The sequence below is a fragment of the Salvelinus alpinus genome, chromosome 30 (assembly GCF_045679555.1).
Source record: "Salvelinus alpinus chromosome 30, SLU_Salpinus.1, whole genome shotgun sequence".
NCBI classification, from domain to species: domain Eukaryota; kingdom Metazoa; phylum Chordata; class Actinopteri; order Salmoniformes; family Salmonidae; genus Salvelinus; species Salvelinus alpinus.
In genome coordinates, this window is record NC_092115.1 from 12,976,512 (window position 1) to 13,092,282 (window position 115,771).

The 115,771-nt window shown below is 42.8% G+C and overlaps 4 protein-coding genes across 7 annotated transcripts; 2 read left to right on the forward strand and 2 right to left on the reverse strand.

The window, feature by feature from the left end:
• Positions 1-1,390: 1,390 nt before the first annotated feature.
• LOC139560389 (complement factor H-related protein 1-like) lies at positions 1,391-15,896 on the forward strand. Of its 3 annotated transcripts, none has more exons than XM_071377098.1 (13): positions 1,391-1,521; positions 2,194-2,406; positions 3,081-3,260; positions 3,558-3,737; positions 3,863-3,898; positions 4,525-4,571; positions 4,620-4,650; positions 12,991-13,056; positions 14,211-14,381; positions 14,497-14,670; positions 14,881-15,045; positions 15,227-15,249; positions 15,437-15,896. In XM_071377098.1, the coding sequence occupies exons 1-12, from the start codon at positions 1,437-1,439 to the stop codon at positions 15,241-15,243; spliced, it is 1,365 nt and encodes a 454-aa protein (XP_071233199.1). In that variant the 5' UTR covers positions 1,391-1,436; the 3' UTR covers positions 15,244-15,249; positions 15,437-15,896. The 3 variants fall into 3 exon arrangements, with proteins under 3 accessions (XP_071233199.1, XP_071233200.1, XP_071233201.1); XM_071377099.1 differs by having other exon boundaries at positions 4,525-4,566; positions 4,615-4,650; XM_071377100.1 differs by having other exon boundaries at positions 1,392-1,521; positions 3,884-3,898.
• Positions 15,897-22,964: 7,068 nt separating this feature from the next.
• Positions 22,965-41,943, reverse strand: zbtb41 (zinc finger and BTB domain containing 41). Its single transcript, XM_071377097.1, has 11 exons — positions 41,800-41,943; positions 40,048-41,317; positions 38,165-38,372; positions 37,153-37,222; positions 33,264-33,411; positions 30,831-30,960; positions 30,068-30,163; positions 29,733-29,839; positions 29,453-29,558; positions 28,597-28,685; positions 22,965-25,354 (listed from the first exon to the last, which is right to left on the reverse strand). Exons 2-11 carry the CDS (start codon positions 41,285-41,287, stop codon positions 24,705-24,707), a joined length of 2,844 nt encoding a protein of 947 aa, XP_071233198.1. The 5' UTR covers positions 41,288-41,317; positions 41,800-41,943; the 3' UTR covers positions 22,965-24,704.
• Positions 41,944-52,095: 10,152 nt separating this feature from the next.
• On the forward strand, positions 52,096-67,598 carry LOC139560610 (protein crumbs homolog 1-like). The gene is made up of 8 exons (XM_071377538.1): positions 52,096-52,144; positions 52,721-53,743; positions 55,098-55,651; positions 58,800-58,965; positions 61,501-62,428; positions 62,707-62,748; positions 62,902-63,024; positions 67,340-67,598. Exons 1-8 carry the CDS (start codon positions 52,096-52,098, stop codon positions 67,596-67,598), a joined length of 3,144 nt encoding a protein of 1,047 aa, XP_071233639.1.
• Positions 67,599-91,042: 23,444 nt separating this feature from the next.
• On the reverse strand, positions 91,043-104,393 carry LOC139559725 (uncharacterized). Of its 2 annotated transcripts, none has more exons than XM_071375981.1 (10): positions 102,995-104,393; positions 102,600-102,822; positions 102,414-102,519; positions 101,317-101,464; positions 98,920-98,967; positions 98,597-98,674; positions 95,129-95,266; positions 92,432-92,515; positions 92,188-92,238; positions 91,043-92,043 (listed from the first exon to the last, which is right to left on the reverse strand). In XM_071375981.1, the coding sequence occupies exons 1-10, from the start codon at positions 103,955-103,957 to the stop codon at positions 91,933-91,935; spliced, it is 1,950 nt and encodes a 649-aa protein (XP_071232082.1). In that variant the 5' UTR covers positions 103,958-104,393; the 3' UTR covers positions 91,043-91,932. The 2 variants fall into 2 exon arrangements, with proteins under 2 accessions (XP_071232082.1, XP_071232081.1); XM_071375980.1 differs by having other exon boundaries at positions 91,796-92,043; positions 101,317-101,460; positions 102,410-102,519; positions 102,995-104,378.
• Positions 104,394-115,771: the final 11,378 nt, after the last annotated feature.

Sequence of the window (115,771 nt, forward strand, 5' to 3'; positions counted from 1 at the left end):
CCCCTCAGCAGCCTCCATTTGGATAAATACAAACAAACACACTAACACATCGAACAAACGGTCGTCTGATGCATTGCGCTATACTGTTTCTAGCACATGGTAATTTTCAACACCCGTCCCCTTGGGTTCTAATTGACACAAAAGGAAATATATAAATGCATAATCAATGAAAAATCACATAAAATCACAGATCAGTACATTATCACTACATTATCACAATTATATGCACAAAAACAAATCTCATACATACTGTATGTATCACTAATATTTACAGCATGGAGTTACACAGGTCTTAATTGATCTGTTGATAGCACGCAGCAGTTCATACGTGATTGTACTGTTGGAGCTATAGCAACCAGTTTTTGGTGTTTCTTCTGAATGTAGTCAAATGTTTCAGCAGTTTATGTTCTTCTGATGAAGTCTTCCATGCATGTGCTCCTCTGTATGAGAAGGAGGACTGTCCCATAGAGGCTTTCCATAGAGGGACCCTGCAGTTTCCCCTGGTGCCCCATGAAATGTGGATTTAATGTTATTGATGACCACACATTGTCCACGGTTTTCCAAGATGTAAACCAAACCAGCTGATGGTTTTGTCTGATAAATTGAACGTGTGGAGTTTGGAGAGCAGTACACTGTGATTCATTATGTCAAAGGCCTTTTTCAGGTCAAGGAAGACTGACCCGACCACATTTCCCTCATCCAGTGATTTCTTGATGTTCTGCAGTAGGACAAAGCTTGCTGTTTCAGTGGAGTATTTTGGTCTGAATCCAAATTGTTCCTGGTGCTTATCCAGATATGACATGAGCTGTTCTGCTAGGACTTTCTCCAACACTTTACATAAGACAGGCTCGAAAACATCTGTTTGACACACATCTCTGAGTTTAAAACAGTCAGCTTTATTGACATCTCTGAGTTTAAAACAGTCAGCTTTATTGACATCTCTGAGTTTAAACAGTCAGCTTTATTCACATCTCTGAGTTTAAAACAGTCAGCTTTATTGACATCTCTGAGTTTAAAACAGTCAGCTTTATTGACATCTCTGAGTTTAAAACAGTCAGCTTTATTCACATCTCTGAGTTTAAAACAGTCAGCTTTATTGACATCTCTGAGTTTAAAACAGTCAGCTTTATTGACGTCTCTGAGTTTAAAAGAGTCAGCTTTATTGACGTCTCTGAGTTTAAAACAGTTAGCTTTATTCACACATAATGAAGCATTATTTATAAGACAGTTCAATTGAAGTCAGCTACACCCCTTACTGTTCAAAACAATTCTGTTTTGTTTGAAACACAGTCAGATGCACCAAAATGTACATAGCCTATTTGGAAACTCTAGAGTTTGGAACTGCCCTAGGCAATGATTAACTTGCACACAGCTGACCTAAACTATTTGTGAAATCCAGTTGACTTTATTCGGCAGTAAGCATTTGTCAGAGTCGCATGGGTTATCTATTTTGTAGGGAAATGGGTGAACCAAAATGTTTGTTTTTTGTTCTATTGATTTGGTGTCTCGGCACAGTACACGGTAAGAGCTTCTGTTACGTGGCATCGTTCACTTCTCATTTTACAAAAAGTTTATTTCATTTGTTGGCAATTGATTAATTGATTAAAATAACCAAGTGGACCTTATGCTCCCACGTTGTCTATGGGCTATTACAGATGGTCTCTATGGTCGTGAGCCTCACATTTCATACACTTGTAAGTGGTTGGCATCTTTACTGCCATTCCATTACATGTGATCATTACAGGGTAAAGGCCTTTCATTGGTGAGGATGCATTTTCAGGGTCATTGACAAGCATTGGAATTGTTAAAGGGATGTTTCATTCAAAATGCAACTGAACATAAGCTTTTCTCGCACCTTGGCTGTGGTCGAATCCCCAAGACAGATTTTGGATATGTGTTTTGCTTATTTGGGTATTTGACAGTCATGTTGTGTTTGGTCACTGTCACCAGTGAGGGCACAGTTCACAGTTCTGAAATCATGTCTTAAACACCTTACAAACACTGAAATACAATTCACAATACAAAAGTGTCCCTTTCTGAAGAACTCATCTGCATTAGGTTTTTGAAAAGTCAAAAGTGTTCTCATACACTTTTGGATTGTGATGTATTTATGCATCACAACGCCACAATTCAAACTGCAATAAAGTCATCTGAAATGGTTGTTATCAGCTTTACTGTTCCTTTGATAATTAGGCCAAGGTTACTCCATTTCAGCTCAAGATTCCCAACAAAGCTGCCAAAAACTCAAACTGGATCAAGGTTATTTTGACTCGGATAAAGAAACGTACCAGCATGGCACGGAACTTTACTATGCCTGCGATAAAGGTCGGAAACCTGTGGTTGAGGGGTGGTGGGCGATGGTTAAGTGCGAGAACAGAAAATGGTCCCACATACCTCAGTGCATAGGTAAGTGATTTGAGCATTCTTACAAAAAAAATGTATCATGAATGAATTGTCAGAACATTGGTGTTAGAGATCATGGGAAGACTTTGAGGGTTCCTGCTGCCCTTATAGAGTATAGTGTGTACTGCTCACTGTTAATACCTGCATGTTGTACTGGGAAGTCACCAACAATCTTGTATTGCTTATTAACACGTGTTCTGTTCAGGTGAAGATGGAAACACTGTTGATGACTTTGTTTAAGCTTTCTTTTCATAATGTGTAGGGAACTCCTTGTACAACAGCCTAATTGCACTAGGTCACTAGTACTATCAGGAACTCTCCTAAAAGGGACCAACTACATCACATGCTATCACAATACATCTCCAAACCCTGCCCCAAGTCCCCAGTCACCCTTCGGCAGCCCTGATTTAGTGTATATGGCCTTCTGGGGCCCCACTTAGGGTTCAGCTTTGTAAACACGAAATCCTGAGACTTTGGGTCAAGCACCGGGGTAAAACCTGACAGTGGAAAATGTCTAGACAGCTCTTTATGTCACATGACACAGATAGTAGACTAGTCCATCTACTTTGTCTACCTTAAGATAAATACAGACATGCTGTTTGGGTCAAACCTCACTCTAGCTTTTCTCCCTCAGTTGATTCAATAAGATGTTTATAGTTGAAGTTTTTGTTTTTCAGATGAGAACAGCTGCATTGCTCCAGAGAACCCTAATGCTAAAGTGAAAAAACCTGATGTGAATGGATGGTATCCCAATAGACAATCAGTTTGGTTTGACTGTGATTCAACACATGTAATTAAGGGCTCTATCACAGCTAAGTGTGAGAATGGGACTTGGACAAAATTACCACTTTGTGTAGGTGAGTGTGTTCTCAGAGTTGTCTCGGTATAAAACCCTTGTTTTGCTATACTATGTGGTAGGATAACGATGGCATAATGATGACTTTTTGATTACATTGAATTAAATATTACATTCTGTATTTTTTCAAGTCTTTCACCACAGAGGGTGGCATTTAGTCATTGTATTCTCCTTCATTTTGTTAAACATTCAGTGATTGTCAGTCGAAGCAGCATGTGTCAGTGTCACGCATGAGAAAGATGATGTGCATAGCAACATGTATTAGTGTCTGTGTTTCCACTGTCTTGGTTCTTTACAGAAAGAGACGACTTGTGTGGGGAACCTCCTCTTGTGACCAATGCAGTTATCACTCGTAAATATCAGGAGAAGTTCCAAGACGGCTCTAAGATAAATTATAAATGTCAGGATTCATATACTTTTGAAGAAACTGACTCTAGTGTTTGCATATCTGGAGATTGGACCACAGCTCCCACATGCAGTAAGTGAAGTCCTGGCATTAGAGCCATCATTTAATAGTGTAACTCCTGTTTCCTTGTTTTTTTTAATCTTCTGTACCCTTCTGAATAAATCATTGATATTTGTTCCCTGCCTCCCTCTCAATACTTCCAACTCCATCCCCCACAGAGAGGGCCAGCACAGGTAAAAGTGACCAGTCATTTTGTATCTTAGGCAAGAACAGCTTTGTTTACCCCAATGGCAATAAACTGGCAATAGCAATATTGAACAATGAAACTGGCCAAACGAGCTAAACAAACCTGCAGGTTTCTTGTTTGGTGACTGACATTTCTATGAGATGTTTTACATTGCACAAATTGTGCCCCCTGATATTCCTAAAACATCCCAGACTGATGAACATATGAACATTGGGTCATTGACATCAGTTGATGTATAGTTTGTAGTAAAACTGTATAGTTTGTAGTAACAGCCTTCAAACTAATGTTATTAATCATGTAATATTATTATTATTAATCTTGCTATATTATTATTATTAATTATGTTATATTATTGTTATTAATCTTGCTATATTATTGTTATTAATCATGTTATATTATTGTTATTAATCATGTTATATTATTGTTATTAATCATGTTACATTATTGTTATTAATCTTGCTATATTATTGTTATTAATCATGTTATATTATTGTTATTAATCATGTTATATTATTGTTATTAATCATGTTACATTATTGTTATTAATCTTGCTATATTATTGTTATTAATCATGTTATATTATTGTTATTAATCTTGTCATGTGTGGAACAGGTGAAGGAGACAGGAGCACTTCGAGTGACAGAGGGAATGGTGGCACATCTAGAGGAGGGGGCCACAGCACATCTAGCGGAGGGGACCACAGCACGTCTAGTGGAGGGGGCCACAGCACATCTAGCGGTAATCTCATCCAAATGAGAAATTCCATTAAAAAATATCCTATTCCTTCCTCAGTTTAGTTCAGCCAGTCATACATATTGTAACAAACCTGGCATTGATTAGACCTTTTGCAGGTACCGTAATGCCACAATATTCTGCTATAACTAAGTCTTAGCAGGTTAATTAATTAAATACATAGTGTGAATTTATAATGTTATTTGTAAGAGACCCTTAGGTCTCTATTCAGTCTGGATCGCTGAAACGTTACAGGTCTTTGGTAATTTCTTTTGTTGGTATTTTATTAGGATCCCCATTAGTTGTTGCAAAAGCAGGAGCTACTCTTCCTGGGTTCCGCACAAAACATGAAACATAATACAGAACATCATTAGACAAGAACAGCTCAAGGACATAACTACATAAATGTTTTAAAAAGGCACACGTAGCCTACATATCAGTGCATACACACAAACTATCCAGGTCAAATAGAGGAGAGGCGTTGTGCCGTGAGGTGTTGCTTTATCTGGGTTTTTAAACCAGGTTTGCTGTTTATCTGAGCAATATGAGATGGAACGAAGTTCCATGCAATAATGGCTCTATATAATACTGTACATTTTCTTAAATTTGTTCTGGATTTGGGGACTGTGAAAAGACCCCTGGTGGCATAAGTGTGTATGTCAGAGCTGTGTGTAAGTTGACTATGTAAACAATTTGGGATTTTCAACACCTTAATGTTTCTTATATAAAGACAAAAAATGATGCAGTCAGTCTCTCCTCAGCTCTCAGCCAATAGAGACTGGCGTGCATAGTATTGATATCAGCCCTCTGATTACAATGAAGAGCAAAACGTGCCGATCTGTTCGGGGCCAGCTGCAGCTTAACTAGGTTGCGAGTTACAAATTAAAGGTAATTTCCGATTGAGTTGACATATGTAGAGTTTACCGTGAATGCAGTCTCCGCTAAAGCAGGAACATTGCCTTTAAATTTCATCAGGCTGTAACGCTGCATTTCCACGATACAGATTGATCAGTGTCCTAAGTTTCATGGCCTCACTCAAAAACTAATGCAGGAAAAGTAAATGACAAAAAAAACAGCTGTAGAATCAATGTATTTATTATGTCTTGTGGTTTCCAATGTCTAATGTCACATTTCATACCAGGTTCATTTTTACAGATATCTGCTGTAACTGTCTCCAACAGGTGAGGAGGCCTCACCCAATGTCAGACCCCCTGCCAGACCACAACCTAGTAGTCCATTTTTACCTGGTAATTCAAGCTTTCTGTTTTCCACTTTTCAGCATTAGACTTAATATAATAATCTTATTTAGTGAACCAAACAGAAGCTAGTCCGGTAACACTTACTTGAATCTTCCAAGTGTGATGCTTTATCATTTGTAACAAGCCTTTATATTGTGTTATAACAAGACTTTAACCCCATCAGTGCTGAGACCCCAGCAAAAATGGGCTTTTCATTTATCTGACTTTCATTTATCTGCATGTCCAGGCCTTATATTTAGCCTTGCAATTAAGTGTTTTCCCATTTTATTTTTAGAACAACCAGGGCTACAAGTAGAACACAAAGCAATTTGACATAAACAGTTGCATTCATGACTTTTATTAACAAATGTCAATTTAAAAAACAAGGTGATAAAAATGAATTTATTTGTACGCTGTAGTACAGAAAATGTTTGCTCATTAGAAAATGAGTGACAACTGTGTGAAGTTTGTGACAGCATCTATGTCAGCTTATTACAGTATTATAGACACTATGTCCTGGGATTTTCTATGATCTTCTATGTAGAAGAACACCTTACCTTCTAATGACTCTTGTGTAGCTTGTGAGGTCATAAAGCAAGACATGTTACACGTGCGTGTTCGTAGATAGATTTTAATAGTTAGTAGCTCAAACCATTCTGACTCTACAGACGCTTTTGTAAAAAGGCCCTTTGGGATCCGTCCTTGTCTCACAGACACCAGTCTAGCTCCGCCCTCGTTAATCACACAGGTTGGTACCAATGGAGGCAGAAGAAATACACTAATCCAATGGTCCAACCCAGAAGTCTGTAGCTCAAATACACTTTGTTTAAAAAGGGGTTAGAAGTCCTAAAACACGCTGACAGTGTAATGGTGGGACTGTTATGTCTCTATATGCAATTTTCAACTGGCTGATATTTAGTCCAGATCATTATGACATGATTACAAGAGACATCCAGGGGTCGTATATGCTAATTGCACATGTTATAATGCATTATAGCTGAATCATAATGCATCATATTTGGATGCTTAGAGTACATTTTTACCACAATTCCTTTCACCTGGAAGTGGCCTGGTTTTTGACCTGAAATGTCTCAGAACAATATGAGCATTATTCTTGTAATCCTGAAGAGCTGTATTTGTTGTTCAGTTGATAGGTGTGGAGAGAAGCCAACAGTTGATAATGGGGATTTTATCAGTGACTCTGACAGCAATCGAATGGCACTGACCTTCAAATGCATTAACTATTATAAACTTGTGGGTCCAGAGCAAGTGATGTGTCATAGTGATCAAACGTGGTCAGAGCTACCCATTTGTAAAGGTAAGTAAATTAATCACTTGCTACAATTAGCAAGATACCATCACACACCTAACTGTCTTGTCTCATAATATATCAACCTTTGTTAACACTGTTATGTCAACTCTTTATATACCAGCTCCCTGTACCGTTGACAAAAGGACTTCTGACCTGCTGGATCTTAAAAAAGATATGTTTGTGAAGGAAGGAGAGAGTCAGACATTTCTCTGTAAAGAACAGGATTATTGGAAACGACCTTTTGTTGCTGATGTTCGATGTCAGAATGGAGAAGTGACAGTTGGCAGATGTACATGTATGTATGATGTACTACACACAACGCAAAGAAACAGAATATACAGTACTCAATCAGCACAATATTTCCTTTGTTTAGCATTTGTTTATTTAGTTTAGTTTATGATGTTTAATGTGTACTGTAAATGAGTCCCTATAAAATATATTATCACAAACTCAATGTATAAACCTTCATTAACACTTTTATATTCATTCTCTTTTTACAAAGCGGGCTGCAAACTGGACACATGGAATCATCATTGGCTGGATCTTACAGAGGATATGTTTGTAAAGGAAGGACGTCAGACATGGGCCTGTAAACAAAAGGATTACCGGGGTCGTGTTGTTGCAAATGTTGAATGTCAGAGAGGATATGCAACCGCAAGCAGTTGTAAGTCAAATGCAACAGTAGGAAAGAGAAAATAATCAACTGAAACACATTCTACACAGGTTTTTGTCAGTGTGAAAACGTACTGTCTTTAAGTTACAATAGTTGTACATGTCAGTTACTGATTATGCTACTGTAAGCCTCATAAGATTCTAAATATTAACTACAATGTCATCCCATTTAGGTTACCTGGAAAGCTAATATTTGGTAAGTGTTTATGGATCTCTACACAGGTATTAAACTCAAGCAAACTTCAATGGATGTTTTCTCAGTGTCAGATATACATTAATAGAATCAAGAAATGGTTTTGCCAGTACCATAAATACTACCATTAGTTGTAGTGAGTCTCTCTCCTCTTATGTAAGTTCAACAAGGATGTGTATTTTCTTCACAGGCCTGGTGAATCAATGAAACAAACCCACAGCTGCAGCAAATCCCCTGGAAGAGAGGACTTCCCACGTTGGCCACCAATCAAGATCATGATATGTTTGATAAAGTTGCTTTTACATTTGGTTCATGATATGGAATCTGTCTCATAACACAGGGGGTTAGTAGGGGAGCAGAGAGGAATGGAGGTCCACCATCTTAGGATAGGAGGCTGTCTGAGAAGATTCAGACAGTCATTCTGAACGATTCAAAAGTCATGAAAAATACATGTTGAACATAATGATGGGAAGGTAAACAATTGATGAAACAGTTGATCAGAAAAACATTTGATATTGATCCTCTATTCATTTAAAGCAGCAAACTACTGATAGTCAATGGAAGTCAAATCAATTAAATGTACAGTATACAATGAACATGGATGAATGTAGAAAATGTCATGGCTTGGATCTATAAAAGAGATATAATTAGACATGTGTGTGTGCTTTTATATGCGTACATTGGTTTTACACTAAATCAATTCACTAACAAATGTGTCAAACACAACACACATCAACAGTTGACACTAACCAACAACTAACTATCCAGAAGCATATTCAGAAGAACAAAAGACAGAAATGACTATTAAACATATTTTAATAGTTTGAACAGTATAATGAAGACAATCTGACAATATGGCCTCCATATAAGAAGGTTTACGCTGCTGCTACTCTCTGTTTATCATATATACATAGTCACTTTAACCATACCTACATGTACATAATACCTCAATTAGCCCCAATAACCGGTGCCTGTGTATAACCTCGCTCGTGTCATAGCCTCGCTACTGTATAAAGCCTCACTACTGTATATAGCCTCGCTACTGTATAAAGCCTCGCTACTGTATAAAGCCTCACTACTGTATATAGCCTCGCTACTGTATAAAGCCTCACTACTGTATAAATCCTCGCTACTGTATAAAGCCTCGCTACTGTATAAAGCCTCACTACTGTATATAGCCTCGCTACTGTATAAAGCCTCGCTACTGTATAAAGCCTCGCTACTGTATAAAGCCTTGCTACTGTATATAATCTCTACTGTATATAGCCTTGCTACTGTATAAAGCCTCGCTACTGTATATAGCCTCGCTACTGTATAAAGCCTCACTACTGTATATAGCCTCGCTACTGTATATAGCCTCACTACTGTATATAGCCTCACTACTGTATAAATCCTCGCTACTGTATAAAGCCTCGCTACTGTATAAAGCCTCGCTACTGTATAAAGCCTCGCTACTGTATAAAGCCTCGCTACTGTATAAAGCCTCTCTACTGTCATAGCCTCGCTACTGTATAAAGCCTCACTACTGTATAAAGCCTCACTACTGTATAAAGCCTCACTACTGTATATAGCCTCGCTACTGTATATAGCCTCTCTACTGTATATAGCCTCGCTACTGTCATAGCCTCGCTACTGTATAAAGCCTCGCTACTGTATAATGCCTCGCTACTGTCATAGCCTCACTACTGTATAAAGCCTCGCTACTGTATAAAGCCTCTCTACTGTATATAGCCTCTCTACTGTCATAGCCACGCTACTGTATAAAGCCTCGCTACTGTATATAGCCTTTCTACTGTCATAGCCTCGCTACTGTATAAAGCCTCACTACTGTATATAGCCTCTCTACTGTTATAGCCTCGCAACTGTATATAGCCTCTCTACTGTCATAGCCTCGCTACTGTATATAGCCTTTCTACTGTATAAAGCCTCGCTACTGTATATAGCCTCACTACTGTATATAGCCTCACTACTGTATAAAGCCTCGCTACTGTATATAGCCTCTCTACTGTCATAGCCTCGCTACTGTTATTTTTCATTGTCTTTTAACTGTTGGTTTTATTTCTTTACTTATCTATTATTCACCTAATACCTATTTTTTACATTAAAATTGCGCTGTTGGTTAGGGCCTTTCACTGCAAGCTCTGTACCTGTTGTATTAGGCACACGCGACAAATAAACTTTGATTTGATTTGACACAGACAAGTCAAAATTAAACAAAAGGTCTGAATCTATGCATTTAACATGATAAAGCTTTGGAGATGTTTAAGATGTTATTGTAATTTCATTAAATTCTGTCCAAGGATAATATATATATATATATTTTTTTAATTTACAGGCATTTCTACATGTTCTCCTCTATTTGGGAATTTGCACCACATCAATTCAAAGCATCAGCATATTTTTGGTTTACACTTTTGGTCAGAAGCCAACAATCACGCCAGTCAAGTCTCAGTCTTTCCGTGGTTGAATTGGACAACAAAGTGTTTCGCAATTGGTGCAGTTCATAAAGAAACTGCAAATATTTGTTTGACCTTTGGCATGTGTTTGCTAAATAAATATTATTTGGTCTATGTATCCCTTAACATCTGCTTCTCGACTTCAATAGATCTCAAAGTCGTCTGGAATTGACACTTTTTCTCAATTGATTTGGCGCATTGAAGGGAACAAAGGTCCATGCTCTTAAAACAGTTCATCCAGACATCGAAACATACTTCTAATTTTGCTAAATAACCCGTAGTCATTGCAAAATCCAATATTGCTTTCAATTTCAATATATCTCTTTAATAAATCAAATTTCTCCATCAAAACTACACACGTGTCAACCATTGATTAGTTCATATCTTAACACATTTTTTTGTGTGTGGATGCATATTTTTTCACAGGACCTTAATCATGGACATGTCCTCAAAGAAATTGTTAACAAAAGATCAATATTGGTCCTTGAATGATATCAGTCATTTACATTTCTCAACATGGATGCATCTGAAACAGTCTCAAAATAATCAAATACTAGTAACTTTAGTGAGACTTTTACAGAACATAAGAAATATTTGGAACTAGTGGTTGGCCCATTTGACAGTTTCATGGGATTTAACGTAAGATTTTTGTTTAAAAAAAATAATTAAACACATAATTTCAGATTTAAGCAATCCTTAGTTCATTATATGAACAAAGACAATAATTAAATGTTAATTCATTCACTTTTTTTCCACTGTAAAAAAAATCCTTCTTTGTTAATTGTGACATCTTGTATTTTAATCCACAGTGCTGCCCAAAGGCACAAGTTTAAGATCCACCCCCGACAATAATTACCTTGGTTGAATTTAAAAAGCCCCAACTCAGACTCCAGGTAATTCATTTCTCAGTGTACATGTAACAGCAGTGGAGAGAGAATGAAGGAAATAACACTGTATGTCTTTATTGTACTACACATCTGGTCCTACGGTGTTAAAGGTAAGATATTTTGATATACACTAACTATTCATTCAATGAAGATTGCGTTTAGTATTCTTTACACATTCAATGAATTGTGAACACTGATGTTTTTTCTTAAGGCAATGTGGTGTAACGTGTAATTAATAAAAAGGCGTAGTATAGGGCAGAAACACTCATCTATACATTTCTAATCCAAGATACACTGTATTTGTTGAACAAAGGTCATTGTGCAGACAGATGATGCATAATAATAAATTTATTTTCTGACATTTTTCAGCTCAAGAATCTGGAAAAGGCTGTCAAAGACCTCAACTGGACAATGGCTTTGTTGACCCGGAGCAGGAAATGTACCAGGATGGCATGAGTTTGACTTATGCCTGTGATAGAGGTCTGAAGACACCAATGGAAGGCTGGTGGGGGATGATTACATGTGAGAATGGTAGATGGTCTGATAGTCCTCTGTGTACGGGTAAGTACTGTCTGCTCTAACCTTGATCTATAGCAAAGAGGCTTATGTAAGAGTGGTGTAAAAACTCCGAAAACTATCCCTTTCGGTACAGGAAAGAGAGGATGTTGGTGTGACAGGACAGATGATACATTTGTGTTGTGAACAACATTCAGTACTGTCATCTCTTGTACTTCGTTGTCCTTTATTTCTTTACTAATCATTGTTTGTACTGTATCTTCACAGCCAGTCGTTCTTGTGATGCACCTCCTCAAGTGAACCATGCAACCATTGTTCAACAATATCAAAACAAGTTTAGTGATGGAACAAAAGTGGTTTATAAATGCAAAAGATCCTACATGATGGAAGGGAATGCAGATGTAGTCTGTCTTTCTGGAGAATGGACCTCAGTCCCCACATGCAGTGAGTACTGACTTAAAGGGATTGTGCCAGACCTGGGCAAATTAAGCCCTTTTGCTACTTACCCTGAGTCAGATGAACTTGAGCATGCTAGCCGTTCCGGTAGACTTCCAGTCACTGTGCTAACGCTAGTTAGCATTGGCTCGCAAAACTACCTCTAACTTCCTTCATATTGTGCGCAGAGACATATCATTTGCATCCATTACTTCATCTTGATTTGGGTAAATAGAAGCAGGGCTTAAAATCTCACACGATCCCTTTAAGATCCAACTGATTTCTGCATTTGACATCTGTCCTGTATTTTTGTGTCACTGAAGAGAGCAGTACTAAATTGCTAAAGCGTTACATGTTGCGCGTTACAAATGGAAAGCACATTTCTGATTGAGCTAACAAATGCACGGAACATTGCCTTTAAATTTCAATCAGGCTGTAACGCTGCATTTCCATGATATTGATTGATCAGAGTCCTAAGTTTCATGGCCTCACTCAAAAACGAATGCAGGAAAAGTAAATGACAAATAAAACAGCTGTAGAATCAATATATTTATTATGTCTGCGGTTTCCAATGTCTAATGCCACATTTCATACCAGGTTCATTTTTACAGATATCTGCTGTAACTGTCTCCAACAGGTGATGAGGCCTCACCCAATGTCAGAACCTCTGCCAGACCACAACCTAGTAGTCCATTTTTACCTGGTAATTCAAACTTTCTGTTTTCCACTTTTCAGCGTTAGACTTAATATTATAATCTTATTTAGTGAACCAAACAGAAGCTAGTCCGGTAACACTTACTGAAATCCTCCTCCTATAATGCTTTATCATTTGTAACAAGCCTTTATATTGTGTTATAACTAGACTTTAACCCCATCAGTGCTGAGACCCCAGCAAAAATGGGCTTTTCATTTATCTGACTTGTATGTATCTGCATGTCCAGTCGTTATATTTAGCCTCACGATTAAGTGTTTTCCCATTTTCTTTTTAGGACAACCAGGGCTACAAGTAGAACACTAAGTAATTTGACATAAACAGTTGCATTCATGAGTTTTATTAACAAATGTCAATTAAAAAAATAAGATGCACATAGGAAAAGATGAAAAAAATGAATTTATTTGAACGCTGTAGTACAGAAAATGTTTGCTCATTAGAAAATGAGTGACAACTGTGTGGAGTTTGTGACAGCATCTATGTCAGCTTATTACAGTATTATAGACAGTATGCCCTGGGATTTTCTATGATCTTCTATGTAGAAGAACACCTTACCTTCTAATGACTCTTGTGTAGCTTGTGAGGTCATAAAGCAAGACATGTTACACGTGCGTGTTCGTAGATAGATTTTAATAGTTAGTAGCTCAAACCATTCTGACTCTACAGACGCTTTTGTAAAAGGGCCCTTTGGGATCCGTCCTTGTCTCACAGACACCAGTCTAGCTCCCCCCTCGTTAATCACACAGGTTGGTACCAATGGAGGCAGAAGAAATACACTAATCCAATGGTCCAACCCAGAAGTCTGTAGCTCAAATACACTTTGTTTAAAAAGGGGTTAGAAGTCCTAAATCACGCTGACAGCGTAATGGTGGGACTGTTATGCCTCTATATGCAATTTTCAACTGGCTGATATTTAGTCCAGATCATTATGACATGATTACAAGAGACATCCAGGGGTCGTATATGCTAATTGCACATGTTATAATGCATTATAGCTGAATCATAATGCATCATATTTGGATGCTTAGAGTACATTTTTACCACAATTCCTTTCACCTGGAAGTGGCCTGGTTTTTGACCTGAAATGTCTCAGAACAATATGAGCATTATTCTTGTAATCCTGAAGAGCTGTATTTGTTGTTCAGTTGATAGGTGTGGAGAGAAGCCAACAGTTGATAATGGGGATTTTATCAGTGACTCTGACAGCAATCGAATGGCACTGACCTTCAAATGCATTAACTATTATAAACTTGTGGGTCCAGAGCAAGTGATGTGTCGTAGTGATCAAACGTGGTCAGAGCTACCCATTTGTAAAGGTAAGTAAATTAATCACTTGCTACAATTAGCAAGATACCATCACACACCTAACTGTCTTGTCTCATAATATATCAACCTTTGTTAACACTGTTATGTCAACTCTTTATATACCAGCTCCCTGTACCGTTGACAAAAGGACTTCTGACCTGCTGGATCTTAAAAAAGATATGTTTGTGAAGGAAGGAGAGAGTCAGACATTTCTCTGTAAAGAAACGGGTTATCGGGACCCACCTTCTGCTGCTGATGTTCGATGTCAGAATGGACAAGTGACAGTTGGCAGATGTACATGTATGTATGATGTACTACACACAACGCAAAGAAACAGAATATACAGTACTTAATTAACACAATGTTTTCTTTGTTTATCAATTGTTTATTATTTAGTTTAGTTTATTATGTTTAATGTGTACTGTAAATGAGTCCCTCTAATATATATTATCACAAACTCAATGTATAAACCTTCATTAAAACTTTTATATTCATTCTCTTTTTACAAAGTGGGCTGCAAACTGGACACATGGAATCATCATTGGCTGGATCTTACAGAGGATATGTTTGTAAAGGAAGGACGTCAGACATGGGCCTGTAAAAAAAAGGATTACCGGGGTCGTCGTCTTGTTGCAAATGTTGAATGTCAGAGAGGATATGTAACCGCTAGCAGTTGTAAGTCAAATGCAACAGTAGGAAAGAGAAAATAATCAACTGAAACACATTCTACACAGGTTTTTGTCAGTGTGAAAACATATTGTCTTTAAGTTACAATAGTTGTACATGTCAGTTACTGAATATGCTACTGTAAGCCTCATAAGATTCTAAATATTAACTACAATGTCATCCCATTTAGGTTACCTGGAAAATTAATATTTGGTAAGTGTTTATGGATCTCTACACAGGTATTAAACTCAAGCAAACTTCAATGGAGGTTTTCTCAGTGTCAGATATACATTAATAGAATCAAGAAATGGTGTTGCCAGTCCCATAAATACTGCCATTAGTTGTGGTTAGTCTCTCTCCTCTTATGTAACTTCAACAAGGATGTGTATTTTCTTAACAGGCCTGGTGAATCAATGAAACAAACCCACAGCTGCAGCAAATCCCCTGGAAGAGAGGACTTCCCACGTTGGCCACCAATCAAGATCATGATATGTTTGATAAAGTTGCTTTTACATTTGGTTCATGATATGGAATCTGTCTCATAACACAGGGGGTTAGTAGGGGAGCAGAGAGGAATGGAGGTCCACCATCTTAGGATAGGAGGCTGTCTGAGAAGATTCAGACAGTCATTCTGAACGATTCAAAAGTCATGAAAAATACATGTTGAACATAATAATGGGAAGGTAAACAATTGATGAAACAGTTGATCAGAAAAAAAATTGATATTGATCCTCTTTTCATTTAAAGCAGCAAACTACTGATAGTCAATGGAAGTCAAATCAATTAAATGTACAGTATACAATGAACATGGATGACTGTAGAAAATGTCAGGGCTTGGATCTATAAAAGAGATATAATTAGACATGTGTGTGTGCTTTTATATGCGTACATTGGTTTTACACCAAATCAATTCACTAACAAATGTGTCAAACACAACACACATCAACAGTTGACACTAACCAACAACTAACTATCCAGAAGCATATTCAGAAGAACAAAAGACAGAAATGACAATTAAACATATTTTAATAGTTTGAACAGTATGATGAAGACAATCTGACAATATGGCCTCCATATAAGAAGGTTTACGCTGCTGCTACTCTCTGTTTATCATATATACATAGTCACTTTAACCATACCTACATGTACATAATACCTCAATTAGCCCCAATAACCGGTGCCTGTGTATAACCTCGCTCGTGTCATAGCCTCGCTACTGTATAAAGCCTCACTACTGTATATAGCCTCACTACTGTATAAAGCCTCGCTACTGTATATAGCCTCACTACTGTATAAAGCCTCACTACTGTATATAGCCTCTCTACTGTATATAGCCTCTCTACTGTATATAGCCTCGCTACTGTATAAAGCCTCACTACTGTATATAGCCTCACTACTGTATATAGCCTCTCTACTGTATATAGCCTCTCTACTGTCATAGCCTCGCTACTGTATATAGCCTCGCTACTGTCATAGCCTCGCTACTGTATATAGCCTCTCTACTGTATAAAGCCTCGCTGCTGTATATAGCCTCTCTACTGTATATAGCCTCGCTACTGTATAAAGCCTCTCCACTGTATATAGCCTCTCTACTGTCATAGCCTCGCTACTGTATATAGCCTCTCTACTGTCATAGCCTCGCTACTGTTATTTTTCACTGTCTTTTTACTGTTGGTTTTACTTCTTTACTTATCTATTATTCACCTAATACCTATTTTTTACATTAAAATTGCGCTGTTGGTTAGGGCCTGTAAGTAAGCATTTCACTGTAAGCTCTGTACCTGTTGTATTAGGCACACGCGACAAATAAACTTTGATCTGATTTGACACAGACAAGTCAAAATTAAACAAAAGGTCTGAATCTATGCATTTAACATGATAAAGCTTTGGAGATGTTTAAGATGTTATTGTAATTTCATGAAATTCTGTCCAAGGATAATATTTAATATATATTTTTAATTTACAGGCATTTCTACATGTTCTCCTCTATTTGGGAATTTGCACCACATCAATTCAAAGCATCAGCATATTTTTGGTTTACACTTTTGGTCAACAGCCAACAATCATGCTAGTCACGTCTCAGTCTTTCCGTGGTTGAATTGGACAACAAAGTGTTTCGCAATTGGTGCAGTTCATAAAGAAACTGCAAATATTTGTTTGACCTTTTGCTAAATAAATATTATTTGGTCTATGTATCCCATCTGCTTCTCGACTTCAATAGATCTCAAAGCCGTCTGGAATTTACACTTTTTCTCAATTGATTTGGCGCATTGAAGGGAACAAAGGTCCATGCTCTTAAAACAGTTCATCCAGACGTCGAAACATACTTCTAATTTTGCTAAATAACCCGTAGTCATTGCAAAATCCAATATTGCTTTCAATTTCAATATATCTCTTTAATAAATCAAATTTCTCCATCAAACCTACACACGTGTCAATCATTGATTAGTTCATATCTTAACACATTGTTTGTGTGTGGATGCATATTTTTTCACAGGACCATAATCATGGACATGTCCTCAAAGAAATTGTTAACAAAAGATCAATATTGGTCCTTGAATGATATCAGTCATTTACATTTCTCAACATGGATGCATCTGAAACAGTCTCAAAATAATCAAATACTAGTAACTTTAGTGAGACTTTTAAAGAACATAAGAAATATTTGGAACTAGTGGTTGGCCCATTTGACAGTTTCATGGGATTTAACGTAAGATATATATATTTTTAAATAATAAAACACGTAATTTGAGATTTAAGCAATCCTTAGTTCATTATATGAACAAAGACAATAATTAAATGTTAATTCATTCACTTTTTTTCCACTGTAAAAAAAATCCTTATTTGTTAATTGTGACATCTTGTATTTTAATCCACAGTGCTGCCCAAAGGCACAAGTTTAAGATCCACCCCCGACAATAATTACCTTGGTTGAATTTAAAAAGCCCCAACTCAGACTCCAGGTAATTCATTTCTCAGTGTACATGTAACACCAGTGGAGAGAGAATGAAGGAAATAACACTGTATGTTATTATTGTACTACACATCTGGTCCTACGGTGTTAAAGGTAAGATATTTTGATACACACTAACTATTCATTCAATGAAGATTGCGTTTAGTATTCTTTACACATTCAATGAATTGTGAGCACTGATGTTTTTTCTTAAGGCAGTGCCTATATGTGGTGTAACGTGTAATTAATAAAAAGGCCTAGTACAGGGCAGAAACACTCATCTATACATTTCTAATCCAAGATACACTGTATTTGTTGAACAAAGGTCATTGTGCAGACAGATGATGCATAATAATAAATGTCTTTTCTGACATTTTTCAGCTCAAGAATCTGGAAAAGGCTGTCAAAGACCTCAAGTGGACAATGGCTTTGTTGACCCAGAGCAGGAAATGTACCAGGATGGCATGACTTTGACTTATGCCTGTGATAGAGGTCTGAAGACACCAATGGAAGGCTGGTGGGGGATGATTAAATGTGAGAATGGTAGATGGTCTGATAGTCCTCTGTGTACGGGTAAGTACTGTCTGCTCTAACCTTGATCTATAGCAAAGAGGCTTATGTAAGAGTGGTGTAAAAACTCCGAAAACTAACCCTTTGGTACAGGAAAGAGAGGATGTTGGTGTGACAGGATACATTTGTGTTGTGAACAACATTCAGTACTGTCATCTCTTGTACTTCGTTGTCCTTTATTTCATTACTAATCATTGTTTGTACTGTATCTTCACAGCCAGTCGTTCTTGTGATGCACCTCCTCAAGTGAACCATGCAACCATTGTTCAACAATATCAAAACAAGTTTAGTGATGGAACAAAAGTGGTTTATAAATGCAAAAGATCCTACATGATGGAAGGGAATGCAGATGTAGTCTGTCTTTCAGGAGAATGGACCTCAGCCCCCACATGCAGTGAGTACTGACTTAAAGGGATTGTGCCAGATTTGGGCAAATAAGCCCTTTTCCTACTTACCCTGAGTCAGATGAACTTGAGCATGCTAGCCGTTCCGGTAGACTTCCAGTCACTGTGCTAACGCTAGTTAGCATTGGCTCGCAAAACTCCTCTAGTCTTCCTTCATACTGGACTCAGAGACATATCATTTTTAACCATTACTTCATCTTGATTTGGGTAAATCGAAGCAGGGCATAAAATCTGACACTATCCCTTTAAGATCCAACTGATTTCTGTATTCTGACGTCTGTACTGCATTTTTGTGTCACTGAAGGGAGCAGTACAGTATTGACTTTGAGCTTCAGTCCAGAGTCCTCCAGAAGGGTTTCTAATAACATAATCACATGTTTAAAACTGACCATAAGCCTTGTTTCCTAGCCGTTTCATTGAAAAGTCAAAAGTGAGCAAATAACATTTCATGTAATAATCACATTTATCTCTTTATCTGAAATCTAATCACATGTTATTGGCCAAGTACACATATTTTTTAGATGTTATCACATGTGCAGCGAAATGCTTGTGTTTCTAGCTCCAACAGGGCATTAAAATAAATAACAATACACACATAATCCAGAAAAATAAAGAAATTAAGAAATATCAGAACATTATTTTTTTAATATGCTGCTATACTGTAAAGCTTAGCTGGGTCATTCATTAAAGACATAATGGGAATGTATTGTTACATTTTTAAAGGGTCATTTCACAGCCTTGCTGAAATCTAACCTAATGCAGGTAAAGTCAAGAACAACAAATGCAACCTGTGGAAACCATTTATTTGTACTTGCTGATTTCAGCAAGTACAATCTTTTACCAGATACATTTTCACACCTACCATAACTCTCTCCAACAGGTCATGAGGCCTTACGGAAGTGTAGGGACAGCGAGTTTCAGTGCAGTAACAGAAGGTGTATACCGACCACCTGGAGGTGCGACAAAGACGACGACTGTTCCGACAACAGCGATGAGGAAAACTGTGGTAAGTCAAAAACAAAAAACTTTTCTGAAATCTACCAATTGCCTAGATACCTTAATATGCTAATTTAGCTAGTGGGGGAGAAGGTCTCGGTGCTTTTCTTCCTCTATGAACCTGTTTTATCTCAGTCATTCTCAGTAGGTGTATTTTGTCTCTTAGTTACAATAGTTGTACTTAAATAAATGTTACAGTAGGCCTATTTTTTTCTCTCAAAATATGAACTACCATGTCATCCCATTCAGGTTACGAAAATGTAGATCCATAATGGGTAAGTTTTTTGTGCATCCCTACACGGTGGATTACAAAACTTGTTAGAGTTTACAGTATTAAAAATATGATTTTTATTTCAGGTTGTTCATGATGAAGATGTGACTTACTGAAAGACCTGAGGATGGATGATACCTTGTCCATTTGTTCACATATCACAACATATGTGTATTTTCTTAACAGGGCTAGGAACAGCAAATCACCCGAAGAGAGGAAGAGAAAAATAGATTGTTTAGGATATAACTGATAAATGTAGCTTTTACATTTAGGTTATGATATAGAAAATGATTTATACAGCACACGTGGTTCAACATTCAAAAGGCACTCGTACATCTAAGCAGTCTTTTTTGCAGGTGCATGGTAACGGTTGAACAAGATGAAGGAAAAAGGAAACCGCACACTGCTCTTGATAGTATCACTGCACTTTAATAAGCTGACATATCGGCCTCACGGCCTTCGTCAGAGCTTTTAGCACAAGGGGTTAAAATGGAGGGGAGCAGAGTAGGGTTCCATCATGACCGATCTCCATCACCTAAGGAATAGATAGAGCCTCCTGGGTGGCGTAGTGGTCTAAGACACTGCACTGTAGTGCAAGCTGTGCCAGTAGATATCCTGGTTCGAGTCCAGGCTCTGTCGCAGCCGCCCGGCCGGCAGGGATGTTCTTGTCCCATTGTGCTCGAATGACTCCCGTGGTGGGATGAGTGCAATGCATGCTGACATGATCACTAGGTGTGCAATAGTAAAGAACTGCTCATGACTGCATTAAATTTGGAAACAACACTCTGAAACTGTCAATAAATGATTTACATACAGTAAATTAATGTATATGTGTGATCCTCCTGTATCTTACATATGTTTTTCTTTATTTAGAGGTTGAATTGGACAGACAGAGAGAGAAGTCGAGTTTATTTAGAGGTTGTATTGGACAGAAGTCGAGTTTATTTAGAGGTTGTATTGGACAGAGAAGTCGAGTTTATTTAGAGGTTGTATTGGACAGAGAAGTCGAGTTTATTTATTGGACAGACAGAGAGAAGTCGAGTTTATTTAGAGGTTGTATTGGACAGACAGAGAGAAGTCAAGTTTATTTAGAGGTTGTATTGAACAGACAGTGAGAAGTCGAGTTTATTTAGAGGTTGTATTGGACAGACAGAGAGAAGTCGAGGTTAAGTCGGGTATGTGCTGACCAACTGGCAGGTGTCTTCACTGACATTTTCAACATGTCCCTGATTTATTCTGTAATACCAACATCTTTCAAGCAGAACACCATAGTCCCTGTGCCCAAGAACACAAAGGCAACCTGCCTAAATGACTACAGACCCGTAGCACTCACGTCCGTAGCCATGAAGTGCTTTGAAAGGTTGGTAATGGCTCACATCAACACCATTATCCCAGAAACCCTAGACCCACTCCAATTTGCATTCCGCCCAAACAGATCCACAGATGATGCAATCTCTATTGCACTCCACACTGCCCTTTCCCACCTGGACAAAAGGAACACTTATGTTAGAATGCTATTCATTGACTACAACTCAGCGTTCAACACCATAGTGCCCTCAAAGCTCATCACTAAGCTAAAGATCCTGGGACTAAACACCTCCCTCTGCAACTGGATCCTGGTAGGTAGCAACACATCTGCCACACTGATCCTCAACACTGGAGCTCCCCAGGGGTGCGTGCTCAGTCCCCTCCTGTACTCCCTGTTCACCCACGACTGCATGGCCAGGCATGACTCCAACACTATCATTAAGTTTGCAGATGACACAACAGTGGTAGGCCTGATCAACGACGAGACAGGCTATAGGGAGGAGGTCAGAGACCTGGCCGGGTGGTGCCAGAATAACAACCTATCCCTCAACGTAACCAAGACTAAGGAGATGATTGTGGACTACAAGAAAAGGAGGACCGAGCACGCCCCCATTCTCATCAACGTGGCTGTAGTGGAGCAGGCTGAGAGCTTCAAGTTCCTTGGTGTCCACATCAACAACAAACTAGAATGGTCCAAACACACCAAGACAGTCGTGAAGAGGGCACAACAAAGCCTCAGGAAACTAAAAAGGTTTGGCATGGGTCCTGAGATCCTCAAAAGGTTCTACAGCTGCAACATCGAGAGCATCCTGACTGGTTGCATCACTGCCTGGTACGACAATTGCTCGGCCTCTGACCGCAAGGCACTACAGAGGGTAGTGCGTACGGCCCAGTACATCACTGGGGCTCAGCTGCCTGCCATCCAGGACCTCTACACCAGGCGGTGTCAGAGGAAGGCCCTAAAAGTTGTCAAAGACCCCAGCCACCCCAGTCATAGACTGTTCTCTCTATTACCGCATGGCAAGCGGTACCGGAGTGCCAAGTCTAGGACAAAAAGGCTTCTCAACAGTTTTTACCCCCAAGCCATAAGACTCCTGAACAGGTAATGAAATGGCTACCCGGACTATTTGCATTGTGTATAGTCACTTAACAATATCTATATGTACATATTACCTCACTTTAACCATATCTACATGTACATACTCCCTCAATCAGCCTGACTAACCGGTGTCTGTATGTAGCCTCACTACTTATATAGCCTCGCTACTGTATATAGCCTGTCTTTTTAATGTTGTTTCATTTCTTTACCTACCTATTGTTCACCTAATACCTTTTTTGCACTATTGGTAAGTAAGCATTTCACTGTAAGGTCTACACCTGTTGTATTCGGCGCACGTGACAAATAAACTTTGATTTGATTTAGAGGTTGTATTGTACAGGCAGAGAGAAGTCGAGTTTATTTAGAGGTTGTATTGGATAGACAGAGGAAAGTCGAGTTAATTTAGAGGTTGTATTAGACAGACAGAGAGAAGTCAAGTTTATTTAAGCAATAAGGCTTGAGGGGGTGTGGTATATGGCCAATATACCACAGCTAAGGTCTGTTCTTATGCACAATGCAACGCAGAGTGCCTGGATACAGCCCTTAGCCGTGGTATATTGGCCATATACCACATATCCCTGAGGTGCCTTATTGCTATTATAAACTGGTAACCAACATAATTAGACCAGTAAAAATAAATGTTTTGTCATACCCGTGATATACCATGGCTTTCAGCCAATCAGCATTCAGGGCTCAAACCACCCGGTTTATAATGCACATTAATGAACATGGTGATCCCCTATAAGGCAACATATAGTACATCCCCATAAGGACAGAAACCTATCATAAGTATCAAGTGTCTCAGAGTAGAAGTGCTGATTTAGAATCAGTTTTGCCTTTTAGATCATAATGAATAAGATTACATGGACAGGAAGGGGGTGGCCTGATCCTAGATCAGGGTGTTTTATACATACTACCCAGGCTGTTCCCTCCTGTCCATTGTGAAAGAAACAACATGATATACATAATATACAGAATACTTTAAGATTGATTCAGACGTGGTTGACCTCGTGATACACTGATTAAACAGACCTTTCTAGTTTTGAGGAACCCGCCGGGTGTAGGGACGTCACCCCTAGACGCATTGCATTTCTCCTACTGATGGTGTAATTGGTTATGGTTACTATTGGGGGGAGAGGAATCTGATCCTAGATCTGTACAGGGGGAACACCACCCCGGAGCAACAGGCTGACAACACTATGATTGGTTATTACTCTAAAATTCTGTGGTAACTGGAAAGGAACACGTGGAATATTATGGAACTTGATTTGCATGGGGTAAATGCGTTGTATAATACTTTAATTCAATTTTAAATTGTGAATAAATAGCCAGATACACCTGTAAGAACAGCCAGCTTTTTGGAAATGAGACACCCTGTTCTGGCTCCTGTCACAATATACATCACTCACTCACACTCATTTATGGAATGACAGAGACCTTAGGCTTTTGTGTGACAAGAGAAACTTTAAAAAGTGCTCTTTGAACCCAATATGATGAAAGACGTGGGGCTCAATCAAGGTGGTGCAACGTTTGGACGATCGCAGATATAAATATCACAAATGGAGCTGATGAGATTCCCTGTTCCACACGGCTGACAACTAGATCTGTTCGACACCATCTGTTTCTATCGGTGTTCTCCCCTGAATAAGCTGCAGAGGTTAAAAGAGCAGGACGATCGCATTTTATTTTAAGGCTAGATACATAAATACTTCATAACCCATACATAACCCATTCATAACAGATTCATAACCCATTCATAAACTATACATAAGCCGTGCATGAGCATTTTGTGAATGCTTATGTTAAAAACGGGCACCCTTCAAATAAGTGTTACCTCTATGGGCTTATACAGTTTTGTATGGGTTATAAATGGGTATGGGTTATATGTGTACTGTATGGGTTATAAATGTGTACTGTATGGGTTATAAATGTGTACTGTATGGGTTATAAATGTGTACTGTATGGGTTATAAATGTGTACTGTATGGGTTATAAATGTGTTATAACGTCCTTATGTAGGTACCCTTTAAATAAAATGTTGCCAAACGGGAAGTATAGAGAGGCATTATCAATGGGTGACGTGGTCCGAGTTGGAGATGTTCTGGACGGGGGTGGCAGAGTCCAGGCCCAGCAAGGTGCCCAGGTACGACTGATCCCTGGGGTCCAACATCTGGTCAGGCTGCACCGGGTGAACAATGTTGGCCGGCTGGGGGGTAAGCGTGTACTTCTCCAGGAACGCCAGCTCCGTGGCAGTCTGGTACCCCCCAGCTGTCTGCTGCTGCCCCTGACCTTGGGGCGGGCAGGTTACGTGTCCCCTCAGGTCACCCTGTACCCCCGAGACCACCCTGGGCATCTGGACGGGCACCAGCGTGACAGGCAGACACACGTCGGAGGGGACATTCTGGAGAACGGTCTTGGGTTCAGCCCGGTACACTTTGGAGGGGCCGTGGGTATTATAAGGCAGAGTCACCATCTTGTCCTCTGTCAGCACCACCGGAGGCTGCTGGCGGTGTTGCTGCTGGTGGTGCTGCTGCTCAGTGGACTTAGCACCGTGTACATGGTCCATATGGTACTTCAGCTTGTCTTTCCTCTTAAAGGTGGCGCTGCAGTGCGGGCAGTTAAAGGGGCGGGCGTCCGAATGGATCACCATGTGCTTGGTGAGGGTCTTCTTAATGCGGAACGTCTGTTGGCACACGGGGCATCGGTAAGGTTTTTCACCTTGCAAAAGACATGACGGAAGTTAGTTGGGCAAACATAGTATTACATATAGAGGATAAAAAGGGGAGGGAGAGGAGAGGTAGAGGGGAGGTAGAGGGATGGGGGAGGTAGAGAGGAGGGTGGAGGTAAAGGAGAGGTAGAGGGGAGGTAGAGGAGATAGAGAGGAGGTAGAGGGGAGGGTGGAGGTAGAGGAGAGGTAGAGGGGAGGTGGAGGGATGGGTGGAGGTAGAGGAGATAAAGGGGAGGTAGAGGGGAGGGTGGAGGTAGAGGTAGAGGAGATAGAGGGGAGGTAGAGGGGAGGGTGGAGGTAGAGGAGATAGAGGGAGGTAGAGGGGAAGTAGAGGGGAGGTAGAGGAGATAGAGGGGGGTAGAGGGGAGGGTGGAGATAGAGGATATAGAGGGGAGGTAGAGGAGAAGGTGGAGGTAGAGGATATAGAGGGGAGGTAGAGGAGAGGGTGGAGGTAGAGGAGATAGAGGGAGGTAGAGGGGAAGTAGAGGGGAGGTAGAGGAGAGGGTGGAGGTAGAGGAGATAGAGGGGAGGTAGAGGGGAGGGTGGAGGTAGAGGAGAGGGGAGGGTCGAGGTAGAGGAGAGGGTGGAGGTAGAGGAGATAGAGGGAGGTAGAGGGGAAGTAGAGGGGAGGTAGAGGAGAGGGTGGAGGTAGAGGAGAGGGGAGGGTGGAGGTAGAGGTAGAGGGGAGGGGAGGTAGAGGGGAGGGTGGAGGTAGAGGAAATAGATGGGAGGTAGAGGAGGTAAAGGGGAGGTAGAGGGGAGGGTGGAGGTAGAGGAGATAGAGGGGAGGTAGAGGGGAGGGTGGAGGTAGAGGAGATAGAGGGGGTAGAGGGGAGGTAGAGGCGAGGGTGGAGGTAGAGGAGCTAGAGGGGGGTAGAGGGGAGGGTTGAGGTAGAGGAGATAGAGGGGGGTAGAGGGGAGGGTGGAGGTAGAGGAGATAGAGGGGGTAGAGGGGAGGGTGGAGGTAGAGGAGATAGAAGGGAGGTAGAGGGGAGGGTGGGGGTAGAGGAGATAGAGGGGAGGTAGAGGGGAGGTAGAGGGGAGGGTGGAGGTAGAGGAGATAGAGGGGGGTAGAGGGGAGGGTGGAGGTAGAGGAGATAGAGGGGGGGTAGAGGGGAGGGTGGAGGTAGAGAAGGTAGAGGGGAGGGTGGAGGTAGAGGAGATAGAGGGGAGGGTGGAGGTAGAGGAGATAGAGGGGAGGTAGAGGGGAGGGTGGAGGTAGAGGAGATAGAGGGGGTAGAGGGGAGGTAGAGGCGAGGGTGGAGGTAGAGGAGCTAGAGGGGGGTAGAGGGGAGGGTTGAGGTAGAGGAGATAGAGGGGGGTAGAGGGGAGGGTGGAGGTAGAGGAGATAGAGGGGGTAGAGGGGAGGGTGGAGGTAGAGGAGATAGAAGGGAGGTAGAGGGGAGGGTGGGGGTAGAGGAGATAGAGGGGAGGTAGAGGGGAGGGTGGAGGTAGAGGAGATAGAGGGGAGGTAGAGGGGAGGGTGGAGGTAGAGGAGATAGAGGGGGGGTAGAGGGGAGGGTGGAGGTAGAGAAGGTAGAGGGGAGGGTGGAGGTAGAGGAGATAGAGGGGAGGGTGGAGGTAGAGGAGATAGAGGGGGGGTAGAGGGGAGGGTGGAGGTAGAGGAGATAGAGGGGAGGTAGAGGGGAGGGTGGAGGTAGAGGAGATAGAGGGGAGGTAGAGGGTAGGGTGGAGGTAGAGAAGGTAGAGGGGAGGGTGGAGGTAGAGGAGATAGAGGGGAGGTAGAGGGGAGGGTGGAGGTAGAGAAGGTAGAGGGGAGGGTGGAGGTAGAGGAGATAGAGGGGAGGTAGAGGGGAGGGTGGAGGTAGAGAAGGTAGAGGGGAGGGTGGAGGTAGAGAAGGTAGAGGGGAGGGTGGAGGTAGAGGAGATAGAGGGGAGGGTGGAGGTAGAGAAGGTAGAGGGGAGGGTGGAGGTAGAGGAGATAGAGGGGGGTAGAGGGGAGGGTGGAGGTAGAGGAGATAGAGGGGGGTAGAGGTAGAGGAGATAGAGAGGGGGTAGAGGGGAGGGTGGAGTTAGAGGGGGGTAGAGTGGAGGTAGAGGGGAGGGTAGAGGTAGAGGAGATAGAGGGGGGTAGAGGGGAGGGTGGAGGTAAAGGAGATAGAGGGGGTAGAGGGGAGGGTGGAGGTAGAGGAGATAGAAGGGAGGTAGAGGGGAGGGTGGGGGTAGAGGAGATAGAGGGGAGGTAGAGGGGAGGGTGGAGGTAGAGGAGATAGAGGGGGGTAGAGGGGAGGGTGGAGGTAGAGGAGATAGAGGGGGGGTAGAGGGGAGGGTGGAGGTAGAGAAGGTAGAGGGGAGGGTGGAGGTAGAGGAGATAGAGGGGAGGGTGGAGGTAGAGGAGATAGAGGGGGGGTAGAGGGGAGGGTGGAGGTAGAGGAGATAGAGGGGAGGTAGAGGGGAGGGTGGAGGTAGAGGAGATAGAGGGGAGGTAGAGGGTAGGGTGGAGGTAGAGAAGGTAGAGGGGAGGGTGGAGGTAGAGGAGATAGAGGGGAGGTAGAGGGGAGGGTGGAGGTAGAGAAGGTAGAGGGGAGGGTGGAGGTAGAGGAGATAGAGGGGAGGTAGAGGGGAGGGTGGAGGTAGAGAAGGTAGAGGGGAGGGTGGAGGTAGAGAAGGTAGAGGGGAGGGTGGAGGTAGAGGAGATAGAGGGGAGGGTGGAGGTAGAGAAGGTAGAGGGGAGGGTGGAGGTAGAGGAGATAGAGGGGGGTAGAGGGGAGGGTGGAGGTAGAGGAGATAGAGGGGGGTAGAGGTAGAGGAGATAGAGAGGGGGTAGAGGGGAGGGTGGAGTTAGAGGGGGGTAGAGTGGAGGTAGAGGGGAGGGTAGAGGTAGAGGAGATAGAGAGGGGGTAGAGTTAGAGGGGGGGTTGAGGGGAGGTAGAGGAGGTAGAGGGGGGTAGAGGGGAGGGTGGAGGTAGAGGAGATAGAGGGGGTAAAGGTTTTGTTGTAGCCCTTTGTCTGTAAAATAGTTTTTAAAAAACATTTAAAAAACAGATGAAAAGCAGACATTCATTGAAGCGTGTGTATAGTGTGATGGCTGCTGGTCTAGGAAATGAAAGCAGGTCGGTAATGTTGCCTGCCACACCTGTCATCTATTTATTGGACATCTACGACCACCAAATACATTTGTTCTGGATTAATATGTCAATAAAGGGTTGATGTGAAAAGATAGTTACGCTGCCAGGCAAACAGACATTCACAGCTTGTATTGTCCTCTTACCTGAGTGTGTTCTAAAGTGCATCTCCAGACTGGACTTCCCTTTGAACTCCTTCTTACAGACCTCACACTGATGCACAGCTGTTTTATACCTATACAATCCACACACGTTTGACCAATGTTTAGTCTTTTCACAAATAGTCAACTAGACACCATAGAAGATCCTCTTCAACAGTACAAAAAAAATTACAAATAAAATTGACAATCACTGGATTTGTTCCATCTGGGTTGTTGGGTTGATAAAATGTAGTATCAATAAAGTCATTGTAATTATACCAGCGACAGCGAGTACAAGAAATTGAAACCAAAAATACATTTTCAACGTCTTTTCAACATCTTGTGCTCATAGGGTAGTCACATTTATACCAAAAACTATGTGACTGTATGTATTTAACTGTCCAGATATGGAAGTCAAGTTGTTTTCTGTGCATGTACTGTGAATTTACTTTGTTTTATTGAATATCATGTGAGAATGTGTTTGACGTGTGCTGACTACGCAATTATTGTTTGTCCAATGCTGTTTATTCTGCCTATTTTCCTGATCATTTAATAAAACATCTAATAAAAATCCCTTTGGCGCCGACTGACACTCTAAATCTAAAACATATTGGTCACGTTCCAGCATGACTACATTGCAGATGTTACGTTTCATCAACCAATGGTTATATGCCACGTCATCAGATTGCTATATTATATGATGTAGTTAGCTGATATGTTAACACCTACTCAGTCGTTGTGAGATCTGACATGCATCTGCAATGTAGTCAACCGCGTTGTGAGATCTGACATGCACCTGCAACGTAGTCAGCCTGGAACGCGCCCATTCCCTCCATCTCCATCCACCATCAGGACCACTTACTTCTGCCACACCTTCTCTCCCAGGTGGACACTTTTGTAATGGACGGTCAGGTGATCATGGCGCCTGAAACACTTCCCACACTCCTCACACTGGTGGGCTTTCTCCCCTGATAACAACCAAGGGAGATTCAATTCAATTATTATCCCCGTAAGACAATTTGTGTGCAGCGTAAAAACATACAAACAGTTTCAGGACCATATATGAAGAAATAACCCAGGGGAACATTTTACTCTCTTTTGCACGGCTACGGAACATAACACGGAAGGTGTGTATACTGTACCCGAGTGTATTTTCTGGTGTTTGGTCAGATGGTCGTGGCGTATGAACGTCTTTCCGCATTCGTCACACTCGTAGCGCTTGTCGTCGTGGTGGACTCGAAGATGAAGCCTATCAGAATAATGTTGAGGGTTCAAGTTTTTAACAAATGTTAATATGCAATTAAAACAGGCAAACATTTGATTTATTTTGTATTAAATGATGACAAAATGATGATACAATTATTTTCTCTGGAGAAGACAAAAACTCCCCAATAGAAACCTCATGAACATGGGAATCCACCCACAGGTGATAGCCAATAAGAACTAGGTACGTCATGAACTGCCCAAGCATATTGACCTATAAGAGCTGCCGTGGCGGAAACTCTGTCCACAGATACTGCAGAGGTGAGGTTTCTCTCCGCTGTGAATCCGCAAATGTTCTCTCAACGTTGTCCTACGAACATAAAAAAACAACCACATTACAATCAATGGAGTTAGATTGATAGTAGACCAGTTACTAAAGTTGAGACTATTACCATGTGAGCAGTGAGAGATAGACACAATACCACTGTAAGGTTCCGCTTTTCTTTTCTTAGGCAACCTTGTGTTCTTTTTCTTTGTGTTCTTGAACCCTGTCGTTCATTTTTGTTCATTGATTTCACCTGTGTTGGTTTCTCACCTGGTCTCATCAGCTCCATATTTACTTCAGTTCTTTCTGTTTGTATAGTTGTGAGGTATTGTTGGTTTTTGACTGCCTACCTGTGTTTGACCATTGCCTGCCTGTGTTTGACCTTTGCGTGCCTGTGACCACGCTTCCTGCCTTCTGCGAAGTCTTAAGAAACATTTGCCGCGCTCTGCGCGTGAATCTAGACCTTTTTCTCCCTGAGTATTCATTACAACCACCACCCAAAATAATTGTTAAAAAGAAGTTGGTTAAAAGTTTCGTTAAAAGTTATAACATTAGTAGTTGATGTGTAAAAAAACATAGAAGTTCAATGTAATCACACTTACATGTGCAGTATTCTAAACACTGCTGTTTATTTCAATATTTTTATTTATAATTTTCCCACAACACAAAAAAAATAACATCGACCTGTTTATTGTAGTTGTGACAATCCTACCTCTCCCTCACTGACTTCCCACAGATTAAGCAGGTCCATTTTCTCTTGCCCCCGTGTGTACATTCAATGTGTCTCTTCCTGTTACCCGTGTCGTTGAACTGGCGGCCACAGATGTCACATGGGAACGGACCTGTGGACAGAGTCAAAGGTCAATTCAATATCCCTGTGTCACAGCCTTACTTTTCAATCCAACATCAACATCTGATCATTGATTCAAGTTAAGCTTCTACAAACTTGATAGCATTCTCTTCAATGATTATACAACCTTTTCCTTGACTCCCAATGTTTTTGAGGACAATAAACCCGAACGTGGTATTTGTATTTATTTTGGATCCCAATAGTTCCTGCCAAGGCAGCAGCTACTCTTCTCGGGGTGCAGCAACATCAAGGCAGTTTATACAATTTTAAAAACATTACAATACATTCACAACAGATTTCACAACACATTAAGTGTGTGCCCTCAGGCCTGTACTCTACTACCACATATTTACAACACAAAATCCATGTGTATGTGTGTGTATAGTGTGTATGTTATCGTGTGTGTGTGCAGGTGTCTGTGCCTGTGTGTGTGTCTCTTCACAGTCCACACTGTTCCATAAGGTGTATGTTTATGTTTTTTAAAATCTGATTCTACTGCTTGCATCAGTTACTTGATGTGGAATAGAGTTCCATGTATTCATAGCTCTACGTAGTACTAGTCTATTCTGTGCTGCCCTGTTCGGAGCCAATTGAAATTTTCCTAAGTCTCTCATTGTGGCACCTTACCACACGACTGAACAGTAGTAGTCTCCACTGGGATTCTCTGCCTCTAACCCTATTACAGGGGCTGAGTCACTGGCTTACTGGTGCTCCTTCATGCCGTCCCTAGGAGGGGTGCGTCACTTGAGTGGGTTGAGTCACTGACGTGATCTTCCTGTCTGGGTTGGCGCCCCCCCCTTGGGTTGTGCCGTGGCAGAGATCTTTGTGGGCTATACTCGGCCTTGTCTCAGGATGGTAAGTTGGTGGTTGAAGATATCCCTCTAGTGGTGTGGGGGCTGTGCTTTGGCAAAGTGGGTGGGGTTATATCCTTCCTGTTTGGCCCTGTCCGGGGGTATCATCGGATGGGGCCACAGTGTCTCCTGACCCCTCCTGTCTCAGCCTCCAGTATTTATGCTGCAGTAGTTTATGTGTCGGGGGGCTAGGGTCAGTTTGTTATATCTGGAATACTTCTCCTGTCTTATCCGGTGTCCTGTGTGAATTTAAGTATGCTCTCTCTAATTCTCTCTTTCTCTCTTTCTTTCTCTCTCTCGGAGGACCTGAGCCCTAGGACCATGCCTCAGGACTACCTGGCATGATGACTCCTTGCTGTCCCCAGTCCACCAGGCCGTGCTGCTGCTCCAGTTTCAACTGTTCTGCCTGCGGCTATGGAACCCTGACCTGTTCACCGGACGTGCTACCTGTCCCAGACCTGCTGTTTTCAACTCACTAGAGACAGCAGGAGCAGTAGAGATACTCTTAATGATCGGCTATGAAAAGCCAACTGACATTTACTCCTGAGGTGCTGACTTGCTGCACCCTCGACAACTACTATGATTATTATTATTTGACCATGCTGGTCATTTATGAACATTTGAACATCTTGGCCATGTTCTGTTATAATCTCCACCCGGCACAGCCAGAAGAGGATTGGCCACCCCTCATAGCCTGGTTCCTCTCTAGGTTTCTTCCTAGGTTTTGGCCTTTCTAGGGAGTTTTTCCTAGCCACCGTGCTTCTACACCTGCATTGCTTGCTGTTTGGGGTTTTAGGCTGGGTTTCTGTACAGCACTTTGAGATATCAGCTGATGTACAAAGGGCTATATAAATATATTTGATTTGATTTAGTCCAGGTGTGGCAAAACTAGGGCCTGTGGAACCTGCCTTGTTGATAGTGCTGTTAAGACGAAATGTCACCCAAAATGTAATTTAAGATGCTCCAAAGCTTTTAACTATCATTCTTTATATCATTTATTTTTGTTTCATAGTATAGTTTCTTCTTTTTATTTAGTTTAGTCACATGATTTCTCAATTTGCAGTACGTAATGCCATACCTTTTGCCTCATCCCTCTCAACCATACAATTTTTCAATTCCTCATCAATCCAAGGGGATTCAACAGTAACACTTAGGGCATATAGTTATAACGTATTATTACTTGTTATAACCATGATAATGCTTTATACATGAACTTACAATATGTTACGCCTTTCAACTGGCTCAAAATGACAGATAATAACCGATTTATCACTTTACTAACACATTATAAGCAGTTCATTCATACTTATGACAAGGCTAATAAAGCATTATGACCCATCATAATGCATTATATCTGTACGCCTAAAGTCAAGAGGTACAATACATTTATCTATCATCTAAATAGGTTGTATAAAGCAATTCAATTACATTTCCCATTCATTACCTAAATGGTACTTTTCTTGATGCTTCAAGCGGGCAAACCTGGACTTGAAGTAGTCGTCGCAGAAGGCACATTTGAAGGGTCGGTCTTGCGTGTGTAGAATCATGTGCTCCTCCAGATGGGGTCTACGTGTGAAAGACTTGTGGCAGATCTGAACCAGGAAGAGCAGAGAGAGAAGATTATCGCCCTCCAGGTTCCCTTGGAGAGTTCATCAATGAGCTTGACGCCCTGATAAGTTCCTTTCCTGAGGATGGCTCACCTCTCACAGTTCTGGGTGACTTTAACCTCCCCACGTCTACCTTTGACTCATTCCTCTCTGCCTCCTTCTTTCCACTCCTCTCCTCTTTTGACCTCACCCTCTCACCTTCCCCCCCTACTCACAAGGCAGGCAATACGCTTGACCTCATCTTTACTAGATGCTGTTCTTCCACTAATCTCATTGCAACTCCCCTCCAAGTCTCCGACCACTACCTTGTATCCTTTTCCCTCTCGCTCTCATCCAACACTTCCCACACTGCCCCTACTCGGATGGTATCGCGCCGTCCCAACCTTCGCTCTCTCTCCCCCGCTACTCTCTCCTCTTCCATCCTATCATCTCTTCCCTCTGCTCAAACCTTCTCCAACCTATCTCCTGATTCTGCCTCCTCAACCCTCCTCTCCTCCCTTTCTGCATCCTTTGACTCTCTATGTCCCCTATCCTCCAGGCCGGCTCGGTCCTCCCCTCCTGCTCCGTGGCTCGACGACTCATTGCGAGCTCACAGAACAGGGCTCCGGGCAGCCGAGCGGAAATGGAGGAAAACTCGCCTCCCTGCGGACCTGGCATCCTTTCACTCCCTCCTCTCTACATTCTCCTCTTCTGTCTCTGCTGCTAAAGCCAATTTCTACCACTCTAAATTCCAAGCATCTGCCTCTAACCCTAGGAAGCTCTTTGCCACCTTCTCCTCCCTCCTGAATCCTCCTCCCCCTCCTCCCCCCTCCTCCCTCTCTGCTGATGACTTCGTCAACCATTTTGAAAAGAAGGTCGACGACATCCGATCCTCGTTTGCTAAGTCAAACGACACCGCTGGTTCTGCTCACACTGCCCTACCCTGTGCTTTGACCTCTTTCTCCCCTCTCTCTCCAGATGAAATCTCGCGTCTTGTGACGGCCGGCCGCCCAACAACCTGCCCGCTTGACCCTATCCCCTCCTCTCTTCTCCAGACCATTTCCGGAGACCTTCTCCCTTACCTCACCTCGCTCATCAACTCATCCTTGACCGCTGGCTACGTCCCTTCCGTCTTCAAGAGAGCGAGAGTTGCACCCCTTCTGAAAAAACCTACACTCGATCCCTCCGATGTCAACAACTACAGACCAGTATCCCTTCTTTCTTTTCTCTCCAAAACTCTTGAACGTGCCGTCCTTGGCCAGCTCTCCTGCTATCTCTCTCAGAATGACCTTCTTGATCCAAATCAGTCAGGTTTCAAGACTAGTCATTCAACTGAGACTGCTCTTCTCTGTGTCACGGAGGCGCTCCGCACTGCTAAAGCTAACTCTCTCTCCTCTGCTCTCATCCTTCTAGACCTATCGGCTGCCTTTGATACTGTGAACCATCAGATCCTCCTCTCCACCCTCTCCGAGCTGGGCATCTCCGGCGCGGCCCACGCTTGGATTGCGTCCTACCTGACAGGTCGCTCCTACCAGGTGGCGTGGCGAGAATCTGTCTCCGCACCACGTGTTCTCACCACTGGTGTCCCCCAGGGCTCTGTTCTAGGCCCTCTCCTATTCTCGCTATACACCAAGTCACTTGGCTCTGTCATATCCTCACATGGTCTCTCCTATCATTGCTATGCAGACGACACACAATTAATCTTCTCCTTTCCCCCCTCTGATAACCAGGTGGTGAATCGCATCTCTGCATGTCTGGCAGACATATCAGTGTGGATGACGGATCACCACCTCAAGCTGAACCTCGGCAAGATGGAGCTGCTCTTCCTCCCGGGGAAGGACTGCCTGTTCCATGATCTCGCCATCACGGTTGACAACTCCATTGTGTCCTCCTCCCAGAGTGCTAAGAACCTTGGCGTGATCCTGGACAACACCCTGTCATTCTCAACTAACATCAAGGCGGTGACCCGTTCCTGTAGGTTCATGCTCTACAACATTCGCAGAGTACGACCCTGCCTCACGCAGGAAGCGGCGCAGGTCCTAATCCAGGCACTTGTCATCTCCCGTCTGGATTACTGCAACTCGCTGTTGGCTGGGCTCCCTGCCTGTGCCATTAAACCCCTACAACTCATCCAGAACGCCGCAGCCCGTCTGGTGTTCAACTTTCCCAAGTTCTCTCACGTCACCCCGCTCCTCCGCTCTCTCCACTGGCTTCCAGTTGAAGCTCGCATCCGCTACAAGACCATGGTGCTTGCCTACGGAGCTGTGAGGGGAACGGCACCTCCGTACCTTCAGGCTCTGGTCAGGCCCTACACCCAAACAAGGGCACTGCGTTCATCCACCTCTGGCCTGCTCGCCTCCCTACCTCTGAGGAAGTACAGTTCCCGCTCAGCCCAGTCAAAACTGTTCGCTGCTCTGGCACCCCAATGGTGGAACAAACTCCCTCACGACGCCAGGTCAGCGGAGTCAATCACCACCTTCCGGAGACACCTGAAACCCCACCTCTTTAAGGAATACCTAGGATAGGATAAAGTAATCCTTCTAACCCCCCCCCCCCCCCCTTAAAAGAGTTAGATGCACTATTGTAAAGTGGTTGTTCCACTGGATATCATAAGGTGAATGCACCAATTTGTAAGTCGCTCTGGATAAGAGCGTCTGCTAAATGACTTAAATGTAAATGTAAGATGATTCCAGAATACACTGACTGTACTTGCAGAATACACTGACTGTACTTGCAGTGAATGTGAAAATGTGTCATTCTGTGGACTATGTGTATCATTCTGTGGACTATGTATTATGTGATGTGTACAGATGTAGGGTCTTAATTTGAGCCAGTTCGCTACAGAATGAAAGTAATCCTGCAGCAACAGGAAATGTGAATTATTATGTGGATTATAATTCATGGACACACATTTTTGTAGGGGTTGACATTTCTATGTGGAAATTACAAACACCAGAAGCCCTTTTAAACCTCAAATACACTACAGGTTTTCAATTTCCTGCATTGCATCTGTAGGTATATATTATAGAGTGGTCCTTGTGCGTAAATATTGCATCACCCATCTCATATGTATATACTGTATTCTATACTATGCCACTGTATCTTAGTCCAATGCCACTCTGACATATATGTGTATATATTCTTAATCCATTCCTTACTTAGATTTACGTGTTTTTGGGGTATATGTTGTGAAACTGATCAGATATATTACTTAAATATTACTGCATTGTCGGAGCTAGAAGCACAAGCATTTCGCTACAATAACATCTGCCAAACACGTGTATGTGACCAAAACATTTGACTTGATTTGATTTTGACTCAACTTCTAAAAGACATCTCATTTCATATGGCTATGCAATGACGTCACTTGAACCTGATGAGCTAATGTTGGTGACACTACCATGTGGCTCAGTTGATAAGAGCATGGCGCTTGAAACGACAGGGTTGTGGGTTCGATTCCCACGGGGGGGGGGGTCCAGTACAAAAAATGTATGCAAGTGTATTTGGATAAAAGCGTCTGCTAAATGTTAAAACCAAACTTCTTAGGCTCAAAGTGTTGATATTGATCAACGAGAGACATTCATATTATAAGGGCTCAAGGTGAGTGATCCCTTCAAAATATGATTGTAGTCTGAATCTTGGGGCTAGCATTTTACTCCTTACCTCATTTTCTCTACTGTGTCCGTTATAGGAAACAGTTTATTTTTTGGGATTGTGTTTCATAAAATAAAACAAGTCAAAGCTTACATCACACTTCCATCCATCGTTCTTCTTCCTCCTCATGGCCAGGAACTCCTGAATGTGGTCCGGGTGGAACCTGAAAGCACAGTGGTAACACGTAGTTAGCGCACACTAACACGTAGTTAGTGACTTCATTATTCATTCCTTTTCACTCCTTGGAGAGCAGAGGGCCTCCATATAAACACACAGTACAACATTGACCTGTCTGGATCCCTTTGACACTGAACAACGCTGTGACACGTGTCCACAAGATGGTAAAGCAAATTATTTTAACTTTAAGTACACTACATAAAACTAAGTGAGAAAAGGACACAACTGGTGGACTACAGTGTAATCCATTTAATTCAATAAACTCTGTTGATCCCTGAAGAGCAATGAAATAATCCCCATTATAGAACTGCTAATAACATCTAGATCAGGGCATATAATGATCAACTCAGATTACTACTAACCAGAAACCCCTTTACCCTGAAAGACTACAAACAAACATTAAACTCGTCTAGCACTGGTTTCCTTGACCCAGATTAAGCCTAGTAATTGACTAAAACACACTTCCAATGGAGAATCTCCATTGATTGATTGTTAATCCAGGACTAGGCTTAATCTGGGTCTGGGAAACCAGCCCGTAGTTTGGAAGGGCTGTTAATAAGGTTTCAATTCAACCACTAAATAAATAACCTCATTTTTATATTCATACGAACATGATTTTAGTCATTTGAATTTAGAGTGATTATTTTCCTAAAAGCTCAATTGTTAGGGATTTATAATAATCAAAATGTATAATATGTATAAGAGTGTAATGTGAATATCAGGGTTGGGGGTCAAGTCCATTTCAATTCAGTCAATTCGGGAAGTAAACTGTAATTCCTATTCCAATTCAAATGTTCCTCAAAGCTTCTCTATTAGAAAAATGTGGAATTGGAATTTCTGTTTACTTCCTGAATTGGCTGAATTGAAATGGAACTGACCCCAACCCTGGTGAACAGAGAATGATGATGGGACAGGAACGAAGGCTCGCCTTCTGACGTGTTTGGCGAGGGTCTTTTTGCTGGCGTGGAGCTTGTTGCAGAAGGAGCACTTGTGGTCCTTCTTCTGGAAGGGGGCGTCGCTGGCGTGCTTCTTCTTGTGTACAGTGAGGTTGGACTTGGTGGAGTAACACTGCAGACACACGTCACACTGGAAGGGCTTCTCTCCCGTGTGTACCCTGGTGTGACTCTCATACTTCCCTATGGGAAATACAGAGAAAAACATCAGAATATTATGAGCTATTATAAAGTATTCGGTACATGTTATGGCTCAAAAGACAGATAAGTGGTGCACAACTGCAGCACAGATAGAACAATGACACAGATATTTTACTGGATGTTTAAAATGTGAAGCATCCGCTTGGCATTTCCACTCATTACCAAATATGGTAGTGAGAGGAAGCCCAATGGCGGGCAGTGGGAGAAGATGGAACAAGATGGAGTTCGGACAACATTCTGCAAATTTTCTCATTGATGAAACGTTTGATCTCAATACAGTTTTCTGTTCCCAAAACTAGAATTGGTTATAGACAGTGGACAATTTTTTTTATTTAACTAGGTAAGTCAGTTAAGATTACAGCCTAGAAATAGTGGGTTAACTGCCTTGTTCAGGGGCAGAACAACAGATTTTTACCATGTCAGCTCGGGGATTTGATCTAGCAACACTATCGGTTACCGGCCCAACGCTCTAACCACTACGCTACCTGCCAGACTAAGGACTGTAAACTTTACTCTTCGTAAAAGTTTTTAAAAATAATGACGTTTAGGACTGCAAGTGTGAATTGAGTTATTGCACAAGCACACTTCACAGAGTAGGCGTTCCCTAACGGAAATATGCAGATGATGCTAGAACACGCCAATAGGATCTCGCTAGGTCGTGCTTTCCTCTGCCCACCTCCTTGCTTGTTCTGCCCACTATGGGGGCAGCGGGTCGCCTAGTGGTTAGAGCATTGGGCCAGTAACCGAAAGGTTGCTGGATCGAATTCCCAAGCTGTCGTTCTGCCTCTGAAAAAGGCAGTTAACCAAGTGTCATTGTAAATTAGAATTTGTTCTTAACTTACTTGCCTAGTTAAAAAAAATGCTAATTTGTTCCCATTGGAAACGACAGGCTGTCTTGGTTTAGTTATTAAAAATCTTTGACCGCAGTCCTTCAGGGCTTCCATGTCTGCTCTTGAAAACTCCACTGAGTCACTTGATTGGCAGTCAAACAAATTAAACCTACTACTTACTTCGTTGCTAAGAGAAGAGGACAAAAAACAGCACTTGTGGTTGTTTAAATGTTGGTTATGTATTAATTATTTAATATATTATTATTGTTTAATATCTTATTATTATGTTGAATGTTGGTTATTGTTTCATACTATATTATTATTATTATTGTTAAGGGTGTGTACTGGAGGCGAAGTCAGGTGCAGGAGAGCAGAGTGTAGTGAACAGGCGCACTTCTTATTTCCGGTCCAACGAAAGCACAAAAGTACATAAATGTGTCCAACCACGGAACAATAGACAAAAGTATGGCGCGTAACAATACCCACATAACATAAATACAATTTCACACAAAGACATGGAGGGGAACAGAGGACTAAATACATTCAGTGTGATTAGGGAATGAAAACCAGGTGTGTATGGAACAAGACAAAACAAATGGAAATATGAAAAATGGAGCGGCGATGGCTAGAAAGCAGGTGACGTCGATCGCCGCCAGAACAAGGAGAGGAGCCGACTTCGGCGGAAGTCGTGACAATTATTATGTTGTTGTTGTCATGTATGTTATTAATCTGTTGTTGTATAATATCAGCTCAGAAACAACTGCCTACATAAATACAATGTAATCAGTGCAATACATTTAAATAAAATCTTTAAGGAGAGTACCTACCTGTGCGGTCAAAGGTCTTGTCACACTTGGGGCACTTGAGCGTCTTCTTGCTTACGCTCTGGATGATGACAGGAGCCAGTCCCTCTGGGTACACTGTTCCATAGTTAGAACCATTGGCAGCCTGACTATATACCTCCACCTCATTGACTGTCTGGTGTTCTGTTGTCTCCACCTCTGAACTCTCACCGCTCTCTCTTGCTCCCCGTACTAACGCACTTTGACGTTCTTCCACCATCTCCTCCTCCTCCCTCTCCTCTTCCGCCTCCTCACCCTCGGTTGGGGTGAGTGCATCTCCTGTGTCGGATATGTGCTTTGGTTTTCTCCCATCTTCTTGTTCTTCTTCATCTTCCTTGTCATCTTCCTCTGTGGTGTTTGGGTCTCTACTAGCGGGGTCTTGATGTAGTTTCCCCTCTGTTGCGCCGGCGCTGTCCGCGTCACCTCTCTCCAATTTAGCGGGAACTCTCCTCCTGCGGGCAGACCTCCGGGTTGTGGTTACCATGGTAGTAACCTCTTGATTGACCACCTTTTCTCTGGCGTCTCCCTCGGTGCTGCTACTGTGGTTCCTGTTTAAATGGTTCTCCAGAGACTTCTTGTAGCAAAACGTGCGGCTGCAGAATGAACAATGGTGGGCACCAGCCTGGACTGGGCTTTGGACCCCGACACAGTCTGATGGAAGGTCAGAAGCTTTAGAGGTCTTCTCTGAGCTTGGTTCCCCCACGGACTTAACCTCCACTCGGGCAAGCGCTGGCCGGCCATCCCCCTCTCCTGCCAGGAGCTTCACTACATCCATCATGTCCAGGAAGCCGGCCGCTTCAGTCAGGGCAGGGACCTCGCTCTCGGGAATGACGCACTCGGCCGTGTAAAGGAGGTGCAGTAAGTGTTGGAACACGGAATCCTCCACGTGGTCAAGAATCACGTGATCGGCGGTTGGGTTTTTGGTCAGCTCGGCGTGGAAGTAGCTGCTACCGTGCGCCAACATGGCTTTGTGGGCTCTGTAGCGCTTCCCGCCCACACTGACAGAGACGTCGCAGAACCTCTGCTTCGTTCGGTCCTCGTTTAGAAACTTGAGGAGGTTGTCGCCATGCTGCATCATGGTCAGGTGCCTCTTTTGTGATGGAGGAACCGTCTCTGAATCAGTCATGGTATTGATGTCCAGTGAGTCAATTTGCCCACTGGCACAAGCACTGACCTTTCCTCTTCTGTTTGGGGGTTGAGGTTGGTTGGGTTTTCTCGTCATCATTATGTTAAATGGGGAACCATTCAAAGAGTTCTGAAAAACAGACATAATTTCAAGAAACAGCCTATGTCAGCAGAAAGTTATGTTGTACATATGTTATTACACAGCCTGTATGGCAAGGTGAGAGGTAAAGACAGATGTAGCTTATAGATGCAGCTGATTATACGTGTATTTTGATATTGCATTTACTGTTATAGCCAGCCTTTGATATGTTGGCTAATGTTTTGTGAAAGCCAATGTATGCAGTGACATGGGTGTATCAACAACTCAACTGCTGGCAACGTTGTTATATCGCCTATTCCAACAACGTAGCGTGCAGCCAACTCAATTCAGTGTTGATGTGCATCAGCAGTTGGCTACAATGTTGCAGTCTCAAATTCGCTATCCACCTCAAGGACCCCTATGTTATGGTCTGTACAAAAGCCCCCTCCCCCCGAAGAGGAGAACGTTGACAAACGACCCGTACTGCCCCTTTGGGAAAGCATTCGTGCAAGTGAATTCATTTTCAAACCTACCTTAGAAGTGTAAGCACGCTAAGAAAAAAAAAACGAAATACACTCGTACATCTCTACTCTGAGAAAAGAGCAAAAATGTCAATTTCCTGAATATCGCAAAACGCCCCACCTTCACATTCTTGTGGAAACGTCGCAAACAAACAACGCGCTCGTTCATTGGCTGTTTCAGCTGTTGTCCTCGAGCCCTTTGTGTAACAGTAACCAGAGAGAAATGTCACACAAAAAGCCGACAAAAACACTTTGATATTTCTCTCATATTTATGCAGGTACGTGTAAATTGTTTTAAACGGTAACAGCCTTCGTGTGCTTTGTGTTCCTTGATAAACGTGAAGAATGTGCTGAACTGTATCACATTATTCGCCTATGCGACTTTATAGTCTATGTGGCATTGTGGGTATTGTAGTGAAATACGACATAGGGAACCTATCGAGAGAGATGTGTGATGAAAGGATTGTGAACGCCTTCATCTAACAGTCTCACAGTCACAACCCACTTGAAAATGAATAGAGGAGGATAATAAAAAAATAGGAAAATTAATGATTGGAAACCCATGATAATAATCAAACCGTTCCTCAAACTGGTCTTCAACAGTATAGACTCCTTTAATGTTCTGCTCTTCTTCACCCTTGTTTCAATGACCTACTTGCAATTTGGATTATGACATGTTATTTACATACATTAGACAACGTCATAATGTAATAATAAACATAATGTCATAATGTCAGCGTCAACACTGATCAATTTATCAGCATCAACAAGTATGGCATGTAAAAACAATACCTCTGTGAGATTTACTGACATCATGCAAATGAACTCCCCATGTACGGTATGCTATTGTGGAAAAATGACCCCAGCCATTATCACCTTAACTGACCTAGCTTCATTCACTTCTGTCGATCTACAGAAATCCCATAACCTACTAGCTATACAATTGTAATGTTATAGCTGAAAAGGGGGAAATATGAGAAATGATTCACACTGACTCGTAGAATCAACGACGAAATTAACATTTAGAACTGTATTTGTAATGGCCTTGGTTAATGCTAAATATAAGATAATTAATCCGTAGGTTATTTTCAATGTGTTGCCACATTTAATAACATAAATGCCAAGTAACAAACAACATGTGATTGTACGCTAAATAGCCATGTTCCCAACTGCCGTCGTGCTCTAACTAGCGCATGCGCCCAAGGAGACAGTATGAATTAAACCATTCATCACATCACATTCCCCAAATATTTATCAATGTATGTTTACATTCAAACCCTGTCTACTGTTATTGCATAATGTAGCGATAAAGTTGATCATTTAAAATCACAAGTGAACCTGTCGTGTTAGAATAACCCATAAAGTACCTTCTGATCTTCTCAAAACAATTTTTATTATTCATTTTTTATTGAACCTTTATTTAACTAAAGCAAGTCAGTTAAGAACAAATTCTTATTTACAATGACGGCCTACCAAAATGCAAAAGGCCTCCTGCCGGGAAGGGGCTGGGATAAGAAAAACATTTTGGGGGGGCAAAACACACCACGACCGACAAGAAAGACAACACAACACTACATAAAGAGAGACCTAAGACAACAACATAGCATGGCAGCAACACATGACAACACAACACAACAACAACACAACATGGTAGCAGCACAACATGGTAGCAGCAAAAACCATGGTACAAACATTATTGGGCACAGACAACAGCACAAAGGGCAAGAAAGTAGAGTCAACAATACATCACACAAAGCATCCACAACTGTCAGTAAGACTGTCCATGATTGAGTCTTTGAATGAAGAGACAAAACTGTCCAGTTTGAGTGTTTGTTGCAGCTCGTTCCTTATCAACAAGTAAGCCCATAAACAGAAAAAACAACATTCAAGGTCTTTTTTAACCATCTCATTTCTTTATTTTCCAAACACATACACTACCGTTCAAAAGTTTGGGGTCACATAGAAATGTCCTTGTTTTTTAAAGAAAAGCACATTTTCTGTCCATTAAAATCACATCAAAATGATCAGAAATACAGAGTAGACATTGTTAATGTTATAAATGACTATTGTAAATGGAATGCCAGTCACTTTGGTAAAAATAGAAAAGAATAGAGGGCCTAGAGAGCTGCCCTGCTGTACACCACACTTTACATGTTTAACATTAGAGACGCTTCCATTAAAGAAAACCCTTTGAGTTATATTAGATAGATAGCTCTGAATCCACGATATGGCAGAGGTTGAAAAGCCATAGCACTTAAGTTTTTTCAACAACAGTTTATGGTCAGTAATATCAAAGGCTGCACTGAAATCTAACAGTACAGCTCCCACAATCTTCTTATTATCAATTTCTTTCAACCAATCATCAGTCATTTGTGTCATGTTGAGTGCCCTTACATTTACATTTACATTTAAGTCATTTAGCAGACGCTCTTATCCAGAGCGACTTACAAATTGGTGCATTCACCTTATGATATCCAGTGGAACAACCACTTTACAATAGTGCATCTAACTCTTTTAAGGGGGGGGGGGGTTAGAAGGATTACTTTATCCTATCCTAGGTATTCCTTAAAGAGGTGGGGTTTCAGGTGTCTCCGGAAGGTGGTGATTGACTCCGCTGACCTGGCGTCGTGAGGGAGTTTGTTCCACCCTTCTCTATAAGCATGCTGAAAGTCTGTTGTTAATTTGTTTACAGAGAAATAGCATTGTATTTGGTCAAACACAATTTTTTCCAACAGTTTGCTAAGAGCTGGCAGCAAGCTTATAGGTCTGCTGTTAGAACCAGTAAAGGCCGCTTTACCACTCTTGGGTAGCGGAATTACTTTGGCTTCCGTCCAGGCCTGATCACAAAGACTTTCCTCTAGGCTCAGATTAAAAATATGACAGATAGGAGTGGCTATAGAGTCAGCTACCATCCTCAGTAGCTTTCCATCTAAGTTGTCAATGCCAGGAGGTTTGTCATTATTGATCGTTTACAATTATGTTTCCACCTCTCCCACACTAACTTCAAAAATTCAAACTTGCACTGCTTTTCTTTCATTATTTGTTTTTTATGCATTAATATAATTGCTCACTGTTTGTCGTGGGCATTTCCTGCCTAAGTTTGCCCATTTTGCCAATGAAATAATCATTCAAATAATTGCCAACATCATATGGTTTTGTGATGAATAAGCCACCTGATTTGATGAAAGATGGAGTTGAATTTGTCTTTCTGCCCATAATTTCATTTCAAGTACTCCAAACTTTTTTTTCCATCATTCTTTATGTGATTGATCTTGGCTTCATAATAAAGTTTATTCTCCTTTTTATTGAGTTTAGTCACATAATTTCTATATCTGCAGTAAGTAAGCCAGTCAGACTTATTAGCCACTCCTTTTGCCACATCTGTCACGAATATTACCGAAGGTGACTCCCCTTCCCGTTCGGGTGGCACTCGGCGGTCGTCGTCGCCGGTCTACTAGCTGCCACCGATCCCTTTTTCCTTTTCGTTTATGTCTGTCTAATTGTTTTCACCTGTTTCTTGTTGGGGTTTTGGGAGGTGTACTATTTAGGTTAGTTTCGCCCGCTAGTGTTTGTGCGGGCTTATTTTGTGTATCCATGTTGGACGTCGTGAGTGATTCTTTGATTGTGGGATTTTCGCTATTCAGCTTTATTTTAAACAGTGGACTGTGGGTAGTTTTACGCCTGTGTTTTGGCACCACCCGTTTGTACCTGTTCCTGTTTTCATGCTGTGGAATTAAAGCGTTTTTTCCCTGGAATACTTTTGCTCTCTCTGCGCCTGACTCTGCACCCATCATTCACCTGACGTTACAACATCTCTTTCAACCATACAGTTTTTCAATTCCTCATCAATCCATGGAGCCTTAACAGTTCCAACAGTCAGTTTCTTAACAGGTGCATGTTTATCAATAATTGGAAGAAGCAATTTCATAAATTAATCAAGTGCTGCGTCTGGATGCTCCTCATTAATCACATCAGACCAACAAATATTTTTAACATCATCCACATAAGAGTCACAGGAAAATCTTTTGTATGATCTCTTATCCACTATTTTAGGTCCAGCTGTTGGAACTTTGGATTTCCTGGATATAGCCACTATATTGTGATCACTGCATCCAATGGGTATGGATATACAGTTGAAGTCGGAAGTTTATATACACCTTAGCCAAATATATTTAAACTCAGTTTTTCACAATTCCTGACATTTAATCCTAGTAAGAATTCCCTGTCTTAGGTCAGTTAGGATCACCACTTTATTTTAAGAATGTGAAAAGTCAGAATAATATTAGAGAATTATTTATTTCAGCTTTTATTTCTTTCATCACATTCCCAGTGGGTCAGAATTTTACATACACTCAATTAGTATTTGGTAGCATTGCCTATAAATTGTTTAACTTGGGTCAAACGTTTCGGTTAGCCTTCCACAAGCTTCCCACAATAAGTTGGGTGAATTTTGGCCCATTCCTCCTGACAGAGCTGGTGTAACTGAGTCAGGTTTGTAGGCCTCCTTGCTCGCACACGCTTTTTCAGTTCTGCCCACAAAGGTTCTATAGGATTGAGGTCAGGGCTTTGTTATGGCCACTCCAATACCTTGACTTTGTTGTCCTTACGCCATTTTGCCACAACTTTGGAAGTATGCTTGGGGTCTTTGTCCATTTGGAAGACCCATTTGCGACCAAGCTTTAACTTCCTGACTGATGTCTTGAGATGTTGCTTCAATATATCCGCATAATTGTCCTGTCTCATGATGCCATTTATTTTGTGAAGTGCACCAGTCCCTCCTGCAGCAAAGCACCCCCACAACATGATGCTGCCACCCCGTGCTTCACGGTTGGGATGGTGTTCTTCGGCTTGCAAGCCTCCCCCTTTTTCCTTCAAACATAACAATGGTCATTATGGCCAAACAGCTCTATTTTTGTTTCATCAGACCAGAGGACATTTCTCCAAAAAGTACGAAGTTTGTCCCCATGTGCAGTTGCAAACCGTAGTCTGGCTTTTTTATGGTGGTTTTGGAGCAGTCACTTCTTCCTAGCTGAGTGGCCTTTCAGGTTATGTCGATATATGACTAGTTTTACTGTGGATATAGATACTTTTGTACCTGTTTCCTCCAGCATCTTCACAAGGTCCTTTGCTGTTGTTCTGGGATTGATTTGCACTTTTCGCACCAAAGTACGTTAATCTCTAGGAGACAGAACGCGACTCCTTTCTGAGTGGTATGACAGCTGCGTGGACCCATGGTGTTTATACTTGCGTACTATTGTTTGTACAGATGAACGTGGTACCTTCAGGCGTTTGGAATTTGCTCCCAAGGATGAACCAGACTAGTGGCGGTCTACAATTTTTTTTTTCTGAGGTCTTGGCTGATTTCTTTTGATTTTCCCATGATGTCAAGCAAAGAGGCACTGAGTTTGAAGGTAGGCCTTGAATACATCCACAGGTACACCTCCAATTGACTCAAATTATGTCAGTTAGCCTATCAGAAGCTTCGAAAGCCATGACATAATTTTCTGGAATTTTCCAAGCTGTTTAAAGGCACAGTCAACTTAGTGTATGTAAACTTCTGTCCGACTGGAATTGTGATACAGTGAATGATAAGTTAAATAATCTGTCTGTAAACAATTGTTGGAAAAATTACTTGTGTCATGTACAAAGTAGCTGTCCTAACCGACTTGCCAAAACTATAGTTTGTTAACAAGAAATTTGTGGAGTGGTTGAACAACGAATTTTAATGACACCAACCTAAGTGTATGTAAACTTCCGACTTCAACTGTAGCTTTAGAACAATGTTCTACAGCATTTTTAAAAATGTGATCGATACATGTAGATGATCTTGTTCCTGTAGTGTTTGTAAACACCCTGGTAGGTTGATTAATATCCTGAACCAGATTACAGGCATTGGTTACAGTAAGAAGCTTCCTTTTGAGCGGACAGCTTGATGAAAACCAGTTAATATTCAGGCCCCCAAGAAATTAGACCTCTCTGTTAACATCACATACACTATCAAGTATTTCACACATATTATTTAGATACTGACTGTTAGCACTTGGTGGCCTATAGCAACACCCCAAAAGAAAAGGCTTTAGATGTGCCAAGTGAACCTGCAACCACAACACTTCAATAACACTTGACATAAGATCTTCTCTAAACATTACAGGGATATGACTCTGAATATATACAGCAACTCCTCCCCCATAAGCATTTCTGTCTCTTCTATAGATGTTATATCCTTGTATTGCTACTGATGTATCATCAAATGAATTAACTAAGTGAGTCTCAGAAATGGCTAATATATGAATTTTATCTGACGTTAGCAAGTTATTGATTTCATGAACCTTATTTCTAAGGCTACATATATTAATATGGGCTATTTTCAGCTCTTTCCTGGGTAGCTTATCAGAGATAGACATAATATTGAAAAGAGCAGACAAAGCAAGAGAAAAAATATACATATATACATTCAGCAGTCCGTTAATTAATTGGTGTGTGTGTGTGCTGCGGGGTTGAGGCTACGAACCCATAGGCTTGGCTCTCTCATCTCTTCCAGGCTTCTGGGAGGGAGGGTGGACAATGAGTCTGTCGTAGCGGATGTACGAAATGTCACGGATGTACGCAATGTCACCACGCACTCTGGCAGCTTTCATGGCTGGGATCAGTTCTTTCCTCTTCTGGCGCACAGCTTCAGGATAGTCCTCGTTGAGGAAGACATACATTCCTCTCAAGTTCTTGGCTCTTTCCAGAACATCTACCTTGTCCTTGAACCTCAAGAACTTGACCACTATTGGCCTGGGCCTATCACCTGGGCCGATGGTGGGTTTTCCAATCCTGTGGGCGCGCTCCACCTCAATCTTCCTGTGGAGCATCTTCAATTTCTCAGAGATAATTTCCCTTACTTTGTCCTCCGACTCCATCCAGGTCTCATGTGGAGATTCTACAATTATGTCCACAACCATGTTGTTTTGCCTTGATTGTCCCTCAAGTCTGATTTATCTGTCATTGTTATCATGGATTCACACACAGAACTGATGTCCTTTCTCAATGACTTTCAGATTGCTGTCATCTTGCTGTTCTCCTGTTTCAACTCGTCGAGCTGACCCTGGGAGAACTGCAAACTGTTCTTCAGGTCCTGAACCTCTCTGGTCAGGTCGTCCATTCTTTTATTAGTAGAATCCACGAGTATTTGGACAAAACACTTGAATCTATTTTCTTGTTGTAACAACTGCTTATCTTTTTGTTAGTTTAAAATATCCTTCACCTGTGATAGAGAGACACCACTGTCCTCAACGGTATTCCGGCGGGCTTTGGTCTTTGTCATGGTAGCTAGCAACGTATGTTAGGCTGTTACTCCTCGCAGGTCCAGACAGGGCAGGTCACGGGGGAAAATTGAAAACAACTAACAGCAGGGATCTAGACAGCCACAAACCCGGGACAATTCGCTGTCCCAGCCACAATTAGCCAACCCTTCCCCTAATCTTAACCTTAATTAACCATTTAACCTCACTCCTAACCTTAACCCTAACCCCTGGCCTAACTAACATTATCCAGCTAGCTAACGTTAATGTTAGTCACCAAACCACCTAGCTAACGTTACCAGCAACAACTTGGAATTCATAACATATCAGAAGTTTTGCACATTCATAACATATTGTACATTTAGCAAATTCGTAACATAATGTACGATTTGCAATTCGTAACAGATTGTATGAATTGGAATTTGTAACATACACTACATGACCAAAAGTATGTGGAGACGTGCTCATCGAACATCTCATTTGAAAATCATGGGCATTAATATGGAGTTAGACACCCTTTGCTGCTATAACAGCCTCTACTTTTCTGAGAAGGCTTTCTACTAGATGTTGGAACATTGCTGCGGGGACTTGCTTCCATTCAGCCACAACAGCATTACTGAGGTCGGGCACTAATGTTGGGTGATTAGGCCTGCCTCGCAGTCGGCGTTCCAATTCATCCCAAAGGTTTTCAATGGGGTTGAGGGCAGGGCTTTGTGCAGGCCAGTCAAGTTCTTCCACTCCAATCTCGACAAACCATTTCTGTATGGACCTCGCTTTGTGCACAGGGGCATTGTAATGTTGAAATAGGAAAGGGCCTTCCCCAAACTGCCACAAAATTGGAAGCACAGAATCGTCTAGAATGTCATTGTGTGCTGTAGCATTAAGATTCCCCTTCACTGGAACTAAGGGGTGTAGACCAAACCATGAAAAACAGCCCCAGACCATTATTCCTCCTCCACCAAACTTTACAGTTGGCACTATGCATTGGGGCAGGCAGCGTTTTCCTGGCGTCAGCAAAACCCATATTCTTCCATCGGACTGCCAGATGGTGAAGCGTGATTCTTCACTCCAGAGAACGCGTTTTCACTACTCCAGAGTCCAATTGCGGGCGAGCTTTACACCACTCCAGCCAACACTTGGCATTGTGCATGGTGATCTTAGGCTTGTGTGCGGCTGCTTGGCCATGGAAAACCATTTCATGAAGCTCCTGACGAATAGGTCTTGTGCTGACGTTGCTTCCAGAGGCAGTTTGAAACTTGGTAGTGAGTGTTGCAACCGAGGGCAATTTTTATTGTTTATTTCACTTTTGTAAATTATCTACCTCACTTGCTTTGGCAATGTTAACATATGTGTCCCATGCCAATAAAGCCCCTTGAATTGAATTGAATTAAGAGGAGAGAGAGAGAGCGAAAGGGAGAGAGTGACAGAGAAAGAGAGAGAGCGAGAGGATAGAGAGAGAGAGACAGGGAGAGAGAGAAACCAATGAACAAGTTCCCACAGAGTCAAAATACCCCGATGTAGGCATGTATGTATTAGGTGCCTGTGTTTTTACTTTAACCAATATGCTAACAGAATACTGTAAAGGCTTTTACTGAATGGTACCTTAACTTCCAACGTGTGTGTGTGTTTGTGTGTCCATGATATCAGTTCACTACATCTTTTAAACCAGTGTACTATCAAAGTACTAAAACATTTCGCTACACCCGCAATAACATCTGCTAAACATGTGTATGTGACAAATTTGATTTGATTTGAATTATAGGCTATATCAAATCAAATCAAATGTATTTATATAGCCCTTCGTACATCAGCTGATATCTCAAAGTGCTGTACAGAAACCCAGCCTAAAACCCCAAACAGCAAGCAATGCAGGTGTAGAAGCACGGTGGCTAGGAAAAACTCCCTAGAAAGGCCAAAACCTAGGAAGAAACCTAGAGAGGAACCAGGCTATGAGGGGTGGCCAGTTCTCTTCTGGCTGTGCCGGGTGGAGATTATAACAGAACATGGCCAAGATGTTCAAATGTTCCTAAATGACCAGCATGGTCAAATAATAATAATCACAGTAGTTGTCGAGGGTGCAACAAGTCAGCACCTCAGGAGTAAATGTCAGTTGGCTTTTCATAGTCGATCATTAAGAGTATCTCTACTGCTCCTGCTGTCTCTAGAGAGTTGAAAACAACAGGTCTGGGACAGGTAGCACGTCCGGTGAACAGGTCAGGGTTCCATAGCCGCAGGCAGAACAGTTGAAACTGGAGCAGCAGCACGGCCAGGTGGACGGGGGACAGCAAGGAGTCATCAGGCCAGGTCGTCCTGAGGCATGGTCCTAGGGCTCAGGTCCTCCGAGAGAGAGAAAGAGAGAATTAGAGAGAGCATACTTAAATTCACACAGGACACCGGATAAGACAGGAGAAGTACTCCAGATATAACAAACTGACCCTAGCCCCCCGACACATAAACTACTGCAGCATAAATACTGGAGGCTGAGACAGGAGGGGTCAGGAGACACTGTGGCCCCATCCGATGATACCCCCGGACAGGGCCAAACAGGAAGGATATAACCCCACCCATCAGTACTCCTCCTACCATAGGCTGTCTTATAGTTAGGATTTTTTGGGGGTCTTCAGGTCACCATGAGACACTGGTCTCAACTGGGTTCCTGTGAATTAAATTACAGTTAATTTTAAAAACTCATAATCGGTGAGGTAGGTTCCAGTCTCTTATGTAAGCCTTCGTGTTACTAGACTAATGGAGATGTTTGCTGTTGCTCAAATTAGTCCTGTGAACTCCTCCTTGGCTAGCACTCCATTTGTAAGACATTTTAAGTACATTAGCTTAATCCCAAATAGGCTATCTAGCTCGTAGTGATCCCGGCTTTAGACTGGACTGGGCAGTCATTCATGCATGGGGGAAACACAAGAAGCTGATATCTGTTGTAATGGCTTCCAAACCACTTCTGTGAAATGCAATGGAGTCATTTACCGATATTCCGATTTCTACTGATTAGGAGGACTGGCCAAGGACCATGTTGAGAGTCAACGTGTATGTTTGGATTTCGTGGTTACTCTATACAGGTAATTTAGCTCTCTTGTTCGTAGTGTGTTTGTTGTTGTTGTTGTTCTCTGTGAGGTTTCCTTTGAGGCTATACAGTGTACAGAACAGAAAAGTGTTACAAAGAGAATATCAAATTGTTTTATCACGCTAATATTTTCATCAACCGTTTTATGTTCTTTATGACTTGCTTTCTATAGTGTTCAAACTAAACGTCACAAAATAAACTACAAATATCTATTTCTATAATTAAAGTTATTATTTTATTGGTTGATATAGGAAAAGTAGTACAAGTGAACATATCAACCAATCTGCAAAATTTGTGTTATACTTCCCTAGATATAGATGTGTAATTAACTAGGTAAATGTGGATATATTCGAATGGAAAATAAAGATAAAAAAAAAAAAAAAATGTGACATGTGCCAAACTTTTGAATTAATGTTTTCAATCTCTTGGTATGGCCAAATTCACATGCAGGAAAAAGAAACACGGATTCATATCAATAACATATTAATTCCACATAGATAAAAAAGAAAGAATTGCCAACTGATTTTAATGCAGGAAGCAAATATATCTGATTGTTTACATATCTACACAGGTGCCATCTGTGAGGAGGACACTAACACATGTGAACTGCTACCGTGTCAGAATGGTGGCGTCTGCGAGAGCCATCATGGAGGCTACAGGTGCCTCTGCTCTCAACAGAGCCAAGATGGCCAACTGTACGGAGGCGAGAACTGCACAGTCACCCTCCTGGGCTGCGACGGCAACCGCTGCAAGAATGGCAGCATCTGCTCTCCCTTCTTCCTGAACGACCGCCACACCTACACCTGCACCTGCCGTGCGGGCTTCACCGGCTCCAAGTGCCAGACGTCCACCATCTTCTCCTTCGAGACCAGCGGCTACATGTACGTAGAGACCCAGCTATCGGACCCTGAAGTACCTCTGAACGTCACCCTAAGCTTCAGGACGGACCGGCCCGTCGGCACCATCCTCCAGCGCCGGATCGAAGACCTGCTGCTCACCATCGAGCTGGTCGACAGCCACTTACGCCTCAGCATGCTAAGAGGTCAAGAGTCAAGAAGGGCAGTGGTTCTGGAGTTATCGCCGAGCGTATCGGATGGCCAGTGGCACACAGTGGAGGCCTGGCTGGGCAGTGACGCGGAGGGAAGCGGGGTCAGATTGCTTCAGTCCTCCTGTGATGAGGTGGGCTGCACCAAGGAGTTCCCAACCACCGATACCCCCCTACTGGAGCAAGGCTCCGGCCTCTCCGAGTCCGGCTCAGTCCGTCACAGCCTCTTCCTAGGAGGTGTGGGACTGGGCTGGGGCTCCGGTGTGGTAGCAAGAAAGAGGACGCCTGAGGCTGCTGACCCACCTGTCCTACTTGCCCCGCCTGCCCACTTCCTGGGCTGCTTTCGGGATGTGTTTGTGGAGTCACGGCTGGTGGTGCCTGCCCCCGCCAACTCGCCGGCTCAGATCAACGTCACAGCGGGGTGCAGCGACAAGGACAAGTGTGACGACAACCCGTGTCAGAACCGGGGGCATTGCATAACCCAGGGATGGAGGAGCTATGTGTGCGAGTGCTACAGACCGTACAGGGGGACTACTGCCTGTGCTGAGGGTAAGGCCTGGAGAGTGTTGTCTGAAAACACTGAAGATGTAGCAGTAAAACCATAGTAAAGCAGAAACACTGTACAATATGAGAGCCACAGCTTCAGAACGTAATTTCAATGCAATAACACCACATATTCTATTAGAGCAATGGTTATGTGCTTCTCCTAAAGCTTGGATAATGTAGCCAAGAACAATGGAAATGGTCAACCCGAGAAGGTACGGGTCATTTTTGCCTGATTTACAGGTCAACAGTTCAGCCTCAGAATCACTGCAAAATCTGAATGGCTGGATTTGTAATGTGGCACCGAACAGGTGCATAAAGTAGCCTGTGGTAGACTGCAAAGGAGCTTAGAGAACTAGTAAAAATAGCATATACAGTACACACACACACACACACACACAGGTACACACACACACACACACAGGCACACACGAACGTGCACACACAACCTCAAACACACAGAGGCAGAGAGGAGCAAATAAAATAACACCTCGCCTTAGGATTAAGGAAACGTTTAAGGAGCCGACTGGGATGGGCTTTGACTTTCCAGAAAACAGGGGTTCCCAAGGACTCCCGCCACAACGCTTTAACGTGATAGGTGGAAATAACTGGTCCGAGTTCTGAATACTGGTCTGCTTCACCTTGAGTCAGGGATGGGAAACTCTAGTCATCAGGGGCCGGATTGCCCCAGCTCACACCTGACACACCTGACAATATTCCGTCCCTGCTGCTTGAATGAGTGGCATAAACATCTCAGTCTGGTACCAAGTCAAAATTGGGGGCAATTCCATTTAAATTTTATGAGTTTAATTCAATTCATGATTTGAAAACTTTTCATGTCAGGAATAGAATTTCAATTCACTTCATGACTTGACTGAGTTTAAATGGAATTTACACCAATCCTGGTACCCAGACTAGTAAACAAACAATAGCCCGACTGGAGATTGGTACACTCTCAGAAAAACTTGCGTTCCAGAACCGGAAAAGGGTTCCACATAGGAAAACCCTTTGATTAACTTTTTTTTGTTCCAGGTAGAACCATTTTGGGTTCCAGGTAGAACCATTTTGGGTTCCACGTAGGACCTTTTCCACAGAGAGTTCTACATGGTATCCCAAAGGGTTCCATGTGGAGCCTAAAAGGGTTCTATCTGGATCCAAAAAGTGTTCTCCTAATGGGACAGCTGAAGAACCGTTTTGGAACCCATTTTTCTAAGAGTGTAGTGGAAACCATGCTATTGTCTTTGTGTTTTGACACGATCTCTCTCTGTTAGTTCTTCATCTATGCATTAAGTAATTGGGAGGACATAGTTTGCGACTTTATTTATTTTTTCTAAAACTCTCTCTCTCTGTATCAACGCAGAGTACATCACCGCCAAGTTCGGGAACGAGGACGTAGCAAGCTATGCCGTCTTCTCCTTGAACGATCCCCTGGGTTCTGGCACCATCACCATATCCATGTTTGTGCGCACCCGGCGCCCCAGCGGCCTTCTCCTGGTCCTGGCTAACAGCACCAGCCAGTACCTCCGCCTGTGGCTGGATGACGGCCGGGTCAAAGTTCAGGTGAACAATTTTGAGAGCCTGGCGGGAAGCAAAGTGGTCAGTGACGGCCACTTTCACTTGGTGACGGTGCAGCTGGAGGGCGACTCTGTGACCCTGTTCCAGTCGGCCCAGAGCCATGGAACCATTCCCATCCGGCCCGTGGTGGCTCAGTCAGGGGACCTGGTCTACGTTGGGGGCCTGTCTGACCAGAGAGCCTCGGCCTCCTTCGGGGGTTACCTGAAAGGCTGTGTCCAGGACCTGAGAATCAACAATAAACGGCTGCAGTTCTTTCCCATAGGAACTCCGGTGGCCTCACACGGCGTAGAGGAGCTGGTCAACGTCACACAGGGATGTACGAGTGACAACGTCTGCAGTGTGAGTAGCTGGACATACACTATATACTACATACTATACTGACAAACCACAGTTGCCCCATGACAAACCACAGTTGCCCCATGACACCACCACAGTTGCCCCATGACAAAACCAGTTGCCCCATGACAATGCCAGTTGCCCCATGACTCACCACAGTTGCCCCATGACACACCACAGTTGCCCCATGACACCACCACAGTTGCCCCATGACAACACCACAGTTGCCCCATGACAAACCACAGTTGCCCCATGACAAAACCACAGTTGCCCCATGACTCACCACAGTTGCCCCATGACAAACCACAGTTGCCCCATGACACCACCACAGTTGCCCCATAACAAAACCACAGTTGCCCCATGACAATGCCAGTTGCCCCATGACTCACCACAGTTGCCCCATGGCAAACCACAGTTGCCCCATGACACCACCACAGTTGCCCCATGACACCACCACAGTTGCCCCATGACAACACCACAGTTGCCCCATGACAAAACCACATTTGCCCCATGACAACACCACTGAGTTTATAAACCCAAAGTTCCTATTAGCCAATACTTCCTGGGATGCCCGCGAAGCAGACCAAACAGACCATACTGGGATTTGGGGTTTGGGAAGTCATTGAAAGAGTGAAAGGTAACTTCCTTCGAGTGACGGACACATCTAACCGCACTGCTAAATGTCCCTATCCTGTGCACTTTAACATTCATTTGCAACAAACATTTAGCCTTGTTCAAATAATGACCCCGTTTTAACCATTTGGGTTTTGTGCAGCTCTTTTCTGGTGGCTAGGTGTTCTTGGCACATTCTATTACCCTTAATCTGGAGGGGTGTTGGGTGATACCACCTCTGTCCAGCATGTAGGGGAAATGGATTTCCCTAACTCTAAATATTATGCTAAAATGTACCATGCACATATATGAGTATCTTTACAGCCTACCTGCCTTGTATATTTGGAACTGGCCATTCCCTTCGGAGTGCCATGCTTTAGTTAACCCTTGATTTGAATTGCTCCTCCTCTGCTATGTAGACCTCTGTTATACTTTATGTTGAGGCTTTAGAAAAGTTTACTTTTATTAATTTACAGACCTTATAATATTTTATGCAATTTATGGCTTGAATTCTCTTACATTGTTAACAACTTAAAGTTTGGGGAAATAAAAACCCTACTACAGTGTTTGCACCCTGCTCAGTTGTCTCATTGCCTGCTTGGTCCTTACCCTTTACTTAGTTGTTCATTTTCTCTCATTTCTGTGCATGATCTAAGCTAGCTAACATTGCCTACAAGTGTGATGGGGGGGTTCTATTTGAGAAGCAGTTTCTGGAGCTCTGCATGTATATTCTCTTTGACAACATACAGTTGAAGTCGGAAGTTTACATACACTTAGGTTGGAGTCATTAAAAATAGTTTTTCAACCACTCCACAAATTTCTTGTTAACAAATGATAATTTTGGCAAGTCGGTTAGGACATTTACTTTGTGCATGACACAAGTCATTTTTCCAACAATTGTTTACAGACAAATTATTTAACTTATAATTCACTGTATCACAATTCCAGTGGGTCAGAAGTTTACATACACTAAGTTGACTGTGCATTTAAACAGCTTGGAAAATTCCAGAAAAGGATGTTATCAAATCAAATCAAATCAAATCATGGCTTTAGAAGTTTCTGATAGGCTAATTGACATAATTTGAGTCAATTTGAGGTGTACCTGTGGATGTATTTCAAGGCCTAGCTTCAAACTCAGTGCCTCTTTGCTTGACATCATGGGAAAATCAAAAGAAATCAGCCAAGACCTCAGAAAAAAAATTGTAGACCTCCACAAGTCTAATTCATCCTTGGGAGCAATTTCCAAATGCCTGAAGGTACCACGTTCATCTGTACAAACAATAGTACGCAAGTATAAACACCATGGGTCCACGCAGCCGTCATACCGCTCAGGAAGGAGACGCATTCTGTCTCCTAGAGATTAACGTACTTTGGTGCGAAAAGTGCAAATCAATCCCAGAACAACAGCAAAGGACCTTGTGAAGATGCTGGAGAAAACATGTACAAAAGTATCTATATCGACAGTAAAACTAGTACTATATCGACATAACCTGAAATGCCGCTCAGCAAGGAAGTAGCCACTGCTCCAAAGACACCATAAAAAAGCCAGACTACGGTTTGCAACTGCACAAGGGGGCGAATATTGTACTTTTTGGAGAAATGTGGTCTGGTGAAACAAAAATTACCATTGTTATGTTTGGAGGGAAAAGGGGGAGGCTTGCAAGCTGAAGAACACCATCCCAACCGTGAAGCACGGGGGTGGTAGCATCATGTTGTGAGGGTGCTTTGCTGCAGGAGGGACTGGTGCAGTTCACAAAATAAATGGCATCATGAGGTAGGAAAATTATGTGGATATATTGAAGCAACATCTCAAGACATCAGTCAGGAAGTTAAAGCTTGGTCGCAAATGGGTCTTCCAAATGGACAGTGACTCCAAGCATACTTCCAAAGTTGTGGCAAAATGGCTTAAGGACAACAAAGTCAAGATATTGGAGTGGCCATCACAAAGCCCTGACCTCAATCCTATAGAACCTTTGTGGGCAGAACTGTAAAAGTGTGTGCGAGCAAGGAGGCCTACAAACCTGACTCAGTTACACCAGCTCTGTCAGGAGGAATGGGCCAAAATTCTCCCAATGTATTGTTGGAAGCTTGTGGAAGGCTACCTGAAACGTTTGATCCAAGGTAAACAATTTAAAGGCAATGCTACCAAATACTAATTGAGTGTATGTAAACTTCTGACCCACTGGGAATGTGATGAAAGAAATAAAAGCTGAAATAAATTATTCTCTCTACTATTATTCTGACATTTCACATTCTTAAAATAAAGTGGTGATCCTAACTGACCTAAGACAGGGAACTTTTACTTGGATACATTTCAGGAATTGTGAAAAACTGAGTTTAAATATATTTGGCTAAGGTGTATGTAAACTTCCGACTTCAACTGTAGTTGCCAAAAGACTCTGCACAACTTCCCCATGACAACACAGTTGCCCCATGACAACACAGTTGCCCCATGACATAACAGTTGCCCCATGACATAACAGTTTCCCCACCATGACAAAGTCAACTGCTTGACAGAGTTATTATTTGTCTCCTCCAGAACATCCCATGTCTGAACGGCGGAGTGTGCTACTCCATGTGGGACGACTTTATCTGCAATTGCCCACCTAATATTGCAGGGCGGCGCTGTGAGGTGGTCAAGTGGTGCGAGCTGTCTCCGTGCCCCTCGACCGCAGCCTGCCAGACCCTCTCACAGGGCTTTGAATGTGAGTTCCTAGTTCGGGAACCACTTTCTGAAGAGATTATCAACCAAGCAATGTAATCCATTCTGCACAAATCAAAAGTCAAATTTCACTATTACTCATATCAATGTTTCTCAAACCTCTCCTTTAATACCACCTGCAAGGTCCAGTTACACTATATTTACAAGAGTATGTGGACACCCCTTTAAATTAGTGGATTCGGCTATTTCAGCCACACCCGTTGCTGACAGGTGTATAAAATCGAGCACACAGCCATACAATCTCCATGAACAAACATAGGCAGTAGAAAGGCCTTTCTGAAGAGCTCAGTGATTTTCAATGTGGCACCGTCATAGGATGCCACCTTTCCAACAAGTCAGTTTGTCAAATTTCTGCCCTGCTGGGGCTGCTCCGGTCAACTGTAAGTGCTGTTATTGTGAAGTGGAAACATCTAGCAGCAACAACAGCTCAGCCACAAAGTGGTAGGCCACACAAGCTTGGCCACACAAACGGGACCGCCGAGTGTTGAAGGAAATATCGTCTGTCTTCGGTTGCAACACTCACTACAGAGTTCCAAACTGCCTCTGGAAGCAACGTCAGCACAATAACTGTTCATCGGGAGCTTCATGAAATGGGTTTCCCTGGCCGAGCAGCCGCACACAAGCCTAAATGTCGGCTGGAGTGGTGTAAAGCTCACCGCCATTGGACTCTCGTTCTCTGGAGTGATGAATCACACTTCACCATCTGGCAGTCCGATGGACGAATCTGGGTTTGGCGGATGCCAGGAGGACGCTACCTGCCCCAATGCATAGTGCCAACTGTAAAGTTTAGTGGAGGAATAATGGTCTGTGGCTGTTTTTCATGGTTCAGGCTTGGCCCCTTAGCTCCAGTGAAGGGAAATCTTAACGCTTCAGCACACAATGATTCTGTGCTTCCGACTTTGTGTCAACAGTTTGGGAAAGGCCCTTTCCTGTTTTAGCATGAAAATCATCAAATCAAATCAAATCAAATGTATTTATATAGCCCTTCTTACATCAGCTGATATCTCAAAGTGCTGTACAGAAACCCAGCCTAAAACCCCAAACAGCAAGCAATGCAGGTGTAGAAGCACGGTGGCTAGGAAAAACTCCCTAGAAAGGCCAAAACCTAGGAAGAAACATAGAGAGGAACCAGGCTATGAGGGGTGGCCAGTCCTCTTCTGGCTGTGCTGGGTGGAGATTATAACAGAACATGGCCAAGATGTTCAAATGTTCATAAATGACCAGCATGGTCAAATAATAATAATCACAGTAGTTGTCGAGGGTGCAACAAGTCAGCACCTCAGGAGTAAATGTCAGTTGGCTTTTCATAGTCGATCATTAAGAGTATCTCTACTGCTCCTGCTGTCTCTAGAGAGTTGAAAACAGCAGGTCTGGGACAGGTAGCATGTCCGGTGAACAGGTCAGGGTTCCATAGCCGCAGGCAGAACAGTTGACACTGGAGCAGCAGCACGGCCAGGTGGACTGGGGACAGCAAGGAGTCATCATGCCAGGTAGTCCTGAGGCATGGTCCTAGGGCTCAGGTCCTCCGAGAGAGAGAAAGAAAGAGAGAAAGAGAGAATTAGAGAGAGCATACTTAAATTCACACAGGACACCGGATAAGACAGGAGAAGTACTCCAGATATAACAGACTGACCCTAGCCCCCCGACACATAAACTACTGCAGCATAAATACTGGAGGCTGAGACAGGAAGGTTCAGGAGACACTGTGGCCCCATCCGAAAATGCCCCCGTGCACAAAGCGAGGACCATACAGAAATGGTTTGTTGAGATCAGTGTGGAAGAACTTGACTGGCCTGCACAGAGCCCTGACCTCAACCCCATCTAACACCTTTGGGATGAATTGGAACACCGACTGTGAGCCAGACCTAATCGCCCAACATCAGTGCACAACCTCACTAATGCTCTTGTGGCTGAATGGAAGCAAGTCCCCACAGAAATGTTCCAACATCTAGTGGAAAGCCTTCCCAGAAGAGTGGAGGTTGTAATAGCAGCAAAGGGGGATCAACTCCATATTAATGCCCAGGATTTTGGAATGAGATGTTCGACGAGCACGTGTCCACATACTTTTGATCATGTAGTGTATTTGACCTAATCCAGTATCAGTGCACCTGATTCAATTACCGGTAGTTCACTAATCATCAAGCCCTTCATTAGCTGAATCCAGTCTGCTTGATAAATTGAATCAGGTCTGCTTAATTAGTTGAATTAAGTTCTCTGTACTTAAATAGATACGTTGAACTGGCTGGGGGTTCTTGAAGAGAGGCCAGGGAAACATAGACATGTAGCAATTGCTTCTCTGTATTTAACTTCAATAACTTTACCCAAGGCTAATCACAAATCAATGGGATAGATGGGGGCAACCGTTAATGACTCAGTTACTTAAAGGTGTTTTAGCCCAAAATTTTGAACATTGCACTTGCCCCATCTCTCTCGTTGATTTTTGGTTGCTTCTTGTGCCACTGAGGATATTTCAGTTACAGATTTCGTTGTTTTAAGCCTCTTCTGTTTTGCATTCCAGGTGTGTCCAACGTGACCCTCCGGAATGACAGCATACTGTCCTACAGAGGCAATGGGAAGATCAGGCACCACCTCAGCAGCGTCCTCCTCAGTGTGCGAACCAGACAAACGGACGCCACCCTCCTACACACCAAGAAAGGCTCTGAGTTCATCACCATCTCCCTCCAGGACTCTCACCTCCTGCTGGAACTACAGGTTGGTTGTGGTGAGGCCTCCCCCAAGCTCACTGCCCAGAGCCGGGGCCTGGTCAGCGACGGCCAGTGGCACATGGTGGAGCTCTCCATGGAATCCCCGGATCTACAGACCTCCAGGTGGATCATGATCCTGGATGGGGGAAGAGATGGAGTAGAGGAGGAGCATGTTGTGTCCGAGGTCGCCTCTGGAAGCCTGGCCTTCCTCAGGGAGGGAGTGGACATCCTCCTGGGAGGTCTGGGGCCAGAGGCTGGGGGGAATTTGGATGGATGTCTGGGTCCTGTCCAGATCGGGGGGCTCCCGCTGCCCTACTATGGGGATACTGACCTGAACCTTCCCAGGCCCCAAGAGGGGCAGTTTGTGAGGACCCCCAGTGCCGCCACCCCCCTATATGGCTGCCAGGGGGCTAGTGTGTGCACGCCGAACCCCTGTCTAAACCAGGGGGTGTGTGAGGAACTCTTTGACCTCTCCCTCTGCAGGTGCCCTCCTGAGTGGATGGGGCCACAATGCCAGAATGACGTGGACACCTGCGCCGTCAAGCCCTGTGTCCATGGCAACTGCAGCGTGTTGGGGGAGGGATATGTATGTGCGTGTGAGCCGGGGTATGGGGGGACAAGGTGTGAGAAGGACGTGGATACGTGTGAGAACAACAAATGCAGCCCGGGGGCCACCTGTCTCAGAGGCCTCCTGAACTACGCCTGCCACTGCCCCAGGAACATGACCGGGCCCTTCTGCGAGTAAGTCTCAAAAGCTTCCCATATTCCCCCCAACCTTAACCCAACCTAACCCAACCTAACCCAACCTAACCCAACCTTAACCCAACCTAACCCAACCTTAACCCAACCTAACCCTAAGTTATCTTAAAGAAAATAGAAAAAAAATCCCAAAACAAATCTGCAAGAACTTAACAAAACAAACCAAAGCTATAACTCAATTGTGTATGAGTTATTGCATATGTCATATGTCAAGGGTGATATGAACACAAATGGATACCTGATTAATCATTCTCTTTTAGTGAAAAGGTGCCAGAAGTCCCATGGTACATTGAAAAGTTACCGTAAGTTATTTCAAGCCAATACTAGCTCACATCTGTGGTGATTAGACACATCAACTTAATCAACTAGCAAGTCTGTTTGAGCCATTTCGCCAGCTATCAAACTCCTAACTGTCAGGTAACTGATGCTTGTATGTTTGTGTCGCTGAACTCTAGATACCCCAACCTGCCCACGTCCGTGTGTCCTGGAGACAGATGGAACTACAGCTGCTTCAACGGGGGGAACTGCTCTAAGCAAGACTACACCTGTGACTGTCTGCCCGGTTTTATAGGACAATGGTAAGCCATGACTATTAACAATAGTAAATCTGTAGTAAACACTTGTGTCAATGAATCTCAATGAAACCTAAGTGTAATTACTATGTAATTCAGGCATTCTTGACAGTCCTTGTCCTAAGCAAAGGATTCCAATTTCAACCTCGGAAACTCAAAATGTTAGAAACTTGGATCTGAAAATGGAGCTCATGTAGTTTATTGGAATAACCCTCTGTGACTTCAAAGAATATGTATCTTAAAACTGTGACTCCTTAAAGATGTGTCCCAAGGTTTGGTAAACTCCATCAGATTTTAAAAAATCCTAAATTATTGAGGAATGAGCAGGGTCAACTTTCTTAACTTCATGTTTACATATAGTGTAACAAGACAACTCAGGGTCCGGAAAGTTCTCTACTTTTGATAGATTTAAAAAATATATATTGATATCACCATGGTAAACAAAAAACATAACCTGTCAACTTCCTCTCCCTTGAAGATTTAGATAGAATATTAATGATCAAATATGTTAATTTTAATTAGGTTTTAGAGTCATAAAGCAACTGGAAATAAAACAAAATTGCTACTCAGTATACCACGTGAATAAAGAAGAAAAATGATTGTACCAATTGTACCAGTTATTATATGGGGGCGTGGTTAAGTATTAGCATAGAGAGACAGCACACTACCACTTCCACACATAACCCCTAGGTGGCAGCAGCAACCGACTGCAGATGCTGTGTCCAGCCAGATGCTGTGTCCAGCCTCATTTTTTGTACGTATTTATTTTGTCACCATGAATTTAACAATTAAATAGCCCGCTTGGGCTGGCCGACCCAGGAGTCAGGATGGAGGAGGCCCAGGACCTAGGTAAGGTTGCTGTCTCCTGAAGGCAAATGCATACAACACGGTCCGCATACTCCGACGTCTCTCATAAATCTACACACAAGAAAATGGCGCCAGAGCAGAAGGCAGATGTTTTACATGCAACCAACCGATTGTCTTTTTTTGTTCGTTTTTAACTTATTTTTTACTCATTTTGTCCATAATGTTGCCGCTACCGTCTCTTATGACCAAAAATAACTTCTAGACATCAAGACTGTGATTACTCACCACGGACTAGCAGAATCCTTTTTCTTCTTTCACGACTCTGACGAGCCCGAGGCGGAGGATATTCGGCTCCCTCGGGAACAGGCCCCAACCCCCATGATCTGCGTGAAGAGGTGGAGAAAGAGAGGCCGGAAAGCGGGGTGCCTGCTGAGAATTCGAAGGCGATCGAATAAACTCCCACTTCCCTCAATTCTGCTAGTAAACGTGCAATCTTTGGATAATAAAATCGACGAGTTACAGAGAAGATTAAACTACCAACGGAACATTAAAAACTGTAACATCTTATGCTTCATGGAGTCGAGGCTGAACGACGACAATATCAACATTCAGCTGGCTGGTTATACGATGTACTTGCAGGCTAGAACAGCGGCGTCTGGTATGTATTTTTGTAAATAACAGCTGGTGCACTAAATCTAAGAAAGTCTCGAGCTATTGCTCACCTGAGGTTGAGTATATCATGATAAGCTGTAGACCACACTAGCTGTTTACATACCACCTCAGTCAGAGGTTGCCACTAAGATAGCATGAATGAGCTGTATTCCGCCATAAGCAAACAAGAAAACACTCATCCAGAGGCGGCGCTCCTAGTGGCCGGGGACTTTAATGCAGGGAAACTTAAATCAGTTTTACAAAAATTTTATCAGCATGTTAAATGTGCAACCAGAGTGAAAAGAACTCTGGACCACCTATACTCCACACACAGAGACGCATACAAAGCTCGCCCTCCATTTGGCAAATCTGACCATAATTCCATCCTCCTGATTCCTGCTTACAAGCAAAAATTTAAGCAGGAAGCACCAGTGACTAGATATTTTAAAAAACGTGGTCAGATGAAGCAGATGCTAAGCTACAGGACTGTTTTGCTAGCACAGACTGGAATATGTTCCGGGATTCCTCCAATGGCATTGAGGAGTATACCACATCTGTCATTGGCTTCATCAATAAGTGCATCGATGACGTCGTCCCCACAGTGACTGTACGTACATACCCCAACCAGAAGCAATGGATTACAGGCAGCATCCACACTGAGCTAAAGGCTAGAGCTACCGCTTACAAGGAGCGGGACTCTAACCCGGAAGCTTATAAGAAATCCCTCTATGCCCTCCGGCGAACCATCAAACAGGCAAAGTGTCAATACAGGACTAAGATCGAGTCATACTATACCGGCTCTCAAGCTCGTTGGATGTGGCAGGGCTTGCAAACCATTACAGACTACAAAGGGAAGCACAGCCGAGAGCTGCCCAGTGACACGAGCCTACCAGACGAGCTAAACTACTTCTATGCTCGCTTCGAGGCAAATAACACTGAAACATGCATGAGAGCACCAGCTGTACCGGAAGACTGTGTGATCACGCTCTCCGCAGCCGATGTGAGTAACACCTTTAGACAGGTCAACATTCACAAGGCCGCAGGGCCGCAGACAGATCACCAGGACATGTACTGCGAGCATGCGCTGACCAACTAGCAAGTGTATTCACTGACATTTTCAACCTCTCCCTGTCCGAGTCTGTAATACCAACATCTTTTAAAGCAGACCACCATAGTGCCTGTGCCCAAGAACAACAAGGTAACCTGCCTAAATGACTACTGACCCGTAGCACTCACGTCTGTAGCCATGAAGTGCTTTGAAAGGCTGGTCATGGCTCACATCAACACCATCATCCCAGAAACCCTATACCCACTCCAATTTGCATACCGCCCCAACAGATCAACAGATGATGCAATCTCTATTGCACTCCACATTGCCATTTCCCACCTGGACAAAAGAAACACCTATGTGAGAATGCTATTTATTGACTAAAGCTCAGCGTTCAACACCATAGTGCCCTCAAAGCTCATCAATAAGCTAAAGACCCTGGGACTAAACACCTCCCTCTGGAACTGGATCCTGGACTTCCCGACAGGCCGCCCCCAGGTGGTAAGGGTAGGTAACAACACGTCCGCCACGCTGATCCTCAACACAGGGGCCCCTCAGGGGTGCGTGCTCAGCCCCCTCCTGTACTCCCTGTTCACTCATGACTGCAAGGCCATGCACGACTCCAACGACTCCAGATTTGCAGATGACACAACACGGACAACAACGAGACAGCCTATAGGGAGGACGTCAGAGACCTGGCCGTGTGGTGCCAGGACAACAACCTCTCCCTCAACCTGATCAAGTCAAAGGAGATGATTGTGGACTACAGGAAAAAGAGGACCAAGCACGCCCCCATTCTCATCGACGGGGCTGCAGTGGAGCAGGTTGAGAGATTCAAGTTCCTTTGTGTCCACATCACCAACAAACTAACATGGTCCAAGCACACCAAGACAGTCGTGAAGCAGGCATGGCAAAACCTATTCCCCCTCAGGAGACTGAAAAGATTTGGCATCGGTCCTCAGATCCTCAAAAGGTTCTACAGCTGCACCATTGAGAGCATCCTAACTGGTTACATCACTGCCTGGTATGGCAACTGCTCGGCCTCCGACCGCAAGGCACTACAGAGGGTAGTGCGAACGGCCCAGTACATCACTGGGGCCAAGTTTCCTGCCATCCAGGACCTCTATACCAGGTGGTGTCAGAAGAAGGCCCTAGTCATAGACTGTTCTCTCACGGCAAGTGGTACCGGAGCGCCAAGTCTAGGTTCAAGAGGCTTCTAAACAGCTTCTAGCCCCAAGCCATAAGACTCCTGAGCATGTAGTCAAATGGCTACCCAGACTATTTGCATTGCCCCCCCTCCCCTCCCCACTGCCACTCTGTTTTCATCTAAGCATAGTCACTTTAATAACTCTACCTACATGCATATACTACCTCAACTAACCGGTGCCCCCGCACATTGACTCTATACCGGCACCCCCTGGTATATTGTTATTTTTTACTGCTGCTTTTTAATTACTTGTTACTTTTATCTCTTATTCTTATCCATATTTTTTTTAAACTGCGCTGTTGGTTAGGGGCTCGTAAAATAGCATTTCACTGTAAACTCTACACCTGTTGTATTCAGCACATGTGACTAATAAAATCGGATTTGATTTGATTTTAAATGAACACATTAAATCAGGTTACAGACCATTTAGCTAGGCCTAGGACTCCTAGACTTAGAAAGTATACCAAACTCAGTCGGCTAGCTAGTTGGTTTCGTAACACAATGTATACGTATATAATAATGTCATTAATATTATTAAAATATACAATTATTGTTAAATATATAACTAATATATAAGTATATTTCATTAAATCCCCCGTGTGTAACAGGTGTGAGGTAGACTTTGATGAGTGTGCGTCGGGCCCCTGTGAATACGGAGGCTACTGCCACAACCTTGTCAACAACTTCCACTGTGATTGTGAGATGAACTTCTCAGGTGACCAATGCCAGATCGATGTCAGCGACTTCTACTTGTACCTGGCCCTGGTGCAATTCCAATACATGTTCCAGCTCATGTCCTACCTTATCTTGCACCTCGACGATGGCCCAGAGATCGACTGGGGACAACTGCAAATAGATGACGACTAGCGATCCATTGGAGCCAACATGGACAACTAGGAGCCCATGAGAGCCAACATGGATATCAAAGGGCCATCGGGAACCAACATGGGCTACAAAGGGTTGATTGAATGTTCTGGGTAGATGTTGCTCCCACTTCCTATGCACAGGTCTAGGATCCATTTACCCTCCCAAAAACCTTACCTTAACTATTTACATATGTTATTGGACCATAAACAGATATGGCTCATAAATCTTTACAGTCCAAATAATGATAATCCACACTTCTTTGAAAATATATATAATACTTTATCAAACCTACAAGCAATACAAGACTGTATTATTATGGTGGGAGATTATAATACAGTTTTAAATACCTCAATGGACCGTAAAGGAAATCACACAACAAACTATTACCCTCATGGACTTAAGGAAATTACGAATATTATTGATATATTGGAACTAGTGGATATCTGTAGGTTTAATATCCTGACCTAGTGACATATACATGGAGGATGATTAAATATCCTGACCTAGTGACATATACATGGCGGAGGCTCAATCAAGCTAGTCGTCTTGACTACTTTCTTATGTCATTCTCTCTGGCACTAAAAGTTTTTTTTTAAATGATAGGGGACAGAATGCGGTCGGACCATCAAATAATTGGCCTATACATTACTCTTACAGAATTTCCACGTGGGCAAGGATATTGGAAATTTAATCAAAGCCTATTGGATGATAACTTGCTTTTAACTAGGACAGAATCATTTATAACTGACGTTTTCCGACATAACATACATTTGAAGTCGGAAGTTTACATACACCTTAGCCAAATACATTTAAACTCAGTTTTTCCACAATTCCTGACATTTAATCCTAGTAAAAAGTTCCCTGTCTTAGGTCAGTTAGGATCAGCACTTTATTTTAAGACTGTGAAATGTCAGAATAATAGTAGAGAATGATTAATTTCAGCTTTTATTTCTTTCATCACATTCCCAGTGGGTCAGAATATTACATACACTCAATTAGTATTTGGTAGAATTGCCTTGCATTGCCATTTGCGACCAAGCTTTAACTTCCTGACTGATGTCTTGAGTTGCTTCAATATATCCACATAATTGTCCTGCCTCATGATGCCATCTATTTTGTGAAGTGCACCAGTCCCTTCTGCAGCAAAGCAACCCAACAACATGATGCTGCCACCCCCGTGCTTTACGGTTGGGATGGTGTTCTTCGGCTTGCAAGCGTCCCCCTTTTTCCTTTTTCCTCCAAACATAACGACGGTCATAATGGCCAAACAGTTATATTTTTGTTTCATCAGACCAGAGGACATTTCTCCAAAAAGTACAATCTTTGTCCCCTTGTGCAGTTGCAAACCGTAGTCTGGCTTTTTTTATGGCGGATTTGGAGCAGTGGCTTCTTCCTTGCTGAGCGGCCTTTCAGGCTATGTTGATATAGGACTCGTTTTACTGTGAATATAGATACTTTTGTACCTGTTTCCTCCAGCATCTTCACAAGGTCCTTTGCTGTTGTTCTGGGATTGATTTGCACTTTTCGCACCAAAGTACGTTCATCTCTAGGAGACAGAACGTGACTCCTTCCTGAGCGGTATGACGTCTGCGTGGTCCCATGGTGTTTATACTTGCGTGAACTATTGTTTGTACAGATGAACGTGGTACCTTCAGGCGTTTGGAAATTGCTCCCAAGGATGAATCAGACTTGTGGAGGTCTACAATTTTTTTTCTGAGGTCTTGGCTGATTTCTTTTGATTTTCCCATGATGTAAAGCAAAGAGGCACTGAGTTTGAAGGTAGGCCTTGAAATACATCCACAGCTACACCTCCAATTGACTGAAATTATGTCAATTAGTGTAACGGATGTGAAATGGCTATCTAGTTAACGGTGGTGCGCGCTAATAGCCTTTCAATCGGTGACGTCACTTGCTCTGAGACCTTGAAGTAGTGGTTCCCCTTGCTCTGCAAGGACCGCGGCTTTTGTGGAGCGATGGGTAACGATGCTTCGTGGGTGACTGTTGTTGATGTGTGCAGAGGGTCCCTGGTTCGCGCCCGGGTCAGGGCGAGGGGACGGACGTAACGTTAAACTGTTACATTGATGCTGTTGGCCCAGATCACTGGTTGCTGCGGGAAAGGGGGGTGAGTGTAATGGATGTGAAATGGCTATCTAGTTAGCGGTGGTGCTCACTAATAGCCTTTCAATCGGTGACATCACTTGCTCTGAGACCTTGAAGTAGTGGTTCCCCTTGCTCTGCAAGGACCGCGGCTTTTGTGGAGCGATGGGTAACGATGCTTCGTGGGTGACTGTTGTTGATGTGTGCAGAGGGTCCCTGGTTCGCGCCCGGGTCGGGGCGAGGGGACGGACGTAACGTTAAACTGTTACATTGATGCTGTTGGCCCGGATCACTGGTTGCTGCGGGAAAGGGGGGTGAGTGTAATGGATGTGAAATGGCTATCTAGTTAGCGGTGGTGCTCACTAATAGCCTTTCAATCGGTGACATCACTTGCTCTGAGACCTTGAAGTAGTGGTTCCCCTTGCTCTGCAAGGACCGCGGCTTTTGTGGAGCGATGGGTAACGATGCTTCGTGGGTGACTGTTGTTGATGTGTGCAGAGGGTCCCTGGTTCGCGCCCGGGTCGGGACGAGGGGACGGACGTAAAGTTTAACTGTTACATTAGCCTATCAAAAGCTTCTAAAGCCATGACATCGTTTTCTGGAATTTTCCAAGCTGTTTAAAGGCACAGTCAACTTAGTGTATGTAAACTTCTGACTCACTGGAATTGTGATACATTGAATTATAAGTGAAATAATCTGTCTGTAAACAATTGTTGGAAAAATTACTTATGTCATGCTCAAAGTAGATGTCCTAACCAACTTGCCAAAACTATAGTTTGTTAACAAGAAATTTGTGGAGTGGTTGAAAACCGAGTTTTAATGACTCCAACCTAAGTGTATGTAAACTTCTAACTTCAGCTGTAGGTACAGCACATCCTCTTATTGTATGGGACACTTTTAAATGTGCCTTTACAGGCCATGCAATGAAGTACTCATCTCTAAAACAAAGGCAATTTAGGTCAAAAGAGTCCATTCTTGAAAAGGAAATGGAAGGACTAACAGTTAAGATAGATACCAATAAAAACTGTACCAAAGAGGCACAGAATAAGTTAGAGGAAAAACAAAAATAAATGGAGGAACTTATTCAAGAAAGATCAAGTGTAATATATTATAAAAATTATAGCGAACTTGATGGAATATGGGTAAAAATGCACCAAATTATTTTTTAAATCTTCAACATAATAATGCTACCAAAATGACACCCATGATTCACCAAACTATATTTTGAAAGAGGAAGCAAAGTACTTTAAGCATATGTTTTCATTTCAGTCTCCTCCATCTTCACTAACCGAAGTTAATTGTATGTATTTTTTATTTTATTAATAATGTAAAATTAACAGCTGTACAGAAAGACTCATGTGAAGGCCAAATTACAGAGGAGGAACTTCTTGATGCAATTAAAGCCTTTAAGTCCGGGAAAACTCCAGGGCTGGATGGCATACTGAACCAGGGGAGGTATACCAAACCTTTTTTGATATACTCATAGGACCGTTATTATCATGTTTCATCCACTCCTATAAAAATTGTAGATTATCAGATACTTAACAAGAAGGTCGGTTTTCATTATTACTGAAACAGGATCCAAATGGTAAATACAAAGATCCAGTCCATAAAAAAATTGGAAGCTCCTTACACTTCAGTGTTGTGATTAGGGCTGTTGCAGTTAGCGTATTACCGCCACACCTGCGGTCACCAGTCATGAAGGCAGTCATAGTCCATGTGACCGTTTAGTCATGGTAATTAGGCTTCTCCAAGCTCTGATGCTGCTGATGGTCATTAGTAACCTACCAAACTTGCTAACTGCTTGGTACTCAGCACGCTATTGTCCCTCTAATCACTTTGACAGCAATGCAAAGGTATTATTCAAACACTTCATGAGAGCCCATGAGCTCATGTTGCGCAACATTTCAATAGGCTATGCAATTGAGCGAGAAAACAGAGTTTATCTTTAATTTACAATCTGTAGAAACTACGAAAATAGAAAGTTTCAGAAATTTTGTGAAACATCACAGCACAGTTGAAAAATATATGACAAATAGAAATCCAATATGGATGGTGTTAAGAGATAGATGGGATGGGGTTGAGAGGAGCTGAAGGGCTGGACTAATAACAACAAGATAACTAATGTAAAATATACAGTGTACTTAAAATGTCTATAGGTTCAGAACTTTTGTAAAACAGCACAGTTAATAAAAAGATATGGCAAATAGAAATCGAACTGGATTGTCTTCAGAAATAGATGGGAGGGGTTAAGGGTAGCGGAAGGATAGGAGTAAAAACAAACAAAAGATAACTATTGTAAAATAGATTGTGTCCGTAAAATGTATATAGTATGTATAAAGCTGGAAGCAGAAGCCTAAGTGTTGTTGTTCACTAGTTTACTCCAATTAGGGGAGGGGTGGTATGGTTAGAGGAAAATAATAAAGGATGTTTTTTTTAAAGATGTATATAAAATATGTGTATGTATGTATGAACATATGTGTGTATGTATGTATGTATGTATGTGTATATACAGTACCAGTCAAAAGTTTGAACACACCTACTCATTCAAGGGTAATTCGATTTTTACGATTTTCTACATTGTAGAATAATAGATGTAGACATCAAATTTATTAAATTACACATATTGAATCATTTAGTAACCAAAAAAGTTATAAACAAATCAAAATACATTTTATATTTTATATTCTTCAAAGTAGCCACCCTTTGCCTTGATGAGACCTTCGCACACTCTTGGCATTCTCTCAACCAGCTTCACCTGGAATGCTTTTCCAACAGTCTTGAAGGAGTTCCCACATATGCTGACCACTTGTTGGCTGTTTTTCCTTCACTCTGTGGTCCAACTCATCCCAAACCATTTCAATTGGGGTGATGTCGGGTGATTGTGGAGGCCAGGTCATCTGATGCAGCACTCCATCACTCTCCTTCTTGGTCAAATAGCCCTTACACAGCCTGGAGGTGTGTTTGGGTCATTGTCCTGTTGAAAAACTAATTATAGTTCCACTAAGTCAAACCAGATGGGATGGCGTATCGCTGCAGAATTCCGTGGTAACCATGCTGGTTAAGTGTGCCTTAAATTCTAAATAAATCACAGACAATGTCACCAGCAAAGCACCCCCACATCATCACACCTCTTCCTCCATGCTTCACGGTGGGAACCAAACATATGGAGATCATCCGTTCCCCTATTCGGAGTCTCACAAAGATACAGCGGTTTGAACCAAAAAACAAACATTTGGACTCATCAGGCCAAAGGACAGATTTCCACCGGTCTATTATCCATTGCTCGTGTTTCTTGGCCCAAGCAAGTCTCTTCCTCTTGTTGGTGTCCTTTAGTAGTGGTTTCTTTGCAGCAATTCGACCATGAAGGCCTGATTCGCAGTCTCCTCAGAACAGTTGATGTTGAGATGTGTCTGTTACTTGAACTATGTGAAGCATTTATTTGAGCTGCAATTTCTGAGGCTGGTAACTCTAATGAACTTATCATCTGCAGCAGAGGTAACTCTGGGTCTTCCTTTCCTGTGGCGGTCCTCATGAGAACCAGTTTCATCATAGCACTTCATGGCTTTAGCGACTGCACTTGAAGAAACTTCCAAAGTTCTTGAAATTGTTCCGGATAGACTGACCTTCATGTCTTAAAGTAATGATGGTCTGTGGTTTCTCTGTATTTTTAAAATGTTCTTGCCATAATATGGACTTGGGTCTTTTACCGAATAGGGCTATCTTCTTTATACCACCCCTACCTTGTCACAACACAACTGATTGGCTCAAACGCATTAAGAAGGTAAACAATTCCACAAATGTAATTTTAACAAGGCACACCTGTTAATTTAAATGCATTCCAGGGGACTACCTCAATCCAATTGAGATGGTTTGGGATGAGTTGGACCGCAGAGTGAAGGAAAAGCAGCCAACAAGTGCTCAGCATATGTGGGAACTCCTTCAAACACATTCCTCATGAAGCTGGTTGAGAGAATGCCAAGAGTCTGCAAAGCTGTCATCAAGGCAAAGGGTGGCTACTTTGAAGAATCTCAAATCTAAAATATATTTAGATTTTTTAAAACAATTATCTGGTTACTACATGATTCCATATGTGTTATTTCATAGTTATGATGTCTTCACTATTATTCTACAATGTAGATAATAGTAAAAATAAAGAAAAACTCTGGAATGAGTACGTGTGTCCAAACTTTTGACTGGCATTGTATATATATATTTACAGAAAAATATATGGGGGATTGGAAATGATGCTGACAATGACATTGACTGAAGCTCCAATATATCTGCAATATTAAAGCTGATCTACCCCGTAGATTTTTTTTGTTCTGCTCTGAAAGGAATGACCTGCAAATCGGACTTTCATACAACACTCCCATCATGGTAGAAGGCTGTGCATTACAACCAGCTGGAATCAAACCCACGACCCTGCCGTTGTAAGACCATGCTCTACCAACTGAGCCACACAGGATCACATACATACTGTACCATAACTATACTTCTCCTAAGGAACGCATCTGTCAGGAGTTAAATCAAAATTGACATTTGATGTCTTCTAAAATAACTAAATGGAAAGTTTACCATTTTCATTTGTAAATTGACTCGTGTCAACAAGGAAATGTGCATCTGAGTGGTCTGAGGCAGTTGTTGAATGCGTTCTACAACTGCCTCAGTAATCATTTCTGATAAGGGCTGCTGTTAGGTTTCTGGTTCCGGTGGCATACTTTGAAACTAGTGACCTTTTCGTGACTTTCTTATGCGAACTACTATGAATTAACAGACTTATTTCCTAAAACTCAATACTAAACATCAAATTAAGGTGTGGGACATTCATTGTGTGACAAGAAATACCTACCAGGTCCATTACGCTCCAGCAGCTAGAATTTGTACGTCCACAATTCAACTGTGGGAAACATGACGGCTCTCAACACCAGACAACAGAAAGAGCTGGCTGCTACTAAACGAGATATTAAATGAATCACTGGCAGAGTGGATACCTATTACTTATTTTACCTTTACCTAGGCAAGTCAGTTAATTAAGAACAAATTCTTATTTAGAATGACGGCCTACCCCGGCCAAACCCTCCCCTAACCCGGACAACGCTGAGCCAATTGTGCACCGTCCTATTGGACTCCCGATCACAGCCGGTTGTGATATACAGCCTGGGATCAAACCAGGGTCTGTAGTGACACCTCTAGCACTTAGATGCAGTGCCTTAGACCGCTGCGCCACTCGGGGAGCCTGTTTTAAACCAAAGTGGAATGTCTGGAGAAGACAGCCAATACGACAGATGTGCGACTCCATGATCTGGAAACAGCGTAAACTAAGTTGGAAGAGATAATGAACTGAATCACTCCAAAATCAGTCCCGTTAATTGAATGTGCAGATCACAGGACTTGAAACTGGTGTGGAAGCGGAGAACCCAACTTCCTCCATGAGTAATCTTTTCTATGAATTGTTCAGGCAGGAGTAGATTGGTCCCATGCCACTGATTAACCTTGCGCACCACACTTGTCAACTCCTCAACAGCTTTCGCTGTATGATTGTACGGAACCACAGCTTTGAAGTCAAGCTGCGAATCGTTCGCCTTGCAGCGTAATCCAGGGGTCTGACCTATGCAGGGAAGAGGATCAGCATTTAACCAGACCTGAGTGATGAACTGCTAAAACAGAAGGAGGCCTACAACGAGGTGAGAACCCAGCTACGCAAGCTAAACCTAAGATGTGACTTCATCCACCCGGCAAAACTCATCTTGACCTTCCAGAACACAACACACACGTTTTCCATTGCCAAGGAAGTTCAAGACTTCTTCCATGACTAGCTCATTATTCAGGTATGCTATCCATGCACAATCATGCAGCCTAGACTATGGCTAGGATGCTGCCCTCAGCATAAGACAATGATGAGGACACCCCTCATGTCCGGGTACAAGGAACAATAATACTACTATTCCTGAGTATTGAACATGTTATAATTATATTGCCTATGGTTCAGGACATTTACACAGTGATTACACCATGCTAATTAATGAACAATGGACAATATATGGATCCTACAGCTACCTTATTTTTTACTGTTTGGGCATATTTTCTTTTTGATTTAATTTTTGTTTATTTTTCTTAATTACCCACCCTTACTTGTCAAGTCTGCTAACTTAATTGCAAAGGTCTGAATTGTTTACTTATGTTGTTTTACTTTATTATTATTATTTATTATTTATTAAGACGAACGATATGCTACTTATGTAAGACCGTGTCATGACTTGACTTTAACATTAATCTGAAGACTGTTATTTATCTAATGACCTAACTATGTTTAATTGTTACCTGATTAAATTAATCAGGTAACAATTAACTCAATAGGATCTGGGGCACCGCGAGAGCAGTTCGTTAAAGAGTTACCATCTCCCCAATTAAACTCTAAAAGGTATTTACCTATCACATCTATAAACAGTCAACTTATTAATCATAACCTCGTAACGAAGACGTGGATGTCGATTAAGGCAGCCCCCCGCACCTTTCCGATTCAGAGGGGTTGGGTTAAATGTGGAAGACACATTTCAGTTGAAGGCATTCAGTTGTACAACTGACTAGGTATCCCCCTTTCCCTTTCCAATCATATCATCACTGAACAGTCGTAACCTCCTTGCAGTCTGCAAAAACCCCAGCCTTACTTATGATTCAGTACTACACAAATTGGATAAATTATTTATTTACTAGCTAATTAAATGGAACACAGGATAAACATACACACTTTGCATTGGTTATTGACTGGAAACGTAATTGGCATGCTAACTGCAGGAATGTCCAACAGAGCTCTTGCCAGAGAATTTAATGTTCATTTCTCTACCATAAGCTGCCTCCAATGTGGTTTTAGAGACTTTGGCAGTACGTCCAACCGGCCTCAAACCGCAGACCACATGTAACCACCCCAGCCCAGGACCTCCACCTCCGGCTTCTTCACCTGCGGGATCATCTGAGACCAGCCACCTGGACAACTGATAAAACTGAGGAGTATTTCTGTCTATAATAAAGCCCTTTTGTGGGGAAAAACTAATTCTGATTGGCTGGGCCTGGCTCTGAAGTGGGTGGGCCTATACCCTCCCAAGCCCCTGCCCAGTCATGTGAAATCCATAGATTAGGGCCTAATTCATTTACTGATTTCCTTATATGAACTGTAACTCAGTAAAATAATTTAAATTGATGCATGTTTCTTTTATATTTTGGATGAATATAAATCTATTGAGAAGATAGACAGCAGAATGACTTAGGGGTATGACCTTTGACCCTCTGCAACTTTCTCATACATTCCTTATTCAAGATTCATTCAGGATTATCCATAATCATTGTGGTATCCACATTAATTTAGAAGTGTTTAGAAACATATCTATTCTTATTTACAAAAACATTGACTCCAAAACAACACAATACATTATTTACCATTCATTTCTATTGGGCACAATATAATCTGAAATACAACAAAAACTAACCGCAAATGCATCCAACATGTTTGTAGAGTCATAAGCTTGATGTAGTCATTGCGTGCTAGGAATATGGGACCAAATACTAAACTATTGACTAATGCCAAGAGTCTGCAAAGCTGTCATCAAGGCATCGGTTGGCTACTTTGAAGAATCTCAAATATAAAATATATTTTGATTTGTTTAACACTTTTTTGCATACTACATGATCCCATATGTGTTATTTCATAGTTTTGATGTCTTCACTATTATTCTACAATGTAGAAAATAGTAAAAATAAAGAAAAACCCTTGAATGAGAAGGTGTTTCCAAACGTTTGACTGGAACTGTATATACAGTGCATTCGGAAACTATTCAAATGTAGACTTTTTCCACATTTTGTTACGTTACAGCCTTATTCTAAAAATGATTAAATTGTTTTCTTTCCTCTTTAAATCTACACACAATACCCTATAATGACAAAGCAAAAACAGGGTTTTAGAAATGTTTGCAAATTTATAAAACTAAAAAATCACATTTCATAACTATTCAGACGCTTTACTCAGTACTTTGTTGAAGCACCTTTGGCAGTGATTACAGCCTCAAGACTTCTTGGGTATTTTAGTTTAGTTTAGTTTATTAATTCGACCATTTAAAAAAACAAGCACACATAAAACTTAAAAGCCATACATGCACGTTAATAAAATCATTGAGGATAACACACAATAAAGTCTGGGACTTATTTCCATTGTGGTCCTCTTGAGACAAGATGGCTAGACAAGATCAAACACAGTATGGCAGTGAAATAATAAAACAAAAACATAGAAGAAGAACATCTATCTCATCATTCCAGTTACATCATAGGGGTTATTCATATGGGCACAGAAGACAAACATATTTTTTGACGCTTGGAAGTTCATTATTTTACAACAATGTTAGATGGTTCCTCACATTGAAAGTAGTGTACAGGCCTGGAGAAACCATGGATTACATATTCTCCTGGCCCATACACTACTTTCAGGGAACCATGCAACATCAAGTTGTAAAATACTGAACTCCCCCTTTAATGTCTATATTAATTTAGACATGATTATCATGCTGATGGCCCATCATGATAGAAGGCTGTTTTTGTGCCTTACAAGCTGAATGGTTTTCAGGGAACTCGAACTGTATTGTATGTTTTTTATACCAACATTGTCAGTAGAATGGTCTTACTGAAGAGCTCGGTGACTTTCAACTGGAGTGGTGTAAAGCTAGCCGCCATTGGAATCTGGAAGAGTGGAAACGCGTGCTCTGGAGTGATAAATCACACTTCACCATCTGGCAGTCTGACAGACAAATCTGGGTTTGGTGGATGCCAGGAGAACGCTACCTGCTCAAATGCATAGTACCAACTGTAAAGTTTGGTGGAGAAGGAATAATGGTCTGGGGCTGTTTTTCGTTCGGACTAGGCCCTTTAGTTCCAGTGAAGGGAAATCTTAACCCTACAGCATACAATGACATTCTAGACAATTCTGTTCTTCCAACATTGTGGCAACAGTTTGAAGAATGCCCTTTCCTGTTTCAGAATGATAATGCCCCCATGCACAAAGCGAGGCCTATACAGAAATATTTTTTATCGAGATCAGTGTGGAAGAACTTGACTGGCCTGCACAGAGCTCTGACCATAGATCCTCACTGTTTGACATGCAACGCGTAATTCAAAACAATATATATAAATAAATTGAACACCTTTGAGATGATTTGGAACGCCAACTGCGAGCCAGGCCTAATCGCCCAACATCAGTGCCCGACCTCACTAATGCTCTTGTGGCTGAATCGGTCCTGCAGCAATGTTCCAACATCTAGTGGAAAGCCTTCCCAGAAGAGTGTCAATTAGAAGCTGTTGTAGCAGCAAAAGGGGGACCAACTGCATATTAATGCCCATGATTTTGGAATGAGATGTTCGATGAGCAGGTTTCCACATACTTTTGGTCGTGTAGTGTATCTATGTATGTATAACTTGTTTATTTATTAATTTATATATATTGTTTTGAATTACGTGTTGCATGTAAAACAGTGAGGATCTATGGTTCGGAAATGTTGTTACTATCAGATACTAAATAATAGGAAACAGTATATTCAACACAAAACCAGAAAGCCATAATCACAACATGCATACTGTACAAACGTAATATGTAAGATGAAAATATCCACAATAAACTAAATCGATAACATGTTTATGTTACTTTAATATTACTATGTACATACTTTGCATGACAATACAGCAACTGGAAAATAACTTTTACAGATTGCATCCTTCTTTTCACTTCCTCAAAGTAAGACAGCAACTTTCACCGGAGTCAAAACATTAACCGGAGAAATTCTTCATCAATAAAATTGCTAATTTACTTGTTTCAACAAGAAAATGTGTGTACGAGTGTTCTAAGGCAGTTGTAAAATGTGTTTGTACAGAAGAACACATTTCTGATAAGAAGAAATTACAAAAGCGAAAATATTTGTCAATTTAATCTTGTGCACTGTAGAAGCACAAATCTGTACATACTCACGATTAGTGAATGAGACCCAATATCTGTCTGTCTTGTAATATTGCATGAATGTATATGAAAATGTATATTCATGTTATAACAAATATTATTAAATGCAATGAATTAATATTAAATTATTAATTGTATTTACTTAATGAAATCATATTCAATTAAATCCCCCTTCTGCACAGGTGTGAGGTAGACTTTGATGAGTGCGCATCGGGCCCCTGTGATAACGGAGGCTACTGCCACAACCTCCCCAATGGCTTCCACTGTGATTGTGAGAGCAACTTCTCAGGTGACCAATGCACAGTCGACTGTAGTGACTTCTACTTGTACCTGGCCCTGCTGCTGTGGCAATACATGTTCCAGCTAATTTCCTACATCCTCCTGCACCACGGTGATGGGCCAGGAGATCAATCAGGAACACCAGCAGATGGAAAACAACTAGGGGCCAATTGGGGCCAACACAGACGACTAGGGCCCGTTGGGAGCCAACACAGACGACTAGGGCCCGTTGGGAGCCAACACAGACGACTAGGGCCCATTGGGAGCCAACATGGATGACTAGGGCCCATTGGGAGCCAACATGGATGACTAGGGCCCATGGGGAGCCAACATGGACGACTAGGGCCCATTGGGAGCCAACATGGATGACTAGGGCCCATTGGGAGCCAACATAGATGACAAATGGCCATTGGGAGCGAACAAAGGGTCAATGAAATTCTCTGGGAAAAAGCTGCCCCCATCTCCTAAAGTTCTAGGATCACACGTCTAGGGTCAGTTTACCCTCCCCAAATCCTTACCTTTACCATTAGAGTGTAAATGGAAAAACTGACCTCATATCAGTGTATATACGGGCATCCCACCGCTGACTAAGCTAATGTGGACGACTAAGAGTGAAGGGACACAGTACATATTTCAGAACTATGTATTTTGACATTGTTAATGTTAAACAAGTCAGCCAAGGAAGGTGTTGTAATAGAACCGTTAACTTGAATCTGTTCTAAACAGAATGACCTGCAGCTCTTCCTGTTACAAAACCGTATAGGGCTTTTCAGACAGCCAGCAGAATATCGCAGAGTACATACACCACTTGTCCCTCTAGTCAATGCGGCTAGTGCCTTTACACACGTGGACGAAAGTCCACAGTCTATGCGACAGCTGGCGGTGAACATGGCAATGAAATAAACAAACATTATCAACGTGCGAAAAAAATATTGCTATAACACCATAAGCATGGATAAAACATGCAACAGAAATTAATAATACAAATATTTGTAGATTTTTTAAAATATATTGTTAAACATAACTCTGTAAACTGATAAACAGTATAGAATACCCATGTGAGAATGCTGTTCATCGATTACAGCTCAGCATTTAACACCATAGTACCCTCCAAACTCGTCATCAAGCTCGAGACCCTGGGTCTCGACCCCGCCCTGTGCAACTGGGTCCTGGACTTCCTGACGGGCCGCCCCCAGGTGGTGAGGGTAGGTAACAACATCTCCACCCCGCTGATCCTCAACACTGGGGCCCCACAAGGGTGCGTTCTGAGCCCTCTCCTGTACTCCCTGTTCACCCACGACTGCGTGGCCATGCACGCCTCCAACTCAATCATCAAGTTTGCGGATGACACTACAGTGGTAGGCTTGATTACCAACAACGACGAGACGGCCTACAGGGAGGAGGTGAGGGCCCTCGGAGTGTGGTGTCAGGAAAATAACCTCACACTCAACGTCAACAAAACAAAGGAGATGATTGTGGACTTCAGGAAACAGCAGAGGGAGCACCCCCCTATCCACATCGACGGGTCAGTAGTGGAGAAGGTGGAAAGTTTTAAGTTCCTCGGTGTACACATCACGGACAAACTGAATTGGTCCACCCACACAGACAGCGTCGTGAAGAAGGCGCAGCAGCGCCTCTTCAACCTCAGGAGGCTGAAGAAATTCGGCTTGTCACCAAAAGCACTCACAAACTTCTACAGATGCACAATCGAGAGCATCCTGTCGGGCTGTATCACCGCCTGGTACGGCAACTGCTCCGCCCACAACCGTAAGGCTCTCCAGAGGGTAGTGAGGTCTGCAGAACGCATCACCGGGGGCAAACTACCTGCCCTCCAGGACACCTACACCACCCGATGTCACAGGAAGGCCATAAAGATCATCAAGGACAACAACCACCCAAGCCACTGCCTGTTCACCCCGCTATCATCCAGAAGGCGAGGTCAGTACAGGTGCATCAAAGCAGGGACCGAGAGACTGAAAAACAGCTTCTATCTCAAGGACATCAGACTGTTAAACAGCCACCACTAACATTTAGCGGCCGCTGCCAACATACTGACTCAACTCCAGCCACTTTAAAAATGGGAATTGATGGAAATTATGTAAAAATGTACCACTAGCCACTTTAAACAATGCCACTTAATATAATGTTTACATACCCTACATTACCCATCTCATATGTATATACTGTACTCTATATCATCTACTGCATCTTGCCATCTTTATGTAATACATGTACCACTAGCCACTTTAAACTATGCCACTTTATGTTTACATACCCTACAGTACTCATCTCATATGTATATACCGTACTCTATACCATCTACTGCATCTTGCCATGCCGTTCTATACCACCACTCATTCATATATCTTTATGTACATATTCTTCATCCCTTTACACTTGTGTGTGTGTATAAGGTAGTAGTTGTGGAATTGTTAGGTTAGATTACTTGTTGGTTATTACTGCATTGTCGGAACTAGAAGCACAAGCATTTCGCTACACTCGCATTAACATCTGCTAACCATGTGTATGTGACTAATAAAATTTGATTTGATTTGATTTGATAGTATCCTGCTGTTGGCTACGTTTTCTACCGTGATTGGTCAACAACGACGGAATCTGTAAGAGCAGAATCCTGTTTTCGCTGCCTCGGCTAAGCAGCTTCCGCGGGCACGAGCACCTCTGTACACCTGAATAGAATTTCGTCCCCACCTAGGCTTCATTGAAAGTGAATGGGCCACCCAGTCCGCTGTGCGCTCTCTGTCTGCGCCTTATTACATTTTAAAGGGGACGGTCAGTATTTTACAACTTGATGTTAGATGGTTCCTCACCCTAAAAGGTACTCTACAGGCCTGGAGAAACCATGGACTATAGACTACTTTCAAGGTGAGGAACCATCTAACATTAAGTTGTAAAATACGGAACTTCTCCTTTAATGTCTACAGTGCTTTATTAAAGTATTCATACCCCTTGGATTTCTTCACATTTTATTGTGTTACAAAGTGGGATTATCATTTATTTAATTGTAATTTTTTGTCAACAATCTCCACAAAATACTAGGCAAGTCAATTAAGAACAAATTATTATTTACAATGACGGCCTACCTCAGACGACGCTGGTCCAATTGTGCGCCGCCCTATGGGACTCCCAATCACGGCCAGTTGTGATACAGCCTGGAATCAAACCAGGGTCTGTAGTGACGCCTCCAGCACTGAGATGCAGTGCCTTAGACCGCTGCTCCACTTGAGAGCCCAGAGGCTTGATGCTCTGCAGGCCAGGAAGGTCAAATGTCAGAATGGAAGAAACATTTTTTTTAAGATTAGTAGAAATTAAATAACTAAAATATAGTTGTTGCATAAGTATTCAGCCCCCTGAGTTAATACATGTTATAAACCCATTTGGCAGCGATTACATCTGCAAGTCTTCTTGGATAAGTCTCTAAGAGCTTAACACACTCGGATTGTGCAATATTATCCCATTATTATTTTTATAATTCTTCAAACTCTGTCAAGATGTTAGCGATCATGGCTAGACAACCAGTTTCAATTCTTGCCATAGAGTTTCAAGAAGATTTAAGACAAAATTGTTACTTGGCCACTGAGGAACATTCATTGTTTTCTTGGTAAGCAACTCCAGTGTAGATTTGGCCTTGTGTTGTAGGTCATTGTCCTGCTGAAAGGCAAATTTCTCTCCCAGTGTCTGGTGTAAAGCAGATTGAAGCAGATTTTCCTCTAGGATTTTGCCTGTGCTTAGCTCCATCCCGTTTCTTTTTATCCTGAAATCTCCCCAGTATTTGCCAATGTCAAACATACCCATAACATGATTCAGCCACCACCATGCTTGTAAATAAGGAGGCAGTTACTCAGTTATGTGTTGGATTTGCCCCAAACATAAGTCTTTGTTTGCAATTAAGCCAAAAAGGTAATTCCTTTGCTGTGTTTTTTGTTGTTGCAGTTTTACGTTAGTGCCTTGTTGCATACAAGATGCATGTTTTGAAATATTTGTATTCTTCTTTTCACTCTGTCATTATTGTGGAGTCACTACAAAATTGTTGATCCGTCCTCAGTTTTCTCCCATCACAGCCATTGAACTCTGTAGCTGTTTTAAAATCCCCAATGGCCTCATGGTACAGTTGAAGTTGGATGTTTACATACACTTAGGTTGGAGTCATTAAAACTAGTTTTTTAACCACTCCACAAATTTCTTGTTAAACAAACTATAGTTTTGGCAAGTCGGTTAGGACATCTACTTTGTGCATGACACAGGCAATTTTTCCAACAATTGTTTACAGATTATTTTACTTATAATTCACTGTATCACAATTCCAGTGGGTCAGAAGTTTACATACACTAAGTTGACTGTGCCTTTAAACAGCTTGGAAAATTCCAGAAAATTATGTCATGGCTTTAGAAGCTTATGATGGGCTAATTGACATCATTTGAGTCAATTGGAGGTGTACCTGTGGACGTATTTCAAGGCCTACCTTCAAACTCAGTGCCTCTGCTTGACATCATGGGAAAATCAAAAGAAATCAGCCAAGACCTCAGAAAATAAATTGTAGACCTCCACAAGTCTGGTTCATCCTTGGGAGCAATTTCCAAACGCCTGAAGGTACCACGTTCATCTGTACAAACAATAGTAAGCAAGTATAAACACCATGGGACCGTCCAGCCGTCATACCACTCAGGAAGGAGACGTGTTCTGCAGGAGGGACTGGTGCAGTTCACAAAATTGATGGCATCATGAGGTAGGAAAATTATGTGGATATATTGAAGTAACATCTCAAGACATCAGTCAGGAAGTTAAAGCTAAGTCGCAAATGGGTCTTCCAAATGGACAATGACCCCAAGCACACTTCCAAAGTTGTGGTAAAAATGGCTTAAGGATAACAAAGTCCAGGTATTGGAGTGGCCATCACAAAGCCCTGACCTCAATCCTATAGAACATTTGTGGGCAAAACTGAAAAAGCGTGTGCGAGCAAGAAAACCTACAAATCTGACTCAGTTACACCAGCTCTGTCAGGAGGAATGGGCCAAAATTCACCCAACTTATTGTGGGAAGCTTGTGGAAAGGCTACACAAGTTAAACAATTTAAAGGCAATGCTACCAAATACTAATTGAGTGTATGTAAACTTCTGACCCACTGGGAATGTGATGAAATTGCCTACCGTCTGTAAGCTGTTAGTGTCTTAACGACCGTTCCATGTCCATTAATTGTTTATGGTTAATTGAGCAAGCATGGGAAACAGTGTTTCAACCCTTTACATTGAAGATCTGAGAAGTTATTAGGATTTTTATGAATTATCTTTGAAAGACAGGGTCCTGAAAAAGGGACGTTCCTTTTTTGTTGTTGCTGAGTTCATGTAGGTAGGTAGGTATGTATGTATGTATGTATGGGGGGGACAAGGGTTAGTCATTCAAAAATCATGTCAACCCCTATAATTTCACACAGTGAGTCCATGTGACTTACAGTGCTGTGAAAAAGTATTTGTCCCTTCCTGATTTCTTATTTTTTTGCACATTTGTCACACTTAAATGTTTCAGATCAAACAAATGTAAATATTACACAAAGATAACCCAAGTAAACACAAAATGCAGTTTTTAAGTAATGATTTTATTTATTAAGGGAAAAAAGCTATCCGAACCTTCGTGGCCCGATGTGAAAAAGTAACTGCCCCCTAAACCTAACAACTGGTTGTGCCACCCTCATCAGCAACAACTGCAATCAAGCGTTTGCGATAACTGGCAATGAGTCTTTCACATCGCTGTGAAGGAATTTTGGCCCACTCTTCTTTGCAGAATTGCTTTAATTCAGCCACATTGGAGGGTTTTCGAGAATGAACCGCCTTTTCAAGGTCATGCCACAGCATCTCAATCGGATTCAAGTCCGGACTTTGACTAGGCCATTCCAAAACCTTCATTTAGTTTTTTTTAAAGCCATTCAGAGGTGGACTTGCTGGTGTGTTTTGGATCATTGTCCTGCTGCAGAACCCAAGTGCGCTTCAGCTTGAGGTCACGAACTGACGGCCGGACATTCTCCTTCAGGATTTTTTGGTAGAGAGCAGAATTCATGTTTCCATCAATCACAGCAAGTCATCCAGGTCCTGAAGCAGCAAAGCAACCCCAGACCATCACACTACCACCACCATATTTGACTGTTGGTATGATGTTCTTTTTCTGAAATGCTGTGTTACTTTTACGCCAGATGTAATGGGACGCACACCTTCCAAAAAGTTCAACTTTTGTCTCATCAGTCCACAGAATATTTTCCCAAAAGTCTTGGGGATCATCAAGATGTCTTTTGCCAAAAGTGAGACGAGCCTTTATGTTCTTTTTGGTCAGCAGTGGTTTTCGCCTTGGAACTTATGGTTGAGTCATGAACACTGACCTTAACTGAGGCAAGTGAGGCCTGCAGTTCTTTAGATGTTGTTGTGGGTTCTTTTGTGACCTCTTGGATGAGTCGTCGCTGCGCTCTTGGGGTAATTTGGTAGGCCGGCCACTCCTGGGAAGGCTCACCACTGTTCCAAATGTTTTCCATTTGTGGATAATGTCTCTCACCGTGGTTCGCTGGAGTCCCAAAGCTTTAGAAATGGCTTTGTAACCCTTTCCAGACTGATAGATGTCAATTACTTTGTTTCTCATCTGTTCCTGAATTTCTTTGGATCGCGGCATGATGTCTTGCATTTTGAGATCTTTCGGCCTACTTCACTTCGTCAGACAGGTTCTATTTAAGTGATTTCTTGATTCAACAGGTCTGGCAGTAATCAGGCCTGGGTGTGGCTAGTGAAATTGAACTCAGCTTTCCAAAAAATGTGATTAACCACAGTAAATTAATGATTTAACAAGGGGGGGGGGGGTGATTACTTTGTCACATAAGGCCATGAAGGTTCGGATAGCTTTTTTTCCTTAATAAATAAAATGATCACTTAAAAAATGCATTTTGTGTTTACTTGGGTTATCTTTGTGTAATATTAAAATTTGTTTCATGATCTGAAACATTTAAGTGTGACAAATGTGCAAAAAAATAAGAAATCAGGAAGGGGGCAAATACTTTTTCACAGCGCTGTATGTGATTTGTTAAGCCAAATGTTGCTCCTGAACTAATTTAAGCTTGCCTGAACAAATAGCCTGAAAAGTCATGCAACGCTATATTTTAAGTGTCTAATCTATATTAAATCTATATATATATAATTTTTATTCCCCAAAAAGTTACAATTAGATCAATTTTAATCCCACTTTGTAACAAGATGCGAAGAAATCCAAGGGGTATGAATACTTTTACAAGGCACTGTATCCATATAAATCTGACTTTCATACTGAACGGCCATTATGGTAGAAGGCAATTTGTGTGCATTACAACCAGAATGTTTTTGCTGAACTCTTATTTGAGATGTTTAATGTAATGAAGCTGAGTGTACATTTACTTTTTATAGCATGTGTGTTTAATATTAATATATATATACACACACATACAGTGCCTTCGGAAGGTTTTCAAACCCCTTGACATTTTCCACATTTTGTTAAGTTACAGCCTTATTATAAAATGGATTAAACAAAAACATTTCCTCAGCAATCTACATACACACAATACCCCATAATGACAAAGTGAAAACAGGTTTTTGCAAATGTATAAAAATTTAAAACAGAAATACCTTATTTACATAAGTATTCAGACCCTTTGCTATGTGACTCGAAATTGAGCTCAGGTCCATCCTGTTTCCATTGATCATCCTTGAGATGTTTCTACAACTTGATTGGAGTCCACCTGTGGTAAATTCAATTGATTGGACACGATTTGGAAAGGCACACACCTGTCTATATAAGGTCCAACAGTTGACAGTGCATGTCAGAGCAAAAACCAAGCCATGAGGTCAAAGGAATTGTTCGTAAAGCTCAGGACTCAAGCTCAAGACAGGATTGTGTTGCGGCACAGATCTGGAGAGGGGTACCAACACATTTCTACAGCATTGAAGGTCCCCAAGAACACAGTGGCCTCCATCATTCTTAAATGGAAGGTTTTGAACCATCAAGACTCTTCCTCAAGCTGGCCGCCCGGCCAAACTGAGCAATCGGGGGAGAAGGGCCTTGGTCAGGGAGGTGACCAAGAACCCGATGGTCACTCTGTCAGAGCTCTCGAGTTCCTCTGTGGAGATGGGAGATCCTTCCAGAAGGACAACCATCTCTGCAGAACTCAACCAATCAGGCCTATATGGTAGAGTGGCCAGACAGAAGACACTCCTCAGTAAAAAGCACATGAAAGCCTGCTTGGTTTGCCAAAAGGCAACTAAAGGACTCTCAGACCATGAGAAATAAGATTCTCTGGTCTGATGAAACCAAGATTGAACTGTTTGGCCTGAATGCCAAGCGTCACGTCTGGAGGAAACCTGGCACCATCCCTACGGTGAAGCATGGTGGTGGCAGCATCATGCTGTGGGGATGCTTTTCAGTGGCAGGGACTGGGAGACTAGTCCGGATCGAGGCAAAGATGAATGAAGCAAAGTACAGAGAGATCCTTGATGAAAATCTGCTCCAGAGCGCTCAGGACCTCAGACTGGGGCGAAGGTTCACCTTCCAACAGGACAACAACCCTAAGCACACAGACAAGACAACGCAGTAGTGACTTCAGGACAAGTCTCTGAATGTCCTTGAGTGGCCCAGCCAGAGCACGGACTTTAACCCGATCAAACATCTCTGGAGAGACCTGAAAATAGCTGTGCAGCAACGCTTCCCATCCAACCTGACAGAGCTTGAGGATCAGCAGAGAAGAATGGGACAAAATCTCCAAATACAGTTGTGCCAAGCTTGTAGCGTCATAGCCAAGAAGACTCGAGGCTGTAATCGCTGCTAAAGGTGCTTCAAGTCAAGGGGTCTGAATACTTTCCGAATGCAGTGTGTGTGTGTGTGTGTGTGTGTGTGTGTATGTATGTATGTATGTATGTATGTATATATATATATACATACACACAGTACCACTCAAAAGTTCAGACACACCTACTCATTCAAGGGTTTTTCTTTATTTTTCTATTTTCTACATTGTAGAATAATAGTGAAGCATCAAACTATGACATTTTTAGTTTTATTTAACAAGGCATGTCAGTTAAGAACAAATTCTTATTTACAATGACGGCCTACGCCGGGCCAATTGTGCGCCGCCCTATGGTACTCCCAATCACGGCCGGATGTGATGCAGCCTGGATTTGAACCAGGTACTGCAGTAACACCTCTTGTGTCTTAGACCACTGCGCCACTCGGGAGGCCTGTATCATAACACAAATAGAATCATGTAGTAACCAACAAAGTATATTTCATATTCTTCAAAGTAGCCACCCTTTGCCTTGAGGACAGCTTTGAACACTCTTGGCATTCTTTCAACCAGCTTCACCCGGAATGCTTTTCCAACAGTCTTGAAGGAGTTCCCACATATGCTGAGCACTTGTTGGCTGCTTTTCCTGCCTTTCGGTCCAACTCATCCCAAACCATCTCAATTGGGTTTAGGTTGGGTGATTGTGGAGGCCAGGTCATGATGCAGCACTCCATCACTGTCCTTCTTGGTCAAATTGCCCTTACACAGCCTGGAGGTGTTTTGGGTCATTGTCCTGTTGAGAAACAAAAAATGGATAGTCCCACTAAGAGCAAACCAGATGGGATGGCGTATTGCTGCAGAATGCTGTGGTAGCCATGCTGGTTAAGTGTGCCTTGAAATCTAAATAAATCACAGACAGTCACCAGCAAAACACCATCACACCTCCTCCATGCTTCACGGTGGGAACCACACATGCAGAGATCTTCTGTTCACCAACTCTGCGTCTCACAAAGACACGGTGGTTTGAACCAAAAATCACAAATTTGGACTCATCAGACCAAAGGACAGATTTCCACCGGTCTAATGTCCATTGGTCGTGTTCCTTGGCCCAAGCAAGTCTCTTCTTCTTATTGGTGTTCTTTAGTAGTGGTTTATTTGCAGCAATTCAACCATCAAGGCCTGATTCACGCAGTCTCCTCTGAACAGTTGATGAGATGTACCTGTTACTTGAACTCTGAAGCATTTATTTTGGCTGCAATTTCTGAGGCTGGTAACTCTAACGAACTTATCCTCTGCAGCAGAGGTAACTCTGGGTCTTCATTTCCTGTGGCGGTCCTCATGAGAGCCAGTGTCATCATTGATCTTGATGTTTTTTTGCAACTGAAGAAACTTTCAAAGTTCTTGAAATGTTCCATATTGACTGATCTTCATGTCTTAAAGTAATGATGGACTATCATTTCTCTTTGCTTTTTGAGCTGTTCTTGCCATATATGGACTTGGTCTTTTACCAAATAGGGCTATCTTCTATATACCACCCCTACCTTGTCACAACACAACCGATTGGCTCAAACGCATTAAGGAAGAAATTCCACAAATGAACAAGGCACACCTGTTAATTGAAATGCATTCCAGGTGACTCCATCATGAAGCTGGTTGAGATAATGTCAAGTGTGAGCAAAGCTGTCATCAAGGCAAAGGGTGGCTACTTTGATGAATCTCAAATATAAAATATATTTTGATTTGTTTTACACTTTTTTGGTAACTACATGATTCCATGTGTTATTTCATAGTTTTGATGTCTTCACTATTATTCTACAATGTAGAACGTAGTAATAATAAAGAAAAATCCTGTATTGAGTACGTGTCCAAATGTATGTATATATATCTCACCATTATTCATAATCTCAACATGCATATCAAATCTGTTAAGTGAAAATATGTACAATACATTAGGTAAAATAATGCACACAGAGTGGCTCTAAATCAAATTAATTTAGTTACTTTAACATTATTATGTACATATACTTTACAATAACTTTGTTCAATATTGGGGCGGCAGGTTGCCTAGTGGTTAGAGCCAGTAACCGAAAGGTTGCTGGATCAAATCCCCGAACTGACAAGGTAAAAATCTGTCGTTCTACCCCTGAACAAGGCAGTTGTTCCCCGGTAGCCCTTCATTGTAAATAAGAATTTGTTCTTAACTGACTTGCCTGGTTAAATAAAAATACCAGATTATGTCTTTCTTGAAAGTAAGGTGACAAAGACACAAAAACATTACGTATCCTTCTGGGACTGTATTCTCAAAGCTTCTCAGAGCAGTCCTACCTTAACACGCTTTATGAATAAGGGCCCTGATTTACTTTTTAATGGCTCAAAACCTGATCCAAATTAACCTCCTGCTGACCTGTTACAGAACTGAGCCTCCGGGAGATAGACATGACATAATAGGAAAACTTAAGTCTTAAAGGTAAATTGCAAATCTAACTGACAAAGGGACAACAGAATACATTTAAATGAATGCAATTTTTCCAATTCAAAAAAACTTAAATTTGACCCATACAGAAATGTCTAAAACACAAACTATAACGAAATTGTGAACAAAAACTAGATAGAATACTTCCGTATGTTCAATGGTAAGTTGCTATTCGGTCTGCCGCCTTCAACAATAGTCTAAGCGTTGTTGAAGCTCATGTAGAATAATGCAATAACCATTGAAAAACAGTGGACACACGTATATAGAGTTGCCTCAGACTTTGTTAAGTCAGTAAGTACCAAGTTCATACAAGTTCTTTATAAAATAAAAATGTCAACATCTAGGAGACCAACTAGTCTGCTGTCATTACAGACTGTTCACAACATATTTTGTTACACCATAAGCTAAAATAAATACCAGCTAGTCAGTCTGCTACCATGCGGCTTGAAATGACAGGTTGTCAGAATATGGGGTGGAGATGCTTCTCCACTAATTAGATATATCAGCTAACACAATGACAGGGTCCAAACCAACCCCCCCCCCCCCATTTTCTATGGCTCAAGGATTCTTGAAAGACAGGACAATCTCTACTTTGTTTTACCATTGCAAAACATTTTGCTACAGTGTGCCCTAATTAGTATGACCCAGGTGAGGTGAGTGAGGATGGTGAAAAGGTGAAAGGTCCATTTTGTCAGCCCTGTAGCTTGCATTCACAGAGCTCTCTGTAGATTCTCTTTCGCACAGTCGGCATGTCCCCTTGGGAGAATTGCAGCGGTTTCCCCAAAGCAAGGCACCTGCAGTACTGAGAGAAAGGTACACGAATGAACAGGGTGAGTGAGACAGAAAGTAATACTTTATTAAGATTGCACTGACACAGAGGTACATGACGATAAAAGCAGACAATTCAAATAATCAAGGATATATATATTTTTAAATACACTGGTACCTCTAACACAAAAACTCCACAGTCGTTTTCATTTGTCTGTTGTGGTATTCTCTGCGAAAAATCAATAGGAGTTAGACACCCAAAACAGTGATTATCATGGGCTACATTTCAAATGGCATTTTTGGCAGGATTTCTGCAGGCAATCCCTTAAAGACCAGTATTTTTGTTCTATTGTGTTAAAAAATGATCAAGCAAACATTAAAACTCAATTTCAAAGATCCACACACAGCTCAATGTATCATACCTCGTTGATATACATCTTCCAGCCATTTTGAAATGCAGTTTGCTTCCTCTCCTTCGCTTCAGTATGTATGTACCTTAAAACATTCTATAGAATGGAAAGGGGGGAGAAAAAATTTAATGTTGACTTCATTAAATCAGGTGAAATAGCATTTTAATGATTGGAAATTGTATTTGTTCAAGTAACAAATACAATTTTAAGCAAGTAACAATTTAATTAAGCTATGATAAAACATGAATATATTAGGGATGTGACAAATAAAAACCATTTTTTATTCGTTTTCCATTAAATTATAATAAAATACAATTCCACGTGAATAAAAATTTTTGTGTTAAGACTCGATTCCACTAGGAATCGACTGCTAAGATTGGTATTTTTGGAACTTGAAACGGAGGAGACTGATTAGTTGCTGTACTGCCGAGAACACAAACACAAAGGGGAGGGGCACAGTATAGGCAGGTTGGCCACCAGGCAGAGAGAGGAAGAACCGTGTACTAGACCTATCTATCTCGCAATCTGTCTTGCAACTTCAGTAAAGCAGGGCCTATCATCAATAAATAGGCTGGCATATTCCACACGCAACAGACCGAAGACTGAACACACACTGGCAACATTGGCGAAGAGAAAGAGCAGGCGAGACAGCACAAGGGAGAGAGGGGGCGGGGCAGGCAGGCCAGCGCGAGGGAGAGAGAGGAGGGGGCAGGCAGGCAGGCCAACTCGAGGGAGAGAGAGGAGGGGGCAGGCAGGCCAGCTCGAGGGAGAGAGAGGAGGGGGCAGGCAAACCAGCACGAGGGAGAGAGAGGGGGCAGGCAGGCCAATGCGAGGGAGAGAGAGGAAGGGGCAGGCAGGCCAGCTCGAGGGAGAGAGAGGAGGATGCAGGCAGGCCAGCTCGAGGGAGAGAGAGGAGGATGCAGGCAGGCCAGCGCGAGGGAGAGAGAGGAGGGGGCAGGCAGGCCAGCGCGAGGGAGAGAGGAGGGGGCAGGCAGGCCAGCACGAGGGAGAGAGAGGAGGGGGCAGGCAGGCCAGCGCGAGGGAGAGAGGAGGGGGCAGGCAGGCCAGCTCGAGGGAGAGAGAGGAGGGGGCAGGCAGGCCAGCGCGAGGGAGAGAGAGGAGGGGGCAGGCAGACCAGCGCGAGGGAGAGAGAGGAGGGGGCAGGCAGGCCAGCGCGAGGGAGAGAGAGGAGGGGGCAGGCAGGCCAGCTCGAGGGAGAGAGAGGAGGGGGGAGGCAGGCCAGCGCGAGGGAGAGAGAGGAGGGGGCAGGCAGGCCAGCTCGAGGGAGAGAGAGGAGGGGGCAGGCAGGCCAGCGTGAGAGAGAGAAAGGAGGGGGGAGGCAGGCCAGCGCGAGAGAGAGGAGGGGGTAGGCAGGCTAGCGCGAGAGAGAGAGAGAGAGGAGGGGGTAGGCAGGCCAGCGCGAGAGAGAGAGAGGAGGGGGGAGGCAGAACAGCGTGAGAGAGAGAGAGGAGGGGGGAGGCAGAACAGCGCGAGGGAGAGAGAGGAGGGGGCAGGCAGAACAGCGCGAGGGAGAGAGAGGAGGGGCAGGCAGGCCAGCGCGAGAGAGAGGAGGGGCAGGCAGGCCAGCGCGAGGGAGAGAGAGGAGGGGGCAGGCAGGCCAGCGCGAGAGAGAGAGAGGAGGGGGAGGCAGGGCAGCGCGAGAGAGAGAGAGGAGGGGGGAGGCAGGCCAGCGCGAGAGAGAGAGAGAGAGGAGGGGGGAGGCAGGCCATTGAGAGAGAGAGGGGGCAGGCAGGCCAATGCGAGGGAGAGAGAGGAGGGGGCAAGCAGGCCAGCGCGAGGGAGAGAGAGGAGGGGGGAGGCAGGCCAGCGCGAGGGAGAGAGAGGAGGGGGGAGGCAGGCCAGCGCGAGGGAGAGAGAGGAGGGGGGAGGCAGGCCAGCGCGAGGGAGAGAGAGGAGGGGGGAGGCAGGCCAGCGCGAGGGAGAGAGAGGAGGGGGCAGGCAGGCCAGCGCGAGGGAGAGAGAGGAGGGGGCAGGCAGGCCAGCGTGAGGGAGAGAGAGGAGGGGCAGGCAGGCCAGCGCGAGGGAGAGAGAGGAGGGGGCAGGCAGGCCAGCTTGAGGGAGAGAGAGGAGGGGCAGGCAGGCCAGTGTGCATATGTCTTGTCTTGCATGCCTCCCAAATTCACCAAAGTAGCCAAAAGTTTGCCTCTTCCTCTCTGGTTTTTATTTAAATTACACAACTTTCCCCAGCTCTTTATAGCCATATAATCCAGTTAGGCTACACACAGAAAATAATATGTTTTGTGAAAAATGCACAGTGATTTTAAATTTGTGGGCAAAAAAAATAAAACATGTTTTTCAGTTAAGGATTTTTCTTAAAGGTAAGGATCTCGATTTTGTTTAAACATTTACATCACTGGAATGTATATTGTGTTATTGAATATGGACACATTCACTACTGGTTAAGTCATTCCACAATGTGCAGGGCAAGGGTATGGATGAAATGAAAGCATTCCTTTCAGTCAAGTGAGATATTTAGCCACAGTAGCATATTATAGCTAAAATAAAATAAAGCATTTTCATGTTCATCCTATTAAAATATGCTTGAGTCTTCCCTACCACCAATGCATTCAGACACACATAAAGCTGGTGTAGGGAGGCATCAGTTGTGAGGTCTGATTTAGATTTGATCTCAATGAGAATAACCTGTAGAAACAAAAGTTAAATCAGTAAAAGTTATGTCAACGTTACCTCAGCAGCCTCCTTGAAAACGATGCCCTGGGAGTCGTAGAGGTGGATCCTCTTGCTGGCGGTGTCAGCCGTCACCAGACACCAGTGGATCTCCAGGTGAATGGGTATCAGCAGCAGAGCCTTGGAGAAGAGATCCACCTGCAGGACACAGGGGAACAGACGCCAGGGATGTGTTCAGTAGGGTAGAAAACGGTTTGCACGAAGTGAAACAGACGCCAGGGATGTGTTCAGTAGGGTAGAAAACGGGTTGCACGAAGTGAAACAGACGCCAGGGATGTGTTCAGTAGGGTAGAAAACGGTTTGCACGAAGTGAAACAGACGCCAGGGATGTGTTCAGTAGGGTAGAAAACGGTTTGCACGAAGTGAAACAGACGCCAGGGATGTGTTCAGTAGGGTAGAAAACGGTTTGCACGAAGTGAAACAGACGCCAGGGATGTGTTCAGTAGGGTAGAAAACGGTTTGCACGAAGTGAAACAGACGCCAGGGATGTGTTCAGTAGGGTAGAAAACGGTTTGCACGAAGTGAAACAGACGCCAGGGATGTGTTCAGTAGGGTAGAAAACGGTTTGCACGAAGTGAAACAGACGCCAGGGATGTGTTCAGTAGGGTAGAAAACGGTTTGCACGAAGTGAAACAGACGCCAGGGATGTGTTCAGTAGGGTAGAAAACGGTTTGCACGAAGTGAAACAGACGCCAGGGATGTGTTCAGTAGGGTAGAAAACGGTTTGCACGAAGTGAAACAGACGCCAGGGATGTGTTCAGTAGGGTAGAAAACGGTTTGCACGAAGTGAAACAGACGCCAGGGATGTGTTCAGTAGGGTAGAAAACGGTTTGCACGAAGTGAAACAGACGCCAGGGATGTGTTCAGTAGGGTAGAAAACGGTTTGCACGAAGTGAAACAGACGCCAGGGATGTGTTCAGTAGGGTAGAAAACGGTTTGCACGAAGTGAAACAGAAACCAGGGATGTGTTCAGTAGGGTAGAAAACGGTTTGCACGAAGTGAAACAGACGCCAGGGATGTGTTCAGTAGGGTAGAAAACGGTTTGCACGAAGTGAAACAGACGCCAGGGATGTGTTCAGTAGGGTAGAAAACGGTTTGCACAAAGTGAAACAGACGCCAGGGATGTGTTCAGTAGGGTAGAAAACGGTTTGCACGAAGTGAAACAGACGCCAGGGATGTGTTCAGTAGGGTAGAAAACGGTTTGCACGAAGTGAAACAGACGCCAGGGATGTGTTCAGTAGGGTAGAAAACGGTTTGCACGAAGTGAAACAGACGCCAGGGATGTGTTCAGTAGGGTAAAAAACGGTTTGCACGAAGTGAAACAGACGCCAGGGACGTGTTCAGTAGGGTAGAAAACGGTTTGCACGAAGTGAAACAGACGCCAGGGATGTGTTCAGTAGGGTAGAAAACGGTTTGCACGAAGTGAAACAGACGCCAGGGATGTGTTCAGTAGGGTAGAAAACGGTTTGCACGAAGTGAAACAGACGCCAGGGATGTGTTCAGTAGGGTAAAAAACGGTTTGCACGAAGTGAAACAGACGCCAGGGATGTGTTCAGTAGGGTAGAAAACGGTTTGCACGAAGTGAAACAGACGCCAGGGATGTGTTCAGTAGGGTAAAAAACGGTTTGCACGAAGTGAAACAGACGCCAGGGACGTGTTCAGTAGGGTAGAAAACGGTTTGCACGAAGTGAAACAGACGCCAGGGATGTGTTCAGTAGGGTAGAAAACGGTTTGCACGAAGTGAATCAGACGCCAGGGATGTGTTCAGTAGGGTAGAAAACGGTTTGCACGAAGTGAAACAGACGCCAGGGATGTGTTCAGTAGGGTAAAAAACGGTTTGCACGAAGTGAAACAGACGCCAGGGATGTGTTCAGTAGGGTAGAAAACGGTTTGCACGAAGTGAAACAGACGCCAGGGATGTGTTCAGTAGGGTAGAAAACGGTTTGCACGAAGTGAATCAGACGCCAGGGATGTGTTCAGTAGGGTAGAAAACGGTTTGCACGAAGTGAATCAGACGCCAGGGATGTGTTCAGTAGGGTAGAAAACGGTTTGCACGAAGTGAAACAGACGCCAGGGATGTGTTCAGTAGGGTAGAAAACGGTTTGCACGAAGTGAAACAGACGCCAGGGATGTGTTCAGTAGGGTAGAAAACGGTTTGCACGAAGTGAAACAGACGCCAGGGATGTGTTCAGTAGGGTAGAAAACGGTTTGCACGAAGTGAAACAGACGCCAGGGATGTGTTCAGTAGGGTAGAAAACGGTTTGCACGAAGTGAAACAGACGCCAGGGATGTGTTCAGTAGGGTAGAAAACGGTTTGCACGAAGTGAATCAGACGCCAGGGATGTGTTCAGTAGGGTAGAAAACGGTTTGCACGAAGTGAATCAGACGCCAGGGATGTGTTCAGTAGGGTAGAAAACGGTTTGCACGAAGTGAAACAGACGCCAGGGATGTGTTCAGTAGGGTAGAAAACGGTTTGCACGAAGTGAAACAGACGCCAGGGATGTGTTCAGTAGGGTAGAAAACGGTTTGCACGAAGTGAAACAGACGCCAGGGATGTGTTCAGTAGGGTAAAAAACGGTTTGCACGAAGTGAAACAGACGCCAGGGACGTGTTCAGTAGGGTAGAAAACGGTTTGCACGAAGTGAAACAGACGCCAGGGATGTGTTCAGTAGGGTAGAAAACGGTTTGCACGAAGTGAAACAGACGCCAGGGATGTGTTCAGTAGGGTAGAAAACGGTTTGCACGAAGTGAAACAGACGCCAGGGATGTGTTCAATAGGGTAAAAAACGGTTTGCACGAAGTGAAACAGACGCCAGGGATGTGTTCAGTAGGGTAGAAAACGGTTTGCACGAAGTGAAACAGACGCCAGGGATGTGTTCAGTAGGGTAAAAAACGGTTTGCACGAAGTGAAACAGACGCCAGGGACGTGTTCAGTAGGGTAGAAAACGGTTTGCACGAAGTGAAACAGACGCCAGGGATGTGTTCAGTAGGGTAGAAAACGGTTTGCACGAAGTGAATCAGACGCCAGGGATGTGTTCAGTAGGGTAGAAAACGGTTTGCACGAAGTGAAACAGACGCCAGGGATGTGTTCAGTAGGGTATAAAACGGTTTGCACGAAGTGAAACAGACGCCAGGGATGTGTTCAGTAGGGTAGAAAACGGTTTGCACGAAGTGAAACAGACGCCAGGGATGTGTTCAGTAGGGTAGAAAACGGTTTGCACGAAGTGAAACAGTGGTTGTGCTCATTAGAATACGGAATGTAAAAATAAAAAAAGTTGTAATGGAAAGCTAAAATGAACGACCCTGGGGTCAATTCCATTATCACCAATAAAAGTTGATGTACATCACAAATAATCTCCTGAATTGAAACAGAACAGACCCCATCTCCAATGTTTATCAGAAGCTTTTGAGTGACATCCATTCTGAAAGATCAAAACAAAGTTCAACAATCTGAAATTCAGCCTTTACCTTCTTGGTCCACCTCTTCACCCCTTCATATCCTTTGGTCATGAGCTGTCGGTGGAAGAAGCTGTTAAAGAAATGGACCTAGAAAAGTAAAAAAATAAAAAAACGTTCATTCAGGAACCAAGACCACATGCATCAAATGGAGGGACGACAATCAAAGTTGCTCCCATTTGTTATATAAGTGCAACTGCATCAGGACTCAGGCTATTGTTGAATTTCTACCCCTCTGTGATCAGACTCATTATTATAAATGTAACACATCATTATAATACATTATGAATATTTCTTGATAGAATGGAGGAAATATAATGGGAAATAAAACCTACCTTGTGTTGTGCAGACTCCATGATTAATTCTCCATACATATTCATGACCTTACAATGAAAATTGAAATAGAAATTATACAATGACTGAGGTTGAAGTGCAGACTGTCAACTTTAATTTGAGGGAATTATCAACTGAAATTACAGCACGTTTAGTACATAGTGCCCCTATTTTAGGGGAACGAAAGTATTGGGACAAATTCCTTTGTGTGTATTATAGTCAAAAGTTTAGTATTTGGTCCCATATTCCTAGCAATCAATCTTTACATGAAGCTTGTGACAAATTTGTTGGATGCATTTGCTGTGTGTTTCGGTTGTGTTTCAGATTATTTTGTGCCCATTAGAAATGAATGGTAAATAACGTAGTGTCATTTGAGTCAAACAGTTCTACATTCATGTGGATGCTACCATGGTTAAGGATATTCCTAAATGAATCGAATGCAGAAATATCATACCCCTCAAAAAATGCTAACTCACGAATATTGTATTGGTGAGAGGTCGGCATGTCTTGGGGTATGATATTTGTGTGACTAACTTCCTCACTCATCATTATTCACAATTCATTCAGGACCGTATATAACACTATATATCAGTCTATGGATATATACCACCGTTCAAAAGTTTGGGGTCACTTAGAAATGTCCTTGTTTTTGAAAGAAAAGCACATTTTTGGTCCATTAAAATAACATCAAATTGATCAGAAATACAGTGTAGACATTGTTAATGTTGTAAATGACTATTGTAGCTGGAATGCCAGTCACTTTGGTAAAAATAGAAAAGAATAGAGGGCCTAGAGAGCTGCCCTGCTGTACACCACACTTTACATGTTTAACATTAGAGACGCTTCCATTAAAGAAAACCCTTTGAGTTCTATTAGCTCTGAATCCACGATATGGCAGAGGTTGATTTTTTATGGATTATCTACATAGGCATAGAGGCCCATTATCAGCAACCATAACTCCTGTGTTCCAATGGCACGTTGTGTTAGCTAATCCAAGTTTATAATTTTAAAAGGTTAACTGATCATTAGAAAAGCCTTTTGCAATTATGTTAGCACAGCTGAAAACTGTTGTTCTGATTAAAGAAGCAATAAAACTGGCCTTCTTTAGACTAGTTGAGTATCTGGAGGATCATCATTTGTTGGTTCGATTACAGGCTCAAAATGGCCAGAAACAAAGAACTTTCTCCTGAAACTCGTCTGGTTGGGCAAATCAAGGACAGTCAGAGACTTGTCCCGAAGCTACTCCTTCGTTGTCTTGGCTGTGTGCTTATGATCGTTGTCCTGTTGGAAGGTGAACCTTTGCCCAAGTCTGAGGTCCTGAGCGGTCTGAAGCAGGTTTTCATGAAGGATCTCGCTGTACTTTGCTCCATTCATCTTTGCCTTGATCCTGACTCGTCTCCCTGCCGCTGAAAAACATCCACACAGCATGATGCTGCCACCACCATGCTTCACCGTAGGGATGGTGCCAGGTTTCCTCCAGACGTGACGCTTGGTATTCAGGCCAAAGACTTCAATCTTGGTTTCATCAGACCAGAGAATCTTGTTTCTCAAGGTCTGAGAGTCTTTAGGTACCTTTTGGCAAACTCCAAACGGGCTGTCATGTGCCTTTTACTGAGGAGTAGCTTCCGTCTGGCCACTCTACCATAAAGGCCTGATTGGTGGAGTGCTGCAGAGATGGTTGTCCTTCTGGAAGATTCTCCCATCTCCACAGAGGAACTCTGGAACTCTGTCAGAGTGACCATCGGGTTCTTGGTCACCTATGTGACCAAGGCCCTTATTCCTCCGATTGCTCAGTTTGGCCGGGCGGCCAGCTCGAGGAAGAGTCTTGATGGTTCCAAACTTTTAATTTAAGAATGATGGAGGCCACTGTGTTACTGGGGATCTTCAACGCTGCAGACATTTTCTGGTACCCCTCCCAGATCTGTGCCTTGACACAATCCTGTCTCTGAGCTCTACAGACGATTCCTTCGACCTTATGGCTTGTTTTTTGCTCTGACATGCACTGTCAGCTGTGGGATCTTATATAGACGGTTGTGCACCTTTCCAAATCTTGTAAAAATCAATTGAATTGACCACAGGTAGACTCCAATCAAGTTGTAGAAACATCTCAAGGATGATCAATAGAAACAATATGCACCTGAGCTCAATGTTCAAGTCTCATAGCAAAGGGTCTGAATAAAGTATTTATGTTTTTTATTTATTTTCTAAAATGTCAAATAACCTCTTTTCGGTTTGTCAATATGGGGTATTGTGTGTAGATTCCTGAGGATTTTTATTTAATCCAGTTATGAATAAGGCTGTAACGCATCAAAAATGTGTTAAAGTCAAGGGGTTTGAATACTTTCCAAAGGCACTGTATATCATGGTAAAATTGGTGGATTTGGGTCAAAGGCACCAACCTGGTCATTGAGCCAGTTCTGATCGTCCAGCGTAGACAAGTCTTCCAGTGTCAGAGTGTGCTTGTTGTAGACCACCTGGAAAGCGGGCATCATTCTATGCGCTAGGACAGCCTGGTACTTCATTACTACTGCAGAGATTAAATACTTCCTATGAAAGAGGGCAGAACAGAACATTGTTTTGTTCTTTAGTAGAGAGCCTCATAATTCCTAGGGCCCTGAGTTTTTCCTTGACCATGTGAACTCAACAGGATAGGCTATACCTTGGGTCTAAAGTTGTCCAGGGCCAGAGATATAAGATACAGCTAGGGCCTAGAGCAGGGTTGCCCAACCCTCTTCCAGTTCTACTGTCCTGTAAGTTTTCAGTCCAACCCTAACCTAAAATACTTGATTCAGCTTGGTGTGCAGCTAATAAACAGCTAATAAATAGAATCAGGTGTGGTAAATTACAGTTGGGCTGAAAACCTACAGGACGGTAGATCTCTAGGAAGAGGGTTGCACTGGAAACCAACAGGACGGTAGATCTCTAGAAAGAGGGTTGGACTGAAAACCTACAGGACAATAGATCTCCAGGAAGAGGGTTGGACTGAAAACCAACAGGACGGTAGATCTCTAGGAAGAGGGTTGGACTGAAAACCAACAGGACGGTAGATCTCTAGAAAGAGGGTTGGACTGAAAACCAACAGGACGGTAGATCTCTAGAAAGAGGGTTGGACTGAAAACCAACAGGACGGTAGATCTCTAGAAAGAGGGTTGGACTGAAAACCAACAGGACGGTAGATCTCTAGAAAGAGGGTTGGACTGAAAACCTACAGGACGGTAGATCTCCAGGAAGAGGGTTGGACTGAAAACCTACAGGACGGTAGATCTCTAGGAAGAGGGTTGCACTGGAAACCAACAGGACGGTAGATCTCTAGGAAGAGGGTTGCACTGGAAACCTACAGGACAGTAGATCTCCAGGAAGAGGGTTGGGCAGCCCTGGCCTAGTATACCCAAGTCAGGCCACATGATCAGGAAAAACAGGGCATACTACTCATATTGCATTATGAAGTGAGGGAACTAAAACCATGTCTTCTCTGTTGTATTTATTATGTACTTGCCCCTTAGTAAGGTCAGTGTTCAGCTTCTTGTTAAGGTGCTTCAGTACATCGCTCTTGCTCAATGGGATGAAACTTCCGTACTTCACATAGAAGCAGTCAAGGAACTCTACGGAGATAGAAAGAACATTAGACACTCAAGGCAGCACTTAAGGAAACATTTTAAAAGTTTAAGAAAAACAAATGTACCATGGATGAGCGTCGTTGTTGCTTCCCAGCAGACGTCCGTGGACGCCCACTGGCTCTGAGGTAGATGCAGCACTGCTCGCTTTGTCACCAATGTGTCCTGTTTAGTGGCGGTGGCCGCATCCCTAGCTCTGACTATGCCCTGGTCCTCCTCCTTGACAGGGTTGCTACACAGCACTGATGTGCCCACAGACGGACACACCTTCTGTTCCAAACTCCCCTTTGCCTAAATAAGTAAACAGTATTTAGCTATTTTGGATTTTATTGCTGTCAGTATGGGTCTCTTGTATTGATTTATAAATGTGTTTGGATAGGCCTGAGCATATAAATGGATGACATGTACATGCTCATGGACTTTGTATTGACTGCTATGTTGGTGTAATGCAATTTGAACTTGCCTGGCTGTCCTCTGCACTGTCCAGGCCTTGACCATCACATGCAATGGCCGTAGTGACCACTTCTTTTCCTTTGCGTACCTTCTGCCATTTCTGACTTTCCTCCAATTCCCCAGTGTATTTATAAGACATCTGTGTGTTGACAATAGACAGGAGTCTCCTGGTTTCCGCCAGTCTTTTAGCTCTGATCATGGAGAACCAGTGGAGACACCTGGCTCTCCGCCACTTTCTGTGCCCCCGCTTCAGCCACACCTGGCACCAGAACTGGATGTTACACCGGCGCCGCGAATGCCTCTTGTGTCGCATGGAGAGAGGAGAGACTCCTTTTCTGTTGTGCTTTAGGCCCCTTTTCAGGCATTGTCTATGGTTTGTGGATCTAATGGGGGCTGTGGTTGTGGTTAGGGATGGGTCGTGGACCTGTGCCACAGGGCTGCAGCAGAGGTAAGAGGCGTGTGTGACTGGCAGGGGCTGTCTATTGATGTGCACTGTGGAGGGAGGGCAAGGGGAGTGCATGGAGGGGGACTGACTCAGGGGCAGGTCAGAGCAGGTATGAGACACAGAGATCTGCTTTAGATCTGATCTCAGATTTGCTTGAGTGTTGTCTGTGGGAGCAATGCACTCAGAGTCAGGTTCAAGCCCATGGTTGCTAATAGCTACACTAGGGAGGACTGGAGCAGAGACAATGGAAGGCTCCACTTTAAGTTTGTGCTTTATCCTGCTCTTGTGTGAGAGAGGGACTAATAGCTCTAGCCGTGTGTTTGATTGGACGGCTGAGAGCTTACCGCTTTTGAGTGAATGACTCGAATAGGTCATGGTCTCCAGGGTATGGCTCCCCATTTGAGTGCCTTCAGTTGGGTCCGAGGAAGGAAAACAAGACACCTGACCCTTGCCTTCTATTTTTCCCTTCTTTGCCTCCTCAGCCGACTGGCTAGACGTACTATAGACACCACACGCTGAGAAAAACATGCCCTTAAGATGCCTAATTTAACTAATATATAACTCAAATAGCTAGTTCACAGTAGCGTTACCTACTCTCTGGCAATGTACATACTGGCACGGCAATACAATGTTTTGATTATTGGCTACTGTGAATCCTAACTACCGGTATGCTAGCTAGCTAACTTGAACCACCTTTGAAGCTAGCCCGCATGTGTCATGTCAGAGCCTCCAACAACACACCGAAAGGATTTGGGACCAAAGCGTGCAGCAAAAAAAATTCTCTAACCAAAATGTAGCACACACTATTAGACGTCAGCATGTTTAGTATTGTCTTGACTGACTCCAATTAATTCAGAAATATGTAGCAACATGTATTTACCCAAATGAACCGATACCTGGACCACATAATTTTCGTGTATACTCTCTTCGCCTGGACGACCAGACGCCTGTTGCAAAATACATCACGACTGATTGTGTCATGTGTCGATTTCATGCAAGCGGTCGCACGTTGAATACGTCACGACACTGGCTTCCGTGGTCACTAGTTACCACAGCCACAAAGAAGTAAAAATTGAATTTATCGTACAAATTCATGAAAACAAACATTTGCTTTTTGGTATTCATTCAAGGGTAGAGTTAGGTATAAGGTTAGCAGAGTGGGTAAGGTTTCAAGAAGATACATTGTAGAGATAGGCGGGATTAAACCATAATTATGACTTTGTAGCTATGATAACTAGATACGACCGGTACCAATCGGAATTTATCAAGAAAAAAAGTGATCAGAATAATACGTTCAATAATAATAAATACATGAATTGATTCAATTTCAATAAATGAGGGTCAATCAAATACAGCCCGTGGGTTTTTGAAAAAAGTAAATAAAATGATGAGAGATGCCACGTTATGCCATTTTGCTAAATTTACATCCATACATGTCAATGTATGTGTTATTTTCATGTGTGTGCGTGTGTGTGTTTGTCTCTCTCTCAATAAAATATTTTCAATTTAAGGGGATTTATTGGCATGGGAAACATATGTTTACATCTCCAAAGCAGGTGAAATAGATAATAAACAAAAGTGAAATAAACATAAAATGAACAGTAAACATTACATTCACAAAAGTTCCAAAATAATAAAGACATTTCAAATGTCATATTATGTCTATATACAGTGTTGTAACGATGTGAAAAAAAAGTGAAAATAAATAAACATAAATATAGGTTGTATTTACAATGGCGTTTGTTCTTCACTGGTTGCCCTTTTCTTAGGGCAAAAGGTCACAAATCTTGCTGCTGTGATTGCACACTGTGGTATTTCACCCAATAGATATGGGAGTTTATCAAATTGGATTTGTTTTCGAATTCATTGTGGGAAATATGTGCCTCTAATATGGTCATATATTTGGCATGAGGTTAGGAAGTGCAGCTCAGTTTCCAACTCATTTTGTGGGCAGTGTGCACATAGTCTGTCTTCTCTTGAGAGCCAGGTCTGCCTTCGGCGGACTTTCGCAATAGCAAGGCTATGCTCACTGAGTCCGTACATTGTCAAAGATTTCCTTCATTTTGGGTCAGTCACAGTGGGCAGGTATTCTGCCACTCTGTACTCTCTGTTTAGTGCCAAATAGCATTCTAGTTTGCTCAGTTTTTTGTAAATTCTTTCCAATGTGTCAAGTAATTAGCTTTTTGTTTTCTCATGATTTAGTTGGGTGTAATTGTGTTGCTGTCCTGGGGCCCTTTGGGGTGTGTTTGTGTTTGTGAAAAGAGCCCCAGGACCAGCTTGCTTAGGGGCCTCTTCTCCAGGTTTATTTCTCTGTAGGGGAAGGCTTTGTTATGGAAGGTTTGGGAATTGCTTCCTTTTAGGTGGTTGTAGAATTTAACTTCTCTTTTCTCTATTTTGATAATTAGCGGGTATCGGCCTAATTCTGCTCTGCATTCATTATTTGGTGTTTTACGTTGTACATGGAGGACATTTTTGCAGAATTCTGTATGCAGAGTCTCAAATCAAATCAAATCAAAGTTTATTTGTCACGTGCACCGAATACAAAAGGTGTAGACCTTACAGTGAAATGCTTACTTACAGGCTCTAACCAATAGTGCAAAAAAGGTGTTAGGTGAACAATAGGTAAGTAAAAAAATAAAACAACAGTAAAAAGACAGGCTATATACAGTAGCGAGACTATAAAAGTAGCGAGGCTACATACAGACACCGGTTAGTCAGGCTGATTGAGGTAGTATGTACATGTAGATATGGTTAAAGTGACTATGCATATATGATGAACAGAGAGTAGCAGTAGCGTAAAAGAGGGGTTGGCGGTTGGCGGGTGGCGGGTGGCGGGACACAATGCAGATAGCCCGGTTAGCCAATGTGCGGGAGCACTGGTTGGTCGGCCCAATTGAGGTAGTATGTACATGAATGTATAGTTAAAGTGACTATGCATATATGATAAACAGAGAGTAGCAGCAGCATAAAAAGAGGGTTTGGGGGGGGGGGGGGGCACACAATGCAAAAAGTCCGGGTAACCATTTGATTACCGGTTCAGGAGTCTTATGGCTTTGGGGTAAAAGCTGTTGAGAAGCCTTTTTGTCTTAAACTTGGCACTCCGGTACCGCTTGCCATGCGGTAGCAGAGAGAACAGTCTATGACTAGGGTGGCTGGGGTCTTTGACAATTTTTAGGGCCTTCCTCTGACACCGCCTGGTGTAGAGGTCCTGGATGGCAGGCAGCTGAGCCCCAGTGATGTACTGGGCCGTACGCACTACCCTCTGTAGTACCTTGCGGTCAGAGGCCGAGCAATTGCCGTACCAGGCAGTGATGCAACCAGTCAGGATGCTCTCGATGTTGCAGCTGTAGAACCTTTTGAGGATCTTAGGACCCATGCCAAACCATTTTAGTTTCCTGAGGCTTTGTCGGGCCCTCTTCACGACTGTCTTGGTGTGTTTGGACCATTCTAGTTTGTTGTTGATGTGGACACCAAGGAAATTGAAGCTCTCAGCCTTCTCCACTACAGCCCCGTCGATGAGAATGGGGGCGTGCTCGGTCCTCCTTTTCTTGTAGTCCACAATCATCTCCTTAGTCTTGGTTACGTTGAGGGATAGGTTTTTATTCTGGAACCACCCGGCCAGGTCTCTGACCTCCTCCCTATAGGCTGTCTCGTCATTGTCGGTGATCAGGCCTACCACTGTTGTGTCATCTGCTAACTTAATGATGGTGTTGGAGTCATGCCTGGCCATGCAGTCGTGGGTGAACAGGGAGTACAGGAGGGGACTGAGCACGCACTCCTGTGGAGCTCCAGTGTTGAGGATCAGTGTGGCAGATGTGTTGCTACCTACCCTGACCACCTGGGGGGCGGCCCGTCAGGAAGTCCAGGATCCAGTTACAGAGGGAGGTGTTTAGTCCCAGGATCCTTAGCTTAGTGATGAGCTTTGAGGGTACTATGGTGTTGAATGCTGAGCTGTAGTCAATGACTAGCCATCATCGACTCAGTGGATTTTGTCCAACATGTCTCCGGACCTACTCACTGCCACAGTCATTCTCTGGACCTAAGTTTGTCCTGTGGAATAAATGTTGTGGATCTTAATGTTTTTACTCATAATTCTGGACTATCGGACCACCATTTAATTACGTTTGCAATCGCAACAAATAATCTGCTCAGACCCAAACCAAGGATCATCAAAAGTCATGCTATAAATTCTCGGACAACCCTAAGATTCCTAGATGCACTTCCAAACTCCCTCCACCTACCAAAGGACGTCAAAGTACAAAAATCAGTTAACCACCTAACTGAGGAACTCAATTTAACCTTGCGCAATACCCTAGATGCAGTCGCACCCCTAAAAACAAAAAACATTTGTCATAAGAAACTAGCTCCCTGGTTAACAGACAATACCCGAGCTCTGAAGCAAGCTTCCAGAAAATCGGAACGGAAATGGCGTCACACCAAACTGTAAGTCTTCCGACTAGCTTGGAAAGACAGTACCGTGCAGTATCGAAGAGCCCTCACTGCTGCTCGATCATCCTATTTTTCCAACTTAATTGAGGAAAATAAGAATAATCCAACATTTCTTTTTCATACTGTCGCAAAGCTAACTAAAAAGCAGCATTCCCCAAGAGAGGATGGCTTTCACTTCAGCAGTGATAAATTCATGAGCTTCTTTGAGGAAAAGATAATGATCATTAGAAAGCAAATTACGGACTCCTCTTTAAATCTGCATATTCCTCCAAAGCTCAGTTGTCCTGAGTCTGCACAACTCTGCCAGGACCTAGGATCAAGAGAGACACTCAAGTGTTTTAGTACTATATCTCTTGACACAATGATGAAAATAATCATGGCCTCTAAACCTTCAAGCTGCATACTGGACCCTATTCCAACTAAACTACTTAAAGAGCTGCTTCCTGTGCTTGGCCCTCCTATGTTGAACATAATAAACGGCTCTCTATCCACCGGATGTGTACCAAACTCACTAAAAGTGGCAGTAATAAAGCGTCTCTTGAAAAAGCCGAACCTTGACCCAGAAAATATAAAGAACTATCGGCCTATATTGAATCTCCCATTCCTCACAACAAAAAAAATGAAAAAGCTGTTGCACAGCAACTCACTGCCTTCCTAAAAACAAACCATGTATACAAAACGCTTCAGTCTGGTTTTAGACCCCATCATAGCACTGAGACTGCACTTGTGAAGGTGGTAAATTACCTTTTAATGGCGTCAGACCGGGGCTCTGCATCTGTCCTTGTGCTCCTAGACCTTAGTGCTGCTTTTGATACCATCGATCACCACATTCTTTTGGAGAGATTGGAAACCCAAATTGGTCTACACGGACAAGTTCTGGCCTGGATTAGATCTTATCTGTCGGAAAGATATCAGTTTGTCTCTGTGGATGGTTTGTCCTCTGACAAATCAACTGTACATTTCGGTGTTCCTCAAGGTTCCGTTTTAGGACCACTATTGTTTTCACTATATATTTTACCTCTTGGTGATGTCATTTGGAAACATAATGTTAACTTTCACTGCTATGCGGATGACACACAGCTGTACATTTCGATGAAACATGGTGAAGCCCCAAAATTGCCCTCGCTGGAAGTCTGTGTTTCAGACATAAGGAATTGGATGGCTGCAAATGTTCTACTTTTAAACTCGGACAAAACAGAGATGCTTGTTCTAGGTCCCAAGAAACAAAGAGATCTTCTGTTGAATCTGACAATTAATCTTCATGGTTGTACAGTCGTCTCAAATAAAACTGTGAAGGACCTCGGCGTTACTCTGGACCCTGATCTCTCTTTTGACAAACATATCAAGACTGTTTTCAAGGACAGCTTTTTCCCATTTACATAACATTGCAAAAATCAGAAACGTTCTGTCCAAAAATGATGCAGAAAAATTAATCCATGCTTTTGTCACTTCTAGGTTAGACTACTGCAATGCTATACTTTCCGGCTACCCGGATAAAGCACTAAATAAACTTCAATTAGTGCTGAACACACCTGCTAGAATCTTGACAAGAACCAAAAAATTTGATCATATTACTCCAGTGCTAGCCTCCCTACACTGGCTTCCTGTTAAGGCAAGGGCTGATTTCAAGGGTTTACTGCTAACCTACAAAGCATTACATGAGCTTGCTCCTACCTATCTTTACGATTTGGTCCTTCCGTACATACCTACACATACGCTACGGTCACAAGACACAGGCCTCCTTACTGTCCCTAGAATTTCTAAACAAACAGCTGGAGGCAGGGCTTTCTCCTATAGAGCTCCATTTTTATGGAATGGTCTGCCTACCCATGTGAGAGACGCAGACTCGGTCTCAACCTTTAAGTCTTTACTGAAGACTCATCTCTTCAGTGGGTCATATGATTGAGTGTAGTCTGGCCCAGGAGTGTGAAGGTGAACGGAAAGGCTCTGGAGCAACGAACCGCCCTTGCTGTCTCTGCCTGGCCGGTTCCCCTCTCTCCACTGGGATTCTCTGCCTCTAACCCTATTACAGGGGCTGAGTCACTGGCTTACTGGTGCTCTTTCATGCCGTCCCTAGGAGGGGTGCGTCACTTGAGAGGGTTGAGTCACTGACGTGATCTTCCTGTCTGGGTTGGCGCCCCCCCTTGGGTTGTGCCGTGGCGGAGATCTTTGTGGGCTACCTGGCCGTGCTGCTGCTCCAGTTTCAACTGTTCTGCCTGCGGCTATGGGACCCTGACCTGTTCACCGGACGTGCTACCTGTCCCAGACCTGCTGTTTTCAACTCTCTAGAGACCGCAGGAGCGGTAGAGATACTCTTAATGATCGGCTATGAAAAGCCAACTGACATTTACTCCTGAGGTGCTGACGTGCTGCACCCTCGACAACTACTGTGATTATTATTATTTGACCATGCTGGTCATTTATGAACATTTGAACATCTTGGCCATGTTCTGTTATAATCTCCACCCAGCACAGCCAGAAGAGGACTGGCCATCCCTCATAGCCTGGTTCCTCTCTAGGTTTCTTCCTAGGTTTTGGCCTTTCTAGGGAGTTTTTCCTAGCCACCGTGCTGGGTTTCTGTACAGCACTTTGAGATATCAGCTGATGTACGAAGGGCTATATAAATACATTTGATTTGATTTGATATCCTGCTAGCTGAATATCCATGTTGTCATTCAGCCACGATTCCGTGAAACATGGGATAATTACAGTTTTTGATGTCCCGTTGCTAGGATATTTGTAATCGTACCTCGTCTAATTTATTGTCCAATGATTGCTTCTTGGCGAGTAGTATTGACGGTAACGGCATCTTTCCCAGTCGCCTTCTCCGGGTCCTGACCAGGCATCCGGCTCTTTGTCCCCTGTACCTGCGTCGCTTCCTCTTGCAAATTACGGGGATGTCAGTCCTGTGGGGTGTTTGGAGAATGTCTTGTGCGTCGTCTTTGTTGTAGAAAAAATCTTTGTCTAATCCGAGGTGAGTGATTGCTGTCCTGATATCCAGAAGCTCTTTTTTGAAGTAAGATACGGTTGCAGAAACATTATGTACAAAATAAGTTAAAAATAACGCAAAAAAAAAACATAATAGCACAATTGGTTGGGCGCCCGTAAAACTGCTGCCATTTCTTCCGGCGCCATTTGGTGTTTGTCCCATTATGTGAATTCTTGGTTGGTGAGCAGAACCCAGACCTCACAACCATAAAGGGCAATGGGTTCTATAACTGATTCAAGTATTTTTAGCCAGATCCTAATTGGAATGTCGAATTTTATGTTCCTTTTGTTGGCATAGAAAGCCCTTCTTGCCTTGTCTCTCAGCTCATTCACATCTTTGTGGAAGTTACCTGTGGTGCTGATGTTTAGGCTGAGGTATGTATATTTTTTTGTGTGCTCTAGGGCAAAGGTGTCTAGATGGAATTTGTATTCGTGGTCCTGGTAACTGGACCTTTTTAGGAACACCGTTATTTTTGTCTTACTGAGATGTACTGTCAGGGCCCAGCTCTCTCTCTCTGTGTCTGTGGCCGTGTTTGAGAGGATCAAAACCACAATGTATCATGGGTAAATTTTGACTGACTGACTGCACTAGTTTTGATGCTCTCGAACACGGCCGATGTCGGGTACGTGTTCTCGTTCCCCTGGTGCGACGTTGCATGCATCAACCAATGGTTGCCATCGACTGACAGATTGCTATAACATATGATGTGGTTAGCTGATACTTAAAGTACCTATCCAGGCGTTGTAAGATCTGTCCCTTTATCTGCCTGCCAGTTGCGCCTGTTGTGAGTGGGGCAGGGATCCGTGAATGCTGTAGTAGGCCAATCGTCTCCTATCAGCAGCATACTTGCAAATCGCTTGTCTCTGGTTTAGTGGCAGAGCCTGTATAATCCACCAGGTGTCATTGCATCATTGTTGTTGTGGCTCTCCCATCTAATGGTAGTAGCCTCCATTGCTAGCCTGATCCCAGATCGACTTATGCTGTTTTACTTACCATTGGCAAGACACAAGACAGCACAGACAGAGCTAAGGCCATGCTACACAGAGACATCTGGAACCAGACTATAGGCCTTTTGCTCCCTTTCAGGGAAATACAGGGTGATGCCTCATAATCGTGATATGAATTTTACACTGGTCCCTTATCAATCACAATGTATATTGTATATTGAGAAAATGACAATTTACGTGGTATTGCTTTGTGCACTGACTTTACTGAACTCTGGAGAAAACGAACATTGTCGCAGGGTGAGTACATCTGACAATGTGCTCTCCCGTCCATTAGACATTTTGTCTGCAGGAACTCGCTCTTTTTCACTCGGTCCACTCGTCCAAGTGCCGATGCATTTGTGGCATGATGTGAACAGTACGAACTTGTGTCACTACCAAAGTCTAATGGTTTTAAATGACTGTTTTGTATTGTCTGGAAACTCACTTGTAGAATTCGCTTGCAGTAGGTCTCTTAAAAAAGAGAAGCCGTGCAAGGTTATTAAACAGAGGTGCCTAGTTATTATTCTGTTGTTGATATCAGGTAACGTGCAACCTAACCCTGGCCCTGATATGCAATGTCTCCAAACCCCCTCTGATTTTAAATCAAGATCTGGTTTTGGTATTTTTCATTGTCAAAAATTGATGGGGTTAGGATTTGGGCTAAATCAACTGATGCTGATGTAATTGTGTTTTCTGAAACCTGGCTCAGCAAGTCTATTTTTGATAAGGATATTTGTATAAGTGGTTACAATGTTTATCGCACTGATCGGGTTAAGAAAGGTGGGGGTGTGGCTATATATGTAAAATCTAAATTCCATGTAAGTGTGACAAAGTCTGAAACTATTTGTAAACAGTTGGAATTTCTTGCTTTGAATATTGAGGTTTCAAAGGGCCTCTATAACTGTGATTGGCTGTTATAGCTCTGCTCTCGGTGATGCATTTTCTTCTTTGCACCTTATGTCTAAACTTCTTTACAGTGAAATGATCTTGATTGGTGATCTCAACTGGTGTTGGTTAAAGCCGGTGTCTGATGATTTAAAAATGTTTTGTAATTCTATGAATCTTACCCAGTTGATTAATTCACCCACTCGCCCAAATCTTAAATGCCCAGATAAATCTACCCTGATTGATTTGATATTGACAAATGTTCCACATAAATATTCTGCGGTTGGTGTTTTTTGTAATGATTTAAGTGACCATTGTGCTGTTGTTGCTGTTAGAAATACTAAGGTTCCAAAGACAAATCCACGTTTTATTCGTAAGAGAAATTTGAAGTGTTTTAATGAGCAGGCTTTCTTTCATGATTTGTTTTATTTTGACTGGAGCAAGATTGAGCTTATCCCTGATGTGGAAACTGCCTGGATATTCTTTCATGATGTTTTTTTCCAAATAGTAAACAAACATGCACCATTCCGCAGGTTCAGGGTTAAAGGGCGGGATAATCCATGGTTTTCTTCTGAGCTGTCTTGTATTATTCACGACCGTAATCTAGCCTGGGCTAAAGCAATGAAATCTTGTTCTGATGCTGATTGGCTTATTTTTAGGCAGTTAAGAAACAAGTGTTCTTTTCTTCTCAGGAAGGCCAAGTCTGAATATTTTATGTCTGTTACCACTGATAACCTGAATGACCCTAGAAAGTTTTGGAATGCTATTAAGTCTATGTCTGGTAACAGTAATGTTAATGAATTACCGTCATGTGTTTTGAAGGACTCTGTTGCTATATATGACAAAACTGAAATGCTGAATTGTTTCAATGAGCACTTTGTATCATCTGGTAGGCTGTTTGATTCAGTGTCCTCTGTCTCTGTACAACCCTGTGTGGATGAACCAGTGTCCTCTGTCTCTGTACAACCCTGTGTGGATGAACCAGTGTCCTCTGTCTCTGTACAACCCTGTGTGGATGAACCAGTGTCCTCTGTCTCTGTACAACCCTGTGTGGATGAACCAGTGAGAGCTGGTCAAACTTTTAGCTTTCTGCCATTCTCAGTGCAGGTGGTACATAAAGCCCTGAAATCCTTAGATCAAAGAAAGCCTGCAGGTCCTGATCTTTTGGATCCCTGCTTTTTAAATCTGGCAGCTGATTTCATAGCTGAACCACTTACATATCTGTTCAATCTAACCCTGGAATGTAATGAAATTCCAAAGATCTGGAAATCAGCATTTGTCCTACCACTTTTAAAAGGGGGAGATCCAACTCTTTTAAATAATTATAGGCCAATCTTAAAGCTGTCACCCCTGGTGAAAATACTTGAAACCCTTGTGAGTGAACAGCTAAAAGAGTTTTTATTTACTAACTCTATTTTATCAATGTACCAATCGGGCTTCAGGAAGAAGCATAGCACAATTACAGCAGCCATGAAGGTTTTAAATGATATCACTGAAGCCCTTGACAAAAAACAGCACTGTGTCTCACTTTTTATTGATCTCTCTAAGGCTTTTGATACAGTTGATCATGCTATACTAAGGCAGAGATTGTTGAGTGTAGGTCTTTCGGAGCATGCAGTTGCATGGTTTGCTAACTATCTGTCTGATAGAACTCAGTGCACTCAATTTAATGGGCTTATGTCTGTTAAATTGTCTGTCCTGAATGGTGTGCCCCAAGGCTCTGTACTTGGTCCTCTCTTATTCACTATTTATATAAATGATTTAGACAAAAATGTCCAAAATGCACAACTTCATTTTTATGCTGATGATACTGTTATTTACTGTTGTGCCTCATCTCTTACAAAAGCCTTCCAGAACTTGCAAACTGCTTTTTATACTGTTCAACATACCTTGTGTCAATTGAAGCTTATCCTCAATACTGCCAAAACTAAACTAATGGTGTTTTCTAATGCAAGAAATAGACCTCTGAACCTTCCACCTATTACTACCTGTCAGGGCAAGGAGATTGAGGTTGTAACCTCATATAAATATCTTGGAATTCTAATTGATGACGGCCTGTCTTTTAAATTGCATATTCAACAACTTACAAAAAAATTGAAGCTGAAATTGGGATTTTATTTTAGGAATAAGGCCTGTTTTTCTTTTGAAGCCAGAAGGAGGCTAGTATCAGCTACATTTATGCCTTTACTAGACTATGGGGATATTTTATATATGAATGCTTCCGCTCAGTGTTTGAGATCAATTGACACTCTTTACCATGGCACTTTGAGATTTATTTTAAACTGCAAAACCCTTACGCACCACTGCACTTTGTATACCAGGGTTGGCTGGCCTTCTCTAGTCACTTGTAGGCTCAGTCACTGGTATACTTTTATTTACAAAGCCATTTTGGGTTTACTACCTTTTTATTTGGGCATTTTTATTGTTCAGAAATGTGGTGGGTACTCTCTTCGTTCGCTAGACTTTATCCTGCTAACTGTTCCAAATGTCCGAACTGAATTTGATAAAAGGTATTTTATGTACTCTGCGCCATCGTCTTGGAACACCTTACAAAATAATTTTAAACTGGAAGAACTTGTCCCGATTGGTGTTTTTAAATCACTGATGAAGGATTCTGAGGCTGATTCCCTGACCTGTCAATGTTTTTAATTTGCTGTTTTTGATATTGTTATACTCTTGTGAATTCAATGGTTTTTACTAGATTACTTGTAGTTTTTCATGTTGTCTGTCTGTAATTTTTGTAATGACTTGGTGCTGCCTATCTTGGCCAGTACGCTCTTGAAAAAGAGATTTTAAATCTCAATGAGCCCTTCCTGGTTAAATAAAGGTTAAATTAAAAAAAAATTAAAAAATATTACATTGTCTTTTAAAGCTACTGCATGTTCTGAACACACAGGCTACGGAAGATCTAGAGAAGACCTGGGCTACAGTTTTGCTACAGTATTACTTTTCATGGCATCTTCCTAATCTGCTAAATTGTAATTATTCGCTCCTATGGCCTATTTATTGCCTACCTCCTCATGCCTTTTGCAC

Bases quoted from the DNA above. Each gene is read 5' to 3' on its own strand.
- LOC139560610 (XM_071377538.1), top strand. From the start codon at position 52,096: ATGTTGAGAGTCAACGTGTATGTTTGGATTTCGTGGTTACTCTATACA. The intron at 55,652-58,799 runs GTGAGTAGCTGG...TGTCTCCTCCAG, and splicing joins CGAGTGACAACGTCTGCAGT to AACATCCCATGTCTGAACGG. The intron at 58,966-61,500 runs GTGAGTTCCTAG...TTTGCATTCCAG, and splicing joins CCTCTCACAGGGCTTTGAAT to GTGTGTCCAACGTGACCCTC.
- zbtb41 (XM_071377097.1), bottom strand. From the start codon at position 41,287: ATGATGACGAGAAAACCCAACCAACCTCAACCCCCAAACAGAAGAGGA. The intron at 30,164-30,830 runs GTAGGATTGTCA...TTATGTTCGTAG, and splicing joins GGGAAGTCAGTGAGGGAGAG to GACAACGTTGAGAGAACATT. The intron at 25,355-28,596 runs GTAAGAGGACAA...GTCTTTTGCAAG, and splicing joins GCACTTTAGAACACACTCAG to GTGAAAAACCTTACCGATGC.
- LOC139560389 (XM_071377098.1), top strand. From the start codon at position 1,437: ATGGGTTATCTATTTTGTAGGGAAATGGGTGAACCAAAATGTTTGTTT. The intron at 3,899-4,524 runs GTAAAAGTGACC...TGTGTGGAACAG, and splicing joins CACAGAGAGGGCCAGCACAG to GTGAAGGAGACAGGAGCACT. The intron at 4,651-12,990 runs GTAATCTCATCC...TGTCTCCAACAG, and splicing joins GGGCCACAGCACATCTAGCG to GTGATGAGGCCTCACCCAAT.
- LOC139559725 (XM_071375981.1), bottom strand. From the start codon at position 103,957: ATGTTTTTCTCAGCGTGTGGTGTCTATAGTACGTCTAGCCAGTCGGCT. The intron at 98,675-98,919 runs GTAGGTTTTATT...TTACTTTTCTAG, and splicing joins TGGAGTCTGCACAACACAAG to GTCCATTTCTTTAACAGCTT. The intron at 92,516-95,128 runs GTAACGTTGACA...TCCATTCTATAG, and splicing joins TTTTCAAGGAGGCTGCTGAG to AATGTTTTAAGGTACATACA.